The sequence below is a fragment of the Ascaphus truei genome, chromosome 3 (genome assembly GCF_040206685.1).
Source record: "Ascaphus truei isolate aAscTru1 chromosome 3, aAscTru1.hap1, whole genome shotgun sequence".
Taxonomy (NCBI): Eukaryota; Metazoa; Chordata; class Amphibia; order Anura; family Ascaphidae; genus Ascaphus; species Ascaphus truei.
In genome coordinates this window covers 285960117-286104295 of record NC_134485.1, presented here as the reverse complement: position 1 = coordinate 286104295, position 144179 = coordinate 285960117, and the positions used below count along the sequence as shown (strand labels likewise).

The window sequence follows — 144179 nt, the reverse complement described above, 5'->3', positions numbered from 1 at the left end:
GAGAGACGAGAGACGAAAGAGAGACGAGAGACGGGAGACGAGAAAGAGACGAGAGACGCATGAGAGAGACATGAGAGAGACGAGAGAGAGATGAGAGACATGAGAGAGACATGAGAGAGACGAGAGATGAGAGAGAGACGAGAGAGAGACTTGAGAGACGAGAGACGAGAGAGAGACATGAGAGAGACGAGAGACGAGAGACGAGAGAGAGACATGAGAGAGACGAGAGACGAGAGAGAGACATGAGAGAGACGAGAGACGAGAGAGAGACATGAGAGAGACGAGAGACGAGAGAGAGACGAGAGAGAGACATGAGAGAGACGAGAGAGAGACGAGAGAGAGACATGAGAGAGACGAGAGAGAGACGAGAGATGAGAGAGAGACGAGAGACAAGAGAGAGACAAGAGACGAGAGACGAGAGACGAGAGACGAGAGACGAGATACGAGAGAGAGACATGAGAGAGACGAGAGACGAGAGAGAGACATGAGAGAGACGAGAGACGAGAGAGAGACGAGAGAGAGACATGAGAGAGACGAGAGAGAGACGAGAGAGAGACATGAGAGAGACGAGAGAGAGACGAGAGATGAGAGAGAGACGAGAGACAAGAGAGAGACAAGAGACGAGAGACGAGAGACGAGAGACGAGAGACGAGATACGAGAGATGAGAGACGAGAGGAGAGAGACAAGAGGAGAGAGACAAGAGATGAGAGAGAGACATGAGAGAGACGAGAGAGAGACAAGAGACGAGAGACGAGAGAGAGACGAGAGAGAGACGAGAGATGAGAGACGAGATGAGAGAGACGAGAGGAGAGGGACGAGAGGAGAGAGACGAGAGGAGAAAGACAAGAGGAGAGAGACGAGAGGAGAGAGACGAGAGACGAGAGGAGAGAGATGAGAGAGGAGAGACGAGAGAGAGATGAGAGACGAGAGGAGAGAGACGAGAGGAGAGAGACGAGAGGAGAGAGACGAGAAGAGAGAGACGAGAGGAGAGAGACGAGAGGAGAGAGACGAGAGGAGAGAGACGAGAGGAGAGAGACGAGAGGAGAGAGACAAGAGGAGAGAGACGAGAGGAGAGAAACGAGAGACGAGAGAGACGAGAGGAGAGAGACGAGAGGAGAGAGACGAGAGGAGAGAAACGAGAGACGAGAGAGATGAGAGAGACGAGAGAGATGAGAGAGACGAGAGGAGAGAGACGAGAGGAGAGAGACGAGAGGAGAGACGAGAGAGAGATGAGAGACGAGAGGAGAGAGACGAGAAGAGAGAGACGAGAGGAGAGAGACGAGAGGAGAGAGACGAGAGGAGAGAGACGAGAGGAGAGAGACGGGAGACGAGAGGAGAGAGACGAGAGGAGAGAGACGAGAGAGAGACGAGAGAGAGACAAGAGGAGAGAGACGAGAGGAGAGACGAGAGGAGAGAAACGAGAGAGAGACATGAGAGAGACGAGAGACGAGAGAGATGAGAGAGACAAGAGACGAGAGACGAGAGAGAGGAGAGAGAGACGAGAGAGAGACGAGAGAGAGACAAGAGGAGAGAGACGAGAGGAGAGACGAGAGGAGAGAAACGAGAGAGAGACATGAGAGAGACGAGAGACGAGAGAGAGAGACGAGAGAGAGACGAGAGAGAGACAAGAGACGAGAGATGAGAGAGAGGAGAGAGAGATGAGAGACGAGAGGAGAGAGACGAGAGGAGAGAGACGAGAGGAGAGAGACGAGAGGAGAGAGACGAGAGGAGAGAGACGAGAGGAGAGAGACGAGAGGAGAGAGACGAGAGGAGAGAGACGAGAGGAGAGACGAGAGAGACGAGAGAGACGAGAGAGACGAGAGAGACGAGAGAGACGAGAGAGACGAGAGAGACGAGAGAGACATGAAAGAGATGAGAGACGAGAGACATGAGAGAGATATGAGAGAGAGAGATTTTTTTGCTAATCAACCAAAATGCAATGTTTTGAATACCTCTTAAAAAAGGGACAACCTGATACATGGCAAATATCAAATACTGTAGGCAATGTTTCATTGAATAGCCAGGGGCTCATAATGTCCCAATAGGAGATCCCCAGCAGTTAAACTGGCAGAAGATTTCCTTCAATTCAAGAGCTTAAGAAGTTCTCATCCTTACTTGGCTGCAACCTGGGAATAGGAATTCAACCCAAAACAACATGTTGCAAAGAGCACGGTATAAATACTGCAGGCAAATAAAGACAGAATTAGGGGAATGGTAAAGCCATAATTCAGTATTCCAAGGAGATTTAAATATATGCACTTACCAGAACTCCCTCCTACTTTCTCTGTACGTTCTCCCTACCTACCAATTAGACTGTAAGCTCCTCGGGGCAGGGACTCCTCTTCCGAAATGTTACTTTTATGTCTAAAGCACTTATTCCCATGATCTGTTATTTATATTATCTGTTATTTATTTGATTACCCCATGTATTACTACTGTGAAGCGCTATGTACATTAATGGCGCTATATAAATAAAGACATACAATACAATACAATACAATATGAATATTATTTTCATGCAGATTTTACTGCTTAGTAGTGGTTTTAAAATGAATGTTAAAGGACTGGAGTGATTCAATGGTTCCTACTAATACGTCTCTCGTCTTCTCTTACTGTAATCAGGTTAGATATTGTACATGAAAGACATACCGTACAGTAAGGACAAATACTGTTGCCTTTTTGTTGTCAAATACATTTTGTTATAAAATCCATGTTATCAATGCTCATACATAACATAACACATAATATATGTTATCTTGAGAGTTACTAAAACCAATGCAAACTGCTGACATTTTTGTCATGTGACCCTATTTATACAGTATTTCAGCGCTAATTGTGTAGTATAGTATACTTTAACAAATGTATATGGTCTCATCATATTGGGATCAGTGTCCCTGTGAACTGTAAAGGCCCCCTTTATTTTAAACTCATGTTTCAATTATTTTAATATTGTACCATATTTTTTATATCACTTAATATGCTTGATTGAACTTTGATCCGAAGCATGATATAACATTTAAACATTGTACAGTATTGAAAATATCATATACCTGTACATAAAAAAATATAAAACAATAAAATAAAATAGTTATAATAATATTCATTGACATCATATTAACAAGAAAAATAAGATTTTAATCAGTAATTTAACACAACTAATGATATATTAATAATAGTTCCAGCACTCACTGACTACTAAGACAAATCTCAAAAGCGGGATAAATGCCAAATCAAAAAAATATTTAATACAAGCACAAGGTAAACATATACATGGAGCAGTGCGTCACATGCAAAACGATATAGCACAAAAAACTCAAAACATAGGTAGCATAGGGACATACCCCAGGGATAGGGAGTGGGAAAACAAGGGTAGGTGTGGGAGAAAAAAAAGGGGGGGGGGGGAAAGGGGATAAATAAGGGGGGCAACGTTTTGGGGAAAACCCCTTCCTCAGGCCTGTTCCCTCATGTTCCAAGAGGACATAAGATACTTCCCTTACCCCAATACCCCCAATATCCCCAAATATATTGAGCAGAGCCAAAAAACACAATACACACACAGCGCACCAGGGATTAGTGACCAAAGATAAAAGTTTTTGTGTGTCTATGTATGGTCAATTAGATTGTTATTAACCCATTAAATATTTTATTACTGATTAGAGGCTTAATTCATATCTTTTGTCCACTATGGGTTATCTTTGGTCACTAATCCCCGGTGCGCTGTGTGTGTATTGTGTTTTTTTCGTTTGGGGTCTCCTTTGGGAGCCCCCTTTTAGGAGCGTTCTTGGGGGAGGTGCTTCACGCACATAGCAGCAAGGGGTGACTGCCGTCCTTACAAGACAACCTTAGGACAGCACATGGAATAAGTCAATGTACGTACCTGGGCCACTCTGCCTGTATCTTTCCCTGGCCAGATCCATCTTTGAAGCGGTCATGCTGTAGACTCTGCATGGATCTGATGTATTTCATTACCAGTTGTTACTGTATATGTACTTTATTAAAATTGTTTTTTTGCTTTAGGTATTCAGCAGTCCATAAGTTCAATTGCAAGAAGCTGACCCCTTGCTGTGCTTACATCTGGCAGAATTAATCGTAGACAGGAAATCCATAAGTCTGACAGCAGTAATTAGACTGAGCAAAGAAATAGTACATAGGCCTTATTATATTTAGGCCCTATGCACTACAGCATATAAAGTCATGTGTGCTTTTCATGCGCCGAATAAACTATCACATATTAGAATTAGGCCCTATGTACTTTGGATGTTCATTCTGGTTACTGCTGTCAGAGGTATGGGTTGCCTTTCCATGATTAATTCAACCAAATGGGAGCAAGTGGTCCGGCTCTTGCAACTGAACTGTTGGGTTGCTGAAGGCCTCAAAAAATTCAAGATGCATTTGAATAAGGTACATATACAGTAAAAACTGATGGGGAATGAGTGGCACCATATCCATACAGTACTTAAATCCTGGCAGGTGCCCACACACTACAATACCTATAAATAGCAATAATGCATCTGACACCACTGTAACTCTGAGACCAGAGGTGCTTGATATAGTCCAGGGTGGTGTGGGGATGACAGGACTGTGTGGAAGGTGCGGTTATGCATACATCAATTTAATTTGTAACTGCTCATGTGTATTTTGTAATGTATTTTCACTAGAACTGGGTGGAACCAGCTATTTTCGTTTCTGCAAACGTACAACATAATATTTTTATCTCTCCTATCATTTGAAGATGTTTACAATCAGCTTTACAAGGCACTTTTAATAAAGATAAATCTAGAGAGCTATAAACTGCTGCATTTTGTCTGCATTTTGTTTGCCATCTTGTTCTGAGAACATTTTCTTCCGAAGACTCATAAAAATTCCTTCAGCATGTGCTCTTTCATATGCTGTTTTTAATTTTTCCTCAGCTTATGAAAACCTTTTCAGTTTATACGTTTATTATAATGTTGCAGATTTGTTTTTCTGCAATTTAAGAAAATTGTCACCAGAAATCCCCAAAATCAAATCTTTCGCGACAGTCAATCAAATGGTTTACCTTTTTCTGAGAAAGCAAAATTCTGTATTGAATAACTGTAAAGTTGTAATATTTTTTCCACAGAGTTGTAATTGTCACATCTTTATGCTAGGAAGCAAAATATATCCTAACATACGGTGTAAATGCCTTGGGATATGTAACACTGATGATAGCCAATCCAGTAATGTATGTATGTATATATGTCTATCATTTTTTATAGAGCCATTAATGTACATAGCGCTTCACAGCAGTAATACACATGATAATCATATGTAGCCATGTCCCCCTTACCCCTTACATCCGATGCAGGAGCAGGGGAATGAGGAGGCTACTGCGGGGCTGTCGGGAGCTGCCAGTTGCCGCCAGTGCCGCGGGTGGACCAGGATAGCAGCAGGGAACCAGGCGGGCTGGCGATCAGGTTGCCGGAGCTCCGCTGTGGGACGCCGCCATCTTAAAGTGCCGTACGCATGCGCATTCAGTGCGGTGGCCATTACATATCGTGCATGCGCAGAAGGCATAAGTTGCGGTGGCCATCTTATAATAGGCTGTGCAGGGGAACTACATTTCCCATGAGGCTTAGGGGACGTAACCATGTGATGTGCAGCGGCCAATAGGTCTCCCCGGATCCCCTGAGGGGAGATTGATACATTTTGGCACGGAGGGAGTTGGAGCCGGGACACAGAAGGGGAAGGTAGTGTTCGGTTGCCAGTGACTCTCGGACTAGGCCCAGATTGCCCCTTAGGTCCCAGTTAGGACCCCACCATTGAGAGTTTTTGGCTGCTGCAGGGAAAGGACCCCAGATAGGGTCATTTCCCCATAGCAGTGTTAGGCAATCGTGTCACGACACCGCGCGGTGACATGCGGCCTGTGGGACCAGACCATCCACGATAAGAGACTATTAAAGGTGAGACCCTCCAACAGGAGTTCCCCCCACACAGAGGCGGATGCCTTCGCAGACAGAACTACGTTGGTGGATCATATGGATCCTAGTTGTTATTCGGCAGTATCCGGGTAAGGGAGTGCCCGGGCAGGTACCACATCAAAGTGTACCAATGGTCCATGGGGTAGCGCTACTCCCTAAACTTTGGGTGGGACTGACATTGGGGGGGGAGGGGGGAAGGACACCAGGGATCTTGGTGCCCAGCACCCTATGTACTTTTGGGACACTCACTTTGTGTATGGTATTCGTGTGTGATATAAACTGTGTGGTACAGGCTGCCATATTCCATGTTAGTAAACCAGTTGATATATACCCCATGTGTGTATTTACTATTTGTATTGGTTCCTGTGAGGGGCTTATCCCGCTACACTGGGATCCCTCGCAGGTGGAGGCGCTGCACCAAGGCAAACAAGAGATCACCCCAGGCTCCCAGTGGCGGAGCTCAGGCCTTTTGTTAGCCAAACAGGTAACGGCAGTACTGGTAGTTCCTTTTGTGACGGGGAAATTATATTTATTATATTAACTATATTATATTATAGTTTATTATATTGCTTGTCACGGTAACTTTATGACAAGATATAATATACACCAAAAATACCTGGGTTGAACTGAACACGACTAGATATGATAAAATATAATTTATTCCCTGAAAAGGGTGAACACACGGGATATACAAATACCAGACAAAATATGCACTTACTTAGAATTGGAATGATGAAATAATCACGAATCTTGATTAGCAGTTCATACAGCAATCTCAGAATGACACAGGTCCTCCCATTTCAAATCTGTCCCATGCCCCTGAGAATTCCACCTTTAAATTCCAAAAAGGGCTATCTGTCGCCCATATAAATATCCGGAGCTTGCTGCCCAAACTGGACGAACTAAGGGCATGGTGCCTTATGCATAAACCCAAAGCCATCGTTCTTACAGAAACATGGCTAGCCCCTAAAACCCCTGATGCAAATATCACCATTCAGGGATACTCCATTTTTAGGAGAGATAGGTCAAAGAGAGGAGGAGGGGTGTTATTTTATATTGCAGACACATTACAATTTACACTGTTAAATTGCCCCCCAAGCCCACCCTCTTTTGAAATTCTAGTTGGCAAAATCTGCCTCCCCTTTTCTAAGCTCATCTTGCTTGCTGGCATCTACCGCCCCCATAAAGCCCCTCTACAATCCCTGGCTGATATTACCCAGTTTCTTGGCTCCATTTCCTCTCTGAACGAGAAGAGTGAGCTGCTAGTTCTTGGGGATTTCAACTTCAACTGGCTTGACCCTAAAAACCATAAAATCCAGATACAACTCAAGTCACTTAACCTATCACAACTCATTTCCCAACCCACACGGACAAACCTGAAATCGCATAACCATTGCTTGCTAGACTGGATTCTCTCCTCAAACCCCAGCAGAATCCAATCCTCTGGCATCCTTCCTGATATTTTCAGTGACCATGCAATAGTGTACTGTGTAAGGAAAATTAAAATGCCCCATTCAAGCCCTAAAGTTCTCCTCACTAGAACATTTAAAAACTTTAAACCACAACAGTTTCTGGATGACATTACCAACTGCCCATGGCACAGAATCGATTTAATTCCCGACCCTGATTCTGCGCTCGACTATTTCCAATCCGAGTTCTTAAAACTCTGCGATACCCATGCTCCACTATGCAAAATAAGGGTACGGGGGGCCCATCTTCCATGGGTTACAACTGACCTTATTGCACTCTACCAACTCAGGGATACCTTGTGGAAAAGCTACAAAGTAACTGGCACTAACAAGGATCTCAATCACTACAGATGCCTGCGGAACATGTGCACAAGGCAAACAAGGCACGCAAAAGCACAATATTACTCTGACAATCTCCACCAAAATACATCAAACCCAGCTAACTTCTGGAAGGTTATCAACAATATATTCCAGCCTCCTAACCATCAACAACCAAGTAATATCACTAAGGGGGATATTACTCTGACAAACCCCACTGACATTGCAAATGCATTCAATGATTACTTTGTGGGGTGTGCCACTAACTTATTAGCGAAACGCAGCCCAAACCACAAACCTGAATCTCATCCTGGGAGTACCCACATAGCCCCACCCCCTCACAACACTGCCCACAATTTTCAATTTCGCCCAGTATCTGAAGAGGAGATTACACAAACGCTCCTCAAACTAAAACTAAGCAGCCAATGCGGACCTGACTTACTACAATCTAGGTTCCTACGACTTGGTGCCCCAGCCATTGCCAAACCAATTGCTTCCATAGTCAACTCTATCCTGTCTGCAGGCCATATCCCTAAGACCTGGAAAACTGCCAGAGTTGTCCAAATCTTCAAAAGTGGGGACAAAAACACTGTCTCAAACTACAGACCAATCTCACTTCTCCCAATTCTATCCAAAGTTATGGAAAAATGTGTCCACTCCCAATTAAGCGATTACTATACCAAGACAAATTTCCCTAGCAAATTCCAATCTGGCTTTTGTCCCAAACACTCCACCGTAACTACCCTGCTAAAAGTTTGCAATTAAATCCAGTGTGGAATGGAACGGGGACAACTCACTGGTGCAGTATTCCTAGATTTTGCAAAGGCTTTTGATACAGTTGATCATGCTATCCTGCTTAACAAACTCCAGAGCTCTGGAATAGGGAAGCATGCTTTAAACTGGTTTCAGTCCTACCTATCAGGAAGATCCCAACATGTGTCCATCTCAGGCTCTAACTCCAACCCCCTGGATATCACCTGTGGTGTCCCGCAAGGCTCTGTTCTGGGGCCCCTACTCTTCTCAGTGTTCATTAATGATCTTCCCACAGCTTGTAAGGAAGCCTCAATACACATGTATGCAGATGACACAATCCTATATGCACACAGCCATAGCCTCTCTGACCTTCAACACATACTTCAGTCTGACTTTTTGAGACTCGAAAATTGGATTTCCCAAAACAAACTGTTTTTAAACACTGACAAGACTGTAACAATGGTATTTGGGACCAAGACTAAATTTTTAAAGCTTCCAGCGACGGAGCTCCTGATTAGAACCAACGCTAACACCACCCTAACCCCTGTCACTAGTTTTAAATACCTGGGCTTATGGTTTGACTACCACTTAACATTCGGAATGCACATTGATACCCTGACAACCAAGACCTATGCCAAACTTGGGGTACTTTACAGGAACAAATCCTCCCTAAGTCTCCTGGTCAGAAAGTGAATCGCACAGCAGATGCTAATGCCAATTATTGACTATGGAGACATAGTATATGGCTCGGCACCTCAAACCCACCTTAGCAAACTTGACACCCTCTACAATTCAATTTGTCATTTTGTTCTCCAATGCAACTATAACACACATCACTGCGAAATGCTCAAAGAACTAGATTGGTCATCACTAGAGTCTAGGCGCAAAGTTCACCTTTTCTGTCTTTCTTTTAAATTCTTTATGGGCAAGCTACCCAGCTACCTGAGCAAGCTCCTCACCCCTACCACATGCAGCACTTATCACCTGAGATCAGACTCCAAAAGACTGTTCATGGTCCCAATTCTCAACAAAGTATCCGGCCGTTCTCCTTCTCTTACCGTGCACCCCAAAACTGGAACAACCTACCAGAGACTCTCACATCCACCACTAGTTTAAGTTCTTTGAAATCTAAGGCTGTCTCACATTTTAATCTGGTCTGTAATTGTTTCATTTGCCTATAATATATATTTTTTTAACTGTGCATGCAATGTCTTGTATATAATGTATACCCTGTTCATTTATGTGACTGTATTTGTAACCATGTATTATTTGTTTTACCTCTGTGCCCAGGACATACTTGAAAACGAGAGGTAACTCTCAATGTATTACTTCCTGGTAAAATATTTTATAAATAAAATAAATAAAAGGGGGCTACACATATAAATAACAAATAATACAAATCACATAATGGGAAGAAGTACTTTCAGATATAAAAGTGACATTTGGGAAAAGGAGTCCCTGCCCAGCAGAGCTCACAACCTAATTGGTAAGTAGGAGGAACATACAGAGACAGTAGGAAGGTTTCTGGTAAGTGCATCTGCAAGGGGCAAAGGTTTATGTATGAGGTGTATATTGTAGTGTCTTAAGGTGGGTCTTAAAGTTGGATAGAGAGGGTGTTAGTCGGGTATTGAGGGGAAGGGCATTCCAGAGTTGTGGAGCAGTCATTGAGAAGGGTTTAAGGTGACAGAGGGCTTTAGACACAAAAGTGGAAGAAAGAAGACATCCTTGAGCAGAACGCATGAGTTGGAATGGTGTATAGCGAGAAATTAGGGCTGAGATGTAAGGAGGAGCATAAGAGTGTAAAGCTTTAAAAGTGAGGTGGAGAATTGAGTGTGTGATACGGGATTTGATAGGAAGCCAGGAGAGGGATTTCAGCAGGGGAGACTCTAAGACAGATTTAGGTTAAAGTAGTCAAGACAGGAAGGAATGAGGGCATGTGTTAGAGTTTTAGCAGTCGAGCAACTGAGGAAAGGGCGTATCTTTGTAATATTGCAGACGGAAAAAAGTGTCTGTGTGTGTGTGTGCTGAGCACGCGCATTTTAAGTGAAACTTCTTTGTCTTTTGTCACTGTTTTGTCACAGAAATTGTATTTCTGATGTTTTTAATTAAAAATCAAAACATCTAGTAATCAGTTACCTCCCTTCCCTATCCCCCCTGCCATTTCCTAACCCTCCTCCCCCTTCCCCACCTCCCCCCCCCTTTTTTTTTTTTTTTTCCTCTTTTCCCCCCTCAACCCCGGTTCAATACCATTTTCCACGGCTCAGTAGGGCGCGAAAAGTCGTGGAACCCCCACTTTATATACAGCACAATGTTTCAAAGATTGTATTTATTTTACTACGATGCACAAAGTAACTATGTAATGTATGTTTTATTGTATTTCTTACGCAAAAAAATATTTCAATAAAATACAAGTTATAAAAAAAAAAAAATCAAAACACAATTTCAGAGCCAAAACGCAAAGAAGTTTGACTAAGAACGTGTGTTTTAGCTATTTGCACTTCTATATTTATAGTAACTGTGAATTCTTTGTGTGTGTCACAGTGTGTATGCGCGTCAGTCACTGTGCATGTGCATGCCAGTCACTGTGCATGTGCGCGTCAGTCAGTGTGTGTGTGTGCACGTCAGTCAGTGTGCGTGTGTATGCCAGTCACTGTGCGTGTCTGTCACTGTGCGTGTGCGTGTCAATCATTGTGTGTGTGCGCATCAGTCAGTGTGCATGTGTGTGTCAGTCACTGTGTGTTCATCAGTCAGTGTGCGTGTGCGCGTCAGTCAGTGTGCGTGTGCGTGTCAGACAGTGTGTGTGTGTGTGTGTCAGTCAGTCAGTGTGTGTGTGTGTATCACTGTGTGTGTTAGTCAGTATATGTGTATCACTGTGTCACTTTTTGTGTGTCTTCCAAGTGGGGTGCTGGGATGGAGGGTGCGCTCACCATGCCCCGCAGGCTCTCCCAGCCCCCCCTCCTCCCTCCGGTTGAGCTGTGGGGACACGGTGCATCTCCCAGCCGAAGAGGAGGAGATCTCAGGGGAGGCATTGCACAAGTGGGTGACGGCGGTGCCGTGTGCTCGGTGCAGGGGAAGAGTGTGTGTCATCCAGAGGATCCAGCGCCGCCAACCCGCCGCCTTCCTCCTCGTTACCGGACACAAGCTGTCTGAGTCCCCTGGCCCGGAGCAGACTCCCCTCTCTCCTCCTCCCGGCAGAGCTGCGGGGACACAGCGCCCGGATTGTCCGAAGAAGAGGAGATCTCGGGGAGCCGGGGCACAGAAGTTTGGTACCTCCGCCTCTCCGGTGACTGGCGGGTGGTGGCAACACTGACGTCTCCGATGACCTCTTCTGCTAGCTGTGACATCACTTCCGGGACTGTACTTCCGTCACCTTCAAGGTAATTTACTGCCAGGGAAATTTTCGTGTGGTAGGTGCCGGTAAAGAAGTTTCACTTCAAAAACAACAGGTTTTAGCTACCTTTTGAATGTGAGAGGAGAATGTGAGAGAGGAGTCGAGTGTGACCTCTAGGCAGCGTGCTTGTGCTACTGGGTGTATGATAGTGCATCCAACAGTAATGTAGAAGGAGACTGTAGGGCCAGGTTTGGGAGGAAATACTGTATGAGGAGCTCTGTTTTTGACATGTTAAGTTTAAGTCGGCAGAGGGCCATCCAGGATGATATAGTAGAGAGACATTCAGAAACGTTTGTCTGTACAGCTGGTATAAGGTCAAGGGTTGAAAAGTAGATTTGTGGGTAATCAGCATGGAGGAGATATTTGAACGCATGAGATGTGATTAGGTCACCTAGAGAGAGTATATAAAGAGAAATGGGAAGAGATCCCAGGACAGAGCCCTGGGGTACCATTCACATATAAAATGGATGGTGTACTATTTGTATTTCACATATATTTGTTGAAGTGAAACTTCTTTAGTGGCACCTATTCTGATGGGATAAAACGGGACAGTTGGGGGCAAAATGTGAAACGGAAGTGATGTCACGGCTCCCCATCCCCCTCCCCCCACACGCTTGCTGTGACATGCCGCCGCCGGTGCCGCTCCTAACGGCCGCCACTCCCCCCACACACCTGCTGTGACATGCGGCGGCAGTGACAGCCACCGGCGCTGCTCCTAACGGCCGTTACCCCCACCCATCCTCTGCCATGGGTATACCAAGATGACTGGCACAGAGCTTCCGGTGCTGCGGGTGTAGTAAGATGGCGGAAGCCCCGCAAGTCCTCTGGCTGTGAGAGGAGGAGCCGCTGCTCACCCTCTCTCCTCCCTCTTCTCTACCTCCGCTTCCCTGTGTCCCGCTGACAAACAGGCGCCGCTCTCCCCACACGGCTGGCTGCCAGTGCCACTCCTAACGGCCGCCGTTCCCCGCTGCCATGCCGCGCATGCGCAGTTGTGATGGCGCCACTGACGGACGCCACACATGTGCAGAAGCGGCTGGCAGTGGTGCCATTACCCCCACATGGCCGAAGGTTTGCCCAAAATAAAGATGGCAGAGGAAAGACATGCATGCGGCTGGCAGCGGCGCTGTTCCCCCCACACGCCTGCACCACGCATGCGCAGTAATGACACAGCACCGTCGGGAGGGAGGGAGGAAGGAAGAGTGCCGAGTGCCGAGTGAGCGCGCACACACGCGCGTTACCATGCCCTGTCACCTCCTGCTCTGGTACAGTAACAGGGGGGGAGGTTGAGCGTGCTGTCCCCCCCGCAGCACCAACAGAGGGGGGGAGGAAGAGGGCAGAATGCCCCACGCGCGTTAAAGTGCCCTTCAGTACCCCTCCCCTCCCCCCCCCCCCATGGCCCTGTACCTCTGCCGGGGGGCTGGCTGCAGCAGCTCCGCCAGGGGGAAGAGAGTGGGGGCTGCTCCAGGCATGTACCTCTGCTAGGTGGGAAGGGGGGGAGCTGCTCAGGAGACTCAAACAGAGCCCCCCGTGTCCGCAGCTCCGCCAGGGGATGGGGGGAGTCAGGAGAGAGAGAGGGTATGTGTGTCATACACTGACTGACACACATACACACACTGACTGACACACATACACACACTGACTGACACACATACACACACTGACTGACACACACACACACACTGTGTCACACACATACACACTGACTAACATACATTGACACACACACATTCACTGACTGACACACACACATACACTGACACACACACATACACTGACTGACACACATATACACAGACTGACACACATACCTCCGCAGGGGGGGCTGGCTGCCGCAGGACACACAGCCCGCAGCTCTGCCGGAGGGAGACTCAGACAGAGCCCCCCTGTGTCCGCAGCTCCGCCGGGGTGGAGGGAGTCAGGAGAAAGGGGGGCAGGACACAGAGAGAGACATACACACCACACACAGAGAAACACACACACACACACTGACTGACACACACACCCAAGGAATTCAGTTACTATAAATATAGACATGCAAATAGCTAAAACACGTGGTCAAACTTCTTTGTGTTTTGGAACTGAAATTGTGTTTTGATTTTTAATTAAAAACATCACCATCGCAAATACAATTTCTGTGACAAAAGACAAAGAAGTTTCACTTACTATGCGCGTGCACAGCACACACAACTTTTTTTCCCTGGAATCTTTATTAGTAAGGACAGTATACATTTACTTAGGAAAGTAGAATGCCCCACGTTTACAAGTGCGATTCTGCATTATGATATAACATACACATGATTACACTTATTAGGTTGCTCATGTCCATAGCGCAGTCCTCTCTATCTCTATTTCCACATATCCCAGTAAACGCTAGAGGAGAAACACTCCTTGCTCAGCTAGCAAAAATAGAGACGACGTATGGTCAAATAGTTAAAAGGTACAAAACAGGAATAAACATATTGGAGTAACAAGAAAGAAAAGTACTGTGTGCTGCACTCAATAAACTAACTAAATGATGTAATAATGGTAATCTCTTAAAAAATAACTTTTATTAGGTATTAGTATAAAATAAATGGCAGACTAGAAAGTCTGTGTATAGTAGTGGTAAACTGATATTAGGACATGTGAAAAAGTGTTGCAATGATGCAAAATGACCATTGGTCACAGTTCTGATGTCATCACATCAGTGTGTGAAGTTTCAGGGCAGTCAGACTCCTTTCACGCATCTCCGGTTGGTATCGTGGGCAACTGAGTTCTGGCAAGTGAGTGCTTTAGCCCCCACAGAGCAGACAGGTCTGATATATACTAGACTACTGTAGGTATTTCAGGGACCGCTCGTTCCCTCCCCATGATGTTATTAGGGTCTATACTAGGAGTTGTTTTTCACATATACGTTCCTAAAATCAGTAATATAAGACTACCATTTTGAGGCTAGTGTACCTTGGTATGCCTATCACAGTTACCTCCAAGTGACTACTGCTACTCAGGCACCTGAGGAGATAGAATAGAAAGGTGAAAGCATAACAGTATGGAAGGAATAAAACTATTCTTATTATTAATGCATATACAGCAATAGATGTACACATACGGTATCTACTGTATTTAGTAGTGGAGCAATCACAATGTGGACTTTCAATAAATATTATTTATTTTGGACACGGAGTGCCTGTCATTTCCAATTGTTTATTTCACGTACTAAGTGGGTAAGTGGTCCTAACAGATTATATAACAATAAAGGTATGGGACCCCATTTACTAAGCCATTCTATTCAAATAGACACCTTCAAGCTCGGCTTAGAACAAATGGTCCTTTACAGCCAATACTAGTGGATGGACTTTAAGGTGTGTTGTAGTGTCTTCCAGCATGGAGGGATTCCTACAGTATATAGTAACACTTCTTAGTAAAAAATTATCCATGGTGCCCAAATGCTGGATATGACATTTAGAAAATAGCACTTTATTTGTATAAAATAAAAAACAACAAAACAAAACCTCTGCATAAGTTTACTGAATATGAAGTTGCATCCCTTAGCTAAAACATGTAGTCATTCTTTGTCTAGCATAATGCAAATTGGCGTTTGTATAAATTCTTGGAAATACTGTAGGCGGAGAAGAACAACTGAACTTGTTCTAAGATATGATGGGTGTATTCAGGGCACCTACTGCTTATATTAAATTGTTAAGAAATGCTTTGAACTAATGCACTCTTTCACAATTTTGATCGTATTAAGTTTATAATGTATACTATGCATTTATGATATAAATGTGTGCATGAAGATGTACATTTAAATGTTAACTTAATTTGTTGACTTGATCCCTAGTGTACCAATTAGTAGACAATACAGTTTAGAAATGTTACAGCATTCAAATGTCTTAGCCTTGTGACTTAGTGTTTCAGTTTCACTGTAAGTACTGGAGCCATTTGCATTGTTTTTTTTTATTGTTGTTCTGTATTTTCCCTGAAGTGTGCTAGTCTCTATATACTTTTCTTTGTGAAAGCATGTGCCATGTATCTGTTTGTCTAGGTATTGTGGTTATGGTTGTGGTTGTAACGAAGAGTGATGTTGTCTTTAGCAAAAAACAAGATGAATGAAAAGTACTTGCAAATGCCTTAATTCTTGTGTATTATTTATCTAAAGAAACCGCTACACAAACAAAATAAGCCATTCTGTTCAATAGTGAATCTAACCGCCACTTCATTGCAAATTTGATAGGAAGAGCTGGAGTTGTGATTCAGACATGTTCTATCTTCTTTATAATGGTATCATAATATTGAATATGTCTATTCACCGCTTCCTTGGGTTACCAAGTAATATACAGTAGCCTATTGTATTCCAAATATAGACTAAATCTCATTGTAAGGTCCCAGAGAAGTAAATAATATTTCTTACCTATGCTTTTAATTTATTTTTTATTTTGTCTTTACTAAATGTATTAGTAATGACATGCCTTCACATCCATTCCTCTACATAGAGATGTGTGAACCAACCCAAATTTGCTTTACCAATGTTTTACTCAAACTTTCAAAAAACTTAGAAATTTCTCAGAATGTTCATTAGAAAATTCAACCATTTCGATCAGACTTTTATTTTTTTTTATTCTGCCCGAGAATAATCTACCCTGATATATGGGTTGTGTTTGAGAGAGTACCCCTAAATACAGTCGGACTGGCTCTTTCTCTCGCCCCCTCAAAGTCATATTTCAGGCTGTGGAGATTTTTACTTTTTGAACTGCTTACAATATTTAGATTTTTCCCAAAGCAAAACAACTTCACGTTACATTGTTCACAAATTTAGGACGAAACTTTACTGTTCATACAGTGTCAAAACAAATTTGCTCCGTATTAGGTGGGTATTTCCCCATTTATATTATCTGGTTACAAATTGTATTGATTTTGTATATTTTTTTAAAAACTGACCTTTGCTTTTAAATTACCTGCCATTCTATAAGTGACATACTGTACATCATTGTGTTTGTCTTCAGAAAATATCATAATACAAGTAGATTTATTCATCCAAGGGTTTCCTAAATTTGCAACATTTCAAACTATACAAAGACTGGGAAACAGCTACAGTATTATGTAAATGTTTTTAGCATTTGGCCCTTTAGCATTTAGCATTTAGCATGTTTTTAGCATTTGGCATTTGGCCCTTTATGATATCAAAAATGTTCAAATGGTTTGAGAAAAATGGAAACACAGAATTGCACAGCAGACCAAAACTACTTGGCCCAGGTAGACCACTAATTTTCCTACTATAGATATATGTAGTACTAGCTGAGAGACCCGGCGTTGCCCGGGATGTAAATGCGTAATAGGTAGTATTATTTATAAATCGTGGAACAATAGGTGAGTATTTGTTGTAAAGGTTGGATAATAATGTTGAAAAGAAAGATGGAATAAAATGTAATACGATGTTGTTTAAAAATGTTTTATTGTAAACACACCACAGTACAATGTATATTTTGGTGACATAACAGATGTAAAAATGTGAGGCGTGTGTCCTGCTAGGGTGTGAGGCGGCAGGTGGCGCGTGGGTTGTGAGTTCTGTCTGTGAGTGGGGGTCCTGCTAGGGTGTGAGGCGGCAGGTGGCGCGTGGGTTGTGAGTGCTGTCTGTGAGTGGGGTCCTGCTAGGGTGTGAGGCGGCAGGTGGCGCGTGGGTTGTGAGTGCTCTCTGTGAGTGGGGGTCCTGCTAGGCGTGTGAGGCGGTGGGTCAGTGATGTCGGTGCGTAGGGGCGGGAGGCAGCAGGTGTGTGTGGCGGCAGGTATGTGTCGAGTGTGGCGGGTGTCTGTTGAGTGCATGCAGCGGCTGTGAGGCGGGTGGGTGAAAGGCAGAGGCGGGCGGGTGAAAGGCAGAGGGTGGGTGGGCGCGAAAGCAGAGGCGGGGAGGCAGGAAGGCGGGCAGGAAGGCGAAGGGTGGTGGGAAGGGGGGAGGGTGTGGGAGGGGGGGAAGGGTAGGGTGTGGGAGGGGGGAAGGGTGTGGGAGAGGGGAAGGGTGTGGGAGGGGGGAAGGGTGTGGGAAGGGAGAAGGGGGGGGAGGGGGTGGGAGGGGAGGAGGGGGAGGGAAAGGGGAGGAGGGGGAAGGAAAGGGGAGGGAAAGGGGAGGGGGGAGGGGAAGGGGAGGAGGGGGGAGTGGAGAAGGGAGGAGGGGGGAGGGAGGAGCAGGGAGGGAAAGGGGAGGATGGGGGAGGGAAAGGGGAGGATGGGGGAGGGAAAGGGGAGGGGGGGAGGGAAAGGGGAGCGGGGGGGGGAAAGGGGAGCGGGGGGGAGAAAGTGGAGCGGGGGGGGGGGAGAAAGGGGAGGGGGGGGAGAAAGGGGAGGGGGGGGAGAAAGGGAGTGGGGGGGAGAAAGGGGAGCAGGGGGGGGGGAGAAAGGGGAGCGGGGGGGGGGAAGAAAGGGAGCGGGGGGGGAGAAAGGGGAGCAGGGGGGGGGAGAAAGGGGGAGCGGGGGGGGGAAGAAAGGGGAGCGGGGGGGGAGAAAGGGGAGCAGGGGGGAGAGAAAGGGGAGCGGGGGGGGGGGAGAAAGGGAAGCGAGGGGGGGAGAAAGGGGAGCGGGGGGGTGAGAAAGGGGAGCGGGGGGAAAGAAAGGGGAGCGGGGGGGAGAAAGGGGAGTGGGGGGGAGAAAGGGGAGTGGGGGGGGGAGAAAGGGGAGTGGGGGGGGAAAGGGGAGTGGGGGGGAAAGGGGAGTGGGGGGGAAAGGGGAGTGGGGGGGAAAGGGGAGTGGGGGGGGAAGGAGAGTGGGGGGGGGAAGGGGAGTGGGGGGGGGAGGGGAGTGGGGGGTGGAAAGGGGAGTGGGGGGGAGGAAGGGGAGTGGGGGGGAGGAAGGGGAGTGGGGGGGGGGAGGGGAGTGGGGGGTGGAAAGGGGAGTGGGGGGGAGGAAGGGGAGTGGGGGGAGGAAGGGGAGTGGGGGGGGGGAAAGGGGAGTGGGGGGGGGGAAAGGGGAGTGGGGGGGGGAAAGGGGAGTGGGGGGGGGAAAGGGGAGTGGGGGGGGGGAAAGGGGAGTGGGGGGGGGAAAGGGGAGTGGGGGGGAAAGGGGAGTGGGGGGGGAAAAGGGGAGTGGGGGGGGGGAAGGGGAGTGGGGGGGGAAAGGGGAGTGGGGGGGGAGGGGAGTGGGGGGGAAGGGGAGTGGGGGGGGAAGGGGAGTGGGGGGGAGGGGAGTGGGGGGGAAATGGGAATGGGGGGGAAAGGGGAGTGGGGGGAGGGGAGTGGGGGGGAAAGGGGAGTGGGGGGGAAAGGGGAGTGGGGGGGGAAAGGGGAGTGGGGGGGAAAGGGGAGTGGGGGGGAAAAGGGGAGTGGGGGGGAAAAGGGGAGTGGGGGGGAAAAGGGAGTGGGGGGGGAAAGGGGAGTGGGGGGTGGGGGAGAGCTGTGGGCATATGTATTGTCATAATTAATGTATGTGCATGTCCCCCCCCCCTCCGTGCGTCCGTCCCCCTGCTGGTTCGGCTGGTGCCCCCCCTCCCTATGACTCGCCCCCCCCTCCCTGTGACTCCCCCCCCCTCCCTGTGACTCCCCCCCCCATTCCCTGTGACTCGCGGCTCACCCCCCCGTTCCCTGTGACTCACCCCCCCCGTTCCCTGTGACTCGCCCCCCCCCCGTTCCCTGTGACTCGCGGCTCGCCCCCCCCCCGTGGCGCCCGCTTGGTCCCCCGATGTGCCGTCCGGCTGAGTGAGGCTCGTGCAGGCGGCGGCAGGAAGCGCCCTGTGTGGGCCTGAGTCGCGAGGCTGCGCGGAGAGTTACTGGCGCCATAAGCTGAGGTGGGACCCGCTGAGACTTACCTTAGGGGGAGGTAGCGCCAGGGAGGTAAGGGAGCGGCTGGGGTAGGAGAGCCACGCTTCCCGTCCGAAGACGGTGCAGGGCGGCGCACGTGATGGGGGGGGGGGGGGGCGGTGTGTGTGTGTGTGTGTGTGTGTGTGTGTGTGTGTGTGTGTGTGTGTGTGTGTGTGTGTGTGTGTGTGTGTGGCCCGTCACTCCGCCTCAGGCCAATGAGAGGTGTGCGGGGTTGGGTATGGCCTGAGCCGGAGTGACAGGCCAAATGTGCTATGCGATTGGCCCTTGGGACGCAGACATACAGTGCTTTCAAAAATATATAGTAGATATGTGGTATATTCCTGTATATGTGGTAACCTCTGACCCTTTTTGATCCATGGCTTGCTTTCATATTTATTATAGACTTGTGTCTGTCCCAAGCATTCTGTATTAGCCTCTACCACCCCCGGTTCGGAGACTATTACCACCCTCCAGCTTCACTATATGATCTCCTTTTGCTTCCCTCCTGTACTTTGTTGAAACCCTTGATATTTCTTAATGTTTCCTTATATACTCGCTCTCTCCCTTCTCTTCTCCAAGCTGTACATGTTAGTGTCCTTCAGTATTTCCTGATAAGCTCTATGATGTTGTGTAGACCCTGCACAAATCTAGTAGCTCTTCTTTGCACAATCTCTAATATATGTACTATGTGGGCCAAATTTACCGCTAAGAACTGCTACTCCAAAAGAAACCTTCCATGCTAGAAGACACCATACAACCCTATTTCAGTGAATGGGCTACATTTACTAAGCCGTACTCCAAGGTGTCTTATGGAGCAGTTTTACTTATTAAATACTGGTATACTACTAACATAGGTATTCAACCTTAAACACTGTATGCAACTCACTTCTGCTGCGTGTATACATTAGTACATTTAACTGCTAACATAGTTCTGAGAACTGTCTGATTACAAATAACATCTGTCTTCTGTGTTATTTATTCATCAAATGTTTTACCAGGAAGTAATACATTGAGAGTTCCCTCTCGTTTTCAAGTATGTCCGGGCACAGAGTTATGACAACAATACATGGTTACATTAAATGAACAGGTTATACAGTCAATTCACAGACATTTCACAGAAAGTTGGAGATATGATTATTGGTGTAGATAACCATTACAGACAATATTACAATTGTGTTAGAAGAGGTAGGAAAGCCCTGCTATGTGTTAGCAGATGCCCTGCCTCAAGGAGCTTACTCATGTGTGTAACCCCCTTGTACAAAAAGTGCATGCAGCATTCACACATATACTGCCCTCTGTCTCTCTTTGGTGTGCTCAGGATGGGACTTGTGATGGAAAGAGCCTCAGCCAATGATATCAGATGCTGGAGAAGAGGGACTAAAATATAGGAGTCTTTAAGAGTCCCAGGCAGAGCACACAGGGGCAGAGTGGGTGCAGCCCTGGGGGACTTTGGATCTACCAGGAGCGATCAGGAGCCAGGCGATGAACAGCACAACTTGACGGACGCTGGGGGAACAGATTGCAAATTGGCTCATGGAATTGAGCCAGAGCAGATCAGCCATCTGCCCGGTAGTGGGAGGCATGCGTAGCGACAGAGGGGATCCTCATCGGACGCCAAGTAAAAGGGTACAGACGTATTTGCAAAGTACAGGTTGGCTACGTTCATACATTAAGAGCTCCAATGGTGTGCCATGCTGCAGGGGCAAGCAGCCTACTTTTATAGAGGCCTTCTTTAAAGTACCCTTTTTTAAATGGCATACAATGTGGAGTTTAACAAGCGGTTCAACAGAAGGGAAACAAGACGTGTACAGCTGCACATCTACTGGTCCATGATTCTGGAGTTGAACTGCGCTAGAAAGGAGGACATCTTCTATCACAGACTCAAGACATCGCAGCACTCTTCACTTTAGAGCACCTCTCTTAATATATTTAATTTCTCACATCTTGCCCTTTGCCCTTATAATTCCTTCATTTTCAGTGCCCAGTCCTCACCCAACTACACACACTCTACTAGCACTAACACCACTGCTATGACTCGTTTAACCTCACTTTTTCCAAACTACACTTTTCTTTCTATCATCCTCATTTTTTCTCTAACTCCATTCATATATATACTGTACATTGTCACGATAGCTTGTGCAGGGTTGTAATATACACCAAAATCACTGGGTTGAGTTGAATGCGACTGTGATATGATAAAGAAAGTTTATTCCTTCAGGGAAGGTGAACACACAGAATTGTACAAATAACACACATAATATATACACTTACTTAGGGAATGGGGCAATGAAGTAATCAGATCTGGATTAGCAATTCATCAAGGCATCAGGTATCAGTTAGATGTAGTCACGATCAACATTGGGCATAGAGCTTACACTCGTTTATATGGGATCTAAGCCCTATACCCTAACATTGGGTGTCAGGTATTGGTTAACAATTACCTGCACCCAATTACCCTTTGCCAGCTAACGTGGGAAGCACTTTGGTACCTGCCCCCAGGTAGCTGGCACATGCGCACAATTCCTCACTCTGGGTTCCATTTTCCTAACACCAAGCTAAAGAATTGGCATCTCTGAGTCTGCCAGAAGGGGATCTGGAAAGGGAAACTTTGACTTTAAGTGTAATTTATAACACTTCACATAAACACTCATGTCCTGCTCTTCTCCGCCTTAGAATACTTAATCAGGGTGGGGGAGCATTTGATCAGGGGACTTGGTGTAGACATACTGTCGCCCCCTGACCATTAACATACTGGATGGGCTAGTATCTTTCGCGGGCTTTAGGCTAGGCATAAAATACAGTACATTTCCACAAATACATATCTATTAAAATGTTCCGTTCGGCCGGGCCGAGCGGGCTACAAATTGCCAGATCCTCATGCTGAAGGGGATTCTACATAGTGGCCAATTTTCAGCTCGCTGGGACCCACCGAACCGGAGTTACAGAAATACATTTTAAACCGACGTGTTAGAAATTGCATTTCTCTGCCATTGAAGTCAATGGCAGAATCACACTATAAACACCTAACCATACTCCGTTCGGTTGATCGGAGAGGGCTGGCAATTGCCATGCAATCATGCCGGAGCAGTGACTACATGGTGGCCAAATCCCAGCCCTCTAGTTCTTACAGAACCGGAAACATGGGTTTTCACTTTTTACACTTTCTGACTTAGGGTTTTAAAGCCACGCGGCTTTTCTCCGCCATTGCGGTCAATGGAGCGACCCTCGTAGTGGCTACGACCCTTTCCCGGAGCCATTGCCCGCCGGACCCTATTGGGGTCGAGTAAGGGGGTCCCCCTGAGCTAGGGGCAAAAAGAATAAACCCGCTAGCTGCCCAAGGACCGGAGATACAATTTTAATATGGATGAACTTGGCCGTGACCAAGTTCCCATACCAATTTAGTGATCAAAGCTTCTTTATTGATATTGTATCCGCTTTCGGGGTTTGCGGTTTGGCCGGATGCCAGCTCGTTCCTGGAGGTCGGACTCGAGGAATCCCCATTGAAATACATTACTCCATGCATTTCAATGGCGGCGTTCCGCTTGTCCTCTCGGGCGCCACCTGCTGGTCTTGACTGATATTAGGCCAAAACCATGGAAATCTCCATTGACTTGCATGGAGCTCCAATGGCGGCCTATGGGATGGGCTGCAAAAGGGGATAGAAAAGGCGGGAAGTGGAACAAAGGGCCATAAACATGTTAATGCAATTCACCCTTTCCCTCCCGACCTGATCTCAGTGCATGTGTTGGGTGCACACACTGTAAGGGGGAAAATACATATAACCAAGGGAGACACAGTTTGCAATGAGGCAGGGGAATAAAAACACTATTAAACATTATAACCGTTAACCCCTCGCCCCCCATACGATGGTGGGGGTGGCGCTGTGGGGTGTAACCCCTTTATTACTGGGCCCATCCCCCCTTTCCATCTCTACATCCATCTTTCTCCCCTTAGTTCAGATTAACTCCTTTCCTATCTGCGATGTTTGACCCTACTCCGCAATACACCCTGCACTGAAAAACACGCCTACAAATCCTCCTCACACATCTGCTTTCCTTCCATGCTTTTCCTCCATGCTTCTGGGAATATTTCTCCTAATCCTGGTCCCTCTCTATCTTCTACATGCTCTCCTCCTTGCCCATAACATCCATCCTGTACCCCTTCCTCATTGTGTAAACCCCTCTAACCTGATACCCATCCCCTGTCAACCTCCCTCTACCTTTCTCCTAGGCCTTCTGGAATGCACACTCCCTTTCTAATAAGTTCCTGCCTGTACATGACTTATTTTTCTCTCCCTCTCCGCTCCACTTAGCTATAACCAAGACTTGGCTCACTCAGTCTGACTCTGCACTGCAAGCTGCCCTCGCTTATGGTGACCTCTTTTTCTCCCATACTCCGTGCCCTGATGGCAGGGGTGGGGGCATGGGGCTCCTCCTCTTCTCTCTCTGCTGTTACCAAACAATTCCTATTCCTCCCTTTATTTGAGGCTCACACTGTCCATATTTTTTATCCTCTCACTTTCCTCACTTCACACTGTCCATAATTTTCCTCCTCCCACTTTCCTCATCTTCGAGAGACTGAAGTCTGCTTTCTCTTCTGCCCCGGTCCTGGTCCATCCCGACCCTTCTATGCTTTTCATAGTGGAAGTGGATGCATCCGATGTGGCAGCTGGGGCCATCCTATCCCAACGGCAGGAGATTCAAGGGAGACTACATTCTTGTATCTTCTTTTCTAAGAAATGTTCTTCCGCCGAGAGAAATTAGGATGTTGGGAAATGGGAATTACTTGCCATAAAATTAGCTCTTCAAGAGTGGCGACATTTTGTGAAAGGTACCACACAACCCATCACTATTTTAATTGATCACAAGAATTTGGAATACATTGAATGTGCCAAGAGACTCGGCACTCTAAAGGCGAGGTGGGCACTCTTTTTTACACGCTTCAATTTCATTATATCCTTTTGACCAGACTCAAAATGTCAAAGCAGACACACTGTCTTGATAATTTTCTTCGGACTGACGAAAGGGACCATGGGCCCATCATTCCACTGTCTCAGATTATTTTGGCACTTTCATTGCTCTATTACAACAGATTTTGCAAGCACAGGTCCTAGCCCTATGTTGCATGTAAATCCAAGTTATTTGTACCTCCCCAGTTTCGTGGTGAGGTGTTGCAGTGGGGTCACCAATCCACGGAGGCTGGTCATCTGGGAGATAGGAAGACCTCAGATTTCATAGAATGCCTCTTCTGGTGGCCAGATATTCGCAAGGACATTAAAGACGTTGTAGCCGCTTGTGCTGTCTGCGCTCAAACAAATGTACCGGAGTCTGCCTTGTGGGCTGCTTCATCCCCTGCCGGTTCCTACCAGACCATGGACCCCCTTGTCTCTAGACTTTATCGTAGACTTACCGCCATCTAAGGGTATGATGGCCATTCTAGCAGTCGTCGATCGCTTCACAAGATAGTCCCATTTTGTACCACTCAGGGAGTTTCCTTCTGCCTATGAACTTTCTGAAATTTTCACCACAGAGATATTTAGCTTTCATATTATTCCGACTGAGATAGTCTACGACCGTGGCTCCAAGTTTATTGCCAAATTTTTAAGAGCATTCTGCAAATCAATGGGGATCTTACTCCACTTCTCGTCATCATACCACCCTCAGTCCAATGGCCTCAAAGAGAGGACTAATCAATCCTTGGAGCAATTTCTACGTAGCTTCATCTCTGAAAGTCAGGATAACTGCGTGGATGTTCTTCCTTGGGCAGAATTTGCATGGAACTTATTGAAACACGACTCTACACAAGAACCACATTCTTCGTGCCTACAGGTACCATCCTTCTGCCCTCCCACCATGTGTCTCCCATTCTGGAGTTCCTGTGGCAGATGACAAGGTCCAGGAGCTACAATCTCTGTTGAAGAGGATTCTTGACAACCTAACTAAAGCCTCCCTTCAGCAGAAAGATCATGCGGATACGAGTTGATGGCCAGCTCAGCAGTTCCAAGTTGGAGACAACGTCTGGCTATCTACCAGGAACATCTGTCTGAAGATTCCTTCCATGAAGCTTGGGCCCAGATTTATAGGTCCCTACAAGATTGTGAAACAAGTAAATCCAGACCGTTTAAATTGGAGCTACAGGATACCTTAAGGATTCCCCTGGTCTTTCATGTGTCACAATAAAGGCTGTGGTCCACAACAACATCTCTGCTGCTTCCACCCTTTCCGGACTGGTCCTGGTCGATGGTCAAGAGGAGTATATAATTCACTGGATTCTGGATTCCCGTTAATTTCAAGGTAGTCTCCAGTACCTTGTATCCAGAGGAGAATTCCTGGGTGAAGGCTGGTAGTGCCCATGCTTCCACCTTGATCTGAGGTTTCTACCTGAGGTTTCGTGACAAACCTGTTTAATCATCCGGAGATCAATTCTGGAGGGGAGGGGGAAGGAGTACTGTGAGTTTTGGCAAAATCTGTGACGAGTTTTCAGAGTCCAGTCCTGTATTTTGCTCTTGATCGCCCTCTGTGGCAGAATCATCCATTTTGGCTCCTGGCAACTTCCTTTAAAAGGACAGCCCTGTAAGCAGGAAGTTGCCAAGTAAAATTTCAGTTCATGCTGAGTACATGCAACACGCTTACCTATTCTCTTCCTTGTTATCCGACCCGGCTCACACACCTCAACTATTCTTGTCTTCAGCCTTCCTCGACCTCTGCATCCACACCGACTACGCAACACTGCTGCCAGCCCTGACTTTCGGCTTATGACTCACTACTCTATCAGGACTCTGTCCCTCGGTTCAGGTCGGTTCCTTCACCTTCCTACCTCAGCCCTGCGGGTCGCTTCTTGCTTGAGACGAGCATCGTTACAGAATTCTGGCTCTGCTTCTTTCACTCCTATGATTCCCCTACCATTCTCCTTGGGGACTTTAACTACCACATTAATGACCCCTCTCTCTCTTGGGCTTCCACCTTTCTCTCTCTAAACTCTTCTTTTGGCCTGCACCATTGGATTGAAGCCAGTACTCACAAGGATGGCCACTACATGGACCTGGTTTTAAATAAAAAAAAACTGTCTCTTAGTGATTTCTCCATTTCCCCCTTTATCTCTCTGACCATCAACTCATCACATTTTCTCTCTCCATTCTCCCCTTCTCCACCTCCATATACACTACTTAGTTTCTGCAGAGAGGCCTGAACTCCATTAATCTACCGACCTTTGACTCTACTTTTGTAAGGATCCACGCTGCAGGTACACCCGCTTCCAGCGCCTCCTTACCTTATTCCCGTGCCACCCAGGTTCCCCCCGGCAGCGTGCCTCACACCTTGCTGGCCCCTCCACGGCTGCTCCTGCACTTCCGGGTCGCGCGCGTCACCCATACCGGCGCGCGCGGACCAGGGTTCAATTTGCTGGCGCCTGACTCCGACTCCTCTGACGCGGCACGTGCATCACGCGCTTCCCTGCCCCTGCTCCATCAGGTCCGTCCCCCAGGCCCTTCTCTCCTATCAGGCCCTTCTCCGGGCCGCTCCTCGGCTCCTCCCCTTGCTCTGACAGGCTCCAGCTGCCCAAGCACCTCTCCCCTATCAGGTCCTCCCTTGGGCCGCTCCTCCATCCCTCCCCTTGCTCCGATAGGCCCCAGCCTCCCAGACACTTCTCCCCTATCAGGTCCTCCCTCGGGCCACTCCTCCGTACCTTCCTCTGATAGGTCCCAGACCCCTATTTAGTCTCCCCTCACCATTTCCTCTTTGCTCTGCATAGCTTCTGTACCTTGGTGCTGTCTGCTGTTGCCTGGCCCTTTCTGTCTTTCAGTTTCTGTTCCTGTCCCTGGATATTCTGCTGACCTCCCTGGATTTTGACCTTTGGCTTTGGACTTTGTTTGCGCTGCTCTCTGGAACCCCTTGGAATTGGCGTTGGACTTTCTACCTTGCAGACTTCTATATCCCCTGGACACGGCTTACGGACAATCTATTATGCTGCTCTCTCCTCTCCACGACCCAGGCTTACGGACACTTTACTACGCTGCTCTCTCCATTCCACGACCATTGGCTTACGGACTTTACCTTCCACCGCTGGAGTTGGCAAGTACGGTACCCTTTCTATTTTTGTTACCCGGACCATCTACGCTACTTCCACACTCCGGCCGTGCCCCCGTTTACTGTCAGGTGTGTGGTATTACTCCTTTCCACCTCAGTCCCGGGGTCTCGTCTGGCTTGTGGGCAGGCCGAGCGTTACAACGTTGCACTACGTAATCTGCTCTCTCTGCTCCGCTACCAACTCTGCCCTATCCTCCTCTCTTGATCTACATGCCCCTCCTTTTCTCTGCCGTTCTCGCCCTTATAACTTGCAATTCTAGCTAAACTGATACACGCGCATGCTCCTTTCCTGCACTCGCTCCTTTGAATACCTCAGGAGGCATTCTCATGCTCTCGCAACTTCATTCTCTTCAAATGTATCCTATAATGTTTCAATTCTGCCCTCTCCCAAGCTAAACAAACCTACTTTTCTTCATTTACCAACACACAATTATAACCCACGCAGACTCTTCTCTGTCTTTGACTCTCTACTCTAGTGATTCTCAACCGGGGTTACATGAGCAGCCCTCAGGGGTTCTGCAGCCCCCAGGGTGGGAGAGCTGGGACAACTTTCCCAGATGTCTCAGGACTGGCGGCGCGGTGGCACCCCCACATAGCAGTGACCTGGTGGCTCCCGAGCTAAACAGCAGCAGCCCAGCTCACTGCTATTCTTCTTTTCTCTATCTGCTCCGGTTAGCGTGCGCTCTCGCAGGAGGGGAGGGGACACATTAGAAGAGTTTCACTCCTGAACGGGTCCAGACAGGAGGCCAGAATCTGTGTGTCGGAGTATGTGTGTGTGTGTGTATAAGTGGGAGAGTGTGTGCACGCGCGCAAGTGGGAGAGTGAGGGGGAGAGATATGGGTGGCGACGTAAGGGGGAGAGAGACAGGGCGATGGGGGGGGAGAGAGAAGGGGCTATGGGGGGAAAGATGGGCAATGGGTGGGGTGAGAGACAGGGGGTGAGGGTTGGGGTTACCCAGAATGTCAAAATTTAATTCTGGGGTTCCCCAACCAAAAAAAAAGTTGAAAACCACTGCTCTACTCAGACCTCCATCTGTTACATGTTTTTCTTCCATTTCACCTCAGAACTTAGCTGAATATTTCAAGACAAAGATGGATTCCATGCATCAAGGCATCAATTCTGTATCCTCCTTTGACGGAACGGCCTGTAGGCAAGGTCAGTTAAGAGTCCACACATGCATTTTAGGGTGTACCAAAACGTTCAGTGTTTTATTTCTCTACAAAACAACAACAAAACATTAGGTACTCTGTCCCTTTAAGGCAAGACACAAAACATATAAAGAAAACTTGCTACTCTTTGAAGACTAAATAAACAGTTCAGACTGGATAGACCAGTTCCCAGTCCCAAAACATATAACATACTATCAGGGAACAGTATATATGAAAGTCTTATCTAACTCGGCTGGTCCGGCATCTCCGGTTTCTCCAGGTTCACTTCAGATTCAGGCGTTGCAGTCCTGCTGCTCCCAGAAAGTCTTTTGCCCTATCTCATGCAGGCTTCTCTGCTTTGTAGCATTTTGGGTTCCCCATTGTTCCCAGGCAAATCCCTCTTGTGAACAAGCTTGGATACCTGTGGGCTCGAGCTCCATTGTTGCTGGTTGTGAATCCCAGCTGGGTCACAGGCAATACTCTGTGACCCTCCTCTCTTGCAGGCTAGGAACCGAAAATCTAACAGAGACTCCAACAGGTACCCCTGACAGGTGCTCACTTCCTGCCTTTTAAACCCAGTTTAATCATTTAATTTCACACACCTCGGGCAGCTCAGGTTGGAAACCTGACACTTGTGTGTAGTTTCTGGATCCTTGTAGAGGTAGTCACTCCCTTACACCTCCTCATAATCTGCAACTCCTCTTCCTAAGTCTCACTGTCTTCCTTGACTCTTTCTTCCTTCATCACAGAGGAAGATGTTTCACATCTTCTCTTCTTCCTCTACCACTTGCCCTCCTGACTCCATTCCATCCTGTCTTCTCAAACCTCTTGTTCATACTCTAATCCCCAAATTCACACATTTTTTCCACTCCTCCCTCCACTCTGTTACCTTTTATTCCTCCTTCAAGCATGTAAAAATTATACCCTTACTCAAAAACAGCAAGCTTGAACCTACCTGTCTCTCGAATTATCGCCCTGTCCCACTCCTGCCTCTTCCCTCTAAACTCCTTTAACACCTTGTATTTTCTCACTTGCTCCATTTTCTTACCTCCTATTCTCTCCTAGATCCTCTACAATCTGGCTTCCACGCTGCTCACTCCACTGAAACAGCACTCAACAAAATAACTAATGACCTTTATGCTGCCGAAGACAAAGATAATTAGACTACGCTGATTACATTCAACCTCCCTGCAGTCCTTGATACTGTGGAACACCTCTTCCCCTTCTCATTCTCTATACTCTTCCTATCCATAACAGAGCTCTATCCTGGATTTTCACTTACCGCTTCCATTGTACTGTACTTTCAGTATCTCGTTTGCTAACACTTCCTCATTCTCTGTCATCTCCCTGTGGAGAACCCCAGGGTCTTTCCTGGGACCTCTTCTCTTTTCTCTTTACACACTCTCTCCAGGTTACCTTATCCCATCTCTTTGGTTCAAATACCACCTCTGTGCTGATGACACACAAATTTACTTTTCAACCCCTGTCCTTACACCTGCTGTACAGACCAAAGTTTCTGAATGTCACTCCACTATATAATCCTTGGTGGCCCTCACTGATTCAAACTTAACTTGTCAAAGACAAAGCTTCTCATACTTCCTCCCTAGCCTGGCCTTACTGCCACCTCCTAAATTACTGTTGGCAATACTATCATATGACCACAAGAATGCTGCCACATTTGATTCCTCCCTCACATTCTTCTCTCACATTCACAATGTAGCTAAAACCTGTTGTTTTTCCTCCATAACATTGCAAAGATATGCCCTTTCCTATGTTGTTCTACTGCTAAAACGCTAACGCAGGCCCTCCTTCTCTCCTGTCTCGACTATTTTAACCTTCTACTGTCTAGCCTTCCTGCCTCTCACCTGCCTCTTTTACAAAATGCCCCTCTTGGCTTCCTATTAAATCCTGTATTACTTACAAAATTCTCCTCCTCTATTTTAAGGCTATACTCCTCTGCCGCCTTACATCTCAGTCCTAATTTCTTACTATACATCACACAGGCTCTTGCGTTCGGCTCAAGGATGTCTTCGGTTTAACCCATTTGTTTCTAAAGCCCTCTCCTGCCTAAAACCTCTCACTCACTATCGCACACCTCTGGAATACTCTTCCCCTCAATATCCGACTAGCACCCTCTCTCCCCACTTTTAAGACACATCTTAAAACACACCTATTTAAAGAAGCAAATGGGTTGCTCCATTTGGGCTGTTACTGTACATCTCATTTGCACGGACCTTGGCCCCTTGCAGATGTGCTTGCCAGGTGACCCTCCATCTGTCTTTATAAGTTCTTCCTACTTACCACTTAGATTGTAAGTTATTTGGGGTAGGGATTCTTTTTCCTAGTGTTACTTGTATGTCTTATATTATTATGTTACCTGTGTTACTGCTGTGAAGCACTATGTACCTGTGTGGTGCTTTATAGATAAAGATATACATACTTACAGACATGGCACATTGTCCTCAGAACTCTACAGTATAAAGGGGCATCACAACCTATGTCTTTCTGCTGCTAAAACCTTTCCCTTTACAACCCAGCTTGCTTTCTCCAATGCTTTTGTTATATTGCTTGCCCAGTTTTAAATCAGATGAAGCATGTACTCCCAGATCACTTTCCTCTGCAGTGGTTACCATTTTAGTGCCAATAATCCATTACTCAGCGTTTCGGTTTATGTGGACCAATTGAATGATTTTGCACTTCTTGGCATTTAATACTAGTTGCCACACTCCTGATCATTCTTCTAGTCATTGCTCATTTTCTATTTCCCTCTAGTAGTGTAAACCCTGTTGCAGATTTTTGTGCCAATTGTGGCATAGTTTCCCTTACATCCAGTCCCGGTAGAAATTCCTATTTCCCATCTCTGAAATATGAGTGTAACCTGGTATAACTACAGTAGGTCCCAGTACTGATTTTCAGTGTTCAATGACTCAGTAATAGCAACAACATACAAATCATCTCTTGTCATTATTGCAATTAGTTCTTGTATTTTATTTTTCAAACTACCAGCACACAGTATAAAGTAGCCCGAAGACCTTTGTTACTGCTTTTCCTGTGCCGCTCTTTCTTCCTGTGTTATTGATCTTATTTCTATGTATACTGTGCTCCAGTCCCCTGTAAATGACTGTTGCCGCTGCAATGTTCTGCCCAATCGCTCAGTGGCTCTATATACTCTCACGTCGTACTTTTCATTAGAGATGGCTGAGTTGTCCATGTTCCCTTTGCAAATGTTCGATAAAATGTACATGTATTTAGAAAGGTGGATGCTAGAGAACATCGTGTGTTTACTTTATAAAGAAGTTTGTAACATTTCAGAACATGTTGTTTTCTCCATTCACATATGCAAACTTCACAGCCTTTTCGAACTGCATTGAAAACATTGCCAAACGCATGAAACTTTCAGTGTTACAGGAAAAAAACATGAATTCCTGAGACTTTGTGGGTTAATATTGATCACTAAGTAACATAATAGCACTTTATGATTTTGTTTTGCAATCGTTATCCTTTAAACAACTTGAGAGTTTCCAAAATTGGCCTGTTTTGCGAATGTGCAATTGTGGCCATTGAAAACTTCCAGATAATTATTATTAACATACCAAACATTAAAAACAAAAATATAAAACCTATATAGAACCATATGTATGTTAATGGCTTCTCTTGCTCCTCATCTTGTTACTCTTTGAACACCAGTACTGCAGATAAATCAACTGTTTAGCTAAAGACTTTCCTCTGGTTTTTACTTTTGGTTAAAGACTCGGGGAACAGGAAATTAAAAAAGAAGACATTTCAGGCCGGGTGATAGTTTGCAGATTTTGTCTCATTTGTTTTATTTTCCCTTAATTACATGAGAGGTCTGACGTGTATAGATGCATTCAGCACCTGCTAAATAATGCACTATGCCCAGGCTCCTTCATACTGTAACTAGCTGAATAAATGTATGCTTTATTTTCTCTCTCCATGTAGGATGCCTGTGAAAGATCCAAAGGCCAGGGTGTGCAGCGCACAGCAAAGATGATGAGAGCAGGTCTTGCAGTAAAATTCCTTTATTAGTAAGTCATCTGGATGTGGGACAGCAGCAAACTTCAACGCGTTTCGTTCTAGAGAACTTTTTCAAGAAGTGCTGTATACTATACTATCACAGGTTTAAATACAGCTGCCCGCCGGGTTTTCGCGCCAAAAATTACGTCATCCGCATCATCAGGCCAATGAAATCATGTGTGCCGCGCTTGCGCCGCGCGCCGGAGCTTTTGGGAACGTCTGCAGTCCCAGCCGCACTATCCACGCTCGGCACGTCATGACGTCATGGCCTGTCATCAAACCAATAGGATTCGTCCATGCCGCGCATGCGCCGCGCGCCGGATCACTCTAGGAGCCACCGCAGTCCCCAGCCGCGCTCATCAAGTGCAGTGCGCCTCTCAGGACGGCCCCCACACTGAGAGCACGCCTCTGGGAGCTGCGTGTGCCTCCCTCCTGCTCCCCGTATTGGCGCATGCGCAGACGCTTCCTCCAGCTACCAAAGCGTTGAAGGACCCAATATGTGAATGACCACAACTTGGGGGCCAATAAAACATTAGGTTAGATCCCTATGGGCCACTAAAGGTCACCAGGCAGGCAGCTGCACATGAAAATACACATAAAAATACACAAAATAAATAAATTTTATATTAAACAAAACTAGTCACTAAACAATTCCTATAAATATTTATATAAAAAAACTTCACAAAAATATATATGAAAAGATTGTTAATCTAGGTGGATTAGGCCACCTAGGTATGTACTCACGTACTGTTCTTCCCAGAATCTCCCTTCCACGGCGTGCAGCTGTTGATATAAAAGTTCCAAAGGCCAGGGTGTGCAGCGCACAGCAAAGATGATGAGAGCAGGTCTTGCAGTAAAATTCCTTTGTTAGTAAGTCATCTGGATGTGGGACAGCAGCAAACTTCAACGCGTTTCGTTCTAGAGAACTTTTTCAAGAAGTGCTGTATACTATACTATCACAGGTTTAAATACAGCTGCCCGCCGGGTTTTCGCGCCAAAAATGACGTCATCCGCATCATCAGGCCAATGAAATCATGTGTGCCGCGCATGCGCCGCGCGCCGGAGCTTTTGGGAACGTCTGCAGTCCCAGCCGCACTATCCATGCTCGGCACGTCATGACGTCATGGCCTGTCATCAAACCAATAGGATTCGTCCATGCCGCGCATGCGCCGCGCGCCGGATCACTCTAGGAGCCACCGCAGTCCCCAGCCGCGCTCATCAAGTGCAGTGCGCCTCTCAGGACGGCCCCCACACTGAGAGCACGCCTCTGGGAGCTGCGTGTGCCTCCCTCCTGCTCCCCGTATTGGCGCATGCGCAGACGCTTCCTCCAGCTACCAAAGCGTTGAAGGACCCAATATGTGAATGACCACAACTTGGGGGCCAATAAAACATTAGGTTAGATCCCTATGGGCCACTAAAGGTCACCAGGCAGGCAGCTGCACATGAAAATACACATAAAAATACACAAAATAAATACATTTTATATTAAACAAAACTAGTCACTAAACAATTCCTATAAATATTTATATAAAAAAACTTCACAAAAATATATATGAAAAGATTGTTAATCTAGGTGGATTAGGCCACCTAGGTATGTACTCACGTACTGTTCTTCCCAGAATCTCCCTTCCACGGCGTGCAGCTGTTGATATAAAAGTTCCAAAGGCCAGGGTGTGCAGCGCACAGCAAAGATGATGAGAGCAGGTCTTGCAGTAAAATTCCTTTATTAGTAAGTCATCTGGATGTGGGACAGCAGCAAACTTCAACGCGTTTCGTTCTAGAGAACTTTTTCAAGAAGTGCTGTATACTATACTATCACAGGTTTAAATACAGCTGCCCGCCGGGTTTTCGCGCCAAAAATGACGTCATCCGCATCATCAGGCCAATGAAATCATGTGTGCCGCGCATGCGCCGCGCGCCGGAGCTTTTGGGAACGTCTGCAGTCCCAGCCGCACTATCCATGCTCGGCACGTCATGACGTCATGGCCTGTCATCAAACCAATAGGATTCATCCATGCCGCGCATGCGCCGCGCGCCGGATCACTCTAGGAGCCACCGCAGTCCCCAGCCGCGCTCATCAAGTGCAGTGCGCCTCTCAGGACGGCCCCCACACTGAGAGCACGCTTCTGGGAGCTGCGTGTGCCTCCCTCCTGCTCCCCGTATTGGCGCATGCGCAGACGCTAACAACTTGTCATAAATTACACATCCATCTACGCTAACATGTATGTAACCATAGTACTGTAATAATGCTTAAGAGGAGAAAAAATATTCTACTCACAAATTCACATGCCTACTACATAGTACTCCACACTACATATATAAACAAAGGCATCTATTCAACAATATGATTATTAGGCTGTAAACTCCATCCCACATATAGGAGCAAGCAATTTGCTGTTCTTCAGATATAGGTACAAGATTAAATTATACCTTTTTAATTTGTTTTTAATTTTTTCAGAATTCTTTTAAATAATAAAAACAATCTCTATACTACAATTTTTGTCAAACACATAACAGTGTCAGATTATGTTTTCCTCATATATGTTTACCTATACTTTTTTGTCTGTATTATCCTCTTTTCTTAAAATATTGCTTATTAACAATCTTTTCATATATATTTTTGTGAAGTTTTTTTATATAAATATTTATAGGAATTGTTTAGTGACTAGTTTTGTTTAATATAAAATTTATTTATTTTGTGTATTTTTATGTGTATTTTCATGTGCAGCTGCCTGCCTGGTGACATTTAGTGGCCCATAGGGATCTAACCTAATGTTTTATTGGCCCCCAAGTTGTGGTCATTCACATATTGGGTCCTTCAACGCTTTGGTAGCTGGAGGAAGCGTCTGCGCATGCGCCAATACGGGGAGCAGGAGGGAGGCACACGCAGCTCCCAGAGGCGTGCTCTCAGTGTGGGGGCCGTCCTGAGAGGCGCACTGCACTTGATGAGCGCGGCTGGGGACTGCGGTGGCTCCTAGAGTGATCCGGCGCGCGGCGCATGCGCGGCATGGACGAATCCTATTGGTTTGATGACAGGCCATGACGTCATGGCGTGCCGAGCGTGGATAGTGCGGCTGGGACTGCAGACGTTCCCAAAAGCTCCGGCGCGCGGCGCATGCGCGGCACACATGATTTCATTGGCCTGATGATGCGGATGACGTCATTTTTGGCGCGAAAACCCGGCGGGCAGCTGTATTTAAACCTGTGATAGTATAGTATACAGCACTTCTTGAAAAAGTTCTCTAGAACGAAACGCGTTGAAGTTTGCTGCTGTCCCACATCCAGATGACTTACTAATAAAGGAATTTTACTGCAAGACCTGCTCTCATCATCTTTGCTGTGCGCTGCACACCCTGGCCTTTGGAACTTTTATATCAACAGCTGCACGCCGTGGAAGGGAGATTCTGGGAAGAACAGTACGTGAGTACATACCTAGGGCTAACCCAATGAGGAAGGGGGGGGTGTCTTTGGACAACCCACCCCAACCTTCAGGGTACCTTATGCCCACTTAAGGTTTAGTACTATTATTTATTATATACCCAGTCTACACTCCCTTCCATATATCTGGTCCTAGCACTGTTAGAGCACCATCACACATACAAAACTATTGCCTGTGAAAGATGTACAGATTTCCCAAATCTCCTTGAAACAAGCTTTATTATGTTTTTCATATTCATGTTCTACATCCCAGTGCAATATTACATGCAAATATTATCTTATTCCCACATACTGATACAACAACTTAAAGAGATTCCTGTTCCAAGAAGTGTGTGGTCCACATGTTGGACAGTTTGAAGCGTATGCTAAAAATTTCACCCGCAAACACAAAACTGCCTCTTATTCTAGGTCGTAAGTATACAACACCTTGCACAAGGTGTAGCATATTCATTCAGCACAGGATGGGTTAACCATTTCGCTACCACAGGGGCTTGCAACGCATACCAGCACAATGCGCCGCTGGCAGCGAAGGGATAGAGCTATATTTCTTGCTATAATTTACAGTCCTGCTCCTTAGCTGCTTGTAATGTGATCAGCATTCCACAACATTTGCACTAGTACAAACCCCTCCAGCTGTGCAGAGATGAATAAGCCTTACTGGTTTCCAAAATATATGGTACTGTAATGTGTGAAGTCCACTACACCAAACACAAACTGCTGGTTGCTATTTTTTGATGACAGGGCCTCTGTTGTATCAATGACAAAAATGCGAGAGAGCTTTGACACACACAAGTCATTGAAATGTGTAAGGTATGTGCTGGTGACACCCTCCTCCACACCCCCACCTCCCCAGTGAGTCAGAGTCGGCAAGGGAGAAGCCTCGCGGATGTTTTTTTTCTTTGGTCACACAGCCTATCGATACTGTTTGTGCACACCTTGAAGCTGGTGGCTACCTGGAGGATCAGAATCCAGTGCCTACTGCAGAGTACAGTGTAAAAGAAGGTATGACCTCTTAATTCTAACAATGCCTTTTCTCTTTTGCTGTTTAATACAGCAATATGCAGGTCTGTTTTGTTGATGGATTGTTTTTCTTTAACCTTTTGTATGTCATGGTATTGCTGGAGTTTTGAAGTAGCATTTTGGGATTTAAAAAAAAAAAAAAAAAAAAAACCCAAAGCTTTTCACAGTACTAATTGCATGAAAATATAGTTTTTTTATTGTATGAACTAGAAACCTGATTATGTGATATATTACTTATTTTACAATTATGCTTATGTATTAGTGATCTAATTGCAGTACAGTTGACTTTATGTTGATTAGTTAATAGCAAAGCATTACAGATATCTTTAGTTAGCTGCACAGGATATTTAACAGAAATTATACAATGAATCCTTTGAGTTCGGACTGTTTTCTTGTACACCATTCTGAGAATCCTGTCGCTCCAATGGAAGTAACAGTGAAAAATGATCAATAGAGCTCACCTGTAAAGGTCTTTGTTTAGCTTGGCTAAGTGCTAGGTATTTATTGATAGATTTTTTACTGCTGCTTGTGTGCCTTTCCTTGACAAGTCTACATACTAATGTCAACTTACATTGAATTTAAAAATGTGCTGCGTTTCTTTCATTACAAATCATTGTTTCGTGGGGTGTGTACAACACTCATATTTAATGTTGTGCCAAATTACAATGTCACAAAAATATAGGAACATTATTGTCATTGATCATTACAAATAGCTGTGACAAATTAAAACAGAGGAAGTACAGTGTGTTATTTGAATCAGAAGAAACAGAAATAAATGTTGCACATTCACAGCATATTAGTTTCCTTTTGTGGGGGATGCAATTATTGTGAGAAGCCCCCAAACTGTCCCTGTCACACAAGAGATTGTGTGCAATAGTGACAGTTCTGGGGCTGCAGTTAGGCGTGTGCACAGCGTTCCTGATGCCGGAGAAGAGTTCAGTGTTCCTCCAGTCCCCCCAACGTAGACAGTCAGCTTTAAAAAAACAAGCATACCCACCCTAACCTGGTAAAACCAGTTCAGGCAGTTTGCTATGTCATGAATAGACAAGGGACTGCATTTCTGATACAGTACAGATCTATGCTCTTTCTGCCAGAGATTTGTTTTTAATGAATTAAGAGAATACTACAGTAGTTATCAATCTGTGATTAGCAATACAAAAGTCGTTTACATTTATTGACAACATTGTCATGTAGCATGCAGGTGTTAGGTTCAAATAAAATAACCTAAAATAAAATAGGTTCAAAATTAAAATAAGAACAGCTGTTTTTTTTTCATGTAAGTCATCTTTAAAACTAGCAAATATACTTAACTCAAAGATATTCCCTCTCACAGGTAGAAATGAGCATGGTATATAAATGCCCAAATAGTACCCTAATTGTTAAAAAGAAATCCATTGCTCTCAAATACCTTTATTTATGTTGTGAAGTCGACTTCACTGTGATAGAGAAGTGTTCAGCTCCTTTCAAAGGCACTAAAACCTTCTCCATCAATGGGAAGATGGCTTCACAGGCTGTATATTGGATAGGAGCCAATATGAGAGGTTTTAAGATGTGTTCTCACTGGGCTCGTCCTATTGTTAAACAATCACATTAGTATTATATAGCCAGGTTTTATTAGAAGTGTTTCTAATTACATACTCAGCAGCGTTTCACTTTTAAGACTATAAAACCATATCCCTCTGATGAAAATATCTAAGAACTTTTATTTGTTGGACTAGCATCATGCTAGAGTTTGGGTTTAATAGAGGCGATTAAAAATATACAGGGGAGGAAGGGTTATTAAAATAATTTATAATAACAATAATAAATAATATCAGTTTCACATTAGATGACATCATCGACCACATTTATCAATGTTAATATTAAAGTACAGTCTCAATAACGACACTGGACCAAAAGGGAACTAGAGTGCGGACAATTTCTCAAATAGTCAGCTCACTAGCGAGCAGTTGTGTTTGTGGGAGCAGAGCCTTTGCTTGCTCTATTTACACACACATTTAGCATCTAATTTACTGAAGTTGATATATGCAATTATTGTGCAAGACAACCTACTGCACTTATTGGAATATGCTTTGCTATTGTTACTTAGTTGTATGTATATCCACTCAGTACTAACCCATATTCCTAGTAAATAGTCATTTTAAAGATGCTGAATGAAAAAAGCATGGAACTTGCTATCTCTACTTTGCCTTAGTGAAGACAAACTAAGCGTAGCCTGAATCTGGCCATACAGTACATACCATAACTCGCTATTCAGCATGTTTATTACCCAATAAACTTCTTAAACATAACATCAATGTTTTTTTAAAGCGCAGTGAATATTACTGTATTTATTATTGTAATGTTTACAACAATTTACTTTTTACATGAATAATGTGGTTAATGCTCTAGTAAGAACACAGACAAGAAAGAGCGCAAACAAAACAAACCCTTCTTTATATTAAAATAAATAATACATGGATTGGATCAGCCCTTAATTCAAAACCATACAAATACATCTCACCTGTAGCTGCGCTACTGAAAATGTGTTGATTGCAACAGCATCTGATAGAGCAACGTAGTCAGAATAATCAGAATAAACACACACACATATATATATATATATATATATATATATATATATATATATATATATATATATATATATATATATATAAAGTAAATAGAGTATAGTATTTGTTTACATGTAACCTTTGGGTAGACATGACTATTGCACATTTTAATTCAATCTAGGGTTATACTTATCATTAACAGTTTGCAGTCTTTTAAATAAATATATCTAACAGGCATTCATATAATTTCATACATTCACCCTGTTTTTGGATTTAGTGATGTATGCAAAATAAATGGCCCCTAACCATGCACACTGCTATCAATAAGCAAATGCTTTAGTGCTAAACTATAGCCACATTGTTAATGAAACAATCTGAGAAGGTAAACCAATTATTGCCAATTAATCAAACATATCACAAATGTTTCAGTACACAAGAATGACCTTCAAGTTTATTTACTACTGAGATTTCAGTCTTTGTGGAATGTAATTGATTTTATATTTGTTTTAACATTCTTTTCTTTGTTTTCTGGGTGTGCTTGGCCTTTGGTCAAATTCCACTCCAGCCCTTGTTGTTATTACACTATAGCAAAATCACAATCTGTCAAGTCAGTGATGCTGTTAGTTCTGCTGTTTTCAGTATGAAGCAGTACTTATTGGTAAAAAAGCAGCACAATTTCTTATACAATGTATAAGGCATAGTCACGAGTCAAAATGCATTCAGAAGCTGTGGCATCCAAGACATTTTAAAAAAGTGTAGCCCTGTTTCCCCTTGAACACAGAAAGCTACCAGTGCTGCCCTTTTACCTGTTGGCTCCCAGGAGCCTAAGCCTCCGCCATGGAGAGCCTGGGGTGATTTACTTACAATATGGTGCAGCGCCTCCATCTGTGAGGGATCCCAACGGAGTGGGAGGAGCCCCTCACAGGACCCAATCACAAGGAACACACACTTATAAAATGAAATGAACTTTACTGTACATAGATAACTCTTAACTCTTAATGCGCTATACTCTATTATGACTAAGAGTACAACTGCCCACGCACCATACAAGGCGAATCCCAGTATCCCACCACCGTGTATCCCACACCGTGTCGACAGTACACCCCGTCCCACCCTGTTCTGTGGTCAGCGCTGCCACTATGTGTGTATACTTTGTTGGTGCACTTATTAACGATACCTGTTGGGCGTTCCAACAACTGGGCCGCAGATATCTTCACAAAGGATCCGCCGATCTATGATCTCCTCAGCGACGTCCTGGACTCCGCTGGGGCTGTCGTCCCTTAGGGGGATCCCACCCTGAAGATAGTCTTTCTGGCTACTAAGTAGGCCTGGTCCCAGACCTCTCACTGGGATATTCAGCTTCCGCTGTGTCCCTTACTAAAGGCGCAAGGTCCCTATCCTAGGGCCTTTCTCTATAGCAGCCAAAAGCTAAGTACTGACTCAGGACCTAGCTGGGGCCTAGGGGGTTTTCAGGCCTAGTGCAGAGGCTACTTGCCTCTCTGCACCTGCACATCCTTCCCCTATCCTCTCCTGGCACCTACTGACCTGGTCTTCCAGCGCACAAAATGTATCTATCTTGGGAGCAGAGGGTTCTGGCCACCCTATTGGTTGCTGGGTACCACCTGGTATCAGCTCCCTAAGGTTCATGGGACTTGTAGTCCCTGCACACAGCCTTCCCTTGTAATGGCCGTTGCTCAGGACCCTACCGCGCATGCGCAATCCTTCTGTTTGGGCCGCCTGCGAAGTACTGCACAGATGGCGGCGCCCTGCTACGGGAGCCGCCGGCTACGCTATCGCCCTAGCGGCAGCCTCTCCTCCTCCGTTGCTGCCCTGCATCTCTCCGCCTTCCCCCCAGCCTATCCGGCGGGTCCGTCACTGACTCCAGCGGCACCCGCGAACGCTGCGGGGGCAAAGGGGGGGGGGGGGTCACGGGAATCCCTAGGGGACCGGGGCTACAAAGGTTTATGCAATATGATCTAAAAACAGAAAAGAAAACAATCTAACTTAACATAGATCCCCTTTTCTTTAAATAGAAAGTAGCAAAGTGAGAGTACTCCTGGTCTGTGGATAAAAAGTGGTGAGACTCAGTCCTTGGTGTTGAACTTTGGACTCTGGTCATATTTAAGGGCCTATTAGCAATATATATATATATATATATATATATATATATATATATATATATATATATTTTTTTTTTTAATAGTGTTAATCAGACAACTTTCTGTTCAGAGTAAAAAAAACTGACATACTGTACATATTTACCATATCATACACTCACCTAATAAGATATTGGATATATCATTGCATTATACACTGGGCTATATATATATATAATTTCTGGCATAGATCCCTTTCCCATTGAGCTTACAATCAAATGTATGTGAATGAGATGTATGCACTTAGTAAATATGTTACCCAAATTAATTTGCTCCGAGTAACATGGTATATAACCCTCATTAACCTAGTTACAAAGTGACATTACTGTACTTCTAGAGTCTCCTTTTCTGAACATGCATAATACATACAGGAGCAAATCTATTCTTATTAACAAATGCATGTCAACTAACTGATTTAAAAAAAAAAAACAAGTACAGTAATATGGAGACATATTCACTGATTATTGCTGTGTTTTAACATACAGTATGCTATGATTAGGTACCCCAAATTATACTAACTATATTAGATGATGTAATTTATTCAAAATATACTGAAATTAATATAAATATAAAATTAATGAGGACATTACATTTTCAGTAGATGTTTACTAGAAATGTGCAAAACTTTTGCCCAAGGCCACAAACCAGGCTAAATTTGCCCTTTCACCTGCAAAACATAAATTGCAACCCATTCAGAGTTTGCAACGGATTCTCAGAGCATTAAGTCAATGCAATGCAATTTCATGGTTTAATGTGCTAACTTGCAAAATTAGATTTATTCCCTCAATTTCTGTTGTCTTTTACTGGAAGAGTACTAATTTGGCAATATTATTAGCCCTTTGAGGCTAATTGAATTTGTGGAAAAAAACACAAATAATTTTCCAACTGCATTTTGGATAGTTTTGCACATTTCTTGCATTCACTAATTAGTACCATCCAGAAACTTTTAAAAGTTGACATTCCCTTGAGCTAAAGTATGCGAAACCCTTCTGCTCCAATGATAAGAACAGGTTTATTTCCAAGTGTCTTTTCTTGTCAAGGAGAGCAATATGGCTGCCAGGTCAACCCTGTTATGGCAAGGCAATAGACAATAAGAATGTAAATTGCACTATGATGTGCACTTCCCCACTTTTAATCAACCCATTCTTATAATCTTTCATGCCATGTTATTTTCTTTTTCCTGACCAGCCCCTCTTCCAGTATGCCCACCCTTCTTTTATTTCTTCTTGCTGCAACATCTTTCATCGTAGACACTTTGAAAGCTATCCACACCTTTCCTTCTTGATCCTCTTACCTTTGATTTCTTTTCTCCAGTTACAGAGGAAGACGTGTCTAAGATGCTCTTCTCCTTAACCCCCACCCCCATTCAGCCTCAACCTCATTCCCTCCCATTTACTTAAAACTTTTGCTGCTAACCTTGTCCCCATCCTAACTTCTCTGTTTGCTTTGGCACTTTTCCATCTTTTTGAAGCATGCCATTCTTTGACCTATTCTCCAGAATAACACCCTTGACCCTATAATAGATACCCTTCTAACCATCAACCTGCCTCTCTCTTGTTTTTGCCTCAAAACTTCTGGCACACCTTGTTTCTTTACAAATACTTAATTTGTTCAATTCCCATAACCTACCATACTTGACCATCTCCAATTGGGATTGCGCACCCCATACGCATCTGAAAAATCACTCACCAAAGTAGCCAATAACCTCCATATTGCCAAATCGTAAGGAAACTATCCAATTCTGATTTTCTTGGCTTGACTTTTGCTGTCAATACTGTTGACCACCTCTTCCACTGCAGATTCTTCACTCTTTCGGCAAACGTGGCACTGACCTGTCCTGGTTTTGTCCTACCTCTCACTGCTCTTTTAAAGCCAGATCCACAAAAGGGTGCTAAGCTTTAGCACTTATTTACTCCCATTTAAATGAATGGAAGTAGAGACATGCCAAAGCTAAGCACCCTTTTAATGATCTGGACACAGTGTCTCTTTTGCTAACTCCTCCTACACCGTTGTGCATGTATCTCAAGACTACGTTTTAGATCCCCTACTCTTCTCTCTAAATGTGTACTCACTTGGTGACCTCATGAACACCTTTGGCTTCAGCTATCATCTCTTTGCTGATGACACAGAATGGCATTTGCACCGGGCCTTACACCTGCAGTCCAGTCACATATCACAGAGTGCCAATCTGTAATCTCTGCCTGAACGGCCCTTTGTCGCTTTAAGCCTAATATGCCTCAAATTTAGATGCATCTATATCTTTATTTATCCTATTTTGTTTCCCCAAAACCTGGCCCTATTCTTCACATCTCCATTACAGTCAATAACACTACTTTCCACCCAGTCTCGCAAGAACATTGCCTGACTCCCCCCTCTCTCTTTCTCACTTTATGTAAACGCTGTTACTCAATATTGTCATTTCTTCCTCCGTAACCCCAACCCTTCCTCTGTTTATTGACTACTAAAACACCAATGCATGCCCTTGTTTTTTCAGTATTGATTATTGCCATATTCTTTTATCTGGGCTCCCTGCCTCACACCCCTCGACCCTTGCAATTAATTCAAAATGCTGCCGCTAGAATCATCTCCTGCTCTTCTTGATACCTACTGTATCTGCTTCTGGCCTCCTGCACTCTCTCTGCTGGTCTCCTATTAATCTCTGTATAAACAACAAAGTTCTCCTTCATACCTTTAAGGTTCTACACTCCTCTGCACTTCCATAATGGCAAGATGATATCACTGCATTGTATTTTTTTACCCCGTTCGTCGTCGGGGCTTTTGTCTATTGCTAGGTTAATATCTCCAGAACCGAAGAACTCTAGTAACTCAAAATAACAAGTTTTAGTTATGAAGGACTATTAGAATAAAAATTAAATGCAAAAATGTTAACCTGGATGAGTAGCATTTTTCTAATGTATACGTTATGAAATAAGTGTTTCACCTATACAAAACTATTTTAGGGAATTTTCTATTTCGGATCTACTGACGTGTACTGTGTTTACACTAAGCATTAGCTATCATTGTGTATTTACATTGTGAAATGCTGCATGAAAAATCAGCAGTAAATAAAATGTCAAATACCAATAGGTTGGGCATATTCACGATGCAAGCCAAAAAGTAGGCTTCAATTAAAAAGTTAGACAACCATTTTTGTATGCAAAAAGGTCAAATGTACAGTAGGATGACTACTAAGGTGTTTATGACTTGTACCAGTATCATCGTCAGCATAATAGGGTTGTGTGCACAAAAAAGTTTGAATCCTGGAAATACTGACAGGTTGCCCTAAAGTTTATAATTTTGAGGATAATGTTATAACCAGGATAATTACATTATGAAAAAGAGACCTATTTCAAAATTAAAAGCCACCTGTAACACTGTAATGAGAGATAGGAGGAAGATTAGTGAAGTGCCTTCCGAGGTCATACTTGAAAATTAGATGTATATCCCAAAGTGCCAAAATATCTTAACATCTCAAATTTATTTGGGGTGAATGCATAGTATAAAGATGTTGGTCCTGAATGGACAACCTGTGTGATTGTGGGCAAGTTGTGATAGTACGAGGAAAATATCTATCAATGACAATATATCTTAATTAAATTAACTATCTTGGGAAGAACAGGGAAGATTATGGGAGTGTACTTAGTTATTACTGAGAATAATTAGAAGAGCAGAGGTGTGGAGGTCTTTAAATATAAGGACAAAGGCGTAGTGGTACAGGATGTGGAGCCAGAACAGATATTTACATAAGGGAGAGGCAGACAAAGAGTGACAGGTAAGGAAAGCTAACTTGTTAAACCAGACTGAAAATGGAAATTATAATTGCATTCAGACCGAATCAATGTTAAAAAAAAATGTGTAGGCTGCCAACTGTAAATGAATAAAAAATTGAATTTGTATACGTTTTGATTTTGGTATACAACGATCAATAATTACATCTTCAAAGTAATAATTTGGGGCAGGTAAGTTTAGCTAGACTTCACCCACGTTGTTCTAAAGCCAAATTAATGGTTACATTAGATTAGAGGAATCTTTGAAGAGGTATTGTGCAGGAGTTATTGCAAAACCAGGTAGTTTCACTGTGTCCAGCTGCATATTTTAAATAGGTGTGGAAGCTGAGTCAGGTTTACCTAGTGCCACTAAACTCAACTTTATTGGCTGCCGAAGACAGATACTTTGTAAATCAAAGGTTCCTATGATGCCATGCTGAAACCAATGTATTTTTTTAATGAAGATATTTAATATCTAATTTTAAAAAGGAACATTTTTTTTTTATATTTGAAAGTAAGACACTGGTATTCATAAACATTAACCAATACCTCATCCAGGATCCCTGTATAACCATTGTCTCTATACATAACCATCTCTATATTTCAGAGAATTTAGTCTAGTGCTAGTTGTTAACATCTTTACAAAGTAATATGATGCCAGCCCCTCTGGCAGCATTGTGTTACAGGCTACTCTGGCAGAGGAGGGTTTAAGCTTAGATACCAAGTACAGTATATGCAGTTCTCTTGTTCCAGAAACATTGGACTGTAAATCCCATTATGTTACTGGGAAAGTGTCAAAAACAAGAGCTGGATAGACAGTGATAAAATGCGAAATTAGTTGACAGGTAAGTACATGAACATATTGTGGTCTATTTACTAAAGTCCCACAAACTGGGGCAAAAAAAGTGCAAAAAAACAGCACTATATTTATGAAAACAAATGGAGCTTTTCCTTGAATAAATCTGGTGCTGCACTTCTGCATTGCTTTTGCCCCAGTCATATAGCCTGCAGACCTCAATAAATAGTCTTCATTGTCAATAAAGGAAGGAACATTGTAACTGTTGGCTTTGAACTTAATTTAAGGCAAAATAATTCCCCACCAGCAGACACCAATGGAGTACATAGGAGGCGTGTTGTACTGTTCCTTGTCATTCTTCTGATTTTGGATTTTATCTAAAGGTAAATACACTTATTAAAGGGGATACAAAAAAACATCCTTGCCTTTTCCAGTTGACTGCTTTGTCTAAGCAAATGGTTGTAATAAAATAATACATTGGAAATAACCAATTGTCAAATATTGTGCCCCCCCCGAATCTACCCGCTCTACTTCCCAAAAACACATACAACCCCGACTATCTTAATTGCTCTGTTGGTTCTATTAGTCATCAAAGAAAATGGTGAGGAGAATTCCAAGGAGCTTCTCTCAAGAATGTCACAAATTAAATAAAGGTCACACATAATTACAACAATTGTAAACCCATCAATGTCGGTCAATACAACAATAATTTGTATTGTAATAAACCAAAATCTGAATACACATTTAAATAACCGAGCCTGGGAGCACTTTTGTGTTACATTTCACAGCAGTCACCAATTGCAATGGGCCCACAAGTGTGCACAATTTCATCTCTGTTTTATGTTTTCAAATGTCAGTAGGAAAGGTATACACATTTCCTCGTAGCGTGTGCTTTTTAAGTGTGCATGTTTAACTGTTTGCTATACTAACTTACATTTTGAGTAACGCACAAAATCATTTTTCAGCATTCTCCTTTTAATGGTACCAAGGAGGTATATACATTTCTACAACTGCAAACAGAGAATGATAGTTTGCTAAATTACAGCTGTCACAAATGCATGAGTTACCTCCTCTCCCCAGGTCACCTGAACATATTTATTTGAATTTGCTGATTTTCTTTACAATTCCCTTTCAGATCCCAAAGAAGCCACTGAACAAGATGTCTGCTTTCAGCATTAGCAAATCTCCTGGAAAGGGTAATGTTTATAATTAATTAACTTTTTATCTTTATCGGTTTTACTTGGATTTAGAAACATATTAGAGTCAATAAATTGCAAGAATTAGCACCTGAAAGAAGTATTACCCTTCTGAAAGAACAAGCAGTTTCCTGTATTGTAATAGTATTGTAATGTTGTCAAAATTGCAAAGTGCTGCTTACCTAGTTGGTAGCTACAGTATGAAAATAAAAATAACATATACATTTACATATCATTTGATTGTTAGTTTCATTAATTATAGATTTAATGCATTTCAAGTCAACGTATTTGCCAGGTAAAATTATTTACATGGTTCAATAAAGTTTGTAAAATGACATATTTAGGCATACTATATACCTGTAGATTAAACTAATAAACTTAAATACTTTAGTGTGAGGTGACTGAAACAAATGAGGTTGTATTGTTACATACACCCAAGGAAAGTACCACAGAATTTGCTATTACATGTTCGAACATCCCTTGTACATTTATCAAGAATGATTTAGAAAGCACTGCCATGGGTTTTTGCTGTCTTTTCCACTCTTTAGAGAATGAGAAACAGAAATGAGCAAAGAAGTGTACTATTGCATAATTACTGTATAGTACCAATAACATGAGCTGTGTAATAAATTCAGAATAAATATAGGCTTGTGTTTTTCTCAATCTGGCAAAAGTTATTTTTAATCTACCGAAGAGAAAAGAACTCAGTTTCTAGAGCGCTCGGTAACCCGAAGGTGAGTATATGGATTATATTTAAAAATAATTTTTAATAATATCCAAGTTAAAATAAAGTATACAAAGAAGACAAACTCGTAACAACATATGACCAGAAAAAGTGCCAAATTAAGGGTGTATCAAGACCATGCAGACTGAATATATAGCGTAAGTCCACACAGTTTGAAAACCTAACATAATTGTCAGTATTATTAAGCCAATGCTAAAACAGTGAATATCAGAGTCATAGATTACTGAATTAGAGAGAAAAGAGCTGATATAATTTGTCTGAATTCATTGGGCCAATGTTTACCCTATTGATACAACAGTTGCAGATTTCTTATGGTTGAAAGAGGTATTCCTTATAACCTTATTGTGTGGTTGCTAATTTTGGAGCCACAATGTTACAATGGTATGGTCTATTGCTAATGGCATAACTTAATTATACCATAGTCAACAACCTATACAAAAGGTATATATATACAAGAGATAGCCACTATTTATGTGAACATAGGACTATTCACTATATGTCTAAAATATTGGCTACAATGTATAAAACAATTACAATTGGTATATATATATATATATATATATATATATATATATATATAATTAAGGTTATGGTGGGTAAAAAAAGTGACAAAAACCCTCCACAGTAAAGCATAAAGCAACTGTAAATATTACTGTATGCTCATTTGCATGTCTTAGACAGGTCTGCAACCCTGTCTTTCCCCATTATCTCCCAGCATACAGCGCTTCCACTGCAGTAAGGGATTCTGGGAAATGACATGCAAATGAGCACTCAGTGCCACCTTTTGTCTCAAGCTCGTATTACACAAGCAAATCCTCAAGCCAATGCATGCTGTTTTAAACACAGCTTTTAGACAGAGGCTGGGATGAGATGCAAAGGTTGCAGACCTGTCTAAGACATGCAAATGAGCATACAGTAATATTTACAGTTGCTATATATATATATTTATATATATATATATATATATATGTATAGCCAATATCAAGCTTGTAGGACATGTATGTGGGTATCATAAGTATACTATCAGCCAACACATGCGCAGTAAAACGGACAGTGTTAACATCAGGAATCACTCGGGTCACTTTACGGAGATATCTCTCCTTATTTCAACTTAAGTGTCCTTTACATCATTCCCCCTTCTATCCCTCAGACCCCCACCCCCCAGTCTAGAATGATGTACGATTATATACATACCACATAGTAGTCATCCATTTTAGTAAGATAGGAACCGAGACTTACCGGAACACAATGGGTTAAATCTAGCAATGAGTTTACAGACGTGGGAGTGTATAAATATGACAACACAGAAGATCACGCCCCACAGCCAATCAGGAGCCTGTGGCTGAGGCTGATACACAAACAGGCAGTATCACTCTGAGTAAATAATATCTCTTATGCCTTTACAGAAAGCTTAATAGTTGCGATTGCTGACATTAGTCGTTCTAAACACCACATAATTAGTTAGCCTCTAGCAGCCTCTATATGACTCCAGTAGACACAAGACTGGGACTGACAGTCAGGTAGGCAGCTGAACTCAGGGTATACAATACCTTGAATTGCCTGAAACAAACAGTTAACCGCTGCGATTGTTCCTACACCACATACTAAAGATAGCCCTGTACACATCCAGCATCAATTCCACTAACTCAAACTTGACCTTCCTTACTTTTAAAATTGACCATTCACTGCCAGGGTGAGACATATTTAGAGACTTACTGTTATAAAGCGTCAGTAATGAATCAGGTTACTTAACTCACTGTGGCTGAATACAATATTTGTATCCATTCACTTGGATACTTTATTGAAATTTAGGGGATACTTTCAACAAAACCCCCCAGTGAGTTCACTGAAGCATTAGCATAAGGCTGCGCTTATAGTGGCCGGCGATGCGACGTCGCGTCAAAACAAATCCATTGCCGCCGTCGCGTGCGCTTATAGTAAGCGCGGCACGATGGAGCGACGGCTTGGTCGCGATCGATGGAAGTCATCTCTATTTGATTTTTCTAGCGACCGAAGCCCGCCGTCGCCGGCACTATAAGCGTAGCCTTAGACCATACCATTGTAACATTGTGCTTCCAAAATTAGCAACCACAATAAGGTTATAAGGAATACCTCCTTCTACCATAAAAAAATCTTCAATTGTGGTATTAATAAGGTAAACATTGGCCCACTGAATTCAGACAAATTATGTCAGCTCTTTTCTCTCTAATTCAGTAATCTATGACTGATATTCACTGTTTTAGCATTGGCTTACTAATACTGACAATTATGTCAGGTTTACCAACTGTGTGGAATTACGCTATATATTCAGTCTGCATGGTCTTGATACACCCTTAATTAGGCAATTTTTCTGAACATATGTTGTTACGAGTTCCTCTTCTTTGTACACTTTATTTTAACTTGGATATTTTTAAAAATTATTTTTAAATATAATTCATATACTCACCTTCAGGTAACCGAGTGCTCTATAAACAGAGTTCTTTTCTCTTTGGTTAATTATTAGTTCATATACCTCAGCCAGAGCACCGTACCTACCACACTACTATACCCTATACGGAAACTGCTGAGCAGGGATATTACTTTCCCTCCCCCCACACCTATTTTCTCCACCAAGTATATTTAAAGGATATTTTTAATTTAAGGGGATTTTGGCAAGCAAATGTCTCCATAATGGGACATAGCCGTATACTTATAAGGCTGAAACATGCAATTGGGCGACCATAGGCCCCCCCCACGTTCACTTCTTTTGGCCTATTGCTCCACACTCTAGTCTCTTTGCCGGGCACTGTCATCCACTGTCCCCTCCTATATTTCACAACCTCTAGTCCTAGGTGTGGTCCTCTGTTTAAGCCTAACCCGCATGTATAAAGTCTATTCCCCTTCCAACTTGTCTCATCATTCCTCCGCCTACCTCTACATTAACAAACAATTGGTTCATTGAGGAAGAAGTGCATAGGCGACTTGATATTATTCATGTTAATAAAGCACCTGGCCACACACACAATTGATTTTAATATGTATTTTAAGTAGGAATTAAATAAAGCTTACAGCTTACCTTTAGTAAACTGCACTTAATTATATAGCAATTTAAAATAAACAACATTATTAAATAATCAAACCATAATATACAGGCTCAACAAAGACTACATTTTAGAAAGGCAGATTTGTATCAACTGAGGAATAGTGGGATGATATTTTTGCTGGAAACATTTTGGAAGAGATATTGACTGTCTTTAAAACATTGTTATCAGTGTATACTTTGGGTAATAAATATTAAAGAAATAGCCTAAACCAATCTGACTAAATAAACAGGTAGGGAAGGAAATGGAAAGAAAGAAGCGGGCATTTAGACTCAAAGTCAGAAGCGATGGAGGCATCATATCAGAATTATAAAAAATGTAACAAAAGTTGCAAAAGGGCAATCAGATTAGCAAAAATTGAAAATGAAAAAATATTGCAATATAAAGTAAGATCAAGCCTAAAAATGTATTCAAATACCTTAATAACAGAAAGATTAGAAAAGAGATTATAGAACCCTTTCAGTGTAAGATGGACAGGCACATTATTTAAGATAAGGAGAGGCAGAGGTATTACATTAATCATTTGCCTCTGTAATTACCAAGGAGGGGTTAATTGCAAAATATTACAACCTCTACATTAACAAACAAATGGTTAATTGAAAAAGAAGTGCATAGGCGACTTGATATTATTCAAGTTAATAAAGCACCTGGCCCCAATGGCATGCACCCAAGGTACTCAATGAGTCCATTTCCAAAGGCTCAGTATCACAAGATTGGTGTAAAGAAGACATGGCGCCAATATTTATAAAGGTAGCTAGGTCACAACTAGGAAATTACAGACCTGTAAGCCAGACATCAATAATGGGGAAACTACTTGAAGTTTTAGTATGGGACAATATTCTGGAATACTTAATAGATAACAAAATTATTAGTAATTTTCCGCAGGGATTTATGAAGGATAGGCCATGTTAAACTAAGCTTATTAGTTTATTTGAGGAGGTAAGTAGGAATTTAGAGCAGGGTAATGCAGGATATGTGGTCTACTTAGACTTAGCAAAGGCTTTTGATATGGTTCCACATAAGAGGATAGTGTACAAAATAAACCAAATTACTCAGGGTAAAACATTTTTCACGTGGGTTGAAAACTGGTGGAAGGATAGATGTCATAAATTTAACCTTTTCAGGTTTGGCTAAAGTTGTTAGTGGAGTACCTCAATGTTTGGTAAAGGGACGACTGCTTTTTAATTTGCTTATTAATGACCTTGAGGTTGGTATAGAGAGAAAAGTCTCCTTCTTTGCTGATGACACTAAATTGTGTAAGGTTGTAAAATCAGAGCAACATGTAATTTCTCTCGACATGGATTTTGATAGTCTGAAAACTTGGGCAGGTATATGACAGATGAAGTTTAATACACATACATGTAAGGTTATGCATTTGGGAAACAAGAATAATCAGGCTACTTACAAATCAAAAGGGAAAAATTAGGTCAATCCTTTATGGAGAAGGATTTAGGAGTGCTTGTAGACAGCAGGTTTAGCAATAGTTCCCAATGTCATGCAGTAGCTGCAAAGACAAACAATATCTTATTTTTCATCAAACAGGGATGGGTAGAAAGGAAGTAAGCATAATTATGGCCTCTAAGAAGCATTAGTATGACCACAACTTGAATATGGAGTACAGTTTTGTGCACCACTCCATAAAAAAGACATAATGGAACTAGAAAAAGTGCAGATTAGAGCCACATATTAATAAAGGAGATGGAAAATCTTTAGTATGAGGAGAGGCTAGCGAAATTGTATTTGTTTACATTAGAAAAGGTGTTTAAGAGGGGATATGATAACTATACAAATATACTCGGGATCATTACAAGGAGCTTTCAAATGAACTATTCATCCCAAGGGCAGTACAAATGACACAGGGACATCCCTTAAGGTTGGAGGAAAGGAGATTTCCCCAGCAACAAATAAAATAGTTATTTACAGTAAGGGTAATTCAAATGTGGAATTCATTACCCATGCAAACTGTGATACTATAGATATCTTCTAAAAAAAGGTTGGGCATCTTTTTTTTAAAGAAAGGAATGGTATACAGGGATATACCCGTAAAAATAAACATGGGAATAATGTTAATCCAGGGAGAAATATGATTGGCATTATTGGAGTAAGGAAGGAATGTATATTTTCCCCTTATGATACATCATTGGATAATATTTCCCTGGAGTTTTTGTTTGCCTCCCTCTTGATAGCAATACTGTAAATACAAATACAGGTTAAGTATCTATCACCTAAATTTAACATACTGTAGGTTGAACTTGATGGGCATATGTTGTTTCCCAACCTCATCTACAGTATTTTGTAACTGTGCAACAATCTAGGTCAAGAAAAAGTTTTTGGAATTTACCTTATAATGGAGTAAGTAATCCATAAAACTAAATATGCACACTAAGCATTCGAATCATGTGCAACCTAGCACATTTCATCCGTGTTGGAGATGCACATGTCAAACATTTATTGTAAATTGCAAGATTTATAGTTAACCCAGAATGGACTCAAATACCCTAAAAGGCATATAACTTAATACTTTAGTTTAAAACATGGTGTCCTAACACTCTGCTTCATGGCATCTCCCATGCATATCTGCCAAGCTCTTTTTCTCACTATCTTCCAGACCCTTCTGAAAAATCACCTTTACTATATAGCATTTCTATAGTTATTTAATACATCTATAGACCCACTTCATATGCACTTACCTAGTCTTTACCATACCGTACAAGGTAACATGTTCTGTTACTCTATGTTTCCGAACACACCTTTGTAGATAGAAACTCTTTTGGACAAAACTCTTTTCTCCCAATGTTTACTTTTAGATTTGATGCCTATTTGTATTATACTTCCCGGAATTATGTCTTGCATGCTATATCTGTGAAGAGCTGCCTACATGGTCAGCACTATATAAATAATCAAAACATACGCATACAGGGCATATGTGCCAATGTGCTGTCAAATAAGTTTAGCTAATCATAGATATATATTTAAATATTCCAGTAGTTCTCAAGGTTGTTCTTCAAAAAGGCCAGTTCTTTAGTGCAGCCTATTCCTATGCAAGTTGTCTTAGTGATAATTACACCTGGGCTATTATGTTAAGTATGTGTTAATTAGAAAAATCTTAAAAAACAGGTTTTATGGTAGACTTCGAGGACTGAACAAGAGCACCAATGAAATAGTCCAACAAGCACTGAGTAATACTTGGAGGCTTGCAGGTTCTTGTATTATTGTAAGTGCTTGCACATGTGCAATTTTACTTCTGCAACCCTAAAGATAACATGCAATAGAATTTTTATGATTATCTTGTCTTTCTTAGAAGCAGATTTGTTGGAAGGGCCCATCAATAATTTTTATTCTATGTAAAATGTGGCAGTAAATGTACCGTTTCACAAAGAACTATATGATATCACGTAAAAATATGTAAAGGAACTTGAGCGACCTATTTCAACCTCTTACTGATCTTGTGCATTTGGTAGAGAATATTTTAACATCTATTGCTCCACTAACTATTTCTGAGAAAATGTAATTATCCTTAATAAATCAGAAAGCTCGGGGCTGCAACATGAGGGAAGTAAACTCACCACATAATAAGGAATTCTTGATCAAATGTTTCCTCCTCAAAATGCCTTATATTGTCGCCATTTCAGTATGTGGTAATTATACGGAAACGTTCAACTCTACAAAAATTGAGATATGACATTTGTTTTCTAGGTGATCCTTCTGGATTAACATTGATACTGCTGCTTCATGAATAAACGCCTACACCTCTCTTTGTCTTGTTGCTAACAGAATCCAAGAGTGCCACCCTGGGATCCACTAGTACACAGAGTGCTATTCTGGAAGCAAACAAAAAGAGAACTTTGCTACAAGACAACAGCTGGATAAAGAAGCGACCAGAAGAAGAAATGTAAGAGAATGAAACAATGATAATAATAATAATAATTAATTGAATAACATTTCTCTCATTCTGACCTGCAAGCTATTCTTGATAAATTCTATTACAAGTTTTGCTGTCTTATATTGTAACCCATGTGCAACTGATTCGCTTTAATGTTTTTATAATGCTATTGCCATTCGCTTGCAACAAAACTGCAAAATGTATTAAACATACAGTAGACGTCTGGATTTGCCTAGTGACATTGTGTTGAGCATGTTTTTGTGAGCTTCTTCTTCTCTAAAATAGATTGTTAAGCAAATTATATATTATATATTATTATTATTATTTATTATTATATTATTCACTGCACTATTATGTTTTATTTACATGCACCGTTTGTTGTTTTTTCCCTCATTTTTTACAGCAAAGATGAAAACTATGGAAAAATAGTTCTGAACCAGTATAAATCCCAAGATTCTTTGGACAGGTAATACTTAGATATTGAATTGTAGTTAGTAAGTCTATTAAGTTTCTTACAGATGCATCTAACCTTTCTGTCTCCGGTTCCATTGATGACCATGGTGATCATGGCACCGGAGGATTACTGCTGTAGAGGTCCCATTTGTAAGCAGGGACCCCGCAGCTCGATCATTACAGACACTGTCTCTGACGCCACAGACTTTTGCTTCTTCCGGGACAGTGAGCTACATCTGTATGTACAAGTAGTAGTAATTATAGGGGCACATAAATCATGGGCCGGAATGGGTTACCAGCATCAACTCCCATTCATGTGCCCCATACAAGGTTAGCTGGATTTACGTACTTAAATCGGCATTTTTTCTTAGGACAAAATTGAATTAAGGACAGTCATATCTTTAATAAGATAATTAAATCAAAAGGACTAAAGAGGAGCTCAATAAGCAATGTTCGGTACACTGCAACAACAGGAAGGAAATCCAAAACAAACGTCCTGCCTTTCAACAAGGAAAAGGAAATTGCAAGCCCTCACTTATAATAGTATTAACGCTCCCAAAGGAAGAAGCTCCACATGCCGACAATCGTTGAGACACAGCCGTGTGGAGTTGAACTTCTTAATCCAGAAAGAAGAAAATCTTCATAGCAATAAAAAATTGTGAAACAAAATGTAGAGGGAGTAAAAATAAGTCACATTTTATCGTACACAAACTTAAAAATACGATCTTACAAAAGCGTGCCAAACCGGTTTTAGAATTCTCGGCTCCATTGTCAAGGGCCCCCGAGAACTTTTTATAAAGTAATTTCTGTCGACACCTGAGAGTTTAAATTTCACCATTTAGAATTCACACATTTTATTGGGTTTGGTCATTTTTTCTTTTGCAGGACTGATGATCTGGAAGAAACTAAACCCATACACAACAGGTTTAAATCTGATGATGCTTTGGACAGGTATGGTTTGAGTTATGCTGAAATAACTTGAGTAAAGATTTTACACTATGTTTATTCCGATGTACAGTACCTTTGATCTATTATTTCAGCAACTTATGTGCCTACCTCTGTGGATATGGACTGTATTATAACCCTATTTCCTAATGTAATATAATAGTTCTACATTATAACAAGACTTGGTGATAAATGCAGTATTTTTCCTGATTTATTACACTTATTAGTAACAACTAAATGTCCTTATTATTTTTGTAAAAGTAACAATCAAATTTTCTATGTACGTTTAATTCACACAATTGTTTTTTAGTAACCAAGCTTACATAAGTTGATGTTTAGTAACATTTTCTTACATACAGTAAGAGATCATGTCAGCTGATTTGTGTAAGTTACATACAGTTATGGGGCAGCAGTTGACCAGTCCACTGTGTCAGTCACTGGCTAACTCTCTGATGCTATGTCTGACTTGTTCATAAAGATATTAATAATAAGAACATAACATTATAAAGAATGTGTTAAATCAGAGATGTTTCCATATTTCTCTTCAGTGTAAAATGTATGGTAGAAAAAAAAATCAGTATCTGTTCTTATTTCATAATATTTATTATGCATTTCATATTCACACAATGGTGCAATAATAACTGCATTATTAAGTTATTATTTTGTAGATTAACCAAAGCAGGATGCCATGTTATGTCTTTACACAAAGTAATATTAGTAAGTGGTCATATCATGGACATATGCTGTGTTACACCTTGTATACTAGTGAATGTACAGTACAGGGCACTATATGCTACAGTTTATGATTTAATATGTTCTAAACAAGGAAATAATAATATCATGATGTGTTGCATTGTCTGCAGTGTCATCAAAATAAAGATCTAGCATTCAGTAGTAAATTGTTGTAACCTCTAAAACAGGAATTCTGACACAAGGAACATTGTCACCATTGTGATGAACCTGATAATTTGTATATCCCCCAATGAACAGAATATGAGTGCTTTCTCATCCCCTTATACCGAGTTATTAAAAATAAAGCTATAGTGCAAGTGAACTGAAAAAACATAATCTTTGAACGTTTTGCCAAATGGCTTAATAAAGTAAATATTATTTAATACGTCGAAACTCATAAACTAATATTATTCCTTCAGACAACATACAATCCTAGATATAGAGAGGAACCTCGCTCTAACCCCTGGTTGGTATAAGCGTGCTGCCTAGGGAAATAGGCAATAGACCAAAAAAGTGTACCAAAGAAGGTGCACTACAGAATCCCTTTATAGGCGCACCGCAGACCTTTATAGTATAGACGGTCAGGGGTGAATGTAGTGAGTGTAGTGAACTTTATTAAATTGCTGTGCAAACGTGTGATAAAACAGTATACAGTAAATAGTAGAATCCTATATACTTAAATAAAAGATAGACAGCTAATGTCTATTAGAACTCCGCCAGAAATCACACTGAGCTCTAGTTATGCTGATCTATAAGGTATCTTGGCCAAACAAGATATTTATCCTCCGTCACATCACCTTGTCCATGTAAGAGGTGGGTACATATAGTAAGGTACTGGTGTTGGTACACACAAAAATGGTCGCTTAAAGAAATCCCCTTCAGTCTCAAATTTACTGTGTATTGTCAGTAATGGGGTAAGCGATCTTATTATATCTGTGTTGTACCTGTGCCCACACTGGGGGGACACATCTGAGTGGTTCTAGGTGATGTTATGGGTGTAGTGGGCCTATCATGTGGCTCCCTATAGATGTATTGGTGAGTACCTGCTCCTAAATAAACATAGATAAAGAGGTGCTGACAATGCTGTGTTCCATGGTAACCCAGTTTAGACACTTGTACTGTGTCAAAAAGAGCCTAGCAAGAGTATGGTTTGTATACTGCGCATGTGTATAGTGCGCTGCTCTAAACGTCCTTATAGAGACCTAACGGACCCGAGCTGCGCATGCGCTAGATTCGTGCCTTCTCGCGTTGAGCCGCCGATACTCAACAAACCATACTCTTGCTAGGCTCTTTTTGACACAGTACAAGTGTCTAAACTGGGTTACCATGGAACACAGCATTGTCAGCACCTCTTTATCTATGTTTATTTAGGAGCAGGTACTCACCAATACATCTATAGGGAGCCACATGATAGGCCCACTACACCCATAACATCACCTAGAACCACTCAGATGTGTCCCCCCAGTGTGGGCACAGGTACAACACAGATATAATAAGATCGCTTACCCCATTACTGACAATACACAGTAAATTTGAGACTGAAGGGGATTTCTTTAAGCGACCATTTTTGTGTGTACCAACACCAGTACCTTACTATATGTACCCACCTCTTACATGGACAAGGTGATGTGACGGAGGATAAATATCTTGTTTGGCCAAGATACCTTATAGATCAGCATAACTAGAGCTCAGTGTGATTTCTGGCGGAGTTCTAATAGACATTAGCTGTCTATCTTTTATTTAAGTATATAGGATTCTACTATTTACTGTATACTGTTTTATCACACGTTTGCACAGCAATTTAATAAAGTTCACTACACTCACTACATTCACCCCTGACCGTCTATACTATAAAGGTCTGCGGTGCGCCTATAAAGGGATTCTGTAGTGCACCTTCTTTGGTACACTTTTTTGGTCTAACATACAATCCTAGCCAGGCATTTGCACTCATTTTTATTCAGTTGTTTGGCCTATTGCTTACGCGAGGATCACTGAAATACATTATACTTCCTAAAGGATATCAGAGAATTGATTTTAATGTTCTCCAAACAATTTACAAAAACAAAAGATGAAAGTTAGCAGAATTTAAACTATTTAGCTATCAATCAGATGTTATTGCTATTGTGTCCTCATGTTTTATTATAATTGCTAGAGTGAGGAATTAAATACTTTGAACAAAACAGTGATTTATTGTAATATATTGTATGAGAAGCTTTGATTAAAATTATAGTGATCATTCTATTTATTGGGGATACATTTTACATAAAAACACCACAACACTGATATTCAGAATTTTTTAATCTGTGGTAACTTTCATTAAAACTATGGTTTCATTTTATGTCTTAGAATTTCATTGAAAAGCACAGCAGAGAGAGGAAATAAAGCTGCAACTCTGGAAAGAGTCCCTAAGAGGTAATCTCTTATAATTGATTTAACAATCTTTGCAACATGAGCAGTAAACACTACCTTAATGTGGACTTTGTATCATGATGGACTAATAAACGATATATCGCTAGTCCAGGTGTACAAGAAAGAGCTTTTATTATATGTTGTTTACTAGAATTTCATTTATAAAATGGCTAGATGGCCGGCTTACCATGCCAATTTTAGTGATCTGTTTTATTCCAAAACTTCTCTCTACTTCCTGTTTCCAAGCAAAATCTCCATTCGAGTAGAGACACAGTTTTGATTTAAACATTATTGTGCTTTCAAAATTTACATATGGTTACTGAGCGAAAGAACAAAGCCCATTTGTTTTTTGTTTTTTAAAGCTGTTTTTTTTACCCATAGAACCCGTTGTGTAGTAGGAGGCTAGAAATACTTTTACAATTGTGCAGACAAAGCTGCATTAGTGTTATGATGTTATCCTGTCTTCTTTAATGTGTGGACATTACAAACATGAATTCAAATTGATTATATCTGTAATTATAGGCTAAAGCAGTAAAATTCCGGGCATTATTGAAAACCCTGCTCTCTGATTGGTTAAAATTCCGGGCATTATCCAATCAGTAATGCCCGGAATATAAGCAGCAGAATGTGTTGTTTTCAATGTGTTTATTTCCAGCCAATCAGCTTTCAGAACAGCTGAGACAGGGCAGGGGATTCGTCTGATTGAAGTAACAGATCTGAGACAGGGCAGGGGATTGGTCAAGATGTATCAGCCATGGGTTGACTCCTCCCCCTCCCAAGCAGACTGAGATTTTCTGAGCAGATTAAATTGAATTGGAGGGGGGGGGGGGGAGTCTGCAAAGCAAAGAAGTGGCTGTCTGCAGTTTCTTTGTGGCTGGAGTTTGTGTGTGTGTGTGTGTGTGTCAGTAGCAGTGTGTGTGTGCTGTGCTGTTATATCTGTGTAGAGGTGCTGTGTGTGTGTGTGTATAGAGCTCCAGTGTGTGTGTCAGTGTCAGCAGCAGTGTTTATGGGTGTAGCATGTGTGTGTAGCAGCAGTTTGTGTGTGTGTAGAGGTGCTGTGTTGTGTGTAGAGGTACTGTGTATAGAGGTGCAGTGTTGTATGTGTGTGTATGTTGTGTGTGTAGAGGTGCTGTGTTTGTATAGAGGTGCAGTGTTGTGTGTGTGGGGGGGTGTGTGTAGAGGTGCTGTGTTGTGTGTAGAGACGGGGGGGGGAGTGCAAAGTTTAGTAAGTGGCGGCATTTTTTATTGTGGCTGCAGTGTGTGTGTTGTGTTGTGCTGTTGTATGTGTAGCAGCAGTTTGTGTGTGTGTAGAGCTGATGTGTGTCTGTATAGAGCTCCAGTGTGTGTGTGTGTGTGTGTGTCAGTGTCAGCAGCAGTGTTTATGGGTGTATCATGTGTGTGTAGCAGCAGAGTTTGTGTGTGTAGAGCTGCTGTGTTTTGTGTGTGTAGAGCTGCTGTGTTGTGCGTGTGTAGAGCTGCTGTGTTGTGAGTGTAGAGGAGGTGCTGTGTTGTGTGTCTAGACCTCCATTGTGTGTGTGTGTGTGTGTGTGTGTGTGTGTGTGTGTGTGTGTGTGTGTGTGTGTGTGTGTGTGTGTGTGTGTGTGTGTGTACAGAGGGGTGGCAGTGTGTGATATAGATATCTGCAGTGTAAGCGTATGTAGAGGTGGTTTCATGTATCTACCATTTTATTTTAATAAAAAAATCTATTTAACTATACAAAAGTGTCTATTATTTATGAAAAAAGTCTAGATTTAGCCTATAATAGTAATAATCCCCTCAGAACAGGGCATTACTGGCCAATAATGCCCTGGCTGGGTTAAAGTCCCTCGGCTTCGCCTCGGGCCTTCAACTCTTCCAGCTAGGGCATTATTGGCCAGTAATGCCCTGTTCTTCTGGGATTATTACTTAATTGAAGCATGGAAAGAAGAACTGTAAAATGATGCACCGATATCAGTACAGGGTGGAATGGTATATAGGGCAGACATTACAGCAGATATTTAAAATTAAACAGTGCAGATGAACACCTATAAATATAGTACAGTCCATTATTAGTATAAAACCAGCTGTATCAAATAGTTTCATATTTAAGACATTTCTTGGCAAATAGTATACTACATAGCTATCATTAGAGAAACAATTCCTGGAGAGATGCTGGCTGGGGCCATATAACCAAACCCCTGAATCTCCAATAAGTGGCTGTTTTCCCCTAAACTGATTTCCTAAAATTCACTAACCTAATCCCTGGGCCCAGTCTATCAAGTCTCACATTGTCATCTCACAGCCTCATGGCTGCTTTCTCTTCTGCTGAGAAAAGTTTAGATCAGTCACATCAGGGGGAGGGTTACTGAGCTGACCTGCAAGAGATGATCATGCAACCTTGCAACACAAACGTGCATTATTATGCTGTTCATGTCGCTAAGTATCGTAGAGTATACATTGTGCTTTATTTTCTTTTGTATTTTTTTTTACTTAATTTGCTTTTGTTTTTTCCCCCTAATTTTTATGTGCAGAGGGTCTCCAGAAACGGTTACAACTGATACAAAAAGGTAACAATGTGTGTGTTTTGCTTCTGCTTCTAATACACTGTCCTTACATTTTTTTTTAACAATTAAGTATTAAAATATTTTAATAATTAACAGACAATCCTGGGCTCCAGGAAACAGGACAACGACAACCTCTACCACAACTACAGATGAATCTAAAAGGTATCATATGGTTTAGAGATTACTCTTTAATTTTATGTGTTAGAGAGTAGTTAAAAGTTATAAAGCTAATTGTAGCAAAAAGTATATTGTGTATATAGCACTTATTCCCCCTGACACGGGAGATCCGGCCACTACATGGGTATTGTCCCCGGTGCTGTCGCTAACCTGCTGGTTCAGGAGGACTGAGTGGCTCTGCGGTTGTAGTTTGGGAGCAGCAAAAAGGCAGGCTTTCTCCATCTCTGTAATGTGCAGCGCCTCCATCCAATGAGGATCCTGCTGAATGCAGGATGGTCCCCACAGGCAATACTCCTCTCCAATAACCACACACCATAGTTGGTCAAACGGCAGCTTTATTGTACAACAGCATGATCGTCCTCCAGCCCTGGAACAGACCCCAGGGGCTTGAGGCCCCCAGAGCCCCTCCCAATCTCTGTGACCCTCTTGTAGGGAAAAGGGTATCACACTGTCCCATAATCAACCACCTCAATTTCGTGGAGTGTCAGCTTTGATACCCGGGGGGAAGAGCTGGTAACCCTGACCCGTAACAGGGTAGGTCTAGGTAATGACAGGCATCATCACACCATATACATGTGACACAGTCAGTACCCTCCCCAGGTGTGACACTCTAACTGCCGGTTTATGCCTGCCCCTGGATAAGCAACATAGTACCCATCCAGGCTGCAACTGCAGGCTAGGCCATGCACAGAAGTTTAACCCCCAACACTGCCTGTTCCTATCAGGATTTATAGTGTTGAGGCCAGTAGAAGGCTATAGCCAGGGGCACTTGGCTGCATGTAAATGACAAACAGTTAAATGTAAACAAAAAAACAGTTGATGAATAAAAGGGAATGAGTTTGTATAAATGCACTCATTAGTTTTAATTAGAAACATTACACAGATAAAAAAAAATATTTATTTACTTATATATCCCTTGACCAAGGAGGCGCGAGCTTCCCCCCCCTCTCCTATTATCCCTCTACATAAAACATACAAATAACGAGAGGACACATTTATGGAGGTAAAAGGCCGCGGCTTATTTATTAAACACAAATGGGGATAGCGTACCACCTGTCCGCGCCAGAATGCTCAGAGCTGGGCAACGCAAAGGGGGCACCCGGAAGTACGTCCCGGTGACCTGCCCCCTCACTTCAAATCCCCCGGTTACCAGCCCCGAGCCACTTCTGGCGGGACAAGCACCTACCCCCCCAACTGCCGCCGCGACAAAGCAATTGGTCCACTGACCCCTCCATCATAATCTTTTCTTCCTTGTTTCAAATATTCTCTTACTTATCTGCAAAATAAAGAAATGTTAACACTGAAATTTTTTTTTTTTTTTTTTTTAATTAACTTAACTCAAAGGGATGGGTGGGTGGGAAACTGCTCCAACGCCAAGGAACAAGTGACAGTTGCATGTTCCTTGGCTCTAATTTGAAACCCAACCGCCCCAACTGACTCCCCGATCTCACTCGCGACCACCAGACCAGATGGGGGGGGGGGGCGCACCCCCCCGGTCAATTGCTGTTGCCACCCATACGGGCTAGGCCAGCTCTATTTCTTAAATTCAACTGGATAAAAAAGTGGCACAAAGTCTAGACTAGATAAATTGCAATGCAAAATAAATTGGGCCATGTTTTGCTTTGCTAAAGTGACACACATTTTGTCACTTTTTTAAACTCATTCCTTGATAAGAAAAATAAAAAATTCGGGTCTGTGTGTTGAGTCTTATGAAGTTCAATTAAATGCACATTAATTTTAAAAATTCTTTATGGCATTGTCAAATATAAGAAACATATTAAACAAGTCTATTACATTTGAAGCTTGTTTGGTTGTGTTAAGATTTATACTTGCCAGAGATTTTTAAACATCTTAAAGTTTGAATATTACAAAAATGGATTCAAATGGATTATATCTGTATCTGTAATTGAAGCATGGAAGGAAAAACATTAAAATGATGCACAGATATCAATACAGGGTGGAATGGTATATAGGGCAGACATTACAGCAGATATTTAAAATAAAACAGTGCAGATGTACACCTATAAATATAGCCCAGTCCCTTATTAGTATAAACCAGCTGTATCAAATAGTTTCATATTTAAGACATTTCTTAGCAAATAGTATACTACATAGCTCTAATTAGAGAAACAATTCCTGGAGAAATGCTGTCTGGGGCCGTATAACCAAACACCCTGAATCTCCAATAAGGGGCTGTTTTCCCCTAAACTGATTTCCTAAAATTCACTAACTTAATCCCTGGGCCCAGTCTATCAAGTCTCACATTGTCATCTCACAGCCTCATGGCTGCTTTCTCTTCTGCTGCGAAAAGTTTACATCAGTCACATCGGGGGCAAGGTTACTGAGCTGATCATGCAATTTTGCAACACAAACATGCAGTATTATGCTTTTCATGCGTCTAGTCGATAAGTATCGTAGAGTATATACTGTTTTGTGCTTCATTTTCTTTTGTAGTTTTCTTGGACTTAATTTGTTTTTGTTGTTTTTGCTAATTTTTATGTGCAGAGGGTCTCCAGAAACTATTACTACTGATACAAAAAGTTAATAATGTGTGTGTTTTGCTTCTGCTTCTAATACACTCCCTTAAATTTTTTTAACAATTAAGTATTAATATATTTTAATAATTTACAGACAATCCTGGGCTCCAGGAAATAGGACAACGACAACCTCTACCACAACTACAGATGAATATAAAAGGTATCATATCATTTAGAGACGACTCTTTAATTGTATGTTAGAGAGTAGTTCAAAGACATCCAACTAATTGTGTGTAAATGACAAACAGTTAAATGTAAACAAATAGCAGTTGATGAATAAAGGGGAATGAGTTTGTATAAATGCACTCATTCGTTTTCATTATAAACATTACACTGATATATTTCCTTTTATATACTGATACTGTATATCACTTTTCTTAAATGCAACTGGATAAAAAAAAGTAGCAAAAAGTCTAGACTAGATAAATTGCAATGGAAAACAAATTGGGCCATGTTTTGCTTTGTTAAAGTGACACAGACATTACAGCAGATATTATAAAATAAAACATGAAGTGCAGATGTACACCTATAAATATAGCACAGTTCATTATTAGTATAAAACCAGCTGTATCAATTTAAGAAATTTCTTAGCAAATAGTATACTACATAGCTATAATTAGAGAGAAACAATTCCTGGGGAGATGCTGGATGGGGCCGTATAACGAAACCCCCTGAATCTCCAATAAGTGGCTGTTTCCCCCTAAACTGTTTTCCAAAAATTCACTAACCTAATCCCTGGGCCCAGTCTATCAAGTCTCACATTGTCATCTCACAGCCTCATGGCTGCTTTCTCTTCTGCTGCGAAAAGTTTACACCAGTCACATCAGGGGCAAGGTTACTGAGCTGACCTGCAAGAGATAATCATGCAATTTTGCAACACAAACGTGCAGTATTATGCTTTTTCATGTGTCTTGTCTCTAGTATCATAGAGTATATATTGTGCTTCATTTTCTATTGTATTTTTATTAGACTTCATTTTTATTTTTTTGTTTTTTAATTTTTTTTTTATGTGCAGAGGGACGTCAGAAACTGTTACAACTGATACAAAAAGGTAAGAATTTAAATGTGTATATATTTATATATATATATATAAAATAAAAAATGAATAGACAATACTGTTCTGTGGCTAACGAAATGCTTTTATTTGTGTGAGCTTTCGAGATACACTGATCTCTTCTTCCGGCAGTGTTACAATGGATAAAGCAATAAATAGTTTTGTGTTTTTACTTAAAAACAGTGCATCTTGGAATGTATCAGGAATGTATCAGACTGAAGCCTATCCCTCCCCCCTGTGCAGTATGCGATTTATGACTTAAGGTGTTAAATGGTCCCTGAATGTTAGTGATGTGCGTGTGTTTGTGTGTAAATATAAATGTATATATATATATATATATATATATATATATATATATATATATATATATATATACACACACACGGTATATTCTGCTTCTAGTACACTGTCCCTTTTACATTTTTATAATTAAGTTTTATTAATATATGTATATATATAATGTAATTAACAGACAATCCTGGGCCCCAGGAAACAGGACAACAACAACATCTACCACAACTACAACTACAGATGAATCTAAAAGGTATCATATCATTTAGAGATTACATTAATTGAATGTGTTAAATCAGTGGTTTTCAACCTCTTTTTGGTTAGAGAACCTCAGAATTCAAGTGTGAAATTTTGGGGAAACCCAATCCTCACCCTCTGTCTTTTGACTCCCCCCCGCCTGTCGTCCCTGTCTCCCCCTCTCACTTACATACACACCACACACACATTCTGCAACTTACATACACACACACTCCCACTTACACACACACACACACACACACACACACACACACACACACACACACACACACACACACACATACTCTCCCACTTACACACACTCTCCAATTACACACACACACACACTCCCACTTACACACACACACTTCCACTTATACACCCCCCATCCTGCTGAGAGCACGCACGCTCTTACCCGATCCTTGCTCTCCCTTCTGTCAGCCGGAGTTTATGCAACTTCCGGCGCAGACCTGAACAGGCAGGGAGAGGAAGGATAGCAGTGACCGGCGGCTGCGGCTGAGCTCGGGAGCTGCCGGGTCACTGCTATGTGGGTTGCCTCCACACCACCGGGCTGGAGCAGCTGGGAGAGATGTCACATCTCTCCCCCCTGGCGGCCGCGGAACCTCTCAGGTGTGCTCGCGGAACCCCGGATGAAAATCACATTCAGTTTTTTTATTATTACTTTAATTGGTAACATAGCATAATTGCTTACATCTTGACACCAAACAATCACCAAATCAATTACAGATAATCTAATTCCACTGATGAACCAGAGTAATAAACAAAAATGTTGTCGATGGCATCTTTTGATTGAGGGCATCTTTTATTAGACAGAATATTACTATTTGCAATACTGTGAACACAGAAGTCTCATACTAGATGAAGTAAAAATAGAAAAGGGAACATATACAGTATAAGCAAGTGGGCAATGTCGGCTGAAGATTGACCTCATTTCAGTGCCTGGAATTAGTAATGACGAGGCTTGAGCATCTGAAATAGTGCTCTCTGTGGGATGGGTACCATATTGATGTACAAGTATGATTGAATGTTGGTCAAATAACATATCACATCCTGCAGATAACCACGTTCTCTCCCAAAATATACTAGAAATTAGAGAAACCCACCATTTACCAACGTAAACTATCCTCTAGGCAAACAATTCTTTAATACATGACAAGCCATCATAAAGATATTTTAAAAAGACACAGGGGGTTGCTTTACCTACAGTATGCTTAATTTACCCCATTTTTGCTTGTGTTCGATTACAATGATTAACTTTCACCTTTAATTCCAACTGTACATTCAGTTTTTATCATTGCAGCCTCTCACCTTTCTTTATTACAGCCTTCACTATCATACTCTACCAGGTGTGCCTTAGTACAGTCCGGATACTGTTTATGAATACATACTTTAACATATTAACCTATGTAATCTGCATGACCTCATAGACTGCTGTGACATTTCATGGCAATTTGAACCACTTAGTAATTCTCAGAAGCACTTAAAATATCAATATTTCACCCAGGGGAAGGAAAATACAGATGGCTTATTAAGAAATGTATTTTCCAGTAAGTCATATTTCTGGGGATATGTAGACCTTACTGGAGAGGATTACAAACAGAGCAGTGGTTCACAAGCTTTTACATTAATAGGGGTAGGAGTTAGTATAGATAAATAGCTTGAAAACACATTCCCCAATCACATAACCTGAGCCCCACAAGCACACCATTGCACACAGATCAGTTGTCCTAATGTCATAGTAATATTATGTTCTATCTGGAGCAGATGGAGGAACAACCACTCCCAGGATCCCATATGTGAAGTAATGATTTTTTTTTAACTGATTGGAGTCTGGTCTCACAGATTTGTAGCATTAGTAGTCTCATACACGTCAAGAGAATATCACTGATAAAAGTATTTTTCTATTGAAATGCAAGTTTTTGGTCCAGAGCTCACAAATATCATTGATTTGAGTCCTCAGATCTTGACATCTCAGGGATCAGTAAAAGGTTTTATTCTAGAGTCTAAGAGGGTTATTCAACAGACTATAATAGTGCCGATTGGGGCAGTATTTAATGTAAACCTAACTTTACTACAGTGGGAATTTCTGTGTGATTGTGACCCAATTGGCACTATTTCCATATAATGGAAATAGTGGAATCAGATGGTGGGTCAGAAACCAATAGTTAAAATTCTCAAGCGTAGAGTATACAATATTATTTTAATTTGTGTAGCAAATATGTGCAGACAGGAAGGTATACTGTATATCTAATGTAAAAACTGTGAGAGACGTGAGTAGGGAATTAGCCGTAAGAAGTTGGAGTAGAAATGTATGGAGATGCAGAGGAGTGTAGAGCCTTGAAGCTAAGGAAGATACATTTGTAGTTTACACAGAGATTAATAGGAAGCCAGCAGAGAGATTTCAGTAGGTCAAGAGCAGTGTAGAAGAGCAGGAGAGGACTCTACAGCAGCATTTTGAATAGATTGTAATGTAGAGATGTACGATACAGGGATGGCAGATAAAATAATGTCACCATAATCAACAGGAAAGAGAATGAGGGCCTTAGTGTTTTAGCAGTTGAAGAAATGGAAAGATTTAGTAACAGTGTTTACATGAGGGGAGAACGAGAGGGAAGAGTAGAATGAGACCCTTAGACAATGTACTTGGAAGACTGTGAGGGTAATGGTGTTATTGACTGTAAAGGATAATGGAGCCTAGTTTGAGAGGGGGTATGAAGAGCTCCTTCTTAGACATGACTTCCTGGTACACAGATCATGAAGACCTACAATATACACATTCTGGGACAGTTTGACACCTCAACCAGGCAGGGTAGAGACACTACAGGGTGCCTCTAGTGGATGTGACTAAGGGGGGGCATACAGTATATCAAAAAGTTGTACACCATTGCAAAATATTTTTTTCCTTACATTTTGTTCCAAAATGAAGGTGCTTGACGTAGCAAAGAGGCGACAGGCTGGGCTTACTCCTTGTTTCCAAGGAGAGCTGTTGCCTCATCAGTCTCAAGCTCCCACATCCCTTATCGGAGCTATGTGAATCCCCGCTAAATTCTTTAACTCCAACATTTTCCTCCTCTCTTTTAAGACAATGTACTTCTCTGCCACTTTTTACTCATCAGCTCTAATTCTTTCTTATCTTTTTCTCTTATCTCATGACTGTCTTAATACCACTACGGGTGCTTTATAAATCAATACTCGTACATTACTATGTAATTTTAACATATTTTCTTAATTCTTACATGTGTACTACTTCTGTGAAGTGGTATGTACATGATCACTGGTATTTACATAAAAATATATATGCACATGTACATTCAAATACAATAACATTTCACTTACAGTAAGTGCATGAAAAGAGTTGTCAAGATTCCGCTATAATCCTGGGAGATATTTGAAACACCATTTCTAAAGTTGCAACATTATTATTAGATTTTTTTTAAACATAATACACAGGTTTAATCAAAGATAAAGGAGACAGCAATATAAAAATGTGTGCATCAATGTTATGGCATTAGATATACTGATAGATAGATACATAGACAGATACATAGATACATAGATAGATACATAAATAGATAGATATATTTGTTATTAAATAGAGTTTAAGACTTGGAAACAATGTTCCTTTGTTTATTGTAATTGAACAATAGTAGCATTAATCACTGTTTGTATTGGCAATCTACGGTTTGTTGTGGCATTATGATTCACATTATACTCATTACATAAAAAACCCTAAATGAATGCATGCATTGTTTTTTGTACTCTGTATTATTTTTATTAGTAATTTTAGAAAAGACACCTACACATTTTGCAGCACAGTACAAAGGGTCAAAATAAGAATATGGCACTCAAAATAATTATTATCATTAAGAAGTACTGCTCAATTCATGTGATAACTTCTGGAGACCAACATGAGAGTTTTAATGGATGAAACGCTTCTATGAATATGAAGAAGTGACCTGCGAGAATTTGAAAGATCTATAGAGAATTCTTATGTTGGTGCCCTGAAATGTATTCCAGCCTATAATTAATTTTACAACTCTCCATGACCAGTGTGACTGCTACAACTACAAGTACTGGTACAATGGGTAAAGCAGCCCATGCACCAAAGAGCCTACAATCTAAATGTAAAAGGGGTGTGAAGAAACACATGACATACTGGTAGAGAGAGGCTGTTGGTGTTCAAGTTCTGTGGCTGCTCAGCATAACCCTAGAAGCTGACATGCTCTTCTTTGGGCACTGGGTAACAGGCATCCTGGTAGACACCAGAGGAGAAATGTAAAGCAACCAGGAAGATGCTGGATAGGCTTCCTTAAAAAATGAGATTTAAAAGATCCTTAAAATGTATGAAAGATGGGAGAGAGTCTGATGTAAGGAGGCAGGGAATTTCATTAAGTCAAGGTAGGCCTGAGAACACTCCTGGAGGCAAGAAATGGAGAAAGTTCTGAGGAAGAAGGAGAGAAGGAGGTCATGGGCAGAGCAGATAAAGCACATGAGAGAGTATTTGAAATAAAGTTATTCAAGCAGCAACATTTTTAATAGACTATGGGGGGTATAATAAAGTGTTGTGTCCTAAATTATAGTTTAGATTTTAGGTGAAATCTGCTTTTAAACATATAATCCATACTTTGTGGAACTGGATTTGACTAATATATGGTTTCTTGGTTGTTTCGGTGGCTTGTCACCTATACTGTAGGGTTAAGAACCACTTCCACATAAAAGTGACCAATTAGTTGAATCTACACTTTATAGAATTTGGTCAAGGTCTGATACAATCAGACTTAAAAGGAGAAGCAATCATAGTTACTAAGAAAACATCTAGTGTACGATATGCCTACCATGTTGTGGTGATGGGCCTATAATTTTGTTGGCCGGCAAAATGTTGTTAAACTAATATTTCTGTTCAAGGTGAGTTAAAAAGCAGACAAGGGTTAGTAATTGTAATAAATTCCATTACTTAGTTCATTCTGAGGATATGCACTGGGTTTGTTTTGTCACCTTATCCATATCAGGCCTTTCACTTCTCACCCATTTAAAGGATCAATGCAAGCAATACACACATGTTTTTTTTTATTTTATTTTTTTTAAATAAATCAGTTCTGTAGTATTAGATAATAGTTATTAACTTTTTTTATTTTAAAATTCAACTCTTAATGCCATTTTAATTCATTTTAAAATACTGAGCTTCTTTTGATTTCTATAGCAGGCTTTAGCCACGCTTTAGCACGCTTTAGCATTGCCCAATCTTTGTAACACTTTCCTGTTTGTGATCATTTGTTGCCAATATTCCCAGCAGTTTGAGCTGGAAACTGTAACAATAGATAATATTACCTTAGTAATTTAAGAATACATTGTAGCTGCTGAGTTACATTGACTGAAGGATTGATTTGACACTGAAAGGCAGCCATTTAGTAAACACTGGGAAGCAGAATTTTGCTGAACGATCACGGGAGAACCAAATCGATTGGCAGCTTAGTCATTTTCAATTAAGGTAATCAAAGGCTGCATATATTAAAACAAAAAAAGTAGTTTTCTTTAAGCTGCTTGGATAGCCTCCTTACTGCTAGTTCAGACTGATAATAAAGACTAGACTAAGAAATGGAAGAGCAGGACTTCCTTTTCCGTTCATGATGCCGGGGTGGAGGGGGTGGGGGGAGATAATGTGGTTGGTACTGGTTCTGGAAAGTGACATTGACACAGCATATCTGAACAATACTATTCAATTTGTCTAAAAATGCCTCAATTAATTCAGGAGGTTCAACAGACTACTGTTATTTGCATATTTTTTGACTAGCTTTTACCCCAAAACACTAATATCTCTCTTTACAAAAATAACATTTTGAGAAGTTGTAAATGATCTGTGATTGCATATCATTCTCTGTTAAGATGTCATAATAATAACAAGTGAAATAAATTTTGAACTGCAGTAAGTGATTAATTAGCCATTGGAGCCCAATGGATCCTGGACCACAACTATGCACTATGGGTAGTAAGTGCACTATGTATATGGTAAATAGTGTGTTAGTAATATTTTTATCTGGAAAATATTGAGTTATGAAGCTCAAAATCTGCACTGGACAACTAGCGGTTTTATATAATTACATTTTGTACCGGCATGTCATACAATCCATTAAATCATGTTCGTCTTTATTACTGTACCCTTGTATTCATAGAACCAAATGATTAGTGCTTTAAAAAAAATAATGATATGAGAAGCAGCCAAACAATAATATTTTGGCAAATAAAATACCAGAAATACACTGTATAAGGATTGTAAAGCTAATTGATTCTTTTGTTTTAAACGCAGAAAATCCTGGGCACCACCAAACAAGACCAGCACCACCACTACTGAGACCAAACAGTAAGAAAGAGACTACTAGATTTTGTATATTTTGTTTTTTCGTGCCAAAGAGGCCATGACTACACCACTGGTCTCTTTAGTAGTGAAATAGTAAAGAATTACAAATAATGTTATGGGGTGCTATAAAAAAAAGGAGCAGTAACAGTGAATATGACCACATCCTATACATTATGGCATAACCTTTTTTTCAGATGTAGCAGATGTTATTGCACCCGCTGGTGTGCTGCCGGGGGTGGGGGGGGGGATAGCACCTTACCTTGTGTATGTCCCAAAGCACTGTGCAAGCGAGTGCAATAACGTCTGCTACATCTTTATATTGAAATTGAATACAGGATGTTGGAGATGGGGGTGGAGAATAATGTAGTGTGATTAAGGTGTTGATCTTGATGCTTGTAAGATTGTGGGTATCACACTCAGGCTTGGGCACGTAAAATATGTCCTGTTGTGATATGTATCATGAAAAGTTACAAATAACATTAGTAGGAAAAGATACCACCATTCATGTACGGAAGCGAACTACAGCTTTAGAGAGTAAGGCCTGGGACATAGTGAGTTTTAAGCTTGCTGAGGCGGGCTGAGCCGCGCTGAGCAGATGCACAAAGCCCCTGCATCTGTCATCAGCGCGGCTATAGTTTCTCCCTCCGCATGCGTGCTGATGCGTGCGGGGCTGAGAAACTTTGCCGAGACAGGTAGGTTTCAAATTTGCCGCTTTGGGGAAGCGATGTGAGCGGTCACATGACCGCTCACATCCAATGGGAGCGAGGGACTAGCCTCGTCTCCCACTCCGCCTCTTGGCACGCCTCTGCTCCGCCTCTGCTCCGCCCTCGCCCCGCCCCCTGAGCGCGCTCACTGCCTCGCCTGCAAGGACAGGAAAAAGCACCATTTTGGAGCAGGTGAGGCAGAGCAGGAGCGCGGCTCAGCGCTGTTTGCTCCTCTATGTCCCAGGCCTACGAATAAGGAACACAATAAAGCGAGAAGACAGAAACCAAACAGCTGGGATTGTATTATAAGAATAGAGAATCCTAAAAGGTTGACTAAAGAAAATAGATTGTAAATGGGAATCCCTCCCAAAATATAGTTTAGACAGGTATGATCAGAGATTGGAACAAGAGGAATGCTGCTTGATCGGTTAGGGCAGTTGGGTAGTAACTCGATGTGAACCCTGAGGTCATTTGCCAACAGCAGACTAGAATAACTTGTTTTAGCGTTGTGTGTCTTGAATGCCTCTTGAGTTTTGTTTCTCCGTAGGAATCAGAAATGATGGCATATTTATCCCATTTAACGTCAGAAATTATGCTATTTAAACCCTTTAGCATCAATGTAGTTAAGGGGGGAAAAAAGTCACAAAGCTTCCACATAAATCAATTTAGAAGCAGTTAATCATGGATCTGTCTGATCATCATGCTGTTCTCTATTGCTTATTTTTCTTTAGAGTTACTGTACCAAGCAAACCAGACGCGCAAAAAATGTAAGCAAGTCATTTGTTTCATGTGCTTGAGTGAATGTCAGTGTTTCTGTAACAACCTGCATGTATTCAGTATACTTAATATAGAAGTATAAACTATTAATTCTGCCTTTTCTAGAGTATTGATGAATATTTGCAATCTGAATATTTGAAAATATTTTTCATATATATTTTTTTATCTTTGTTAAGTGAAAAGTAGTTTTTGAGCACACATTTAAAAGGACAATCCAGAAACTTTAATATTAAGTATACATATATCTTACGTGGTTTTTCATGACTATTTGTGGATCTGGCCCTTAAGACTTTAGAAAAGCCCCCGAGCTCCGTTAAGCCAGGGCTAGGCACATCGTGTTACCTAAAACAGTAACAAACCGTATTTTCCCTGAGGTTAATGCATAACCATAAAAGTAATTATATGCAAATACAATGCCATCTGATTAACATAGTCTTAACGTCAAGTTACGTTAACACAACATTGTGTTAGCTTCAAATGTGCCGTTTCTTACATACATATGGTGTTACAATCAGATCCGGAAAAATGTGAGAGAGAGATTGATTCATATTCCCAGGTATGTTGAGGTATGTATGTCTCTCGGGGCCTCCCAAATTTCAGGGTTTGGGTGGGAGTAATGCCTTCTTTAGGTATGACTAACTAACGTCACATTAAATCCCTGCATTAACCAACAAACAGGGACCCCTGGTAGACCCATAAACGCAGGCAGCCGGCGAGAATGGACTACGTCCACATCACCACAACAGCTTTCACCGGATCCGAAAGTAGAGCGTCTGCATAGTAGTTCACCGGCTGCTTGCGTCTGTGGGGTTATTGGAAGTCCCTGATTGATGGAGCTCAAGCTTTTTTTTTTTTTTTAACCTGATAGTAAGTGTGGATGTTATTGTTTTATGATATATAAATCTGTTATATACTTACTCAGTACGCTACTGTTTAATGTAATTTTATTTTTGTGAGATTTGGGAATTATAAATGTGGTTCATATTCTGCATACTGATTGAAAGCAATTGTATTGCACAAATGTGTATCAAATCCAGAGAAAGATTTGAACGTTAGATATGCCACTATGGGGTGAAGCTGCTTTCCTATGAGGGAGAAGATTTGAGTGGAGCTGATCTCTTCTCCAGGACTGGCAAAGGGCTTCACAGCATATGAAATAGGGGTCTCAGTATCTTAACTTGTCATTTTTATCTTGCTCTGATACACAACATTTGTACAATTTCATAAGGTGGAAACCTTTCTAGGTAAGCCAGGTGTAACATATTACATGAACTGTGTTTTAATGTGTTTTTTTTACTACTTACTTCATAGCACCATCTACTCATCAGACCTTAACACATCTGATAAACCAGCAGGGACCAGTATAGTTGGTAGTGCCAGATCAAGGTAATCATTTCTGTCATTATAATGTGAAGAACTACAGGCACTGAAGATATTGATCATATCTTCCAAATTATAAATGTCATTGTTGATACACATGCCGAAAGCCCAGAACAAGTCAACAAAAGACGAGAATGCAGACATGCAAATATGTATATTATTAAAAGACATGTGCTGTAATATATTTTACCTGCAATAGTTCCATACCACGATTCCATTGTTTTCTAACTAGACGTGGGTTTAATTGGCAGCACAATGGGGCTGATGTATAAAAGTAAAAATTATGCCATTTCGGGCATAACATCTTCATTGTATGCATCAATGGAAATATCCCCATTGAAATGAATAGAATTATTTTTTAGATATATTTGTTGCAGTGTGTTTTGCTCCGGAATTGCATAATGCTCAATGCATGAGCATGAATAAATTAAGCATAGTTCGGTAACAGATGGTAACTCTGAATTATTCCTGAATTCAGCCCAAACCAACCCCCTACAGCTTGTTCCTCTTCAATGTTAATGTACTTGAAAAAAAAAAAAAAAGATATCTTCAATAATATTATTTACAGAGTAACAGAAACCAGATTTTAATTTGAGGAGGGAGATTCTTTCTGTAAAGATTCCAAAATACATATATATATATATATATATATATATATATATATATATATATATATATATATATATATTTAAAGGTAATTTCTACCTGGTTATTATGAAGGGCGCAGAGATGTCATTATTTTGTCTGCTATGAATAATAATTGCTGTCATGTTGAAAAATGCGTGTTATCTCAATATATGTAGATGTGCTTTGTGTGCACTGTAAAGTGTCTTATGCCTTGGCACCACTTAGTAAATATGACCTGAAATGTCTAGTATAGTAATGTGAATGAGTTTGGTTGGGTGGTCTTCACATCATTAAGTTAAATATATTAATCTGTAGAATGTCTGCATCTACTAAGCAGCCTCTTCTGAACCCACTTGCTGCCAAATGGGCCGGCAACAGATTGCTTTGACATTGTTCAAGCTGGTCCCTCTGACATTGCAACGGTTAACATGACTCCAGCTACTTTTAATCTCCTCCGCTCACTGAAAGCAATAGTAACTATACATGTACATTTTGTGGGTTGCTATAGTAACAGCAGCGTGCCTTTTCATTTGCACAGGCAGCGTATGTACAATAATGTCACCACTCTAAAAATCCTAATGCAGAACACAGGCTGCTGATATAGTACATGGTAAATGTACATGCAAACATCTGTATTGTGTCAGCCACACTATAGTGCTATTTCTTTTCTTTTGTATTTGATGGGTTCTTTCTTAAGAGGAAACCAATATGTTATAATATGGTTGTATCGTTTGCCTAATTTCACTGAGGATCTTTGCATTTTTAGATTTGAGAAATGTGAAGAAAAGCCAAAGCTTCCTCCACCGCCTGTCTCCCCTCTACCCAAAATGGACGGGAGGTAACATCTTTTCATTTTAGTATTTATTTGACATTATTTGTTATTGGGCCTGGTTCTTTGTGTTTAAATCGATCTTGATTTCTTCACTGACTATTGTCATTTTTTTCAATTGTACCTTCCTTCTATGTATTTGAAGAGTGATTCCAACACATTTGAACCAGCATACTGTACGTTCAAATCAATGACCAAGCTCAAACGGATAAAACAGCTGTCTGAGTGGATTCACTAATGCACTCAGTTTTTCCTCCTCTTGGGCTCACTTGTATAAGCTGTGTAATGTAGCCGGCAAAAGCTCTAGCTAAATCTATGTACACCATAGATAATGAAAGAAAATAAAGGTGATGCCCATTAGGCATGAAGTTTGTTGATTACCTGAGACATGAGTCACAAGCGGTATTTTTATTTGTTGATTACCTGTGGAAGACATGCAATACACTCATGGGTTTCCGATCTTTGCTAACCAGCATAATTAAATCTTTGTAACAGTGTTTATTAAATAATGTTACTTCTGGATGGACTTGCGACACTAATTCCGGTCTATTCTTGGAACGGGCATATTGGGATCAGTACCTTTATTGTTCGGGAATTTATTTATATTTATTTATATATATATATAAATATATATACATACATACACACACACACACACACACACACACACACACACACACACACACACACACACACACACACACACACACACACACACACACACACACACACACAAACACAGACCTAATTTTATATATATATATATATATATATATATATATATATATATATATATATATATATATATATATAAAACAAAAAGAACGATTCCTGCGCTCCTACCAATTAGGCTAAACTAAAATAATAATCTCATGAAAAAGGGTATTTTGTTAAACCCTTTGGCCAAAGCATTTGTAAGCCTGCATGCCACGTCAAGGCATACCCGTACGCAGGTATCTACACTATATATATATATGTAATAGTTGCCCCATGGACTGGTGAAAAAAGTGTTTGTTTTTGAAGGAACAGTAAAGAAGCTCAAGAGTGGATGGATGCTTTTTATAACTAAGTAGCCGGTATCTCTTTACAACTGTGATACTTGAAGGTTTTAGATTCTTAATTAGTTCCCTTTTCTCTTTGCCGTGGCTCTTCCTTTCTGGATACCTAGCGATAATATTGAGCCTTCATTACATGTTAGAACAGTAAAATAACTTCCACCTGAGCAGACCTTACAGTTTCTTCATATGATTCTTAAGAGGAAACCAAGTGTTATAATTAAGTAATAATCCCCGAAGAACAGGGCATTACTGGCCAGTAATGCCCTGTTCTTCGGGGATTATTACTATTATAGGCTAAATGTAGACTTTTTTTTCATAAATAATAGACACTTTTGTATAGTTACATAGATTTTTTTTATAAAATAAAATGGTAAATACATGAAACCACCTCTATATACACTTACACTGCAGCTATCTATATCCACACACTGCCGCCCCCTCTGTGTACACACACACACACACCACCTCTACAGACACACACAGCAGCTCAACACACACAAACTGCTGCTACACACACACACACACACACACACACACACACACACACACACACACACACACACACACACACACACACACACACACACACACACACACACACACCACACACAGCAGCTCTACACACACAGGCACACCACACACACACACACTGGAGATCTAGACACACAACACAGCACCTCCTCTACACTCACAACACAGCACCTCTACACACACAACACAGCAGCTCTACACACACAAACTCTGCTGCTACACACACATGCTACACCCATAAACACTGCTGCTGACACTGACACACACACACAAACACACACACACACACACACACACACACACACACACACACACACACTGGAGCTCTATATACACACACACATCAGCTCAACACACACAAACGGCTGCTACACATACAACAGCACAACACATACACACACACACACACACACACACACACACACACACACACACACACACACACACACACACACACACACACACACACACACACACACAGCACCTCTACAGAGATATACAACAGCACAGCACACACACACTGCTACTGACACACTCACACACAAATTGCAGCCACAAACAAGCTGCAGACAGCCACTTACTTATTTGTAGATCCCCCTCCCCCCCCCAATTCAACTGAATCTGCTCAGAAAATCTCAGTCAGCTCGGGAGGGGGAGGAGTCAACCCGTGACTGATACTTTTTGACCAATCCCCTGCCCTGTCTCAGAGCTGTTACTTCGTTCTAACCAATCCCCTGCCCTGTCTCAGCTATGCTGAAAGCTGATTGGCTGAAAATAAACACATTGAAAACTGCACTTTGCAAGCTGCTAAAATTCCGGGCATTACTGATTGGATAATGCCCGGAATTTTAACCAATCAGAGAGCAGGGTTTTCAATAATGCCCGGAATTTTACTGTTTTAGCCTATAATATAGTTTATCATTTGCCTAATTTGACTGAGGATCTTTGCATTTTTAGATTTGAGAAACCTGAAGGAAAGCCGAAGTTTCCTCCACCGCCTGTCTCACCTTTATCCAAAACGGACGGGAGGTAACATCTTTATTCATTTTACTATTTATTTGACTTGATTTTTTATTGGTCCTGGTTCTTTGTGTTTAAATCTATCATGATTTCTTCACTGACAATAACTCTGTGACCAGGACATACATGAAAACGAGAGGTAACGCTCAATTTATTACTTCCTGGTAAAACATTTTTATAAATAAGTATTTTTCAATTATGCCTTCATTCAATTTGATAAAAGAAATGAAACAAATTGATGATATGCTACTTTAATGTATTTGAAGAGTGATGTCAACACATTTGAACCAGCATACGGCCAAATCAATGACCAAGCTCAAACTGATGAGTCCAAAATGATCTGAGCAGACCTTGCAGTTTCTTTCCCTTCCTTGGGTCTCCTGGCTTTCATTTTATCACAGTCATGTAATCACTGTCTTAAACTGGTGTGGTGATCACTTTGGCTGACTTTGATATTCCCTTACTTAGAAAGAGATTGCTTGTTCTGCACTACATGCACATTATGAATTTAGTATCACAACATAATCACAAGAGGAAAATGAGCAGTACTAAAACTGCTCCACCCTGTAGAAAAATACAGTGCGCGCTGTCCTTGAACTCCTATCTCCTCACAGTCAGTGTAGTTCTCCCTGCAGCTCCCAGTCCCCCGTGATCAGTGAGGCAATTCTAAGCACAAATAAACAAAAAAGGGCGCAAAGGAGAAACAACAAAGACAAAATTAGTCAAACAAAATACAATTTATATGTACGAAAGGAATATATACAACTTACATAAAATAAAGGTGGATCCCAGTGACCCTAATCATCCGCAATGCCACAGAGGATCGGCCCTCAATTCACTGAAGCCCCGCGATTCCAAAGCCCTAGTTGTTGAAAGGAAAGAGAAGAGTTTCGGCCCTAATCATGGAATTAAGATGCCGGAACAGTCCTTCAGTCGGCGTCCTGGTGGGTATGCACAGATGGCAGCTTCCGTAGTCCGTCGTAACGGATCTTACGTCGCTGCGTATGACCTCATCGCAACGCGTTTCGTGTCTGAGCGACACTTCTTCAGGGTTAAGGTCTTAGGATTCCCAGGTACTGTTTAAGTACCAGAGTCGAATAGTATTTCAGCCTATGGGAATCTCACCAGATTTGTTTACTAATAGCCGTGCAATTAATGTTTAAACAAAATTAATCACCTAACACACATGCTAACTAAAAACATAAAACATTGACAGTACATAACACAAGCTAACACTAAACAAATTGTGAAACAACAAACTAACAATATAGTAATAAAATAGACAAGAAAAATAATAATGATAATAAAATACTATCAATTTTAATAAAATGTCTGAATAGACTAAAATATCTAAAAGACTGTGGTAAACTTGGAACCCAAGAATGGACTAATCATATCTTAGACTCAATTAAACCAACAGATGATTAAAAAAGCCTATATGTATAGTTATATACCTCAATATCAACTGTTGTGAAATGACTATTAACAATTTGACAAATGGAGTGTCAACAATAATTTGAACTAGTGAATTGTAAATGTATAAGTAAAAAAACTAAGAATGTCTTCATTCACAAAAAAGAGTGTCATAATTATCATAGAGAAACTATTAACATACAAAACTAGAGAATGTCTTCACATACAATCCGAATAGCTTATTAAACAAGAGAATAATACTTGAATAGATAATTGGATCAGCAGAAAAGATATTGAATCACAATAGAGAACAGGACCATCTTACTATACACAATAGAGAATGTCTTCATATATATGAGAGAAATGGATTGTTTGCACAACACATCCATAAGTATTCCATAATGACAATGAAACTGATTGTTGAAATGAAACATCTGACAATGAAACATCTGCTTAAAGAAGCATATGAGTAGCACTGGATAATCATGGACACATGACACAAAGCTTGGCCTCCTGCAGACGCACTTACTAGTATTCCCTCCTACTGTCTCTGTACGTTCTCCCTACCTACCAATTAGATTGTAAGCTCCTCGGAGCAGGGACTCCTTCCTTAATGTTACTTTTACAGTATGTCTGAAGCACTTATTCCCATGATGTGTTATTTATATTTGTTATTTGTTATTTATATGACATGTATTACTACTGTGAAGCGCTATGTACATTTTATGGCGCTATACAAATAAAGACATACATACATACATTGTCTTAGTGTATGTATATATATATATTTCTTAATCTACAAATATCTTAGTGGGAGACCTAAGTGCCCTATAAACCCAGAATTTGGCACTTGTGCTCTACTGCTCTACCCTGGACTTGCATTATTTTATCTGCATTCCTCATCTCAATGATTTTTATATCTTAGAGTTGGAAAATTTGAAGAAAGACCAAAGATGCCACCGCCGTCACCTCCAACCAGAAATGATGGCAGGTAAATTCCCTATTTTTGTACATCTACATATTAAATATGTGTAAGTTACTTCACTCTTTCAGTTAATCTAGCTGTTTCTTTTATAGTACATATGGGGTCATATTTAGTAAACCATCTTCTTCCTTCCAATGTTGGAAGATAAATTAACTTTAAGCTAAGTCAAAGAGCTGTAATGTGCCTTCCAGCTCTGGAATGTGTCTTATTGCAGACTGTTTAGTAAATAATGGTGTCATGGGAGACCAGTACTTTTAACACCTTTTACCTTCCGGGATCAATTCACTAGGCAGGACAACATTGTTGAATAAAATGGGGTTTATTCGGGCAAGCCAGCAGACACACAAACAATTCACAAATACAAGGGAATACATACCAACTGGGGGTATGAGGGGGAGACAACAGCCTCAACTAAGTGCGGAGCACCTGCTTCAGGAAGGCTTACCCTGTCTGCTCCACATCCAGGAACACATGGTACTCTTTTCGGGAGAGCCACTCTCTGCTCTCCCCGCTAATTTCAGCTCCATCCAATTCTAAGAACTTGGTCTAGAGAACTTGGACGCGAAAACTTGCTCCCAGCGCTTATCCTCCACTTGGCCGGGCTGCTCCGGCACCTCTATTTATTTATTTATAAAATATTTTACCAGTAAGTAATACATTGAGGGTTACCTCTCGTTTTCAAGTATGTCCTGGGCATAGAGTTATGATGACAAATAATACATAGTTACAAATACATAGTTACATAAGTGAACAGGGTATACATTATATACAAGACATTGCATGCACAGTTAAAGATAATATATATTATAGGCTTATGTAACAGTTACAGACCAAATTAAAATGTGAGACAGCTTTAGTTTTGAAAGAACTTAGACTGGTGGTGGCTGTGAGAGTCTCCGGTAGATTGTTCCAGTTGTGGAGTGCATGGTAGGAGAATGAGGAGAGGCCGGCATCCGCCAGTCGCGTCAGTGGACTAAGCCTGGAGCAAGTAAAATCGTTCCTCAGAACTTGGCCGCATTCTTAGAACTTGGCTGCATCCTGAGAACTTGGCCACGACTGTAGAACTTGTCCTCATCTTGGCTAGGATTCTCCGGCACCTCCGTACCGAGTGCTTTGCTATTCGGAGCAAAGCACTTTTGAAAAGCCACCAGCGCTTCACCGGACCAAGCCATAGGATGCTATGTAAGTCTGGTTCTCTGATCAGGCAGTCCCCTTACATAGACGTTGGTGTCCTATGTTTAACATGGAACAGGGACTGCCGACCAACCAGCGCACAGATCGTAGTGCAACCACCACTCACAGATGAGAGGCTTGGCTTGTTGCTCCTGTCAGAGGATGGGGCGTACCAAGGGACTCAGGCAGCTGGTGAGCAGGAAATTCGAACTGGCGAATGGGAACTGTGCCTACGAGCAACGGCTTCTCCTTGCCTGCCCCATACCTCCCGCTGGGTATGCTCCACAGTTTCTGAGACAACAGAGAGTCTCCCCAGTGGGAAGCCTTGTCTCTGGACCTGGTTCTCAGCCCTACCCCGCTCAACCAGATGTCCCAACACCTCACTACACACATCCACCCTTTTGATCCACCATCTATCTCTAAGCAGACATCCTGGCTAATCGAATTACCAGGACTGCCTCCATAGAGATTAATTACACATACCTTTTTACAGGAAAATACATTTCTAAAACTTGGGCTTGAAAACGTGGATTGTACAACTGGGCAATGATGTTACATAGGGTTATTTTACTACTAAAATACACCGTCTTTATATATAGTTGCGTACCCACAAAACATACACGATTCGTGAGTACAATTACAATACTACCGGTAGAACCGGTCAGCAATACTTTATACACAATGTAACCGTTTTTGCCCCCCAACATCCACCCTTAAACTCCAGTTCCCAAAGTCCGGGTTCTGCAGCTATTTCCCATAAGGGGCCTAAAACACACAGGACATACCCATCTTATGAGCTTACAGAGGCGGCTAAGTAAACATCATTTACAGGGGATATAGTTAAAATACTTTACCGGCCCTATGGCTTACATAGACTGCCCATTACACACAGTTTTTAGGGGCAGCCAGCCGGGCTTCACCTTTATTATGAAGGTCGGCTATCCTACCATGACAAAGGGCCATAATGATTTATTTCCCAGATTATGTGCTTAAAAAATGTACTTTAGTTTTATCTATAAAACTGTACAAGACAAGGGGTGTCTGGTGATCTTCAAGTTAATGTATAAGCAATATTTGAATAATAGCATGACTTATTTTAGTATAATAATGAGTTTGATTTATTTACAATATATTTTCACAGTATTGTAGACTTGTTTCAGCTATTCCTTTATATAATTGATAGCTGCGGAAATAGATGCTATTTGTTTTTATTCTATTTAAAACTTATTTTTGTAATCAATTTTATTGGCAAAAATGACACAATATAATACATTAAAAAACAATGTACAGTACACTAAACCATAGATTGAAATAATAAAAAAAAAGTGTTGCATACAGAGTGTTCTCCCAGATGTGTGGGCTCTTCCAGAAAATAAACATACTGTACCTGGTTTTACCACTGGTTGTCCCCCAGTTCAGAAATGATGTCATGTACTTTCTTAATTCTTTTGAAATTTAGAATTGTTCATTGTCCACAACATTCCAGATTGTTCTTATGATCAGTAACATTGTTGTTGTTCATGTTGTGATATTGCTGGTAGACAATTGTATTTCTCACAAATGCCTGGGGGGAAAAAAGGTAAATATTTCCTAACCCGAAGAAAACCCTTCCTGGAACTTGGCGTTCCTGCTTCTGGAGAAGGGCTGGTTCAGCTAAGACTATAAATATTCTTTTAAGGGAGAATAAATTGCTGATTGACTAGAAAAAAAATGTTTATGCTGCAGAAGTAAAGCTGATGTAAAATATAATAATGAACAAATCTCTTTTTAAGGCCTTCCTACCTTGTACCAGAGAGTGGTGAAAGGAGAAGTGCAGCAGAAAGGAAAACGAGGTAGGAAAAAAAGAAGAAAACTAGTGTACAATTGATAAAGAAAATGTAGTCTTAGTGCGTATAGATTACCAACATCACACCCATTCATTAGATCAGAAAAAAAAGTCCTGATGTACTGTACTTTCAAGTACCTAAACGGGGGTGATTGTGCACATTTAATATTGATCTTGAAACATATATATGTACATTTTATGGGTGTAGATTTAAAAAGGTTACTGTAGGTATTTCATATCTTTTGAGATGTGTTTCGGATAATCCCAGATACAGAACTGTGTCGGGTTCAGTTTGTGTTGCATAGTTTGAATAGAGGTGCAATGACACACGATATTGCAAAAGAAGAAGTGTGATGAATATTGGACTATCACAGGATTATATTGATGAGACTGAAGTGCAGCTGCATACAAACAGAAATCAGTTCTCTGCTCAGACTTATTAATGCTAAATTGTGCTTATTCATTTCTTGTCATAGAAGCCAAAACATTGATAATCTTATTGAAGTTTCGGGCACCAAAACAGCTAGTACCAAAGGGTAAGTAGTAATTAGTATACCAATGTAATCGCTACAATATCAGATTATATTCTATATTATTTTGCTTACTTTGTATCACTATCTTAACACGTGTGCACTGTCATTCTTGGCACACGTAATTACATGCCCTTCTTTTTCTAAGGGAGGAGTTACATGACACGCAGATAAGAATTAGATGTATCTAATTGTGCACCTCCTTGGGTCATTAATTCTCTCTTCAATCTTTGTAAAGAAATCTTGTTTTAAGGTGGCAACTTGATGACGTCTAACAACCTGCACTAAATGTAAAAAATAAATCTAAATTTTATACAACTGTGCACTGCAAAATGGTATAGTGTCCCATGTTCACTATTGTCCTAGTACATGTTGAAAGACAGAACTGGAACATATAGGACAAGACAGTATGAGCATTGTACATAAAGGTGGGTGATTGTGTATGTAACGGATTTTCTGGCCTAGCCTGACCCACCCAATCTCACATTGGCCCCTGTGGTCTAACCAGTCCCCATTACATGGTCGTGTCTGGTGGTGCACCTGTTGGCAACAGAACTCCTGAGTCTCCCGCATGATGTTGTGTGGGGATTGCCAACCCAGACAGGCAGCTGAGGTAGTGTGCATGAGTCCTACCTATATCCAGTGCAGCGCCTCCACCTCATCAGGATCTCTGCGTCCGCAGGAAGATGTGACTGATGAGGAACTCCTCTGTGGTGCCTTCCCCTGCTGAGTAATTCCAGACTCACACAGTGAAGTGTCTTTATTCAAGGTCATCTTTATTGCTTGATGTGGGCTAGCTGCCCCTCGGAGTAAGTCACTTAGCCACACATTGCACCGTGTGCTCCTTTCGAAGGTACACCCTCCCAATGGAGTGGGATCCCCTCTCCCCATAGGAAGATCACCCCTGTGCCAGGTCCCTGGACACAGTATCGTGCACACAGATTTCTGCTGATTTATCAGTATAGGGCCACTAGTTACAGCACTAGCGCCCTCTGTCCCCAGGTCTCAACGCAGACATGCTCCTTACTCCAACACCCTAACTTTGAACAGTGCTGTGCCTTATATTTCCAGGGGGTGGGCACATCTCTGAAGTCACTAATGGTGGACTCAGAGTATGTAGCCACTCCCATCCACACATAGGGCACCTCACCAGGGTGTGAGGGCAAACCTCCATGATTACTGCTGGCATCCCTGTTACTTACCAGGCCTTACTGCCAGCAGGAGAGGAAACTGCAGTCCATTTTACAGCATGGCTACATTCTCCCCCTGGTGAATCCCAACGACCCGTCTGGGACCTAAATTTGTTGTACCTTCTCCGGGAAGCACTGGAAAATGGAACACATAATTGTTAACACAATTGAACTTTACAGTAAAGGTATCGCACCAAGCACGCCCTGACCAGCAGGTACTAACCCGCGCAACATCTGTCCTGCTCTTCCTAGTAATAGTGACGTGGGTCGGGCTTCTTAACCTCCCATCCCCCCATATCCAGGACCATGACGTAATACTCACGAGGTAACCCATTCTCTGGTCTGTATACTACCTTATGCTTGTAAATGTTCCTCCCTATGCTCCATACCCGCATAAGATGTGCGATCCTCTCCTCGGCCTTGCGTCCAGTAATTGCGCCACCCTTGTTAACCATATATAACTCTATGGTTTCGCGCAACCACCTATCCCGGTTGTCCTCAATTTCCTGCATGAGGGGTTCAGGGACATACGGATACTCCAGGCCATGAGAGTTTTTATACTTCGTGATAATGTCCCTCTCCGCTCTACTTACACGGGTCAAATTTGCATTGACTGCCTTTCCAGGTAACACCCATGATAGGGGCTCTTCCGGTTCTACCGGATCTGTTAACCGACTGGGACCCATGGGTTTTATGTTATGGTGGCGGATCTGGTACCACCGCTCCTGCATCTCTTTTTTCCGCTCCTCCGCAGTAAACTCTCCACGAGCCCACCAATAGTCGACCACATCCTCTCTCTCTACTATGAACCGAGTACGGTCCATCCAACCTACATAACCCTCGAATAAGGGGGCCCACCACCGGGACTCCCTAAACTCTTCAGGGGCAGATTCTATAGAATCTCCTTCCTCTTGTTCTCCCCAGGAGGACACCCCAGATGTCCCGGTATATCGTGAACCAGGCCGCCCCACACGCTTGGGCCTATTTTCTAACGTTACGCTTACCACGCTAGGGCACCCGCTAGACTTACTACAATCTAGGTTCCTAAGACTTGGTGCCCCAGCAATTGCCAAACCAATTGCTTCCATAGTCAACTCTATCCTGTCTGCAGGCCATATCCCTAAGACCTGGAAAGCTGCCAGAGTTGTCCCAATCTTCAAAAGTGGGGACAAAAACACTGTCTCAAACTACAGGCCAATCTCCCTTCTCCCAATCCTTTCCAAAGTCATGGAAAAATGTGTCCACTCCCAATTAAGCAATTACTATAACAAGACAAATTTCCCTAGCCAATTCCAATCTGGCTTTCGCCCCAAACACTACCGTAACTACCCTGCTAAAAGTTTGCAGTGAAATCCAGTGTGGAATGGAACAGGGTCAACTCACTGGTGCAGTATTCCTAGATTTTGCGAAGGCTTTTGATACTGTTGATCATGCTATCCTGCTTAAACTCCAGAGTTCTGGAATAGGGAAGCATGCTTTAAACTGGTTTCAGTCCTACCTATCAGGTAGATCCCAACATGTGTCTATCTCTGGCTCTAACTCTAACCCACTGGATATCACCTGTGGCGTCCCGCAAGGCTCTGTTCTGGGGCCCCTACTCTTCTCAGTGTTCATCAATGATCTTCCCACAGCTTGTCAGGAAGCCTCAATACACATGTATGCAGATTACACAATCCTATATGCACACAGCCATAGCCTCTCTGACCTTCAACACATACTTCAGTCTGACTTTTTGAGACTCGAAAACTGGATTTCCCAAAACAAACTGTTTTTAAACACTGACAAGACTGTAACAATGGTATTTGGGACCAAGACTAAAATTTTAAAGCTTCCAGCGACTGAGCTCCAGATTAGAACCAACACTAACACCACCCTAACTCCTGTTACTAGTTTTAAATACCTGGGCATATGGTTTGACTCCCACTTAACATTTTGGGATACACATTGATACCCTGACAACCAAGACCTATGCCAAACTAGGGGTACTTTACAGGAACAAATCCTCCCTAAGTCTCCTGGTCAGAAAACGTATCGCACAGCAGATGCTAATGCCAATTATTGACTATGGAGACATAGTATATGGCTCGGTACCTCAAACCCACCTTAGCAAACTTGACACCCTCTACAATTCAATTTGTCGTTTTGTTCTCCAATGCAACTAAAACACACATCACTGCGAAATGCTCAAAGAACTAAATTGGTCATCACTCGAGTCTAGGCGCAAAGTTCACCTTTCCTGTCTTGCCTTCAAATTCTTTATGGGCAAGCTACCCAGCTACCTGAACAAGCTCCTCACCCCTACCACATGCAGCACCTATCACCTGAGATCAGACTCCAAAAGACTGTTCATGGTCCCAAGGCTCAACAAAGTATCCAGCCACTCCTCCTTCTCTTACCGTGCACCCCAAAACTGGAATAACCTACCAGAGACTCTTACATCCACCACCAGTTTAAGTTCTTTCAAATCTAAGGCTGTCACACATTTTAATCTGGTCTGTAACTGTTTCATAAGCCCATAATATATATTATCTTTAACTGTGCATGCAATGTCTTGTATAAAATGTATACCCTGCTCATTTATGTAACTGTATTTGTAACCATGTATTATTTGTCTTAACTCTGTGCCCAGGACATACTTGAAAACGAGAGGTAACTCTCAATGTATTACTTCCTGGTAAAATATTTTATAAATAAATAAATGACAAATGAAATTGCAAAAGAAAAAGTATGATGAATATTGGTCTATCACAAGATTATATTGATGAGATTTAAATGCAACTGTATACAAACTGAAATCAGTTCTCTGCTCAGATTTTTTAATGCTAAATTGTGCTTATTCATTTCTTTTCATAGAAGCCAAAACATTGATAATTTTATTGAAGTGTCGGGCACCAAACCAGCTAGTACCAAAGGGTAAGTATTAATCTGTTTACCAATGTAATATCAGATTATATTCTACAAAAGACAAAGATACCCAATGCTACATCCAATGTGACAAAATACAGTTAAATACTTCAATGTTAGTATTCTCCCGAATAAGGGTAATTTTGTTAAACTTTTTGGCCAAAGCGTTATAAGCCTGCAGCCACTTCCTGGCATGACCAGAATGCAGGTCCTAACACTCCCTGTGAAAATTCTCATTTACCTCTGCAGTGGAGGGAGAATGGCTTTAACCCTTTGCGGTCCAATTAATTTTCATTAAGTGTGCCAGCAGGTCTAATTTAATTTTCGGGAAAAAACTCCACATACAGCTTTTTTTTTTTTGCACACACTCTACACACTACACACTGCGCACTGCGCACACTGACAACACACACTCACAGCACACTCACAGCACACTATACACACTCATAGCACACTGTGCACACTCACAGCACACACTACGCAAACTCACAGCACACACTGCGCACACTCACAGCACACACTGCACACTCACAGCACACACTATGCACACTGTGCACACTCACAGCACACACTGTGCACACTCACAGCACACTGCACACACTCACAGCACACTGCGCACACTCACAGCACACTACACAAACTGCACACACAAAGCACACTGCACACACTCACAGCATATACTCACAGCACATACTCACAGCACACTGCACACACTCACACCACACACTAACAGCCCCCCCTACCTCCCTACCTCCGGTGTCAGCTGCTGGGGCATTGTGGGGCTGCCTGCAGGGATCGGTGTGGGGCTGGGGTTGGGGGGGGGGGGGTGCGGGGCTGGTTGCGGATTGGTGTGGGGCTGTCGGTGCTGGGCTGCCTGCGGGGATCGGTGCGGGGCTGGGGGAGCGGATCGATGCAGGGCTGGGGGCGGGGGGGGCGGTGCCGTGCTGTCTGCGGGGATTGGTGCCGGGCTGTCTGCGGGATCAGTGTGGGGGGAGGCGGCAGATAAGTGAGGCTGCTGGTAGAAGGAGAATGAGTGGGATGTGTGCTGCTGCCGGCGCCTCACTCCACATCTTCCCCCTTCCCTCCTTCCGATCCAACATTGGACCGCAAGTGGCAAAATAATTTGGCGGAATATATCCGACATTGGACCGGAAAGGGTTAATAGACCAGTCCTGCATAGGAACATGGCAAAACCTGCTACTTAAAAAGTGGGATGAGCTTAAACGCTGGGAGGAGGGGCCACTAACCTCCAAACAACTGATACCAATTGAAAATTAATAGAGATGCAATGACAAACGAAATTGCAAAAGAAGAAGTATGATGAATATTGGTCTATCACAAGATTATATTGATGAGATTTAAATGCAACTGTATACAAACTGAAATCAGTTCTCTGCTCAGACTTATTAATGCTAAATTGTGCTTATTCATTTCTTGTCATAGAAGCCAAAACATTGATAATCTTATTGAAGTGTCGGGCACCAAACCAGCTAGTACCAAAGGGTAAGTATTAATCTGTTTACCAATGTAATATCAGATTATATTCTACAAAATATAAAGATACCCAATGCTACATCCAATGTGACAAAATACAGTTAAATACTTCAATGTTAGTATTCTCCCGAATAAGGGTCATTTTGTTAAACTTTTTGGCCAAAGCGTTATAAACCTGCAGCCACTTCATGGCATGACCAGAATGCAGGTCCTAACACTCCCTGTGAAAATTCTCATTTACCTCTGCAGTGGAAGGAGAATGGCTTTAACAGACCTGTCCTGCACAGGAACATGAAAAACATGATACTTAAAAAGTTGGTGGGGTGAACTTAATCCCTGGGAGCAGGGGCCACTAACCTCCAAACAACTGATACCAGTTGAAAATAATAGCAGTTAATGACAAATTAAATTGAAAAGAAGAAGTATGATGAATATTGGTCTATCACAAGATTATATTGATGAGATTTAAATGCAGCTGCATACAGACTGAAATCAGTTCTCTGCTCAGATGTATTAATGCTAAATTGTGCTTATTCATTTCTTGTCATAGAAGCCAAAACATTGATAATCTTATTGAAGTGTCGGGCACCAAAATAGCTCGTACCAAAGGGTAAGTATTAATCTGTTTACCAATGTAATATCAGATTATATTCTACAAAAGACAAAGATACCCAATGCTACATCCAATGTGACAAAATACAGTTAAATACTTAAATGTTAGTATTCTCATGAACAAGGGTCATTTTGTTAAACTTTTTGGCCAAAGCGTTATAAGCCTGCAGGCACTTCCTGGCATGACCAGTATGCAGATCCTAACACTACCTGTGAAAATTCTCATTTACCGCTGCAGTGGAAGAGGAATGGCCTTAACCCTTTGCGGTCCAATTAATTTTCATTAAGTGTGCCAGCACGTCTAATTAAATTTCACACTCTACGCACTGCACACAGCACATTGCGCACACTCACAGCACACTGCACACACTCACAGCACACACTCACAGCACACTCACAGCACACTGTGCACACTTACAGCACACACTACGCACACTCACAGCACACACTACGCACACTCACCGCACACACTGCACATTCTCACCGCACACTGCGCACACTCACAGCACACTTCACCGCACACTCACAGCACACTTCACCGCACACACACAGCACACACTATGCACACTCACAGCACACACTGCGCACACTCAAAGCACACACTGTGCACACTCACAGCACACTGCGCAAACTCACAGCACACTGCACACACTGCGCACACTCACAGCACACACTGTGCACACTCACAGCACACTGCACACACTCACAGCACACACACACACCACACTCACAGCCCCCCCTACCTCCCTACCTCTGGTGTCAGCTGCTGGGGCATCGTTGGGCTCCCTGCGGGGATCGGTGCGGGGCTGGGGTTGGGGGGGTGCGGGCTGGTTGCGGATCTGTGGGGGCTGTCGGTGCTGGGCTGCCTGCGGGGATCGGTGCCGGGCTGCCTGCAGGATCGGTGTGGGTCTGGGGGAGAGGATCGATGCAGGGCTGGGGACGGGGGGAGGGGGTGCAGATCGGTGCGGTGCTGGGGATGTGGGGGTCGGTGCCGGGCTGCCTGCGGGATCGGTGCTGGGCTGGGGGGGAGGATCGATGCAGGGCTGGGGGGGGGTCAGTGCCGGGCTGCCTGCGGGATCGGTGTGGGGGGAAGAGAAGGGCGGCGGATAAGTGAGGTTGCTGGTAGAAGGAGAATGAGTGGGACGTGTGCTGCTGCCGGCGTCTCTCTCCACATCTTCCCCCTTCCCTCCTTCCGATCCGACATTGGACCGCAAGTGGCAAAATATTTTGTCGGAATATATCCGACATTGGACCGGAAAAGGTTAATAAACCAGTCCTGCATAGGAACATGGCAAAACCTGCTACTTAAAAAGTGGGTGGGATGAGCTTAAACGCTGGGAGGAGGGACCACTAACCTCCAAACAACTGATACCAGTTGAAAATTAATAGAGGTGCAATGACAAACGAAATTGCAAAAGAAGAAGTATGATGAATATTGGTCTATCACAAGATTATATTGATGAGATTTAAATGCAACTGTATACAAACTGAAATCAGTTCTCTGCTCAGACTTATTAATGCTAAATTGTGCTTATTCATTTCTTGTCATAGAAGCCAAAACATTGATAATCTTATTGAAGTGTCGGGCACCAAACCAGCTAGTACCAAAGGGTAAGTATGAATCTGTTTACCAATGTAATATCAGATTATATTCTACAAAAGACAAAGATACCAAATGCAACATCCAATGTGACAAAATACAGTTAAATACTTAAATGTTAGTATTCTCCCGAATAAGGGTCATTTTGTTAAACTTTTTGGCCAAAGCGTTATAAACCTGCAGCCACTTCATGGCATGACCAGAATGCAGGTCCTAACACTCCCTGTGAAAATTCTCATTTACCTCTGCAGTGGAAGGAGAATGGCCTTAACAGACCTGTCCTGCACAGGAACATGGAAAACATGCTACTTAAAAAGTTGATGGGGTGAGCTTAAACCCTGGGAGCAGGGGCCACTAACCTCCAAACAACTGATACCAGTTGAAAATAATAGCAGTTAATGACAAATTAAATTGCAAAAGAAGAAGTATGAAGAATATTGGACTATCACAAGATTATATTGATGAGATGTAAATGCAGCTGCATACAGACTGAAATCAGTTCTCTGCTCAGATGTATTAATGCTAAATTGTGCTTATTCATTTCTTGTCATAGAAGCCAAAACATTGATAATCTTATTGAAGTGTCGGGCACCAAAATAGCTCGTAGCAAAGGGTAAGTATTAGTCTGTTTACCAATGTAATCACTACAATATCAGATTATATTCTATATTATAGGCTAAAGCAGTAAAATTCCGGGCATTATTGAAAACCCTGCTCTCTGATTGGATAATGTCCGGAATTTTAACCAATCAGTAATGCCCAGAATTTTAGCAGCTTGCAAAGTGCAGTTTTCAATCTGTTTATTTCTAGCCAATCAGCTTTCAGAACAGCTGAGACAGGGCAGGGGATTGGTTTAAATGAAGTAACAGCTCTGAGACAGGGCAGGGGATTGGTCAAAAAGTATCAGCCACGGTTTGACTCCTCCCCCTCCCGAGCTGACAGATTTTCTGAGCAGATTCAGTTGAATTGGGGCGGGCGGGAGGAGGGGGGGAGTCTGCAAAGAAGTAAGTGGCTGTCTGCAGTTTGTTTGTGGCTGCCGTTTGTGTGTGTGTGTCAGTAGCAGTGTGTGTGCTGTTGTGTTGTATATCTGTGTAGAGGTGCTGTGTGTGTGTATAGAACTCCAGTGTGTGTGTGTCAGTGTCAGCAGCAGTGTTTATGAGTGTAGCATGTGTGTGTAGCAGCAGTTTATGTGTGTGTGTAGAGGTGCTGTGTTGTGTGTAGAGGTGCTGTGTTGTGTGTAGAGGTGCTGTGTATAGAGGTGCAGTGTTGTGTGTGTTTGTGTTTGTGTGGGGTATGTGTAGAGGTGCTGTGTTGTGCTGTGTTGTGTGTAGAGGTAGGGGGGGAGTGCAAAGTTTAGTAAGTGGCTGCATTTTTTATTGTGGCTGCAGTGTGTGTGTGTGTGTGTGTGTGTGTGTGTGTGTGTGTGTGTGTGTGTGTTGTGCTGTTGTATGTGTAGCAGCAGTTTGTGTGTATGTAGAGCTGCTGTTGTGTAGAGATGCTGTTGTGTGTGTAGAGCTGCTGTGTTGTGTGTGTAGAGCTGGTGTGTATTGTGTGTGTAGAGGTGCTGTGTTGTGTGTGTAGAGGTGCTGTGTTGTGAGTGTAGAGGAGGTGCTGTGTTGTGTGTCTAGAGCTCCATTGTGTGTGTGTGTGTGTGTAGAGCTGCTGTGTGTGTAGAGGTGCTGTGTTGTGTGTGGCATGCTGTTGTGTGTGTGTGTAGCAGCAGTTTGTGTGTGTGAGCTGCTGTGTGTGTGTGTGTGTACACAGAGGGGGCGGCAGTGTGTGGATATAGATATCTGCAGTGTAAGCGTATATAGAGGTGGTTTCATGTATTTACCATTTTTTTTTAATAAAAAAATCTATTCAACTATACAAAAGTGTCTATTATTTATGAAAAAAGTCTACAATTAGCCTATAATAGTAATAATCCCCTCAGAACAGGGCATTACTGGCCAATAATGCCCTGGCTGGTTAAAGTCCCTCGGCTTCGCCTCGGGCCTTCAACTCTTCCAGCCAGGGCATTATTGGCCAGTAATGCCCTGTTCTGAGGGGATTATTACTTAATTCTATTGCTTTTGCTTACCTTGTGTCACTATCTTCACTTGTGCACTGTCATACTTGGCACACATGTAATTAAATGCTCTTCTTTTTTCATTTCCATTATCGCTTTCTATCAAGTGTTTCTGACCTGCGTTGCAAACCCATCTGTTCTTAACACTTTTGATGTACCAGCATATTTTAGATTTTAAACACCTTTCATGCTCAGGACATAGAGAGCATTTGTACTTTTGCTAATTAAATACATGATTCTGAGATGCAACCTTTTTAGTGTTAGTGTTATGGCTCTTGAAATAAAGCAATTCAACAGAGATAAATAGATACATGGTACATTGAGGCAAAGAGAAAATTGACCCAATTTGCATGAATTTAGCTCCAAATTTTCCTTTGAAGCCCCATTTTTCTTGTTAGCCGATAACATACAGTAGATATCCATTAGTGATATCTCATGTGATGACAATTGTAATGTTAAGCATTGGGGCTTCCTTGGTAATGTTAGATAATGAAGACTACTATTGTTATCAAGAGGTGCTATTTGGGGGTTTGAAATAGATTAGCTACAGCAATTATCTCTATGTGAAAGACAGATTTGAACAATTGCATTTTTTGGAAAGATTATGCTTGTTAGGAGACTTTTTATGTTATAAAAAAACAGTGATTGCAGTATGATGGAAAGAGGGAGGAGGGAGTGAGAGAGCTTTGCCCCCATCTTTACCAGAATGAGGCTCTACTAATGTCAAGCACCCTACCACAATGGGTTAATAGAACGTCATCCAATGACAACCCCAATAAGTGAAGTGCCATGATAGCATTTCTGTTCAATAATTTTTCTTACCATTATCCATCCTCAATATGAGAGTTGTAGTATTGTGCTAGTAAAAAAAAAATATACAAGTATAGATAAAACAAAACATTTTCTAGTTAGGATCTGGGAAAGGTGATGTTTATATTTGGATTTAAGGCTACACAGAACTTTTGGACTATTCAGGTTCTCAAGAAGGACCAAAAAGATGGTTTTATACATTGATATATTCAAATGTATTATTTTATATGTTCTAAAGCAATTTTGAACTAAAATTGTCACAAAGAGCGACATTTTTGTTTTGCGTATCTTAGCATCAATGTATCATGATATTTTCTCCATTTTGGCCCCCTGTAGTGTCAGCCTGCAATTTGCATATGGTGAAGAGGAGTTACATGACACGCAGATTAGAATGAGATCTATCTAACTGTGCCTCTCTGTGGGTCATTTATTCTCCCTTCAATCTTTGTAAAGAAATCTGGTTTTAAGGTGGCAACTTGATGCCGTTTAACAGCCTGCACTAAATGTAAAAAAAAGTTTCTACATTTTATACAACTGTGCACTGCAAAATGGTGTGGTGTCCCATGTTCACTATTGTCCTAGTAGATGTAGAAAGACAGAACTGGAACATATACAGTAGGACAAGAAAATATGAGCATTGTACATAAAGGTGGGTAATTGTGCACCGTAGATTTGGGCATGTGTTTTTATGGGTTTAATTCTAATGATATTGAAAAATATATATGTACATTTTATAGGTGTAGATTTAAAAAGGTTACTGTAGGTATTTAAAATCTTTTGAGATGTGTTTCGGATAATTCCAGATACAGAACTGTGTTGGGTTCAGTTTGTGTTGCATAGTTTGAATAGAGGTGCAATGACACGATATTGCAAAAGAGGAAGTGTGATGAATATTGGACTATCACAGGATTATGTTATTATATTGATGAGATTTAAATGCAACTGTATACAAACTGAAATCAGTTCTCTGCTCAGACTTATTAATACTAAATTGTGCTTATTCATTTCTTGTCATAGAAGCCAAAACATTGATAATCTTATTGAAGTGTCGGGCACCAAACCAGCTAGTACCAAAGGGTAAGTATTAATCTGTTTACCAATGTAATATCAGATTATATTCTACAAAAGACAAAGATACCCAATGCTACATCCAATGTGACAAAATACAGTTAAATACTTAAATGTTAGTATTCTCACGAACAAGGGTCATTTTGTTAAACTTTTTGGCCAAAGCGTTATAAGCCTGCAGCCACTTCCTGGCATGACCAGTATGCAGGTCCTAACACTCCCTGTGAAAATTCTCATTTACCGCTGCAGTGGAAGAGGAATGGCCTTAACCCTTTGCGGTCCAATTAAATTTCATTAAGTGTGCCAGCAGGTCTAATTAAATTTTTTGGAAAAAAAACACCTACAGCTTTTTTTTTTGCACACACACTCTACACACTGCGCTCTGCGCACTGCGCACACTCGCAGCACACTGCACACACTCACAGCACACACTCACAGCACACTCACAGCACACTACGCACACTCACAGCGCACACTACGCACACTCACTGCGCACACTCACCGCACACTGTGCACACTCACAGCACACTTCACAGCACACACTACGCACACTCACAGCATACTGCGCAAATTACAGCACACTGCACACACTGCACACACACAGCACACTGCACACACTCACACCACACACTCACACCACACACTCACAGCACACACTCCCAGCACACACTCACACCACACTCACAGCCCCCCCCCCCTACCTCCCTACCTCTGGTGTCAGCTGCTGGGGCATCGTGGGGCTGCCTGCGGGGATCGTTGCGGGGCTGGGGTTGGTGGGGTGCGGGCTGGTTGCGGATCTGTGGGGGCTGCCGGTGCTGGGCTGCCTGCGGGATCGGTGCCGGGCTGCCTGCAGGATCGGTGTGGGTCTGGGTGAGCGGATCGATGCAGGGCTGGGGGGTGGGGGGCAGATCAGTGCGGGGCTGGGGATGGGGGTTCAGTGCCGGGCTGCCTGCGGGATCGGTGCTGGGCAGGGGGGGCGGATCAATGCAGGGCTGGGGGGGGGGGTCAGTGCCGGGCTGCCTGCGGGATCGGTGTGGGGGGAAGAGAAGGGCGGCAGATAAGTGAGGCTGCTTGTAGAAGGAGAATGAGTGGGACGTGTGCTGCTGCCGGCGCCTCACTCCACATCTTCCCCCTTCCCTCCTTCCGATCCGACATTGGACTGCAAGTGGCAAAATATTTTGTCGGAATATATCAGACATTGGACCGGAAAAGGTTAATAAACCAGTCCTGCATAGGAACATGGCAAAACCTGCTACTTAAAAAGTGGGTGGGATGAGCTTAAACGCTGGGAGGAGGGGCCACTAACCTCCAAACAACTGATACCAGTTGAAAATTAATAGAGGTGCAATGACAAACGAAATTGCAAAAGAAGAAGTATGATGAATATTGGTCTATCACAAGATTATATTGATGAGATTTAAATGCAACTGTATACAAACTGAAATCAGTTCTCTGCTCAGATTTATTCATGCTAAATTGTGCTTATTCATTTCTTGTCATAGAAGCCAAAACATTGATAATCTTATTGAAGTGTCGGGCACCAAACCAGCTAGTACCAAAGGGTAAGTATTAATCTGTTTACCAATATAATATCAGATTATATTCTACAAAAGACAAAGATACCCAATGCTACATCCAATGTGACAAAATACAGTTAAATACTTCAATGTTAGTATTCTCCCGAATAAGGGTCATTTTGTTAAACTTTTTGGCCAAAGCGTTATAAGCCTGCAGCCACTTCATGGCATGACCAGTATGCAGGTCCTAACACTCCCTGTGAAAATTCTCATTTACCTCTGCAGTGGAAGGAGAATGGCCTTAACAGACCTGTCCTGCACAGGAACATGGAAAACATGATACTTAAAAAGTGGGTGGGATGAGCTTAAACCCTGGGAGCATTGGCCACTAACCTCCAAACAACTGATACCAGTTGAAAATAATAGCAGTTAATGACAAATTAAATTGCAAAAGAAGAAGTATGATGAATATTGGTCTATCACAAGATTATATTGATGAGATTTAAATGCAGCTGCATACAGACTGAAATCAGTTCTCTGCTCAGATGCTAAATTGTGCTTATTCATTTCTTGTCATAGAAGCCAAAACATTGATAATCTTATTGAAGTGTCGGGCAACAAAATAGCTCGTACCAAAGTGTAAGTATTAGTCTGTTTACCAATGTAATCACTACAATATCAGATTATATTCTATATTATAGGCTAAAGCAGTAAAATTCCGGGCATTATTGAAAACCCTGCTCTCTGATTGGATAATGCCCGGAATTTTAACCAATCAGTAATGCCCAGAATTTTAGCAGCTTGCAAAGTGCAGATTTCAATCTGTTTATTTCCAGCCAATCAGCTTTCAGAACAGCTGAGACAGGGCAGGGGATTGGTTCAAATGAAGTAACAGCTCTGAGACAGGGCAGGGGATTGGTCAAAAAGTATCAGCCACGGTTTGACTCCTCCCCCTCCCGAGGTGACAGATTTTCTGAGCAGATTCAGTTGAATTGGGGGGGGGGGAGGGGTTGGAAGGGGGGAGTCTGCAAAGAAGTAAGTGGCTGTCTGCCGTTTGTGTGTGTGTCAGTAGCAGTGTGTGTGCTGTTGTGTTGTATATCTGTATAGAGGTGCTGTGTGTGTGTATAGAATTCCAGTGTGTGTGTGTCAGTGTCAGCAGCAGTGTTTATGAGTGTAGCATGTGTGTGTAGCAGCAGTTTGTGTGTGTGTGTGTAGAGGTGCTGTGTTTTGTGTAGAGGTGCAGTGGTGTGTGTGTGTGTGTGTGTGTGTGTGTGTGTATGTTGTGTGTGTAGAGGTGCTGTGTTGTGTATAGAGGTGCACGGTTGTGTGTGTGTGTGTGTGTGTGTGTGTGTGTGTGTGTGTGTGTGTGTGTGTGTGTGTGTGTGTGTGTGGGGGGGGGGGGGGGGGTGTATGTGTAGAGGTGCTGTGTTGTGCTGTGTTGTGTGTAGAGATAGGGGGAGAGTGCAAAGTTTAGTAAGTGGCTGCATTTTTGATTGTGGCTGCAGTTTGTGTGTGTGTGTGTGTGTTGTGCTTTTGTATGTGTATCAGCAGTTTGTGTGTATGTAGAGCTGCTGTTGTGTGTGTAGAGCTGCTGTGTGTGTGTAGAGCTGGTGTGTGTTGTGTGTGTAGAGGTGCTGTGTTGTGAGTGTAGAGGAGGTGCTGTGTTGTGTGTCTAGAGCTCCATTGTGTGTGTGTGTGTGTGTGTGTGTGTGTGTACACAGAGGGGTGGCAGTGTGTGATATAGATATCTGCAGTGTAAGAGTATATGGAGGTGGTTTCATGTATTTACCATTTTATTTTAATAAAAAAATCTATTTAACTATACAAAAGTGTCTATTATTTATGAAAAAGTCTACATTTAGCCTATAATAGTAATAATCCCCTCAGAACAGGGCATTACTGGCCAATAATGCCCTGGCTGGTTAAAGTCCCTCGGCTTCGCCTCGGGCCTTCAACTCTTCCAGCCAGGGCATTATTGGCCAGTAATGCCCTGTTCTTCGGGGATTATTACTTAATTCTATTGCTTTTGCTTACCTTGTGTCACTATCTTCACTTGTGCACTGTCATACTTGGCACACATGTAATTAAATGCTCTTCTTTTTTCATTTCCATTATCGCTTTCTATCAAGTGTTTCTGACCTGCGTTGCAAACCCATCTGTTCTCAACACTTTTGATGTACCAGCATATTTTAGATTGTAAACACCTTTCATGCTCAGGACATAGAGAGTATTTATACTTTTGCTAATTAAATACATGATTCTGAGATGCAACCTTTTTAGTGTTAGTGTTATGGCTCTTGAAATAAAGCAATTCAACAGAGCTAAATAGATACATACATGACTCATTGAGGCAAAGATAAAATTGACCCAATTTGCATTAATTTAGCTCCAAATTTTCCTTTGAAGCCCCATTTTTCTTGTTAGCCGATAACATAGATATCCATCAGTGATATCTCATGTGATGACAATTGCAATGTTAAGCATTGGGGCTTCCTTGGTAATGTTAGATAATGAAGACTACTATTGTTATCAAGAGGTGCTATTTGGGGGTTTGAAATAGATTAGCTACAGTAATTATCTCTATGTGAAAGACAGATTTGAACAATTGCATTTTCTGGAAAGATTATGCTTGTTAGGAGACTTTTTTATGTTATAAAAAAACAGTGATTGCAGTATGATGGAAAGAGGGAGGAGGGAGTGAGAGAGCTTTGCCCCCATCTTTACCAGAATGAGGCTCTACTAATGTCAAGCACCCCACCACAATGGGTTAATAGAACTTCATCCAATGACAACCCCAATAAGTGAAGTGCCATGATAGCATTTCTGTTCAATAATTTTTCTTACCATTATCCATCCTCAATATGAGAATTGTAGTATTGTGCTAGTTAGTACAAAATATACAAGTATAGATAAAACAAAACATTTTCTAGCTAGGATCTGGGAAAGGTGATGTCTATATTTGGATTTAAGGCTACACAGAACTTTTGGACTATTCAGGTTCTCAAGAAGGACCAATAAGATGGTTTTATACATTGATATATTCAAATGTATTATTTTATATGTTCTAAAGCAATTTTGAACTAAAATTGTCACAAAGAGCGACATTTTTGTTTTGCGTATCTTAGCATCAATGTATCATGATATTTTCTCCATTTTGGCCCCCTGTAGTGTCAGCCTGCAATTTGCATATGGTGAAGAGGAGGAGTTACATGACACACAGATTAGAATGAGATGTATCTAACTGTGCCTCTCTGTGGGTCATTTATTCTCCCTTCAATCTTTGTAAAGAAATCTGGTTTTAAGGTGGCAACTTGATGCCGTTTAACAGCCTGCACTAAATGTAAAAAAAAGTTTCTACATTTTATACAACTGCGCACTGCAAAATGGTGTGGTGTCCCATGTTCACTATTGTCCTAGTAGATGTTGAAAGACAGAACTGGAACATATAGGACAAGACAATATGAGCATTGTACATAAAGGTGGGTAATTGTGCACCGTAGATTTGGGCATGTGTTTTTATGGGTTTAATTCTAATGATATTGAAAAAAATATATGTACATTTTATGGGTGTAGATTTAAAAAGGTTACTGTAGGTATTTAAAATCTTTTGAGATGTGTTTCGGATAATTCCAGATACAGAACTGTGTTGGGTTCAGTTTGTGGTGCATAGTTTGAATAGAGGTGCAATGACACGATATTGCAAAAGAGGAAGTGTGATGAATATTGGACTATCACAGGATTATGTTATTATATTGATGATATTTAAATGCAGCTGGATTCAAACTGAAAGCATTTCTCTGCTCAGACTTATTAATGCTAAATTGTGCTTATTCATTTCTTGTCATAGAAGCCAAAACATTGATAATCTTATTGAAGTGTCGGGCACCAAACCAGCTAGTACCAAAGGGTAAGTATTAATCTGTTTACCAATGTAATATCAGATTATATTCTACAAAAGATAAAGATACCCAGTGCTACATCCAATGTGACAAAATACAGTTGAATACTTCAATGTTAGTGTTCTCATGAATAAGGGTCATTTAGTTAAACCCTTTGGCCAAAGCTTTATAAGTCTGCAGCCACTTCATGGCATGACCAGTATGCAGGTCCGAACACTACCTGTGAAAATTCTCATTTACCTCTGCAGTGGAGGGAGAATGGTCTCAATAGACCTGTCCTGCACAGGAACATGGAAAACATGCTACTTAAAAAGTGGGATGGGGTGAGCTTAATCCCTGGGAGGAGGGGCCACTAACCTCCAAACAACTGATACCAGTTGAAAATGAATAGCGGTGCAATGACAATTGAAATTGCAAAAGAAAAAGTATAATGAATATTGGTCTATCACAAGGCTATATTGTTGAGATTTAAATGCAGCTGCATACAGACTGAAATCAGTTCTCTGCTCAGATTTATTCATGCTAAATTGTGCTTATTCATTTCTTGTCATAGAAGCCAAAACATTGATAATCTTATTGAAGTGTCGGGCACCAAACCAGCTAGCACCAAAGGGTAAGTATTAATCTGTTTACCAATATAATATCAGATTATATTCTACAAAAGATAAAGATACCCAGTGCTACATCCAATGTGACAAAATACAGTTAAATACTACAATGTTAATATTAGTGCACATTAGATTTGGGCATTTGTTTTTATGGGTTTAATTCTAATGATATTGAAAAATATATATGTACATTTTATGGGGGTAGATTTTAAAAGGTTACTGTAGGTATTTATAATCTTTTTAGATGTGTTTCGGATAATCCCAGATACAGAACTGTGTCGGGTTCAGTTTATTTTGCATAGTTGAAATAGAGGTGCAATGACAAATGAAATAGCAAAAGAAGAAGTGTGATGAATATTGGACTATCACAGGATTATATTGATGAGACTGAAGTGCAGCTGTATAAAACAGAAAGCATTTCTCTGCTCAGACTTATTAATGCTAAATTGTGCTTATTAATTTCTTGTCATAGAAGCCAAAACATTGATAATCTTATTGAAGTGTCGGGCACTAAAACAGCCAGAGCCAAAGGGTAAGTAATAATCTGTTTACCAATGTAATCGCTACAATATCAGATTATATTCTATATTCTACTGCTTCTGCTTACCTTGTATCTGTAACGGTTGCTCACCACAAACTTGACTGAACTGCGAGGCCGAGATGAGGATATAGAATTACCGACCTGAAGCCTCAAAGTTGCGTCCGGAATGCAGAGTCATGGTTAGCTGGGTCAGGGTTGGAGAGGTGAGTGTAGTGGGGGTCATGTGGTCGATGGTAGTAGAAGTTAGCATCGTAGGCATCCAAACCGAAGTCAAGGGTAGGAGACAGGAGGGTAGTAGGTAAATCTGTGGCAAGGGTCCAGCTGAGCTGCAAGGAAAGACAAAGCACAGCAAGGCAAGGCAGGACAAGGGATAAGAGTGCTTGCGACCAGCACAACGTTACACGGTACAAACTGTTGTGCCAAGCCAAATTGCAGAAGCAAAGACTGAGCATATAAAGGGTGAATAGGCCAATCGCTGAACTGCTGGTCAACAGAGGCTGAAAGTGAAAGCAGAGTGCTGATTTGTTGCTGTGTAGAGTGCACACAGCAGGAGTTGATGAGGGAAGCCTGCAGCAGTCTGAAACAAACTCTGGACTGGAGCCTGCGTCCGATCCTCACAGTACCCCCCCCGTACCTCCGGACGTTCCAGAGATGGTTTCAAGGAGTGTCTCCAGTGGAATGCCTGAACCTGACGGGGTCGTGAAGTCGATCCCTGGAGATTCAGGAACGTTCCTCAGGGCCAAAGACCTTCCAATGGACCAGCTACTGGATTGTGCCTCTAGATAGACTGGAGTCCAGGATCGTCTGAACCTCGAACTCCTTTTGTCCCTCCACAAGGACAAGTTCCGGAAGAGATGCAGAAACAGGAGACCTGGGATCCTATACAAATGGTTTCAGTAGGGACATATTAAATACCAATGAGATCTTCATGGGGGCTGGGAGATGTTGCCGATATGCCACCAGATTGACCCTCTCCATGATAGGAAAAGGACCAAGAAATCTGGGAGATATCTTCGCCGTAGGTGCTTTTAACCTAATATTTTGGGTAGAAAGCCATACCTTGTCACAGGATTGTATGCTGGTATCTCACAACGATGCCTGTCTGCTTGCCTCTTTTGCGTGGATACCGTTTTCTGAAAGTTGTTCTAGATTTTCCCCCATAACTCCTGTAGTTGTTGGATCCAGTTATCCACAGCTGGGACTCCAGATGCGGCTCCTAAAGAGGGAAGAGCTGAGGGATGAAAGCCATAATTAGTGAAGAATGGATATTCGAGATGAGTCACTGTAAGTTATTAAGGGAGAATTCTGCCCAAGGTAAGAGGCCTGCCACATCATCTTGAGTGTCCAAGATGAAACAACAGATATATTGTTCCAAGGACTGATTAATTTGCTCTGTTTGTCCACTAGACTTGGGGTGATAAGCAGACAATAAGTGTAAGGACACTCCAAGTTGTTGGCAGGAGGCCTTCCAGAATTTGGAGATTAAATGAGAGCCCCGATCCGACATGGTTACTTGAGTGGCTCCATGGAGTCAGAATATTTCCCGAATGAATACCTCAAAGTTTAGCCGCATTAGGTAACCCCTTCAGAGGGACGAAGTGCGCTTGTTTGGAGAACATATCCATGACCACCAGGATCGTGGTCATGCCCTTAGATAAGGGCAGCTCCACCACAAAGTCCATAGAAATGTGAGTACATGGCTGTTCTGGAATCGGGAGAGGTTGTAATAGCCCCGTAGGATGATTCCTGGGTCTTTTGGTCCGGGCACAGATAGGACAAGATGCCATGAAACTCTTAGCATCCTACCGGATCTCTGGCCCCCAGAATTTCCATTCCAGTAATTCGATGGTCCTCCTTTCTCCAGGATGACCCAAGCTTTTGGAACTATAACCCCACTCCAAGACCTTTTGTTGAAAACCTGGCGACACAAAAAGGCGAATAATGTCCTCTAGAGAGTCAAAGGTAATGGCTGAGATGATGCGCGCCTGAGGAAGAATGGGTTCTTCGCAGTCCACTGCTGTGTCATTGACCAGGAATTGTCGAGAAAGATCAGCCACTTTTATATTCTTGGACCATGGTAGATAAGAAATAATAAAGTTGAAACAAGATAAAAAGAATAATGACCACCTCGCCTGTCGTGACCCCAATCGACAAGTGCCCTCGAGGTATAAGAGATTTTTGTGATTGGTGAGGATAGTCACCGAGTTTTCGGTAGCCTCTATCAAGTGTCACAATTCCTGCAAAGCCATTTTTATGGCCAAGAGTTCTCGGTTGCCCACGTCATAAATCTGTTCGGCTGGGGAGAATTTTTTGGAGACGAATGCGCAAGGATGCAATTTGGCCTTCGGGGTTTTCCGCTGAGATAGTATCGCTCCTGCCCCCACATCTGATGCGTCTTCCTCAAGGGTGAAGGGTAAAGTGGGATCTAGGGGCACCAGAACTGAAGCAGAAGTGAAGGCTGTCCTTAGTCTGTCAAATGCGTCTGCTGCCTCTGCAGACCATTGAGACGGATCCGCCCCTTTCTTGGTTAATGCGGTGATAGGTGCCAGGACGGATGAAAAGTTCTGTATAAATAAGCAGTTCTGTATAAATTTGCAAAGCCTAGAAACCGCTGAACAGCTTTCAGGCTGAGGGGGCATGGCCACTCCAGAATGGCTTTGTCTTTGGCTAGATCCATGCCTAATCCAGTATACGAGATGATATATCGCAGAAACTAGGTACTGGATTGATGGAATTGGCATTTCTCTAATTTAGCGAACTGATGATTCTCCCGCAATCGCCTTAGAACGTGCGTCACATGACCTGGATGTTCTTTTGCTGATTTAAAAAAAATTTAAATTTTTAAAAAAAAAAATTCTATCTTTTGCATAGGCTTGTTGAACCTTACACAGTATTATTTGCCACGTTCAACTTTTAATTATTATTTTTTTTAAATAGTGGAGAACTGGATGACCTTATAGGGATATCACGTAATGCAAAGAACTTTCCGAGAAGGTAAAAAACAAGCTTCTTTTAAAGTATTGTTTTATTATAACAAGACATTCTCGTTCGGATACACACTAGAGGAGGAAAGATTCCAGAAGTTAAGTATAGAAATGTGTTTTTAACCTATTTAGGGCCATAATTACTGAAAACTACTACTCGATAAAACACCTATGCTGGAAGACACCTTACAGTCCCAAGTGAATGGCCATGAAAGGCTATTTCACAATATAAGGACAATAACACTTGCAACCCTTAATAATACCTGACATTTTTTTAATATCTGTACTATCATTGCTCCCTTAGTTTCTCCCAGTACCAATGCTCCGTCTAACCAGTCCCTGCTGTTCATCACCTTATGGCTCAGTACTGTAACAGCAACACATACTTTAAATCACTGTGTGTGGTTTTATTCAGAAGCAAAGCAGACTGTTCCAAGCTTTTCACACTACATCGATCCTATAAGGATCCTTTTAAGTTGAATATATCAACTGCATTTAATACCACTTCATCACTGTTTGTGTCTCACATAGCAGACAGGCAACACTTTACTTTTTTGGTTCCCCTTAGACAAACTATTATTTTTTGGGATGAAGTGACATATCATTTTTTCAGGTATTTTATTACTTAATGAAAAAAAGAAAAAAAACATGTGACTCTCCATATTAGTTCTGTGTTATGAAAGGCACAAGGATCAAGAGACAATTGTACGGTATATTACAATAGTTGACATATTGATTAATGTGTAGTAACATTTTTTTAAAGGGATGAAGAATTTAACAGTCTAATTGAAATAAAGAAAACTCAAGATAAACCCAGGAGCAGGTAATTGTTGCATTTTCTTTACTTCACAAGCTATATATTTACAGAATGGCTGAGACAAATCAAAGATTGTGATTGTCCAATAACCATAATGCATAGATAACATGTAATATTCAAGCTCTCAGTATTTCTGTCGCACTGCATGAGGTGTTCTATATGATATATACATATATTATCATATATACTGTACATACTGTATACAGTGAGAAGGATTTGAGGGAATGATTGATATATATAATATATATTTTCTTTAACTGTGCACGCAATGTCTTGTATATAATGTATACCCTGTTCATTTATGTAACTGTACTTGTAACCATGTACTATTTGTTTTACTCTGTGCCCAGGACATAATTGAAAACGAGAGGTAACTCTCAATGTATTACTTCCTGGTAAAATATTTTATAAATAAATAAATATATATATATATATATATACACACACACATTCAGCATTCAGCATCTGAGGCTATCCATTGCCATAATTAGTTGGGTAATTATGGGGTGTAATAATACAGTGTACAGGTACAACACAATGCATGCAGTATCGCATAATAACAAACATATTAATCTGACATTTTGGTTCCCATGTGTAGCGCTGTTTCCCCCACCCTATGGGAGACATGGCGGCTACTGAGTGTGTGTGTGTGTGGTGCTTCTAAGGCCTGAACCTCCGCTGCTGGGAGCCTGGGGTGTACCTGATCCATCCGGTGACAGCGCCTCCACCTGTGAGGGATCCTGACAGTGCTGGATAACCCCTTCACAGGACCCAATGCAATAAGTACACACAGCATATATAATAACAGGTTTACTGACATGCAATTGGTGACACTATAATACATATAACTCAAGACTCGCACGGCCTTAACCACACACCGTATCCCAAAGTCTAACCACCTAGTATGCACCCCAGTGAGTGTCCCCAAAGTACTGAGGCGCCCTGGGCACTTAACCAACCTGGTGTCCACAGTAGCCAACCCACCCTGAAATGTGTGACAGCACTGCCCACAGTGTGTACAGTATAGTTGGTGCACTTGTTGTAGTACCTGCCCAGGTGCTCAAGCAACCAGGTACTGCTGAACGGCAACAGGGTTCCGCTGATCCAGCAACGTCGTCCGCGATGGAGTCCTCCACTGCGTGGGTGGACTCCCGCTGAAGTGTCCCACCATGAAGAAAGTCTCCATATTTGTGGTGCGGTCTGGTCCCAGACCACTGGCCGCAGATACTGCGCAGCATCTTGCTGTGTCCCTGACACGATGCAACTACAGGGCAATGTTCCTATCTATTGGGCCTGTCCCTGTAGCAGCACAAGCTTATGGGGAGTCAGGGCCTATACAGGATCTCTAGCCTAGTGCAGGGGCCACTGACACCCTGCACGCACACCCTCACCTTTCTGTGTCCCAGCTCCGACTGGCGTGGCTCGCAGCGCAACAAATGTAACAACTCTCTGAGCAGGGGAATCCTGGCGCCCTATTGGCTGCTGTGTTCCACATGATCCTGCAGCCCCAGTGGCTGCTGGGGGTTGTAGTTCCCCTGTGGAACCTTTCATAACATGGCTGCCGTTGTCCCTATATACTGCATATGCGCCAGCTCCCGTAATGGCCGTCGCAACTTGGGGCATTCTCTGCGCATGCGCGAGCCATAATGTGCATGTGCACGCATTAGCAAGATGGCGGTGCCCTATTAAGGGAGCCTCCGCGGACCTGGCGACCCTCTCGCCATCCTGAACGCCCGCCCTGCTCCCTCTCACCCCCGGCACTCGCTGGATGCACCCGTGCATCTCCACCGGCATCCGCGCTCCCTGCACACCCACCAGCTCTCGCCGCATCCACTTTTCTCCTGTTTAGTGTATATAAAAATATGAAAATCTACACTGTTGTTAGTGCTGATATATAAGAAAGAAAACAATTTATACAGCATGTAATTTTACAGATAAAATCTGTATCTAATGATTTAAAAATATATATATATATTTTTTTTTAGGCACGCAATTCTTTGCCATATTATTTTTCTTATGTTTATTCATGTTTGATAGTAAGGGTTTACATAATCAATGTGCGCAGGGAAAGACTGCTTATAAATATACATACCGTACATTGACACTGAGTCTGTAAGGCTGTTAGTAATGCTTATGATACTGCATTTAATACCGCTTCATCACTACAGTACATGCATTTAAAACATTGGAGGTGGGAAATAACTGGGGTGTCTCGGAGTACTCTCCCAGAAAAAAGGAGAGGCTAAACATATATAATTCATAAACACTTCTACAATTCTTCATCGTTTCTTTCCCTTTGAGCCATGCCCTCATTGGAATGTGCCAACTGACATACGCCCCACAATTCACACAATATAATACCCCTCACACAATATAATACCCCTCACAATACACACAATAGAATACCCCCCACACAATATAATACCCCCCACAATACACATAATATAATACCACCCCACAATATAATACCCCCCACAATACACATAATATAATACCACCCCACAATATAATACCGCCAATATAATACACACAATGTAATATCCCCCCCACAATATAATACCCCCTTACAATACACACAATATAATACCCCCCACAATACAATACACACATCCCACAATACACACAATGTAATCCCGCCACAATACACACAATATAATACCTCCACAATACACACAATATAATATCCCCGCCCATAATACACACAATGTATTATCCCCCCCACAATATACGCAATGTAATACCCCCCCACAATACACACAATATAATACTCCCCCTCAATAGACACAATATAATATCCCCCAACACAATATACACAATATAATACCCTCCCACAATAATACCCCCGCTCCCACAATACACACAATACCCTTCCATAAAATACAAGCAATAGTACACACATATATACCTACCTTGGTGGTAGTCTCTGGCTTCTGGTGACTTTCCGGACGAGGACGTTGGGTGCGCACCAGTGGAGAGGGAGGCAGAAGAGAGAATCTCGCAGCAGCTGGGGAGAACTGGGACTCGGCGGTAGAGGCCCGGCAGCCAGAAGCAGAAGTTAGGCCCTCCTTCTGTCTGGGCCCAACTTCCACAGTTGTCCCAAGCCAGCCCTCCTTCTGACCAAAACTAACCTGTCTCTCTCCGTGAATCTCTGCCTCTCTCTGTCTCCCTGCCTCTCTCTCGATATTATTGCCGTCTAACTGCCTCTCTCTCCATCTTCCTGCCTCTCGCTCAATCTTCCTACGGTCTCCCTGCCTCTCTTTACATGTCCCTGCCTCTCCACCTCTCCGTGTGTCTCCCCAACAGAAGCAGCTCTGTTCAGTGACATAGGGTGCCATAATATGGGTATATCCATATATGGCTATTTCCATATTAGGGCATCTACGTCACTGAATGGAGCCGGCGTCTGTTGGGGGTCTACAGTAGAGATGGGCGTTTTTTGGGGGCAAATTTGGATCCGCAGGGATCGGCCGGTTTATTTGGTCCGTGGATTTCAGTGGATCAATCTCTAAAAGGGCGATTCATGTTTTACCGATTTTTTAAATTATTATTACCAATACACTCCGTGGATTCCGCAATTCATTGGTGCATTCTTAAGAATCGCAATGGATTGCAGAATCTGCAGATTGTGTTCTACAAATCCATCAACGGATTGTATCTAATGGCAGATTTCAATGAATCCGAGTAGATTACAACTGAACAACTACGTTTGTAGATTTTACACAACGAAACAAATTTTGGGGAGGATATGCGAGAAGATCCGGGAAACGGATTTGGGCGGATTCACCCATCTCTAGGAGACAGGTGGAGATGCGGAAAGGCAGGGAGACAAAGAGAGAGGTAGGGTGATGGCACGAAGATGGAGAGACAGGCAGGAGATGGAGAGAGAGGCAGGGAGCCAGGTTAGCTTTCTTTACTTTCATTTAAAATCCCAAGTTCATAACGGTACGCAGTACCGGCACTTATTGCTTTACATGGTACTGCGTACCGGACCATACAGGACCATACCGGCCCACTTTCACCTCTGCCATTAGGCAAATTATTCTCTTTTTTGTGTGAAGTAACCTATGATTTTTCCAGATATTTTATTACTTAATGAAAAACATTTTTAAAAACATGTGACTCTTCATATTAGTTCTGTTGTATGAAAAGCACAAGGATCAAGACACAATTGTATATTGCAATATTTTCCATATTTATTGATCAGTATTAACTTTTTTTTAAGGGATGAAGAATTTAACAATCTAATTGATATTAAAAAAACTCAAGATAAACCCAGGAACAGGTAATTGTTCCATGTTATTTTCTTCACGTGCTATATATTTACCGAATGTCACAGAAAAATCAAACATAGTGAATGTTCAATCACTATAATGCATAGCTGTTCTACTGCATATGGTGTTACTGTATATAGGACATATACATATATTATATAAATGTACACAAATACATAGTGAGATAAGGATTTGAGGGAAGGGTATATATGGAGGGAGTCGGAGCACACAATAATCCAAAAGATTGGAGCGGGTGCTTCTGCTAATGTCCTAAACTGTACTATATAGAAGGGTAAAAAAAAAGCAGACATCAAATGGTACAATAAATATCACTATTTATTGATCTGTATTAACTTTTTTTTTAAAGGGATGAAGAATTTAACAATCTAATTGACATTAAAAAAACTCAAGATAAACCCAGGAGCAGGTAATTGTTGCATTTATTTTCTTCACGTGCTATATATTTACAGAATAGCTGAGAAAAATCAAACATTATGATTGTCCAATCACCATAATACGTTACAACCATAACACGTTACATTCAAATTATCACCATAACACGTTACATTCAAATTATCTCCGTATTTCTGTTCTACTGCATATGGTGTTCTATAGGACATATACATATATTATATAAATGTACATAAATACATAGTGAGATAAGGATTTAAAGGAAGGGTATATATGGAGGGAGTCAGAGCACACAATAATCCAAAAGATTGGAGTGGGTGCTTCTGCTAATGTCCTAAACTGTACTATATAGATGGGTAAAAAAAAAAGCAGACATCAAATGGTACAATAAATCTAATTGATATTATCAATATCAAGCACTATTTATTGATCTGTATTAACTTTTTTTTAAAGGGATGAAGAATTTAACAATCTAATTGACATTAAAAAAACTCAAGATAAACCCAGGAACAGGTAATTGTGCATTTTATTTTCTTCACATGCCATATATTTATAGAATGTCTGAGAAAAAGAAAATTATATATATATATTATATATATATATAGTTTAGTATACAGTGCAGTATCCAGCATCTGAGTATACAGTACAGTATCCAGCATCAGAGGCTCTCCATAGCTGTAATTAATTGGTTAATTATGGGGTATAATACAGTATACAACATGATGCATGAAGTATACTGTAGCATAATAACAAACATATTAATCCAACGTTTTTGTTTGTTAAGAACTGTAATCACTTTTTTTGGCTGTTTACAGTATATGAAAATAGGTAAATGTACATTGCTGTTCGTGCTGATTTACAAAAGAGAAAACCTTTACACAGCATGTGTCTTTACAGATAAAATCTGTATCTTAGGCAGCGCTTATAATGCCGGCGACAGCGACGTTGCGTCAAAGCAAATGCATTGCCGCCGTTGCGTGCGCTTGTAGTAAGCGCGACGCGACGGAGTGATGGAGCGACGGCTTGGTCGTGATCTCTGGAAGTCATCTCAATTTGATTTTTCCTGCAACCGTAGCCTGACGTCGCTGTGACCGTCGGCACTATAAGCGCGGCCTAATGCATTAAAAAATATATGCTAATATTTTTAGGCACAAAACTCTTTGCCATTTTAGTTTTGGTCAGATAAACTTATTTTTCTCGTCAAGTTTATATAAATCAGTGTAAGCAGGGATATAAATATACAGTACATACCGTACATTGGCACTGAGTCTTTAAGGCTGCTAGGTATGCTTATGATACTGCATTTAATACCGCTTCATCACTGTTTGTGTCTCACATAGCAGACTGGCAACACTTTACTTTGTTTGGTTCCCCATAGATACATTATAACTTTTTTTGGATGAAGTGACGTATGATTTTTCCAGATATTTTATTACTGAATGAAAAATATATAAGAAAAACATGACTCCATATTAGTTCTGTTGTAAGAAAGGCAGAAGGATCAAGAGACAATTGTATATTACAATACTTATTGATATTTATTGATGTGTATTCATTTTTTTTTTAAAGGGATGAAGCATTTAACAATCTAATTGAGATAAAGAAAACTCAAGATAAACCCAGGAGCAGGTAATTGTTGCATTTTCTTTACTTCACAAGCAATACATTTAGTGTGGTTGAGAAAAATCAAACCTACAGTAGACCATTTTTACACAGCTGCATGAAAAAAACTGATACTTAAAAAGTAGGAAGGGCGACCTACAGTATGAAACTGGGAGGTGGTTTCACTAACCTCCAAACAACTGCTACCTGTTGACAATTAACAGTCACAAACAAATTATGTGGTGTAATAATACAGTGTACAACACAATGCACGCAGTATAGCATAATAACAAACATATTAATCCAACGTTCTCGTTTGTTAAGAACTGTAATCACTTTTTTCGGCTGTTTATATGAAAATAAGAAAATGTAAATTGCTGTTAGTGCGGATTTCCAAGAAAGAAAACACTTACACAACATGTGTTTTTACAGATAAAATCTGTATCTAATGCATTAAAAACAAAAAAACAAAAAACAATATATATATATATATTTTAGGCATGTATTTCTTTGCCATATTAGTTTGTCAGATAAAAAATTTTTTTCTTGTCATCTTTATTCATGTTTCATAGTAATGGTTTATATAATCAGTGTGAGCAGGGACAGACTCCTTATAAATATACATACCGTACATTGGCACTGAGTCTTTAAGGCTGCTAGGTACAGATGCAGCCACGAGTATTAGAACACTTGTACCTGGGAAATTCTGGGGCAGTCTCACAGTAAATGCCTCATCATTTCTGTGAGATTCTTAATGGCCCATCGGATTAACACAGCGGTGGGGGTCCCTGCAGTCAAACTGAATGGGACTGCAGGGACCCCGGCTGTGTTAATCCGATGGGCCATTAAGAATCTCACAGCAATGTTGAGGCATTTACTGTGAGACTGCCCCAGAATTTCCAAGGCAAGAGTTCTAATACTTGTGGCTACATCTGTATGCTTATGATACTGCATTTAATACCACTTCATCACTGTTTGTGTCTCACATAGCAGACCGGAAAAACTGTCTTTACTTTGTTTGGTTCTCCATAGATAAATTATTCTTTTTTTGGATGAAGTGACATACTGTATGATTTTTCCAGATATTTTATTACTTAATGAAAAACATAAGACAAACTTATGACTCCATATTCTCTCTGTTGTAAGAAAGGCAGAAGGATCCTGAGACAATTGTATATTACAATTCTTAAGATATTTATTAATGTGTAGTAACATTTTTTTTAAAGGGATGAAGAATTTAACACTCTAATTGACATAAAAAAACCTCAAGATAAACCCAGGAGCAGGTAATTGTTGCATTTTCTTTTGTTCACATGCTATATATTTACAGAATCGGCGAGAAAAATCAAACATTGTGATTGTCCAATTACCATAATGCTTAACATTCAAATTATCTCAGTATTTTTGTCTTATTGCATAAGGTGTTCTATATGATATATACAGTGTTCGACAAACCTATACATTTGCTCGCCCCGGGCGAGTGGATTTAACCCCCGGGCGAGTAAATATTGGCCCAAGCAGCACACGTTTGGTACTAGGTGGCGAGTAGATTTTTTTGTGTGGCGAGTAGATTTTTTGGTGATTTGTCAACCACTATATATATATATGTATCTTTGCTTCGGTAGCCTTCTGTGGGTTTATAATTTAATTTATTTAGTCAGCTAGGGGCATTTTTCCCCCTTGCTTTCTTTATAATTTTTCTTAGTATTTTCAAACTATATACAGTACTAGCCATCTGCATCCAATTCCCTTGTTCTTTATTTTGGAGGCTTTTTCAGTGTGTTCTTTCTTATATGTTTTTTAATTGTTTGTGTATTTAATGTGTTACATTAGAATTCATTCTTTGATTTTATATATATATATATATATATATATATATATATATATATATATATATATATATATATATATATATATACATACATACATACAGTACACATACATACACATACACAGTCATGTGAAAAAGAAAGTACACCCTCTTTGAATTCCATGGTTTTACATATCAGGACATAATAACAATCATCTGTTCCTTAGCAGGTCTAAAAATTAGGTAAATACAACCTCAGATGAACAACAACAAATGACATATTACACCGTGTCATGATTTATTTAACAAGAATAAAGCCAAAATGGAGAAGCTATGTGTGAAAAATTAAGTACACTGCTTCCATAGGAATTAAGATGCTAAGTAGCAGACAGGTGCTGCTAATCATAGATACCACGAATATATTTTCCTAATAGGAATGTGTTCAAGATAAAGGACAAATTAAATCTGTATTTGGTACAATTTATGCACTGTACTTCCTCACACATTTTTTCACAATCTGAAGCCACTGAATACCTGCTGACCTGAACAGCATTTGGTACATGAGAAGTAGATGTCTATATAGAGCAGCCAGAATCTATTGTAGAGAGTCATACTTACCTTTGACGGCTGCTCACATAGCCACTTCACTATGGGAATTTTTAATGTATGAATGTATATTTGTGTTTTTAATCAATATTTGAATTTAATAAAACTTTATTATTTTTTCATGATCTTCCCGGTTTCAATGGGTCAATAGATCAAATAACAGTAATTATCTGTTGGACCACGGCTGTCCGCTTACTGATACCCAGCATAGAGTGCTATAAATAGGGGTAACCTTTCTGATCCTTCTTGGATCCATTCTGTTAATATAAGTTCATTTCTCCTCCAAGCACCTGCTCAAACTACATTTTCACTACTGTTCTTTTTGGACTTATGTGGTGTGAGCGGTCTCACCCCCTTTATATGCTAATAGGGCGACCTATGAAACAAGGAGGTTTCACTAACCTCCAAACAACTGTTACCAGTTGACAATCAACAAACACAAACAAATTATGTGGTGTAATAATACAGTGTACAAAACGATGCATGTACGATAGAATAGCATAATAACAAACATAATCATTTAACGTTCCCATGTTAAGAATTGTAATCACTTTTTTGGCTGTTTATATGGCTGTTAATGCTGATTTACAAGAAAGAAAACATTTAAACAGTATGTATTTTTAGAGATAAAATCTGTATCTAAGACTTATATTTTAAAAACAATATAGTAATATTTTAAGGCACATCATTCTTTGCCATTTTAGTTTTGGTCAGATAAACTGATTTTTATTGTCATGTTTATTCATGTTTCATAGTGTTGGTTTATATAATCAGTGTGAGCAGGGAAAGACTGCTTATAAATATACATACCGTGCATCTGTACAGAGTTTTTAAAGCTGCTAGATATGATTACAGTAGGATACTCAAACGAACAATACAGTATTAGTTATTATTTCAGAACCCAAGACCTTGATAACCTAATTGATATCACAAATAAAAATAACAAAGAAACCCATTATAAACAGATTGCCCTATTTGAGCTGCCTGCAGTATTATGTGAATGCTTACTGTACGTTGTACAATGAAAGACTTACAGTATGTAATAAGGCAGAAAGTGCAGCGCAGTGAGCGTTCACCATTTCCCTCAGTGCTTATTAATCCCCAATTGAGACTCGAACAGTTCACTGGTCAGTCTATGAGGGGTTATATGTTAAACTAGAGCAAAACAATGCACCAGCTTTATCAAAGAAAAAAGGTCCCATTGGATATAATGGGATTATTTGCTTTGAAAACATGGTTCCATTTTTTGCTCCAGTTTTGCAGCCGGGAGACTTTGATGTACAGTATAGTCTCCCTGCATCTTTCTTCCCTCATCTCAATGCAATTGGTGCGCTACAGTAAACAAGAGGAAGGACCAATCTGTTCAGAAGAAAAAAAGAATATTTACAAGCATCTCACAGTACATAAACCCTATAAGCATCATTTCAAATTGTATTCATCAACTGCATTTATTACCGCTTCATCATGGTTTTTCATTTCACATAGCAGACATTCAAAACTTCACTTTATTTGGTTCCCCTTAGACAAACTATTCTTTTTTGAACAAAGTGATGTATGATTTTTCCAGATTCTATTTTTTTTTAGATTTAATTACTTAATGAAAAACTTATAAGAAAAACATGTGATTATTCATATTCTTTCTGTTGTTAATGAAAAGCACAAGAATCAAGAGACAATTGTATATTACAATATTTCACATAATTATTGATCTATATTAACTTTTTTTAAAGGGATGAAGAATTTAACACTCTAATTGACATAAAAAAAACTCAAGATAAACCCAGGAGCAGGTAATTGTTGCATTTTCTTTTCTTCACATGCTATATATTTACCGAATGGCTGAGAAAAATCAAACATTGTGATTGTCCAATCACCATAATGCATAGATAACACATAACATTCAAATTATCTCAGTATTTCTGTTCTACTGCATATGGTGTTCTATAGGTCTGATTACAGCGGTGCGCAAACTGGGGGGCGCAAGATTATGTAGGGGTGGCGCAGACTGCGTGCCGGGAAACCTGGGGGCGGGCAGAGCTGTGCATGGGCGTCAGAAGCTCTGTGCTGAGGCTGCTTCCAGTTCTCTGCTGTGTCTGCCTGCAGAGGGGGTGGGGCCTTGCTGCAGGGCCTTCCCTGCACACAGACAAGCCCTCCTCCTGTCTGTTACCCGCCCGTTTTCAGCAGCACATGGGGGGACCTGAGCAGGCTTAGGCTGAGGCCCCGCTCCCAGAGTCAGCGCGCCCGCACTGCATACAGGCGGGGCGCTGACATACACAGACCGCGATATGCGGTCTGTAGGGAGCGGGAGCCGGAGCGGGAGGTGGGCGGGAGTGTGAGCGGGAGGGGGGGCGTGGCTTGAGCGGAGGGACCCGCTACTCTCCCCCCCACTCCCTCCACGGCTCGGGCTGGAGCTGCTGATTGAAGGTAAGCAACACACACACGCAGGCACACACACACACACACGCAGGCACTCATACACACACACACAGACAGACAGAGGCAGGCACTCACGCACTCAGGCACACACATACACACACACACATAGACAGACAGAGGCAGGCACTCAGGCACACACATACACACACACAGACAGGCACTCACGCTGCTGTCACTCCACACTCCTCCCCGCTCCCCGAAGCCTCTCCTCCTCCCGAAGCCTCCCCTCCCCATTGGCTTACAGCCACACCACGTGACGCGTCAACGCTAGGGAACACCATTTTCTTGTGTCCCATAGCGGCTGACGTGCCACAGCGTGTAGTGCGCTCTGCCACCAGGGGGGACCGGGACCGGCTCGGGAGGATTCCCCTGCTGGTGGGGAACTCGCGTGTGCCGCCCGCGCCAACGAGCGCAGCGGGACCGAGGCCTTAGTTACAACCTCCCCTCACCCATCAGGTGTGTGTGTGTGTATATGTAAGTATGTGTGTGTGGGGTTGAGTGTGTGTGTGGGGGGGGGGGGTTGAGTGTGTGTGTGTGGGGGGGGTTGAGTGTGTGTGTGTGGGGGGTTGAGTGTGTGTGTGGGGGGGGTTGAGTGTGTGTGTGTGTGGGGTTGAGTGTGTGTGGGGGGGGTTGAGTGTGTGTGTGTGTGGGGGGGGTTGAGTGTGTGTGGGGGGGGTTGAGTGTGTGTGGGGGGGTGTTGAGTGTGTGTGTGGGGGGGTGTTGAGTGTGTGTGAGGGGGTTGAGTGTGTGTGTGTGGGGTTGAGTGTGTGTGTGGGGTTGAGTGTGTGTGTGTGGGGTTGTGTGTGCATGTGAGTGGGGGGGTTGAGTGTGTGTGGGGGGGGGGTTGAGTGTGTGTGTGGGGTTGTGTGTGTGTATGTGGGGGGGGGTTGAGTGTGTGTGGGGGGGTTGAGTGTGTGTGTGTGTGTGGTTGAGTGTGTGTGTGTGGGGGGGGGGGGTTGTGTGTGTGTGGGGGTTGAGTGTGTGTGTGTGTGTTGGGGGGTTGAGTGTGTGTGTGTGAGTGTGTGTGTGTGGGGGGGGGTTGAGTGTGTGTGGGGGGGAGGTTGAGTGTGTGTGGGGGGGGTTGAGTGTGTGGGGGGGGGGTTGAGTGTGTGTGTGGTGGGGGGGTTGAGTGTGTGTGTGTGTGTGGGGGGGGTTGAGTGTGTGTTGGGGGGGGGTTGAGTGTGTGTGTGTGGGGGGGTTGAGTGTGTGTGGGGGGTGGTTGATTGTGTGTGTGTGGGGGGGGTTGTGTGTGTGTGTGGTGATTGAGTATGTGTGCTGTGTGTGTGTTGTCTGTGATTGTGTGGGTGTTGTGATTGAATGCAGCGGTGCGCAGGCAAAACCTACTTATTTAGGCGGGGCACGTGCGGCAAAACCTGGGTGCACAGGCGAAAAAGATGTGCGCGGGCGGGCAGCCGAAGATGTGCGCGGGCGGCAGAACAGAATAGTGCAGGTGGCGGCCACATGATTCGGAGGTACGGGGAGGAGCTGTGATGTCAAACGCCCCTCCCTCCGGTGTCTGCCCTGCAATAGCGCTGTGTTCCTGCTCTCCTCCGCTGGCAACCTGCTTAGCTGCGATCCTCTGCAAGTGAAAGGGTAGGCTGCCACTATATCAATAATACTATGAATGTACAGAAATAATGGGAGGGAAAAAAAAGTGTAAACACTTCCCCGTTCGTGCTTGCAAAATTATGCAGGACACCCTTTGCTCATGCTTGGAGAGTTGGTGATGTCACCACTCTCAGCGGCAGCGTGGACGCAGCCTAATTTTGCAAGAGCAAGCTGTTGAAGTATGTAAGAATTTAGATTGCGCTTATAGGTCTGGCAACACGACGTCGCCCGAAAACAAATGCATTGTCGCCGCCGCCGCGTGCGCTTATAGTAAGCGCGACTGGGCGTCGCGATTTTTTGAAGCCGGCAATTTTTGATTTTTCAGGGGCTGTCGCCTCATGTGACAGCCTCTGAACCAATCAATGGCCTGGTCGCCCGCGCCGCCACAAAGCGAAATGCAACCTTCGCTAGCGGCGACCGGTGACATCACGCGTCTCCGTCGCGGGCACTATACGCGCGGCCTTAGACATATTTGTATTTAGATTGTATACCGTTTAATAAAGGTTTTTTTTTCCATGTGATTTTGATTACATCAGGCAGGGGGGCCCGAGAAATGTCATGGATGAAAAGGGGGGCTCGGCATAAAAAGTTTGCTCACCCCTGCAGTATAGGACATATACATATATTATACAAATGTACATAAATACATAGTGATATAAGGATTTGAGGGAAGGATATATAAGGAAGGAGTCGGAGCACACAATAATCCAAAAGATTGGAGCGGGTGCTTCTGCTAATGTTATATATATATATATATATATATATATATATATATATATATATATATATATATATATATATATATATATATATATATATATGTGTGTGTGTGTGTGTGTGTGTGTGTGTTCACCATCTCCCTCAGTGCTCATTCATCCCCAATTGAGAAATGGCAAAGAATAGAATGGTTCACTGGTCCGTGCCTGAGGGGTTATGTATAAAAGTCTACTGGCCGCTAAACTAGAGCAAAACAATGCACAAGATTTATCACAGAAAAGGGTTCCATTGGATACAATGGGATTATTCGATTTGAAAAATATGGTTCCTTTTTTTGCTCCAGTTTTGCAGCCGGGAGACTTTGATGTATAGTCTCCCTGCATCTTTCTTCCCTCATCTCAATTTAATTGGTGCGCTGCAGTAAACAAGTGGAAGGACCACTCTGTTTATAAGCAAAGTAGAATGTTTACAAGCATCTCACAGTACATAAACCCTATAAGCATCCATTTAAATTGTATTCATCAACTGCATTTAATACCGCTTCATCACTGTTTGTGTCTCACACAGCAGACAGGCAACACTTTACTATTTTGGTTCCCCTTAGACAAACTATTCTTTTTTTGGATGAAGTGATGTATGATTTTTCCAGACATTTTATTACTTAATGAAAAACATATAAGAAAAATGTGTGACTCCATATTCATTCTGTTGTATGAAAGGCACAAGACTAAAGAGAATTGTAAATTACAATATTTGATATAATTATTGATGTGAATTAACTTTTTTTAAAGGGATGAAGAATTTAACAATCTACTTGAAATAACAAAAACTCAAGATAAACCCAGGAACAGGTAATTGTTGCATTTTCTTTTCTTCACATGCTATATATTTATAGAATGTCTGAGAAAAATCAAACATTGTGATTGTCCAATCACCATAATGCATAGATAACACATAACATTCAAATTATCTCGTTATTTCTGTTCAACTGCATATGGTGTTCGATATGATATATATATATATATATATATATATATCCAGCATTTTAGGCTCTCTATAGTCGTAATTAGTTGGGTAATAATGTGGTGTAATAATACAGTGTACAACATACTGCAGGTAGTATAGCATAATAACAAACATATTAATTCAATGTTTTGGTTCACATTTTAATAACTGTAATCACTTTCTTTCCTGTTCATAGGAAAATAGGAAAATGTGCACTGCTGTTAGTGCTACTTTCCAGGAAATAAAACATTGATACATCATGTGTTTTTACAGATAAAATCTGTATCTATTGATTAAAAAAATATACCAAAAAGTAATATTTTTAGGCACGTAATTAGTTGCCATTTTAGTGTTGGTCAGATAATCTTCTTTTTCATATCATGTTTATTCATGTTTCATAGTGTTGGTTTATATAATCAGTGTGAGCAGGGAAACACTGCTTATAAATATACATACCGTGCATTGGCACTGAGTCTGTAAAGCTGCTAGATATGATTACAGTAGGATACTCAAACGCACAATTTGTTATTTTTCCAGAAGCCAAGACCTTGATAACCTAATTGATATCACAAATAAAAATATCAAAGTAACCCATTATAAACAAATTGCACTATTTTTTTTGAGCTTCCTGCAGTTATTATGTGAATCCTTAGGTTGTACAAAGAAAGACTTATTACAGTATGTAATAAGGCAAAAAGTGCACCATCTCCCTCAGTGCTCATTCATACCCAATTGAGAAATAGCAAAGAATAGAATGGTTCACTGGTCCGTGTCTGAGGGGTTATGAATACAAGTCTACTGGCCGCTAAACTGGGGCACAACTAGAGCAAAACCATGCACCAGATTTACTGTATCACAGAAAATAGTCCCATTGGATACAATGGGATTATTTGCTTGGAAAAACATGGTTCCTTTTTTTGCTCCAGTTATGCAGCCAGGAGACATTGATGTATAGTCCCCTTGCATCTTTCTTCCCTCACCACAATGTTATTGGTGCTCTGGTCTGGTCACAATGCTCCTTTCACATGGAGTCATTTCATGGGGATCCCAAAGTATATCTGTGGGATGTAATAACTGATATAATGTAATTATTATTTTGTGCATCAATTGTTAAATGATTAATGTTAAAGGGGACAGCAGAAACCTTTTTTTGGGGGGGAGGGAGAGTGGGTGTTCAGATAGGCTCTAAGTGGGTTATGCACTAAGCAGTGATACGTGCATTTAAGTGAGATAAAAAGCCATTATAGCGTGATATTGCCTGCTTTGAGATTCACAAAGCAGGGATAAGTCTTTTAAGTGAGATAAATGCCTTTATAGCGTGATAATGTCTGCTATGAGATTCACAAAGCAGTGATAAGTACTTTTAAGTGGGAAAAAATGCCATTATAGCACGATACTGCACTGTTATCACTGCTTTGTGAATCTCACAACAGGCAGTATCACGCTATAAAGGCATGTATCTCACTTAAAAGCACTTATCACTGCTTTGTGCATAGCACCCAGAAAACCCACTTATCATTGCTTAGTGTATGACCCCCTAAATGACTACATACCTTTTAATCTCCCCTTCGTAGCATCTGCAATGCATTGAAGATCAGTAATGAAATTGACATGAATATACATGGCTAGTTGTCAGGGGGATAGTGGATCATGTTTGCCATAAGGCATTGCCCGCTGCCAGAAGACACCTTCAGCCCATTCACTTGAATGGGCCGTATGGAGTCTTCTGCTTCAAGGTGTCTACTGGCAAAGTACTGTAGTGCTCAGTAAATATTGGTCAATATCTCATATTTCAGCTGTTGTAATTCAGAATACTTCATATGTCAGGTAGTAGCCAGGTCTGATTGAACACATGTTTGCAGTTTACCAGCTTACTGTATGTTTCATCTTCTATTAAAAGGTATTACAAAAAAAAAAAACAATTTTTGAATTGCATCCATTTCTTGTTTTACATTTTAATCTTGCATATAATTGTGTAGATACATTTTGACGTTGTTTTTTCTAATATTTAAAGAAGTCAGGAACTGGGCGATCTCATCGCTGTATCAGACAGTGGAAACAAGGGGTAAGGATTTTAGTTCTCTTGCCAGCTTTGTTTTTATACTTTGATTTCCTCATGCTTGTATTATGTAATAGAATCATAAACCAGAAGTAGGAAATGTTTGATTGTTTAATATGATTATAAATACTACCATTATATAAAATGTAATTCATAAAAATATCCCTTCAAAATTTAATATTGACAAAAACCATCTAGTTATTTCATAAATTGTATATTCCATAATTAAAAACAGTATCAAGTGGAATATGGTACATATTTTCAGAAACTTGATATTATTTCATGTTTTATGATGTACTGTAGCATACGAAGGAACCAGTTATAGGCACTTAGCTAATGCATTAATATGCCTTTGACTTGGGAAGTCTGCCCATAATGTTCCTTTATTATGATTGAAATAGATACATTAATGGTTTGCACTTATACATTTTCTTGTTCTCCTTTGCACAAAGAGCAGCTAAAATAGTGTATGTTTGATTTGTATGGAAATACAAAGTCAGACATCAAAATAAGAACATGGAAGATTAAAGGAATTGGCCAATATTCAGCTGTTTTAGAGCAGCTCAGCTCATTCTAAATGTAGATAATTTGTGGCATTGATACACAACTAAGGCTGAGTCCCCTGTGCCGCTGACCGCGCTCATGCTTCGAGAGCGGTGACATCACCAACTCTCCAAGCATGAGCGCCGGGTGTCCGCGCTATTTCGAAAGCACGAGCGGGGGGCGTTGCAGGCAAGCTGAATGCGGTTCACAGTCAGATTTTTGTTTTGTTTACACAAGCGCTAAGCGTGTGTGAGCATCCACATGGGCGCACGAGCGCGCGGGCTCTGCATGAGCAGGGACATAAAAATTGAAATAGCCAGAAGCAACCTCGCCAAGCACTACACAGTCAGCCACTCAGCGGCACAGGGGACTCAGCCTAAATGTGTTTTGTCATAAGGTAATCACAGCCAGAAAATGTCGATTTTAAGAGCTCCTCAGTTACCGATGAAACCTGCAAATCAGTTTAAATCAACAACACAGAAGTGCATTTAAAGGGCATCTATAATAAAATAAGTTTTACAGTCTGCAATAAGCATCAAAATGTATATTATGGGTAATACTGTAATATCACTTGATATTGAGTAAAAACATTGCTGCATTTACTAAAGCTTTTTTGGGGAGTAAAATTGCAGTGATAAAGTGTTTTTAAGATGGCTCAGCAATAAGGTTAACATATGATATATAAGGTATGCAAATAAGCATGTATCTAAAACTAAAGATAAGAACAATCACAGACTAATTTACAGATATCTGGCAATGTTAATGTCAACTACTCTAATACAGTTGCGTTAAAGTTGTCACAGTTGCGTTAAATGGAAGAAACCAGTTTCTTACATATGGCGAATGAGTACCTCGCTATTAGGTGATACAGTACCTTTTTTATTTGAACTAACAATTGATATTATAAGACAAGCTTTCGAGAATTCTCCTCTCTTCCTGAGTTCTGGAAGAGAAAATACTTTTGAAAGCTTGTCTTGGAATATCAATTGTTAGTCCAAGTAAAAAAAAAGGTACTGTATCACCTAATACTGAAGTACCTTATTACTCTACACTATTGCAACTGGACTAAAACGGCTATTTCGTCTTAATTACATACAGTATGGTACAAACTGTTACAACTCAGAAATGTATGTAAACTTGGTGGATTTGTGGATCCAGATTGGAGAAAAAGTGATGCACAGAGGCATTGTTTGGACATCTCATTATAATGTCTGTGTCAACTAACAAGATGATGGATATGGCAAAAAGTGCCACAAAGTGCTTCATACATTGATGTACAATACAATAAAGAAGCGCTCTAAAAATATGTGTTAAAAAAAATAAAATCTAAACTAAATATACTAGTGATAGGGTGCTGCTTGAAGAAAAGAACTGTTCCCAGTTCTTTGATTGAAGATTTTGTTCAGGGGGATCAGCGCATCTCCAAGAAATCAAGCAGAGAAAAGCAAAAGATGGTGAAGTACATTTTAACAATTCTATTTATACATAGACTGGTAAGATATGCACTTACTTCTAAGTGCCTGGACCCAGGCACGTAAAGGATTCTTTTGTAGCTTGAAAACTGGTATTGATGAGCAGAAACCTTGTGTTGATTAAAAAGTCCAACTTTTATGTAAAAACACATGCAGGTTTACACGGAATAAGTGGTAAAGGGACACCTGCGGTAAGCGCACGGAATCTGCGCAGATGACCACCGGAAGTGACGAAAGAGACGCCGGTGGGAATGGCGGAAGTCGCTGTCGGGAGAGCGAGAGTCCGCGCTCTTACAGCTGGTGTCCCTTTTCCATCTTAGGCAGCAGCGTTTATGATAGATTGTCAGGGAGACAGGTGAGAGGCAGGAATGCCGGACAGTATGAAAATGAAAATATATGTAATTTTCCTTTTTAATTTCTTTAGGACAGTTAAGCCTGCTTCTAATAATACCACTGATTTTGGAAGCCGAAGTTCAACTACAACTTACAAAGTTTCTGATGATAGTAAAGATGCCCCAGGCAGGCGTTCAACCACCTCAACTACAACATACAATGTTTCTGATGACCGTTACGATGCCCCAAGCAGGCGTTCAACCACCTCAACTACAACATACAATGTTTCTGATGACAGTTACGAGGCCCCAAGCAGGCGTTCAACTACATCTTACAAACTTGCTGATGATACCACCGATTCATCAAGCCGTCATTCAACTACAACTTATAAAGTCAGTGACGGTACCAAGGATGCACCAAGCCAGCGTTCAAATACAACATATTCTCATGACACAAGGTAATATAGAAAAATAACCAAAGTAGTTTCACGATTACGTTTAAGCAAATTACCTTAACTTGTCTTTTGGAACCTGGTGATGTTTGTTTATTTATACACTTGTATTTGTACACAGCCATGATAGTGCTGGACACTTCTACATACATCTCTGTGTAAATTATTAAAAGGTTTATGAAGCCTTTGCACTTGATGGCCACACATTAAATAGGTTATGGTGGGTAAAAAAAAGTGCCAAAAAAACCCCCACTGTACAGCCTACAGGAAATACAAATATCACTTGTGAGCACAGTCACATGTCTCGGACAGGTGCAGCAACCCTGCCTTTCACCATTATCTCTTAGCATACAGGGCTTCCACTGCAGATGGAATACCATTGGCAAAGAGGGACAACAATATTTTTTGCAGTTTCTATACAATTTGACCTGTAATCCCGCCATGCTAACAAATATTATTTGCAAAGACAATCCCATGTAGTCAGCACATTTAGGGTAATGTAAATCCTCCAGTTCGGTTTATCCATACGTGTTGGTGTGAAACAAAAAAGAAACAAGACTTTCTACGATTGTTATTTAAACAATTGAGGCACCAGTTCTATTTGTTAGTTTCATTTATATATTTATGCAGTATACATTTTTTCTCTTTCTCTTTCTCACATTCTTGGTTGGCGAATCTCCTGTTTGTTGTGTTTGGTAAAACTACAGTAAATATTATAAAACAGAATGTGCTGTTTTCATTCTATCATAACTTCTTCATACATCTTTAAATGCGTTACATTCTATTGTATTGCATTTCTATTCCTTAGTTTGTGGCGTTATTGCCTACAGGGCTGTTTTAACATTTACTGAACTAACAACAAATACATGTGAATATATTTCAGTTATGAAACGTCTAATTTTTCATCCCTTCCAACTGATACCCATGTCTACACAAGATCATATCAGGAAAGCAGGTAATGTCATTTTCACAGCTTTATAAAGTGGTTAACTAGGTGGGTTAAGACTAATTTGGGCCATGGAAATAAAACCTTTGTTTGCCACTTCACTTACAATGAATCTCTGGAATATTTCCACAGGTGGCATGTTTTGTAACCCATGTTCAGTAATAACATATGTACACTTTTCCATGTCAGGTGAACATGCAGCACACATAAGGAGCCTTAAAGCAGCTGTCTGTGCAGTTCTTTTATTTTCAATTCTTTACATTACCTGAACTGGGGGTTTCTTCGGAGACTATCTGCGATCTCCCAACCTCAGGAGACACCTGGGTTCCATCAAGATAACGTCTAATTCTCCACTGGGCAAGAATACTCTCCTGGTGGACACAATATGGCCAACGGGGTCAGCCTAGCTCTGGTAGCCAATAGAAAGCTGTGACATCATCAGAACCTGACATTGCGACTTTCTGTTGGTCACCTTGCAACCATATTTGTTGTTCTTTTTTGTGTCTCACACCAGCATAAATAACAATAAATAACGTGGGAACCAAGGAACCCCCAGTTTAGGTACATTTAAAAAAACAAACACAGCCCCTGTAAGTTCAGAACACAAATCCACCAAATCATATATATTGTGTCAAAAAGAGTACTACTAGGATTGTAGCCTCATGTATAGAACAAAGAAAAAAGGTCTATTGCTACATCTAACTTGACAAATTATATAGTTAAATACTTATCTGTATATCTTCTCATAAGCAAGGGTGATTTAGTTCAATTATTTGGCCAAAGTACTTTAAGTTTACAACCACGTCACGGTATGGCCCATCGGTAGGTCCTAACACTGCTGCACCTGCAAAAAGCTCTCATACACCCAAAACATACAAAAAGTGGGGACTGCTGCTTTAAGAGGTAGATTTGTTTAAAACAATGTAAAAAATGGTTCTAGACTCTGCTGTTGTGGTTGCTTCTATGATTCTGAAATTAGAGAATGACAGAAAAAGTCAAGTACAGTAGTCCAATTTGTGTAATATGGAAAAGTTAAAAACCTACTTCTGGATGTTTCTATTAGGGTTTACTAATAAAAAGCCCTATTTTGAACGAAGAAATAAGGGTTTATGATGTTAATTAAATGTAGGCGTTATGTTCTAAAGTATTTAGACGTAAACATTAACATATCTTTAGCATTATGTTAATGTCTATTCACCTAAATGTAATTTACCAGTGTGTTAACAATGTACCACCATATTGAGTAAGGGTGTAAGAAAAAGTTTACGGATAGTAGATTGCAGGCATAATTTGTGTTATCAATATCTTTGAAATGTATAAGGTAGGGTAATATAAAAAAATATATAATGGTACCAACCACTATAACATGCAAAAGTAAAACAGAATTCAACACTAAAGGTGCTTTCAAATAATTTTATTGAAGGTGGTAATTACCAAAATGTTGCTGTTTTAGGCTATGCTGTTCTGTCACTGTGTTGCCTTTTAACTGTTTTATTCTCTTCAGTACAATGACTTGAAAGGACTGTTACTTCTCTCAGAAACTACATGTTTTTTTCTTGTGGTTCTACCTCGGGTTACATCATTCCCCCTGGTCCAATAAACAACTTAAGGACCTACTGATTAACAAGAAACTATTTGATGTATCTGTAATTTGCTGTATGATTTAATTACGGTTGATGATTCAATATTTAGCTTTTAGATTAAGCTTAATGAAAACTAATTTTAGTTGACATGAGTCACTGTACAAACACATCTTAAACTGTTTCAATAATATTTTGCAGTAGGCCACCACATAATAAATATGATGACCATATCTCAGCGAATTCTATCAAAACTGTATACTCGACTTCTGATCGGTAAGTACCTTACAAAATTCACAAGAGGCTTGTTAATGTTAAGAAAGCATACTCTGTTGCAGTCCCATTTAGCAGTAATTTCCATTGCCAAGCATATTTTTGACCTGCCAAAACATTATACTGAAATAGGTGACACACTCTGAGTGCTCATTACCCACAACCCCTGGCTGCAGTGGAATCATTGTATGCCAAGATATAATGGGCAAAGACAGGGTTGCAGACCTGTCTCAGACATGCAAATGTACACACAAGTGGTATTTTTATTTACTGAAATACTAGCCCTTCTTTCCAGCATTCTAGAAAATTAAAAAAAAAAAAAAAAAAAAACATTCTTGGTGTACAAGCTAATTATAACTTTACTATTGATAAACTACTCCCATTTCTTAATGTTCAACTAAATAATAGCATAACAGCATAACAGCATAAAATATATAGATATGTACATTACGAGTATATAAAATACAAACATTGCAACCTTTCCAGATAAGGAAAAAATGCTAACTTGGGTAGCAACAGGTTTAGAAAAGGTATTCAATTGGTACGAGCAATGTGCTTCTTTTTCCTTTTGTGTAGGTCGGTCATAGAAAAAGACATGTGTACTTACTGTCGCAAGCAACTCGGCATCGACGCCAAAATGATCTTGAAGGACTTAAACATATGTTGTCATGCAACTTGCTTCAAGGTAAATCAGAATAATAGCATGCATGGACATAAAAAAAGACACTTGCAGTCCTGTGTTGTTTTCTATAGGCACTTATCCTCCTAACCTTTCCCTATACAATTTGCACTTCCATATACAGTACTGTACTCCTTTTTTGCATCTGTATGTTTTCATAGTTAGATTGTTTGTTCTTTGGGCCGCAACTCCTCCCCCCCCCATGTTTGTTATACACATGTTCCTTTTTGCATTACAATACCTTTGCCAAAACATTGTGCCATGTTGCAGTGTATGTATCTTGTACATTATAGACAATATTTAGAAACGCGGTGTTATACTTCAAGGCCCCTTCAAGTGAACGTCTTTCTACTTAGCATTACATACTAAATATGACCCCAAATTTGTAGATTAATTTAAGTGAATAAAGAAATGGTCAATTTACTGTAGAATCTGATAAACTGATATGTCTTATTGCAAGTCTTTTGTCTGCTGACACATTCATATATGTATTATATACAAATACATCCAGTATCTCTCTTATAGATGATTGACAAAATAATCCTTGTGTCTGGACTTGATTTTGAAAGCTTTTTTTCTTGATTATGTAGAACATGGCCCAACGCTGCAGCTTTCACAAATGTTAGGATAGTGTTCCACTGAGAATTCTGCCATATCATCAGTGACACAAACACAAAATGCGCTTTTCAGGATGAAAACTGATACCCAATGTTTTGAATTGTATTACTCTTGATGTAGGCTGAGATACCTTTCAATGGAACAAGACAATTCTTCATTGATGACATTATACTGCACCGAGTTTTCAAAACACCACAGGTCTCCAGTTCATGTGTAAAGAGCTCCTAAAACCTCACAGATATTGTGCTCATGTTCGTACATAAAGAGACCTGTGAGGTTTTCAAAGCTCACCTGACCATGGCTATCTAGGGATTTCCATCCAAAGTATTTGCTTAATCTTACTGTGTTACTAAAGAACACATCTGTGCATGGTCACCTACACTTTTATTCCTTACATTCCAAGACTCATCTCCTCTGAACTGCTAAAGGTTTTCTCCTTACCACAGCGGTGCGCAAACTGGGGGGCGCGAGATTGACTACGGGGGTGTGGGATTTACAGCGGCCCCGCGCACTTCCCGAAGGCACATAAATTAAGTGCCAGGGAAATGGCGAAGGCCTCTGTAAACTGCACTTACCTTGGCTCCGGCGGCTTCTTAGACGCGTCACCATGGCAACACGGCGTCAAATAACGCTGACGCAGGAGCCGAGGTTATAGGGGTGGGGGCCTTAGCAGATACTCTGTTACACTCAGAAATTATGTAGTCCAGCTTCTGCTACAAGGGCCCAGATTTACAAAGCTCACTGATGCAGTGTTAAGTGCTGTTTTCAGTTGTAACAAGCTCCTGAGTTAATATAACAGATTTTCGTTCTAATGTTATGCAAAAGAGGTGTTCCCTCTAACAACGCTCATCCTTTTTCCTGTCTTCTCTTTTTAAACTTTAATTAAACACCTATTCACTGTCTTGATGGGAGTAAGCCCTCTTTAGATAAGACAGGTTTAACGCCATGTTATTTGAAGCTAACTTAACATGTTAAGTCTATGCTAATGAGATAACTAATGGCTGTTGTTTTTGCATATAATTAGCTTTGTGGATGGGCGTTAACCTCAGGGAACATAATGTCCATTACTGATTTTGATAACATGACATTGAGTCCTGACTCAATGAAGCTGTGTAGATCTGGCTGAAGGATGTGTGGAGAGGGAGTTGCTCAGTAAGTAAGTTTTTGGTGCCTGAGGCACAGGGAGATAGAGTGACTTGCTTAAGGTCACAAGGAGCGAATACCGGGAATTGAACCAGGTACCCCTGGCACCGAGAGTTTGAAGGGGTACCTGGGGTCCTGGTTAAATTCCCGGTGTTCGCTCCTTGTGACCTTGGGCAAGTCACTCTATCTCCCTGTGCCTCAGGCACCAAAAACATTGATTGTAAGCTCCACGGACTGTCTGCAAAATGTCTCTGTAAAGCGCTATGTAAAACTAGCAGTGCTATACAACAACATGCTATTATTATTATTTTCATTTCTGAACATCTATATTTGTTTAAATGTGTTGATCATTAAATTTGACCTGATAATTGATTAAATACATCTGCATAATGTTCAAGTACTATGACTAGAATTAGATTTCTATTGTCACTTTACCCAAGGTAACAATCTGCTAAGTTATAATGCTGCATGAACATTTGAAATTAAGGTTTGTGTATTTTATGCATTTAGTGTGAAGCATGTTCTGGGTCTTTGGAAGATCTGAAAGCTGGAGACAGTATGTGGATCTATAAGCAGACTATTCACTGTGAACGTTGCTATTATGCAGCAAGAGGTAAGATTCCAAAATATTGACATTGAAGTCAATGGTAGTTTTCGGACAATAAAAAGCCCCAACGGCCACTTTGGAGTATACAGGCATACCCCGCATTAACGTACGCAATGGGACTGGAGCATGTATGTAAAGTGAAAATGTACTTAAAGTGAAGCACTCCCTTTTCCCCACTTATCGATGCATGTACTGTACTGCAATCGTCATATACGTTCATAACTGATGTAAATAACGCATTTGTAACAGGCTCTATAGTCTCCCCGCTTGCGCACAGCTTCGGTGCAGGTAGGGAGCAGGTATTGCTGTTCAGGACGTGCTGACAGACGCATGCGTGAGCTGCCGTTTGCCTATTGGGCGATATGTACTTACTCGCGAGTGTACTTAAAGTGAGTGTCCTTAAACCGGGATATGCCTGTATTGAATTACCCCTTTAGGGCTCTATGTCTCAAAAGTTACATTTGCACTGACAAAAGGCAAAATTTTCGGTCGGAAAAGCGGTATATTTATGAAGTGTATTTCTACTGTTATCGAATTTGGCGCATATTGTGCTAGTATTCACTGCTAAAAAAAAAAAGACTTAAGACATCTTTAAGGTGACTGAGAAAACAAACGCAGAAAGCTATCAAGAAAAAGTAATACAAGCCGCACATTTTTGTAACACATAGACCTGCGCCAATATGCACGTGACTCTGCCCTAACTCCTCCCACTTACTCTATACATCCCCCATCTCAGTGCAGACAGACGTAGACATACCTCAAAATGGCACCTGGCGCAGGTATATTTCATTGTGAGTTGCGATAAAATAACAACTTTGCACCAGCATTTTGCCTTTGAGTCCTAGAGCCCATCGTCACTTGCACTCAATTTCAGTCATAATTATGAAGAAAATAATACGCTTCAGTTTAGAACGATTATTGGTCACAAAATTAATATGGGGCATAAAATGGGATGCTATTATCCTGCAATATAAACATTCACCTCTTTGTGGGATTAAGTAGGACTTGTTGTGCAAATAATACATACAGTAGAACAAAAGAAAAAGGCCTTATTTGCAAAAGGAAAACACATTACCAATGTGACCCTTCAAACTGGTCAGATTGATTTTTATCCAATGAGAAGAACCTTTGGGGGGAGATTCACTTAGCTCCAATAAGGGTTCTCGCATCTCAATCCCATATTAACTGCCATTATTATCTCACCACTCCCTGAGTCTAAAGTATTTTGGGAAGTAATTCATACATTGCATGCAAAATGGTAACAAATTACATTTTTGTATTTCAGAAAAATGGATCATTTAATGCAGCCCTCGAAAAACCAAAAGGACGAGAGCAGATGTGGAATATAGATTAAGTGTATTCAAAATGTTTACTATACACACACACACACACACACACACACACACACACACACACACACACACACACACACACACACACACACTTAGTATTTCTTTTTATGTTTAAAATGTGCGCACTGTAGCTCAGTTATAGAGATATTGGGGTATATATGAAATTATGGTATTAATATAAAGAAAAGCATATTGGATTTCATGGATGTAAATATTTAGAAATAATTATTTCAACATTAGAAAAGTATCTTCACTACAGTATATAATAAAATTAGAACACTGTTTAGTGCACAGGGAGACATATTTATGAAGTGGTGCCAGCCCGAAGGCACCTTACAGCGCAATATTTTGAATGCTTATACATACATATACTGTCTTCCAATAAAGAAAATATATGGGACTTACTATGGGTAATATTTAGAGTTACTAAACCCCTCAAAAAAAATACAAGTAGAGGTAGAGCATAAATAGAAAGAAAAATACATGCTTATTAAAAAGGTGATTTCAGTGGTAGCAAAACACAGACTGCACCTTGCAAAAAATCACATGGGTTGATTAATCATTTTATATAATATTTCAACATGATTCAGAAGCAAGCAAAAATAAGTGTTTTCAATTGCTTGCAGTTCATATCTCTAAATATCTTATTGTTAAGACTGTACTGTTTATTAGGCTTCTTGAAATACCAGTATACTTCTTTCTATTGTTTTCTTTCTGGATCATTTCCAAGTGTAATTTCTTATGTATGGTTTCTCAAATATGAGAACTATAAGAGGAAGAATCTATATAATAATATTAAATGTTATATTAAATACATCCACCTGTTGTTTCCTTTCATTGTTTTTTTTTATGATCCACTCAATGCTAAAAATTAAATATGCAGTGTACTATAATTTGCAAGCAACATTGTGCCATATTAAAAATAACATTCAATTGTGTTCCTAGGTGCAGAATGAGTGAGGGGTGTGGGAAATGTGTCTCCAATCAGATACATTGTGAAATTTAAATTAAAGGACAAAAGAAAATGATAAATTACACATTTTTAAAAACAAAGTTCAAGCACAAATAGAGAGCACAAGAATGAATGCTGATGGGGTGGTAAAGTAGATTAAGATGGGAACATGCATGTTTGGTATACTTAACATTTCAGAACAATGAAACTGTGCCACTCTCACCAGGGTAGCTGATATTACAAGGCCTCCACACTCAGACCTCCCAAGTTCACCGCTCCTGCAATAGAATATATCTCAGTCTAGGCATTACTAGCGCATCCAATTATTTGCCTCTAAAATTAATTTTTCCAGCTCGTGCTCTTTTCTTTCAATATGTAAGAGCCTTATGTACTTGTATATTCTAAATAAAAACCACGCACATAAAATATATACAATATATTAATATCACAACAACATTTAAAAAGATTTACTCTCATCACAGCTATTGTACTTCACACTTATATTCCCAGGAAGATAAAAACAAGCTTTCCCCCCCCTAAAATCAAGTACCTCAGCCGCATGAGTAGAATGGCTATCAAGCTTTTTGAATATTTTGTAGAACATCTGTAAGGATACATGTTAGAATGTGGTGTATAGTATGATAAAGGTGACTGGAAAAGAAACAAACTGTTTATATAGGTGAAAATATAGTATGGAGGGATGGTATAACTACCAGAACCTGAAGACAAGCGTGTGTTTTCTGAAGTGGATACAGGTCAGAATTTTTTTTACTGGAAACATTATATGATGTGAGCGGTCCCCATTGAAGACAGACAAAGACATACAGTACAAGGTATACAGTAGGTTAAAGTTTTAGTCTCATCAGGTAATGTAGATGCTATTACTTTAGGCTATTCCAATTTGTGAGCAGCAGTAATATCAGAAGCTACCAATCACAGGGGAAGCCACAGAAATCAGAGCAACACAAATAAAACAAATAAAAAACTAAATTGTACCGTATGTGTGTAAAGGGTTAACCACTGGCATCCCAGTTGCCTCACTCACCTCCCCGCAGGGCACTAAAAATAAGCACTCCCACCCCCAGAACGGTCACACTACACCCCAATTATGCTGCTGTCACAACCAGGACGAATTTAAGGACTTTAGCCTCGGTCCCGCTGCGCTCGGTGGTGTGGGCGGCCACACACGAGTTCCCCACCAGCAGGGGAATCCTGCGGAGCTGGTCCCGGTCCCCCCTGGCTGCACAGCTTACTACACGCTGTGAAGCGTCAGCCGCTATGGGATACAAGAGAATGGTGTTCCCTAGCGTTGACGCGTCACGTGGTGTGGCTGTGAGCCAATGGGGAGGGGAGGCTTCGGGAGGAGGAGAGGCTTCGGGGAGCGGGGAGGAGTGTGGAATGAAAGCAGCGTGAGTGCCTGTCTGTGTGTGTGTCTGAGTGCGTGCGTGCCTGTCTGTGTGTGTGTATGTGTGTGCCTGAGTGCGTGAGTGCCTGCCTCTGTCTGTGTGTGTCTGTGTGTGTATGTGTGTGCCTGAGTGCGTGAGTGCCTGCCTCTGTCTGTGTATGAGTGCCTGCGTGTGTGTGTTGCTTTACTTACCCGAGCCATGGAGGGAGGGGGGGGAGAGTAGCGGGTCCCTCCGCTCAAGCCTCCTACTCCCGCCCACCTCTGGCTCCCGCTCCCTACAGACCGCATATCGCGGTCTGTGTATGTCAGTGCCCCGCCTGTCTGCAGTGCGGGCGCGCTGACTCTGGGAGCGGGGCCTTAGCCTATCACACTTCAGGAGTCCTAGGTTACCCCTGTCTATCAGAAAAATATATTAAAAACCCAATTTAGCAAAAAAAAAATGAAAATGAGGGGAATCTGGTCAAAGGGTAATATGTTAAATTCGAGCTCAAAAGACAATACTCATTACAATTTAGATTTAATGTTACAAAAAAGCATACAGTGCTTGTTACAGAAAGTACTTGTTACAAAATAACTTACAGTATAGATTAGGTTTCAGATACACTTATAATAAACAATCTCTTTCATCTGTGAGAAAGAAACCAGATGTCTAAAGCCTAATGCTTCTTTGCCTATCCCTATTTGTCACCCTCTCCTGTAAGAGGCACCCTACGACTAGCTGACCAGAGGACACCCAGCTGCTTTAGAATGGTTTAATCTCTAATTTAAGAGTAGTGTATAACATATTCCATAACTCTTTTCGCTCTACAGAGTACGGTGGAACATTTTTGGCCCTTTTTTACTCCACATAACTTATTTTGTGCCTGCCCGTAATGATCAAATGAATGGCATCCACATCCGTGCATTTGGGGGATTGTGAAAAATGCAAATATATAAGAGGTGACTGTCCTCAGTATACCCTTAAGCAGGAAATCATGTATCTCATACTTATAAACACTAGACCATCCAACATTTTACATGACACGACGTGTATTTTTTGCCAATTGCCGTTATATATTTCTATTTGACATAACTGAGGGTGGTACTGAACATGAATGATCTTCTAGATTAGAATATCACTCTGTAATGCTTCTGATATAGTGTCCTGTACATGAACTCCTTGATGTCTGGTTTTGGTGGATGCAAAATATGCCTTTGAAGCTACCCACTCTAGATAAGCATCGTACCCTTTGACACCTACAGTATGGATCTATTAAAAGTCACAACTACCCAGCATTGTCAGTTTAATGTACCCAGTGATATTGGCTAGATCTTGAAAACAACAGGAGGCATTTCCATCATTTTTTTGCTTTTTTTTCACCATTTATCTTCTCTTTCTTCAATAGTCTCCTTTTCTTTGCTAAAACAGAGATTGCTTCTGTGCAGCCACATTCTCTCTGTTCTTTCTGCTTCTTCACCTATCCATATGTAACTCCCCTACCCCCACACGGCTGCAGGGTGTACACGCAATCAGTCTCTCTCTTGCACTGCAAATAGGATTTCTACCTGCTTCAGCGTTGTGTAGCTCAGTCAGTTTTACCTTTGGTCTCAGGGTTTCTCCAGTGGATCCAGGCCTAGGCTGTTGTGAGGAGTAGAATAAGTAGAAAAGGGCACCAGGAACTTTTAAAACAGGATGCTTGCTTTTATTGTCAGAAGGATCAGCATATCACACAGCATAGACAGGACAGGTTTTCAGCTTGTCTCTCTTGCAGCAGTTCCCCCTCTGCCTGCAGTTCCTCCCAGGACCCAACTTAACCCTGGATAAGAGTGGAGTGAGCTCAGCCCCAGGTCCCTACTTAAACCTGGCTATATCCCTGCAGCATGGGAACCACTGTTGCACCGGGCACCTAGCACAGTGTGTCCCAGCACATTCTCACTCTAGGGTGGGTCCCCACCTCTTATACCCAGGGGGTGTCAATCTTTCCCCTTCTCTGTCTCTGGACAAAACATGCTGTAGCAATATGTCACCCCACTAGTCACATGCCCTTCTAGAACTTTCCTAGCTCTGAGTCATGCTTCAGGCCCAGATCAGACAGGATTCTACCCGACGTGCGTGTGCTTACGTGCACACACGTTTGTCACTCTTTGAGGCTAGTGGATGACAGTCACACTAGAAACTGCTTTTGGCGGCAAACTACAGCGTTGACGCTGAGACATTTTGCCGCCACAACCCACATTGAAATTTGGGGCTGCAGTCACGTAACGTGAGTTGGTTCAGCCAATAAAGGCGAACCAGCTCCGTGACATGTTTGTCACGCCCCCCGCCACGCCCCCAAATGCCGCAACCCCACTCCTGCAGTTTAAGCACAGATTGCTGGACGGCAGAAGCGCACGGCGGAGGCACGCGTGGACGTACTGAAGCCGCCAGTCTGAGCTTGGCCTCATGTGCCTGGGATCTGCAACATTGTATCCTATCTCTGAGCCAGCTCACATGTAGGACTATGTGTCATGGGTTTAAACCCTACACTGCCAGAGTGCTGCTCTAGCTTGCATGCTAAATCTGGCCTGGTTTATACAATTTGCTCTATTTAATAGAAGAGAATGGTACACAAAGCACAACATATTCTGGACTCTGAATTGCAAGTTAGGAAGCACCGCTGATTTGAATAAACTACAAAATGTATATGATAATCTGGTTGGAGAGTGCTTATCGAAGGTGCATTTTCTCAGACAAAATTATGTTACGATGTGCAAGAAAGGCAAACTTTGGTTTACCGAAATGTTATTATCCTTCAGTCTGAAACACAGGTAGGTAAACTCATCTTTCCCTGTGAGGTCCTGTAGAATCAGAAACGTCTGATGCACTCTCATAGTGCAGTAAATGTATTTGAGACAAAGGAAAAATAATAAAAAAAAATTCACTTTCAAATAAAAGTATAACAAAAGCAGGGGATCGTAGCACTGCAGGATTTCCACTGTTCCTGGGAGAAGCTTGGCTGGGAGTCCGGCACTTCTGGCGGTGTTGTCAGTATCAAGAATCACAGGTAAATCAATGGGGAAAGTCGGTAAGTTCTCCACAAAAATCCAGAGGGAGCAGGATCAACCCAAAAATAGAAGAAAAAGAAAAAAACTATATAGAGCACACTATTGTACAGATTTTCTACTTACAGTGTGTACGTACAAATGAAGCCTGCCTCCAAACTGTGGCTGTAGTTTTCTTTCCTGGGTTGTATGTTAGGAATCTGTATGTAGATCAAAAGATAACAAATACATAGTAAAAGCATGTACTCGGGGTAGTCACATTCTTTACATGCATTAATAGCATATAATATACATGAGGCGCCAGCATAGGGATCTGTGGCTGAAAATCTTGGGTGTACAGATGCAGCGGCTGTTATTCGAACAAATCACGGAGCCGTTTTCGTGTGCGCTGCTGTACTCCACGCGGCATTAAGGCGGCAAATCACACCAGGCACCCGTGTTTATGGATTGTGTTCAATTAAATGCAATGAAATGAATGAATTATAATGTGTATAGTACTGTGCTACTGTGTCAATTTCAGGTGTTTGAAAGCCAGAACACTAAAATGCCATTTTCTGCACTCGCTTCTTAAGGCGGTACTGTTGGAAAAAATGTTGCACCATCAAATGGGTATTCCAAGGTATACACCGCGTGAAGTGTTCGAATAACGGCCGCTGCATCTGTAGTATCCCTTGCAGCTTAGCTCCATTTGCTGTTTCTTTGGAGGCCTTTACCGGCGTCTGCAACACTTCTGGTCTGGCCCGCGTCACTTCCAGTGATGCACGCTGGCATCACTTCTGGTCCTGAGCTATGGAGCAAATGCTGGCACACCACAATCCATCCTCTGTCCCTCACTCTTGGACTGTCAGTCTGGGTCAATCTCAACGCGTTTCACAGCTGGGTGCTGCTTCCTCAGAGGATTGAACATTCCCCCACTCTGACTATCTTTATACACTTCATATAAATTAATTTATTTATTTCTGGTGGTAATCAATAAGGTGCATATTTAAAGTGCTTGTGACATATTTTGACAGTTTAATACATAATATATAAAATCACAAACATACAGTTCAAAGTAAAATACTGACATACCTATAGCTTATTATAATAGACATGATAACTGAGAGGATACATTTGAGCTATTATAACTAGATAGCATCAGCACTAATAGGCACTTTCAATTGATAGGACATAGAAGATTAAAAATAAGAGCAATGGAAAACCCATATGGACTCTCTGGACCCATATGATAATCTGGGTTTTTGTGGAGAATTGTATGTTGAGGAGGACAGTTGGGAAACAGGTCCTCACCTGAGTTTTGAGCACTTTCTCCCAAATCTTATATGCGTTTACAATCATTCACCAAGTCACTCTTTTAGAATAACTATTTGATCATATGTAATCAGGGTGACTGACTGACTACCCTGGATGGGTGACTGCCTGGGTGGATGACTGCCTGGGTAGGTGGGTGACTGACTGCCTGGGTGGGTGACTAACTGCGTGGTTGGGTGGGTGACTGACTGCCTGGGTGGGTGGGGGGGAGGTGGCTGGGTGGACACGGGAGTTAGGTTGAGGGGGGTGGCAAGACTGGTGGGCTAATTCCCACGGGAGCATTTCCCCCCGTCCCTTGGTCACCGCGGCTGCTGCCTGGGGCAGGAGGCTGGCGTGGTGGGAGCTGGGTTGACGGGCACGGGGAGAGCTGGGTTTCCGGGCATGGACTCGCCACGGTGTTCCACTCTGTCCCATGTTGGCAGCGGGGGGAGCGGGCCCACAGGCAGTTGGCCGGACACCCTGCTTCCCTGCGTATGTGCGCCAAGACCTCTGCTCTGCGCGGGCGGCCGGGCCCCCTGACTCACTGGGTCTGGGACGCAAACTCCGGCAGACCCACCCTGTTGGCAGCCCTGCATTTAATTATCCCTTCACAATTTTATGTAGACTGTGTGGAAGTGCCGATCAATACTACTGTTGGTGAGAGTCAGTAAGTACCTGGATTATCGCAGATAGCTGAGACCAGGAATGTGGATCTGATGGAAGCACTGTCCAGGGAGGAACAGGCAAGAGGGGGAGTCAGATCGTCCAAGCTCGGGCTGGCAGCAAACAGCAGAGTAGTTGAACAAGCCAAAGGTCAGAGCAGGGAGCAGGCAGCAGAGTAAATGGAATAGACGGAATCGGTACCAGGTTTTGTCTATAGCAGCAGCGAGTCTTAGTGCTTTATAAGCAGCAGATAAATTGTGAACCTGCCTCCAGGGTAGCAAGCTTGTTGTGAAGCACAGATTGTAGGAAAAGGTGCATTTTTATAGGCCAAGGAAGTCAGGTGGAATAGTAAGCATAGCTATCTAGCAAGGGCCTGTGCGGGTCCTTACAATTATGCACTCCATCACATCCACGTGCTCTTTTCCGAATTCTAGTCTTGGAAAAACTTTCACTCTCCAAACCTCATTCTGCAATGTCAGGTTGGAGCATTTTAAAGTGTCATTCCGGTCTGTCCAGATGATGCAACCCTAACCCCGTTTCATCCCCTGAACGAAACAAATAGGGATTTGCTGGATCCACTGCTTGCATTATCAGGACTGTTGTCTTTACCTCTAATATGATATGCTGATAATAAGGACACATTGTAGTATGCCCATCTAATAATCATAAGGCTTCCTTTAGAAAGACTGGACTCTTTTTCCCACCTTGATGGTTGAGATATGATGCTGTAGTGATGTTGTCTGGTGAATCCTTAACATATTCCCTTAAGTTAATTTTGGCGCTCTACAGTATATTAGCCCTGTAAACAACCATTAATTCCAAAGGGTTGGATAAAAACCTCTCCCTGGACAGAGATTACTTGACAACAAGCGCCCCAAAACAGAGAACAGTCTTTAAAGAGATGATGCATCTATTGTCGTCATCTCAAGGCAGTCTTTGTTGACCCTGATTGGGCAAATTACATGTCGACAGAATCTTGATCGCTGTCCCAGACTTTGATGACATTGATCAATCAGGATACAGAGGTATGCATCCTTCAGACCTGTATCTACTATGTAATCTAAAGATTAAGAATATTTGTTTCCGAGCGAACTCCAACTTGTAATATTCTCTTTTGATGAAATAATTGATGAATTTTAGATCAAGTACCAGTCTTAAAATGATGTCCATTTTGGGCACTAAAAAGCTTATGAAGTTGGAGCCTTTCCTTCAACTTCTTTGGGAACTTGTGTAGTAACTTTTGCTTCCTTGAAGTTGTTGACCGCTTGTTTAAGACTATGTTTCTGAGTGAGGAGCGGGAGATTGGTATGTTGGGAAATCTCCTTGAAGGGTGTGAGCAATTCTATCAAGTGCCCTCTTTCTATTAATTGACAAAACCAATGATCTAAAGTAGTCTGTACCCACTTGTAGAGACAGTGAGTGAATTTTCCACTGATCTTCCCTAGATTTTCTCGTTTCTAGCACCAGATACACGTAGGTTTTTGGAAAGCTACTGGTCTTCTGATTGGCCTGAAGCGTAGCCTACAACTCATTGGAAAACATATGTCTCAGAATTGGTACTTTTATATGCTCTTTGTGGAAATGTTACACTACAAAAAAAGATCTCATTAGTTTCATGTATCTCTTTGTCCTGAGGTAGAAACATTGCTTTTTCTTTTGAAAGCTTAATCAATGAGTTTCTCTAATTCAGTGTAGAAAATAAGATTTTCCTCAAATGACATGGAGCAGAGTTTATTCTTAAATGCTGAATCTAAAACATGAGGTCTAAAGCCATAGTGATGTTCTGGCTTAAGTGGACAGGCCATCACATTTGGCTAAAAGTCTTCATAGATTCGACAGAGGCCTCACATAAAAAAGTCCATTGCCATTCTAATTATGGGGAACAGTTTTAACAACTGATCCCTAGATTTTTTTTTATTATACCAAGCCTTCCACCAGCAGGCCATATCATACTCTACAGCACCTGGAGACACATGCAGAGGCTACATTAGGTGTGAAGTCAAACCCACCATAAAGGCTCTTCTAAGCGCACACTCAACTTTTCAGCCGATGGGGTTTTTCAGATACAAATTGT

At 41.5% G+C, this 144179-nt stretch overlaps 1 protein-coding gene across 50 annotated transcripts; it reads left to right on the top strand.

Moving 5' to 3' along the window:
• Nucleotides 1-37182: 37182 nt before the first annotated feature.
• Nucleotides 37183-135590, top strand: SCEL (sciellin). Of its 50 annotated transcripts, XM_075590887.1 has the most exons (46): nucleotides 37183-37341; nucleotides 47766-47826; nucleotides 55426-55543; nucleotides 55938-56000; nucleotides 56873-56938; nucleotides 60011-60076; nucleotides 62584-62619; nucleotides 62713-62778; nucleotides 65425-65490; nucleotides 66346-66381; nucleotides 66857-66928; nucleotides 73238-73291; nucleotides 74724-74759; nucleotides 76081-76155; nucleotides 77543-77614; nucleotides 80152-80223; nucleotides 82553-82618; nucleotides 85558-85617; nucleotides 86087-86146; nucleotides 90184-90243; nucleotides 91678-91737; nucleotides 92279-92338; nucleotides 93892-93951; nucleotides 94494-94553; nucleotides 97836-97895; nucleotides 99389-99448; nucleotides 99983-100042; nucleotides 103251-103310; nucleotides 103856-103915; nucleotides 104383-104442; nucleotides 107389-107445; nucleotides 108199-108258; nucleotides 112475-112534; nucleotides 112891-112950; nucleotides 113388-113447; nucleotides 114504-114563; nucleotides 115763-115822; nucleotides 118683-118742; nucleotides 122505-122564; nucleotides 124733-124783; nucleotides 127217-127582; nucleotides 128460-128531; nucleotides 130304-130378; nucleotides 130952-131060; nucleotides 133326-133428; nucleotides 134708-135590. In XM_075590887.1, the coding sequence occupies exons 2-46, from the start codon at nucleotides 47790-47792 to the stop codon at nucleotides 134722-134724; spliced, it is 3111 nt and encodes a 1036-aa protein (XP_075447002.1). In that variant the 5' UTR covers nucleotides 37183-37341; nucleotides 47766-47789; the 3' UTR covers nucleotides 134725-135590. The 50 variants fall into 50 exon arrangements, with proteins under 50 accessions (XP_075447002.1, XP_075447017.1, XP_075447008.1 ...); XM_075590902.1 differs by lacking the exon at nucleotides 65425-65490; XM_075590893.1 differs by lacking the exon at nucleotides 90184-90243.
• The last annotated feature ends 8589 nt before the right edge of the window (nucleotides 135591-144179 follow it).

What these genes read in the sequence shown, in the direction of transcription:
- SCEL (XM_075590887.1), top strand. Translation starts at nt 47,790, where the DNA reads ATGTCTGCTTTCAGCATTAGCAAATCTCCTGGAAAGG. An exon ending in GCAGCAGAAAGGAAAACGAG is followed by an intron (nt 85,618 to 86,086) that starts GTAGGAAAAAAA and finishes TTCTTGTCATAG; the next exon opens with AAGCCAAAACATTGATAATC. An exon ending in AAACCAGCTAGTACCAAAGG is followed by an intron (nt 97,896 to 99,388) that starts GTAAGTATTAAT and finishes TTCTTGTCATAG; the next exon opens with AAGCCAAAACATTGATAATC.